Source organism: Anomaloglossus baeobatrachus, unplaced genomic scaffold, assembly GCF_048569485.1.
Source record: "Anomaloglossus baeobatrachus isolate aAnoBae1 unplaced genomic scaffold, aAnoBae1.hap1 Scaffold_654, whole genome shotgun sequence".
NCBI classification, from domain to species: Eukaryota; Metazoa; Chordata; class Amphibia; order Anura; family Aromobatidae; genus Anomaloglossus; species Anomaloglossus baeobatrachus.
This window is the reverse complement of record NW_027445024.1, coordinates 21,294-147,791: the sequence shown is the minus strand read 5'-3', so window position 1 is coordinate 147,791 and position 126,498 is coordinate 21,294. Positions and strand designations below refer to the sequence as shown.

The 126,498-nt window shown below is 46.4% G+C and overlaps 2 protein-coding genes across 3 annotated transcripts; both read left to right on the top strand.

Moving 5' to 3' along the window:
- Positions 1-5,283: 5,283 nt before the first annotated feature.
- Positions 5,284-62,796, top strand: LOC142286388 (uncharacterized). The gene is made up of 8 exons (XM_075333354.1): positions 5,284-5,424; positions 5,554-5,733; positions 6,236-6,311; positions 31,235-31,453; positions 57,718-58,221; positions 60,305-60,363; positions 61,791-61,907; positions 61,999-62,796. The coding sequence occupies exons 1-8, from the start codon at positions 5,347-5,349 to the stop codon at positions 62,794-62,796; spliced, it is 2,031 nt and encodes a 676-aa protein (XP_075189469.1). The 5' UTR covers positions 5,284-5,346.
- A 10,662-nt stretch (positions 62,797-73,458) lies between these two features.
- LOC142286386 (uncharacterized) lies at positions 73,459-109,082 on the top strand. 2 transcript variants are annotated; one of them, XM_075333353.1, is made up of 6 exons: positions 73,459-73,519; positions 99,449-99,593; positions 99,723-99,902; positions 99,985-100,108; positions 100,192-100,305; positions 104,392-109,082. In XM_075333353.1, the coding sequence occupies exons 2-6, from the start codon at positions 99,516-99,518 to the stop codon at positions 105,876-105,878; spliced, it is 1,983 nt and encodes a 660-aa protein (XP_075189468.1). In that variant the 5' UTR covers positions 73,459-73,519; positions 99,449-99,515; the 3' UTR covers positions 105,879-109,082. The 2 variants fall into 2 exon arrangements, with proteins under 2 accessions (XP_075189468.1, XP_075189467.1); XM_075333352.1 differs by having other exon boundaries at positions 104,389-109,082.
- Positions 109,083-126,498: the final 17,416 nt, after the last annotated feature.

Sequence of the window (126,498 nt, the reverse complement as noted above, 5' to 3'; positions counted from 1 at the left end):
TCTCTTTCTTCTCTCCCCCCACCCCCCCCCCCTCTCTTTCTTCTCTCCCCCCACCCCCCGCCCCCCCCCCCTCTCTTTCTTCTCTCCCCCCACCCCCCCCCCCTCTCTTTCTTCTCTCCCCCCACCCCCCCCCCCCTCTCTTTCTCTCTCCCCCCACCCCCCCCCCCTCTCTTTCTTCTCTCCCCCCACCCCCCCCCCTCTCTTTCTTCTCTCCCCCACCCCCCCCCCTCTCTTTCTTCTCTCCCCCCACCCCCCCCCCCCTCTCTTTCTTCTCTCCCCCCACCCCCCCCCCTCTCTTTCTTCTCTCCCCCCACCCCCCCCCCTCTCTTCTTCTCTCCCCCACCCCCCCCCTCTCTTTCTTCTCTCCCCCCACCCCCCCCCTCTCTTCTTCTCTCTTTCTTCTCTCCCCCCACCCCCCCCCCTCTCTTTCTTCTCTCCCCCCCACCCCCCCCCCTCTCTTTCTTCTCTCCCCCCACCCCCCCCCCTCTCTTTCTTCTCTCCCCCCACCCCCCCCCCCTCTCTTTCTTCTCTCCCCCCCACCCCCCCCCCCCCTCTCTTTCTTCTCTCCCCCCCACCCCCCCCCCCCTCTCTTTCCTTCTCTCCCCCCCACCCCCCCCCCCCTCTCTTTCTTCTCTCCCCCACCCCCCCCCCTCTCTTCTTCTCTCCCCCCCACCCCCCCCCCCCTCTCTTTCTTCTCTCCCCCCACCCCCCCCCCCTCTCTTTCTTCTCTCCCCCCCACCCCCCCCCCCCCTCTCCTGGCATGGTCAGTACAGAAATCTCTCCATCGTGGAGGGGTGAGGAGGGAGTAATAAACATGGAGTCCCTACTGTGTCTGTGTATTTATTTCTAATAAAGTATTTTTCTCTGTGTTTCTTTTTTTTTTTTTAAACCCTTTGTTGGAGATTCTTAATGGCCAGGTTAAACTTGGCCTGACATTAAGAATCTCGGGCTTTATACCAGCTGGTAAAACATAGCTAGTATTAACCCCTTATTACCCAGCATGCCACCTGCCACCAGGGCCACTGGAAGAGTTGGATACAGCGCCTGAAGATGGCGCTTCTATAAAAGCGCCGTTTTCTGTGGCAGCTGTGGACTGCAATTCGCAGTGGGGGGCCCAGAAAGTTTGGGCTCCCTGCACTGTGGATTCCAATCCCCAGCTGCCTAGTTGTACCTGGCTGGACTCAAAAATTTGGTGAAGCCCACATCATTTTTTTTTTTTTTTTAATTATTTCATGAAATTCATGAAAAAAAGGGCTTCTCTATATTTTTGGTTCCCAGCCGGGTACAACTAGGCAGCTGGGGGTTGGGGGCAGCCCGTAGCTGCCTGCTGTACCTGGCTAGCATACAAAAATATGGCGAAGCCCACGTCATTTTCTTAAAAATGTTTTCAGGGAAAAACCTTTATAAAAAAAAAATGCTTCCCTGCATTTCTATTGCCAGTGAAAGTAACACCAAGCAGCGGGGGCTAGCAGCCAGTAGCTGCTTTGGTTACCCTTAGCAATAGAAAATGCAGCGGGAGCCCACAAACAATGTGATTTTTTTTGTTTTTTTATTTTTAATGATTTTTTTTTAAAAAAAATCGGCATGGGCTTAGCCCATCGAGCACCAGAGCATTTTACTGCTCAATTCATCCCAAGTAATCAGATGACTCCAGTGTCGGCCGATTACTTGTTCTGTGTCCCCCTGCATCCATCGCAGCGTGTACGGGCTGTGAGGTCAGCGGAGTGGAGACAGTGACATGCTCCTGCCTCTGACACATAGTGTGCTGCATGTCACTATCTTTCTCCACTCTGGCACTTGTTGTGCAGGTGACCGGATGCTACATGTCACTAACTGTCTCCACTATGGGACTTGTTGTGCAGGTGAGAGTGTATACAGTTGGTACTATGCAGCAGAAATCACAGAGTGGGGCAGTTAGTGACATGTATCATCCGGTCACCTGCACAACAAGTCCAGAGTGGAGACAGTGACATGCTCTGCTCTGACACATAGTGTGCTGCATGTCACTATCTTTCACCACTCTGGGACTTGTTGTGCAGGTGACCGGATGATACATGTCACTAACTGCCCCACTCTGAGACTTGTTCAGGTGAGAGTGTATACAGTTGGAACAATGCAGCAGAAGTCACAGAGTGGAGCAAGTTAGTGACATGTATCATCCGGTCACCTGCACAACAAGTCCCAGAGTGGATACAGTGACATGCAGCACACTATGTGTCAGAGCAGAGCATGTCACCAACTTGCTCTGTCACCTGCGGTGCTGCATGTCACGTTTTTGCCGCGATTTGGTGCCTTTTTTGCTGCGTTTTTGCTCACTGCGTTTTTAATCAGTGCACAATGCCATTAAAGATTGTTGATGAAAAAAATAAAAAGGTCTGATGTCATTTCCTTATTCAAAATGTTCATTGTATGCAGGAGAGCAGACAGCAGCTGCAGAACTACAAGGCTCAGCATCCTCCATTCACTAGTGTATGCAGGAGAGCAGAGAGCAGCTGCAGAACTACAAGGCTCAGCATCCTCCATCCAGGACTGTATGCAGTTTTTTACCCAAAAAGAAAAAAAAAATGACATGGGCTTCGCCATATTTTTGTATGCTAGCCGGGTACAGCAGGCAGGTACGGGCTGCCCCCAACCCCCAGCTGCCTATTTGTAGCCGGCTGGGAACCAAAAATATAGAGAAGCCCTTTTTTTTTTTTAATTATTTCATGAATTTCATGAAATAATTTAAAAAAAAAAATGACGTAAGCTTCGCCTAATTTTAGTGTCCAGCCGGGGTACAACTAGGCAGCTGGGGATTGGAATCCACAGTGAAGGGTGCCCAAGCTTTCTGGGCACCCCCACTGTGAATTGCAGTCCGCAGCCACCCCGGAAAATGGCGCTTTCATAGAAGCGCCATCTTCTGGCGCTGTATCCAACTCTTCCAGCTGTCCTGATGCCGGGTGACTAGCTGGGTAATAATGGAGTTAGGGCTAGCTGTATATTATCAGCTAGCCCTAAGCCCGAAATTCATGGTGTCATGCCAATATTAGACATGGCCACCATGAATTTCTAGCAAAGATTAAAAAAAAACACAACACACAGAAAAATATTTTTATTAGAAATAAAACACAACACAATTAGTGACTCCATCTTTATTGAAATAAACCCCCCTCCGCAGTAATCCTGGGTTAGGGTCCCGCGCCGTCCAATCCGGATCCAATATCATCTGATCGGTTTGCTGGAAGGCAAAGCGATCAGATGATGTGTCAGGTTAAAGGATGTGAATCACATCATACATCAGCTGATTGTATAAAAGGCGATTATACAATCAGCTGAAGCATCAGTGCAAAAATAAATAAATACTCACATCTGTGCTAATTACCGGCAGCTCCTGCAGTGATCGGATGAGAGTCTGATCCTGGCCCATCACTGCAGCAGCTGCCGGTAATCAGCTGATGAAGTCCCCTGACGGCAGGATCAGCTGATAGCCGGCCGTGCGCGAAAAAGCCGGCGACACCACGAGAATCGATCAGCTGATGCGTCAGGTGACTGCATCAGGTGATCCACCGCCAGGTCCTGCAAGCTTCGTGCGTGCCCCGGGGAGACACCGCCAGAGCGGCGGGACCGAGACAGGGGCTGGAAGCAGGCATGGCACCCGGACCCTGCAGACAGGTGAGTATGGCATACACACACACACACACTCACACACACACTGTATATACACACACACACTGTATATACACACACACACACACACTGTATATACACACACACTGTATATACACACACACTGTATATACACACACACACACTGTATATACACACACACATACACTGTATATACGCGCACACACACTTTCTTCCCCTGGCTGTGTAGAGCTGCTGCTGTCTCTGTATGATTGATCTCAGTGCATCCACTGGGAAGAGGCAGGGAGGAGGGTTTGGGTGGGAGCAGAGTGGGTGTATTGGACACAATGGGTGTGTTAGATAAGCCAGACACCGCCCTAGAGCCACAAAGAATTCTGGGACTTGTAGGAACTGAACACAGGAAGTCAGAGGAGAGATTAACCCCATCAGAGCTGGAGCCAGCAATGACCGTGTGCTGCTAGTGCACAATAAAAGGTAATTTTGCTGAAAAAACATAATAGATGTGTTGAGGGGCACATATTAGCAAGATTTATCAGAAAAAAAAAATCAGTTTTGGTAACTGGACAACTTCTTTAAGTTTCATATTTTCTACTCTTAAACACTAGGGGGAGCAGCTGCTGAAATCCTACAGAAATCCTACTGTAGAAATATCTCACATTACAGCTGCAGTAAAAGTGGGTGGAGTCTGTCCTCTTGTGTGTGATGGCACAGTTCCCCCTCCCAATCTGGGTGTTTCCTTAAGGATAAGGGAAGATGAAATGTAGGAACACAGTGCGGAGCCATTTTGTTGGTGACCACAAATGTCTAAAGTGTCACCAAGGACAGCTGATAGCGCTCTGCAAGAACTGGTCCAGCAATGCTTTGCCGCATGCACGCATGCACGCCCACCCACAATGCTCTGCCAAATGCCCGCCCGCAATACTCTTCCACATGCACGCACACACAATGCTCTACCACATGCATGCCCACAATGCTTTGCCACATGCACACCCGCAATGCTCTGGCACATGCACGCCCGCAATGCTCTGGCACATGCACGCCCGCAATGCTCTGGCACATGCATGTCCGCGATGCTCTGCCACATGCACGCCCGCAATGCTCTGCCACATATATGCCCGTAATGCTCTGTGACATGCACGCACATTGCTGTGCCACACAAACACACCGGGCTGAGCACCTAGCGTACCCGAGCACAGCGATGCTCGTGAGAGTGGTTTACATACGTAAAGCATCCGATCTCCGCACCTTCTTGGAAAGGTCTGAGTTTGTACCGAACACTGAACTTCAGGTTCGCTCATCTCTAGTGGTGAATAAAAATCACTTTAGTAAAATAAAAAAAAATCAGTTTGTGTCGCCATTTTCCGACACCGGTAACATTATTCTTTTTGCATCGATGGAGTTGAGTGAGGACTTGTTTTTTGCTTGATGAGCCGACATTTTCATTGATACCATTCTAGGTGCAATATGGATAATTGATCACTTTTCATTGTGTTTATATTGCTATAAAAATAATGTGCTACTTTTATCGGTCGGTTTTACTACTTACATAGCACATTTCATGTTTAATTTTATTCCTACCCAAGTGATATCTTACCTCCGTTATTATCTACAGTATTTTACATATCGGCTCATGTCCTTCCCATTCAGGTCCTTATAATATCGGATCCTCTCAGTGGAGATCTTCTATAGAAGAGAATTCTCCTGATTGCCCCGTGAAGGATGGATAAGGACAGGGACAAGATGGCGGAGAGGATATTACACCTCACCCTAGAGATCCTCTTCCGGCTTACTGGAGAGGTGAGAGATTCTGATGATGTCACATTACATCATTCTTATCTATGGGAATAACAGATGGACAGAACTGGAGAGGTGAGGACTCTGGAAATGTCTGGAGTGAGATTTCTTACTGTGTCTCTCCATAACCAGGATTACACAGTAGTGAAGAAGACCTCTAGTGAGCGCTGTCAGGCCCCTGTGTCTGAGGGATGGGGAAGACCCCTGAGCCCAATCACGGGGCCTCCATCTCACCCCCCGATACATGAGGACATCAATGACCAGAAGATCCTAGAACTCACCTACAAGATGATTGAGCTGCTGACTGGAGAGGTGACACTGCTGGGAATGCTGGGACATTATACAGTAACGCTATGAAGGGATCGGGGGTGACGGTATCATTGTATGTGTCAGGTTCCTAGAAGGTGTCAGGACGTCACCGTCTATTTCTCCATGGAGGAGTGGGAGTATTTAGAGTATTAGCCCCAGCCCCCTGATGACGCCAGTGTGGTGAAACATGTTGGGGAGGCTACTGCATTATGTCTTTTAAATAGCGAACATTAGTGGTCATTCATGACAGGAATGATATAGAGATTATTCACAGACTTCGGTCTGGATCAGAAACTTTTCCATAAGGAACGATTATCTATATCAATAAGAGATAGACCACAATGTTCAGTGGTTTTAATTTGTATGTCCTCATATCTTAAACAATGGAATAAAAGTTACATTTTAAATTGATCAGTCTTTAGTTTAGGGATTTAGTTGCCAATGGCAAATTGTAAATTGATTGCTGTCTACCCCTACGCTGACTGATAGAACGAATTTTCAGTAGCCGGAGTATTTAGAAGGACACAAAGATCTGTACAAGGACGTCATGATGGAGGATCCCCAGCCCCTCACATCACCAGGTAATAGACAGGACTAAATACACACGGCCTATAATTATCTGTATGTAAGGAATGAATTTAGTCCCTGTATGTGTCTCCTCCAGTTCTATCCAGTGAGAGGACAACACCAGAGAGATGTCCCCGTCCTCTTCTCCCACAGGACTGTAAACAAGAAGCTCCCGATGTTCCTCAGGATGTGTTTCCTCCAGATCTATCCAGTAAGATATCTACTCATGTACTTTCTGCACTAATTTTGTGTTTACATTTTTAGGCTTTCTGCTCTATTTTTTTCAGCTGTATTTTCTTTGTTTCTGCTTCTTCTGTTGTTTGTTTCTAGTTCCTTCTCAATATCGCTATGATGGCAACTCAAAAATTTACAGAGAGTTCATGAATACCCTTCAAGATGGAGTTCGTCCATCTTGAATCCCTATGTATTAATACCTGTGTTTGTGTGCAATGATGCATGATTCTGTAAATTATGCTACTTGGTGTTCCTCCCCCCCCCTTTCTGTATGTGAGATTGTGGATATCTGTATATAAATTGATATCAGTGTTGTATTTATCACACTGAATATGTCTATGGGGTTTGTATATTCCCCAAAGTACTGTGCACATGTTTATATGTTACTTTTTCGTGGTATGATCTTCATGTGCACTTTTCCAGTTCACATCTAGGGGGAGTTCTGTGTTATTATTATGCACATGCCCGAGTCCTCAGCGTCTCCCTGCTGCCATGGTTACGTGTGGTAACATAATGAGTGGTGCAGATGGTGACGCGTCCAGTCCCCACGTGATATCCTGGCCGGGTGGAGATGCAGAAGGACTCGTGCAGGCAGCAACTGCACATGTGCACGCATTCACACTCTCATTGGCTTAAAGTATACCATGTGATCGTGTGGGCTGTTCACAAAAGGTCCTGTTCGTCTATCATTGCTGCCACTCTTACCTTGCCTGGTTGACAAAGCTACAAGCGAAACGCGCGTCCTCAGGCTTGGTGTGAATCCCCGCCACCTCTGGGTACTGGTAGATATGACTGCTACTTGATTTGTTATATATGTGCTGCTAAAATTCTTGTCTGATCCACTAGGATATGTATAGCACTTTATATGGGACAGTGTGCAATGTTTATGTAATCCCCCTATTTCTGTGGTAATAGTAATTGTATTGCACATGACACTTTATTCCCTGTATCCTTTGTGGACATATACTTCCTTGTAGCAATAATGGGATTTAATTAACTATTTACTGAATACCTGGATACCCTTTTTGACCCCTGCTCTCCATATACAATTATGAGTGTTATAATATGGTATTTGCCAGCTAATAAAATATTTATTGTTATCCCTTAAACCACAATTCTCCGTTTTTTGTTGAATTATGCCTGTGGTGGGTTATTTACCTATTTGTTTTTTTTTCCAAACCTTTTTTATTAAGTTTCCAATTATATAAAACCGTTACAAAATAATTATGATTACAAAATGCGTTCATTCAACTGACAAGTTATGACATAGAAAAGAGTAATATTCCAGCTTGTGAGTCCCTAAAGTTCTTCAGTTGAAAATGATGCATAGTAAATTAGAGCAAAGGATTCGACCTAAAACACTTGTAACACAAAACCTTGAAACCCTTTGTCATTCTTTAGTATTTTGAGTGTCGATGTCGTATCTTAAGTCTTCCTTAACGTCTCATCTCCCCCTCCCTCCTGGGTCTCCACTAGGTGAACCTCAATATCCCCAAGCTATCCTGGATTTCATTCAGAAGGTACCACTCAGTTCGCATGAAAGGTGTCACCAGAGTATTTATTTCTCCCCGCGTGAAATGGATTTCTATAAAGTTTGTCCACCTCCCAAAGAATTTGTCTGTCTTCTTGTCCTTATCCCTTTCCGCCTCTAGTTTCTCCAATCTCAGAAGGTTGTGTAAGTCGTCGATAACCTCCTTTGTAGATGGAGCTTCCCTATGTATCCAATGTCTTAAGATGCACCGTTTAGCTATCATGGCTAGGTCATGAATGATTGCAAACAGGGCCGGATTAAGGTTGGTGGGGGCCCCTGGGCAGAAAATCTGGTGGGGGCCCCATAAACGTTAACATTTTTAGCCATAACAGTAAAGCCCGAACTGTAGCATTTAGATATAAATCCAATGAACATGTGTCTTATCCTGTTCTGCCACATTCAGATTTCCAGTACTACAATACAGACACAGTCCAGGATAACTCACAGCAGTCACTTATACACAGAAAGATCGATCGCGCTGTTCCCTGCTGCCATCAGTGGCCCCTTGACACGATCACGGGAAGTCGATGGTTGCTATGGTAGCGGCGGGCCATGTAATGACCCCTGTTGCTATCATGACATTTTTCTGTCACAGTCGATAGAGCGCCGACTCACACAGGAATGCTGTATTTCTGCTAATCAGAGCTGTACAGCTCTGATCAACAGGGATGCACAAGCGATCAGACTGCTGATCCTTATAGCTCTCAAGGGGACAAGTAAAATAAATACAAAATGTAAAAAAAATAAATAAAAAGTTCAAATCATGCCTCATTCGCCCCACTGAAAATAAAACAATTAAAAAAATATACACATATTTGATATCTCAGAGTTCAGAAATGCCCGATCAGTAAAAATATAAAATCATTTAATCAGATCGGTAAATGGTGTAGCGAGAAAAAAATCCAAATGCCAAAATTATGTTTTTGGGTCGCCACAAAATTTTTAAAAAGGTCCAATAACGGGCGATCAAAAAATAGCAACTACATAAAAATTGTATAATTGAAAACACCAGCTCAAGACGCAAAAATATTAGCAGTCACTGGGCCTCACATCCCAAAAAATTAGAACACTACGGGTTTCAAAAAATGGCACCAAAAGCAGAATTCTTTTTTTTAACAAACTTCTGAATTTTTTTAACCCCTTAGATAAAAGTAAGAGTATACCTGTTTGGTATCTATGAACTCAGCATCATAATGACATGGTAGTTTTACAATATAGTGAACATGGTGAATAAAATAACCCAAAAACAATCATACAATTGCACTTTTTTTGCAATTTTATCGCACTTGGATTTTTTTCCCTGTTTCCTAGTACAATATATGGTAAAACTGATGATTTCACTCAAAAGTACAATTTGTCACGCAAAAAATAAGCCCTTATATGGCAAGATTGATGGAAAAATAAAAAAGTTACGGCTCTCAGAAGGGGGAAAAAAAAAACGGAAAATCGGGGTGAAGGAGTTCAATTTTGAGTACTATAATACTATGACAAAATTTTATGAAGTCAATATCAATAACAAAACTGATAGCTGTCAGTGAATGGTGTGACGACATGGACTCTCATGGGTTAAAGTTTCTTAAAATTCAGCCAGACAGCTTGATAAATTGTTTATAGATGGGGGAGAAGTCCCTCATTGTTTTTACAAGACTCTTGTTGACTCAATGTAATTGTGTTGGCCACTGAAAGCCAGACGTATTGTTCTCCAGACTTTTTCAGTAATCATTGTATTGTAGTTGTGTATTGATAATGTAATTACCTTAGTAGCCATTGTCTAGTCGGTGACTTGCCGACTCCATGTAGATATACTGAGTCTTTCTATGCACATCATTTAAATGAACATTACCCATGCAGCTTGAAATTCATCCAATGGGAGAAGCAATCTTGTCCAACCAATCGATGAGGACGCAGTGTATCCTAAGGAAAGGTTATGGCTATAAAAGGGATTTCTTTAAGCCACCAGGGTTGATGACTGGCACTCTCACTTGTTTACTTCCCCCTTATGAAGCTTGAGGCGAGACGCGTAGGGGCACACGCTGCATGATCTTCTTGGTCTAGTCTAACACATGGGTAAGCAGTATTTGGCTGAATCTCTCTCTAGCGTAAAACGCTCTGTTTGAATTTTTTATGGCAGTTACTATTATAGCCAATTATATATGATAGATATAAGGAGACTTTTTGCTTTTCTATCTGGAGAGTGGTGATCTTAATTGTTGGAACCTCCATCTACTCAGCCACGCTGCCTTACCCTGCTATCCCCATGGTTCACCATTTGGATATATGACATACTGCATTTCCATGGGTTTTCATCTCTAGCCTGTTACACTATACATGTTTGGGTGAATGTGCTATATTCTGTCCTCATTTCCCTGTGTCATTTCTAAACATTGTATACTCTAATTTAATATTATGGAAATCCAACCTGTTTTTATATATCCTATAATAAAAATGTTTTTTATATGCATCAATTAAGGTTGTGATTTTGATTTATTATGACTCTTCTGTGCACTTTGAGTCCTTTTGCTCTTTGGTATTCAATATATGTGTCAAGGACGTGCCTCAGCGGCCATTCGATAGCCGCATATGTGTTTCCACGACAGCGGTCTTTTTTATTCAGGGTTGATGAAGGTTGATGGATGCTGATGGATCCAGTCTAAGCTCTTTGGAGCTGACTAGAGGATCAGGATATCTTATGGCTTCAATCTAGGGACCCCGGTTCCGGTTGGAGACCATATCCACAGCCTAGGGATTTCGACTCCGGCTGCCAGGATTTTAACATCAAACCAGGACTACCTAAGGAGGACACTCAGGTTGGGACAGTTCAGTCAAAAGAAAATGAATACCTAAGTCCATATTAATATAATAATCTCATGAAGAGTCACCAAAAATCGAATTATATTCCTAAAAAATACTCAACAATATTCAAAAGACCATGATAGTTCAATGCAATATATAGATTTTTTATTAATTAATTCATACAAAATTTATCTAGGGGTACAAAAAAGAGCAGGCAGAACCACAGACTGTGCAATTAAAAAGTTTTTATAAAAACCGCAGGGGGGCGCGTGTTTGACATACACGGTCTGAGCATAACATAATTATATAATTATATACATGGGCACCATGATTGTGGATGGAAAAAACATGATTACAACCCAAATTTTGTGTCAGCATGCAATAATAATCCTAAATGAGGTTTAGGAAAATACCTCTGTTCAACAAGAAAGGTCTGAACATGACATGATTATATAATTATATACATGGACAACATGATTGTAGATGGAGAGAAACATAATTACAATCCAGATTCTATAACTATATGCAGTAATGATCCCAAATGAAGTTAAATAACTCAATTTGTATAAAAAAATGGCCTGAGATCACTTCACATAACAAACATGGCCATGTAGCAAAAGATTCACACCCATATTGTTCCAATAAAGGTATAACCACTAGCAGCCATCCACATTTCAGATGAAAAAGGTTTGCAATCAGAGTATGCACTACATGTGCGCATATAGGGTGCCCAGGACATGTGGAGGTACAATGACCTACCCAGAAACCGCTACACACACCGCCCTGCACCTCGACGCGTTTCGCTATCGCTTCATCGGGAGGTGACCTCATTGTTTTTACAAGACTCTTGTTGACTCAATGTAATTGTGTTGGCCACTGACAGCCAGACGTATAGTTCTCCAGACTTTTTCAGTAATCATTGTATTGTAGTTGTGTATTGATAATGTAATTACCTTATGTCTTGCTAAATTCTACTAAAAAGGGGGCTGAAAGCCCGTACTTACGAAGCGCTCACTGATATCCTAATCAGGCACGAATACTAAGATTCTTTATAGCAAGATACTATTTATTTTAATAGCACATGAATATATATAGTCAATGGTACATAGGCATAAGAACTATAGTCATAGAAACTTATACAATAACAGAAATATGCATCAACATTACCGTTTGTTGTAGCAATCCTTTCACATCGGAGGGAACTCGAGTTAATGATAAGGAATCAACATGGCATCTTGCATCACAGGAACAGTGCGTACGTACACTTCAATGTCCTGGAAGGTTTCCCTAACATTAAGCGAGTTCGGTGTATTTTTTATAGGAAAACTTTGTAGGTTGGGTTTAAATGGTCACCAGCATGTGACAGCTGAGTCATGTTCATGTAACTTGACCACAAGCTGCTGTGGGCACTGGCAGCTTCCTGCACATTTCCTGCACATCCTGCCAGTTGACAACTGGCCGACCACAGTTTGACCATAGTGTTAGTGAAATATTGCAATGAGCCGTAAATTTCATATGCAAGCTTCCTTAAACCTGTCTTTAAGCCAACCACAAGTTTCCGGTAAGTGGAACTGTAAATGTGACTTCCCCATTATCTTGAAACTGCTTCAAGACATGTATTCTTTGGTCATCATATTGGCCTTCCAAAGGACATCTCTTTGATACTGAATTATTGATAGGTCAAATAATATCTGGGATCACTCCTATCTTTTGATTATGATTCCTATCTAATTACATTCATACTTCAGTCATATCACATTGGTATCACAATCGGTCCTTGATCCCAGGGATTATTTTCCATCATCAGTATTCCACTAGAAGAAGATCACTCGGAATATACCATACCATGACCAAGAAATATTGTTTGCCACAAATTTTGTTTTCTTGGTTTGTTTAGATAAACGTTGAATCACAAATATAATCACTTTCACTACTTTTGTACAGTATATTAAAACTAAAAGCAATATTATCTGAAAAGCTCCCTTGAATATCATGTGTTTTGGCATTTGCTCGATATTCAAAGGAATCATTACACAATACATTTCCCGATATGTTACTAAGTTACTATGTTATTAAGTTTCACTAGTCCCATTTATGAACATATTGGCATAAGGCCATAACATATCATGAATTGTCCTTTCCACTAAGATGGGTTTAAAAACATCTACAGTATTTATAGCTGTCCCAAAACTTATTTTTATATTCTTTATAGGGATGAATCCCAGGTTAGTCAGTCCAGTCTTATTTCTTGGTACCCAAATTCCTCCCTTAAAAGCCAGATATTGCAAATTGGTGACTGTTGCATTCAAATTGCCTTGCCACCATGGAAGATTGATCCATCCCACTATGGAAATGGGTACTGTAGTATTCTATAGACGAACACTTCGAGTGTCTTTATCAGCAAGATGATCAGAACAACTTTTCTACTTTAAGATTTCCTCCATCGATACCGGGACATCCAGATAAGGGATACTGGTGGCTGTAACCGGAGAATGTGTACAGATCCAGCAATCTGTGTGTTGAAAATGTGATGGTGCATCAGAAATGTATTCGCCATAGGTTCCTCCTGATGTAGACTTGTCCATCCAACGACCAAAGAGGCAAACATCAAACACAGGAATTTCTCCATCTCATCACTATCGAGCTCTTCCCAGTAACCGATACCATGGATTCCGCTTATTTACAACACCTTCTGCAAATAAAGATACACTATTATTCTCGTAAATAACATTTTTCTTGTGGGACATATTCCCACTTCCCCACTCCTGGTCTCATCAGGAAAGTACGATCTTTTCCGACCGCTATTACCGCTGTCTCTGAGTGCGGTCCTTGGAGGTTTTGAATCCATATTTTTGCTCCTACATTTTTAATATTAGAGGATCCAAAACCTTTAGTACCCCGTATTGTTAATTCTGCTGGGGCAGTTCCTTCTCTTATTTCAGACAAGTTTATTGGAATTATTAACATCTGAGCCACCTTCTGGTGTTTCATCAATATCAAAGGTTCATTTCCCAAATTTAACATCAGTACCTTGATTTCTCCCTGATAATCTGCCTCTATTACCCCTCCCACCACTATGGCTCCTTTTAACGCTAAACTAGAACAAGTGGCTATTGGACCATAATGATCCTTTGGTGTATGGCAACCCAATCCTGTTGAAATTGGTTTTACCTTACCTGGGGGTACCACGACAGTTTCCAATGTACTGAGGTCTAAACCTGCTGAATAAGGTGTCGCTCTTTCTGGTGTGCCCAAACAGCTGTACCTTGCCTTGTCAACTGTTGGACTGACTTGTCTGATGGCTGCTGCTTTATCTGCTTCTGAATTAAACAAACATTCAAGTGAGTTAGTAGGGACATGAGCATCAACATGAAATACAGTGGTCTTGGTAGATTGAATAATCCCTTCAATGTCTTGCCACACTTCCCTGACCATCTCAGACACATTTTGCTGTTCCTCTCCCCAGTGGAACTCATATTTTTTCCTCGTTACTTTGTACAAATGAGCCAACATTTGTCCCAAATGAGGGATATGTTGTCTCCAAAAATCAAACAATCCAATATAAGACTGAGTCTCCTGTTTGGATTTAGGGACTGGAAAATTAATAATTTTCTGTCTGGCATTGGGCAAGATCTCTCTGTGCCCCTTGTTCCACTGAATCCCTAGAAATGTTACCACCAGAGACGGTCCTTGAACCTTGGCATCATTGATTTCCCATCCTTTACTCCTCATATGAGCAACCAGTTTTGTCAATTGATCTTTCACACTTTGCTCATCTTGTCCTTGTATCATTATATCATTGATATAATGTGAGATCTGCATTTCCTTATGACAAGACATAACCCCAAAGGAGAATTTTCCTTCTGTTAGATTAAGAGTCATCCATTTTAGGATATCAATTCCCAAAATATATTCTGGTATAGGAACTACCAGTACCGTATAGTCCTTGATAGGTAAATTATAAATTACCTATCTTCAAAGCTACCTGTGTCTGAACCCCGGTGATCACTTGACCACCTAGTCCAGCAATTTTTACTCGAGGTCCTTTTATTTTTTCTGGGTTTCCATGAATTAAAGTAGCCTCCGCCCCCGTGTCAATCCAAGCTGGGACTCTTTGAACATGTATGCTAAGATTGACGTAGGGACGTTCGTCCCTTTTTATCAATAGGGGGGCTTGGCTGGCTACCTATGGTAAATCACTTCCTTCTGAACTTTCATTTACACAGACTTCAGTCTGTGTATTAGCCCTTCCTTCCGTGACCTTTGTGGCCACGGCTGCAGCCAGTTCTTCCCATGGATAAACTGACTGAATATCTTCCCAAGACACTTTCTTTGGGGGGTTTTCCCCTTTTCCTTCTGATTTCTTTACCTTGGGGGTTTTTGAGCCCCCTTCCACATTTGTAGTGGTCACTTTCTTTGCAGATAGAACTTTCTGTTTGTACAACTTCCATAATTCTCCTGTCTCCTTTCCATCCATCCTTTCCTTATTGATCCCGGCTTTAAGCAAAGCCTGGAACATGTCTTTGCGAGACACCCGTGGGGCCTCCCCTACTGATTTCTCTTTCCAATCAGGATTGTTTGGCTTACTGTTACCAACATGGCCTCCAGGGGACGATTTATCCCACTGTCCCATATCCTGTAACTCCCTCATCCTCCCTAGAACTACACCGATTGATTCTCCAGTCAGCGCTACAGTAAACCTTAAAATAACTGTTTTGTATGCTGGAGGAGCATGTTTAACCAGCCTATTACTTATGCTGGCTGTCAATGGGTACTGGAGATAATCATCATCCAGTCCCAAAAGAGGAAGAGCATTCCTCATTGCTTCTTCCTTCAGCCGTTCCATACCATCTTTTAAGGTATACCAAGGTTTATCATTGATAGGAAAGTCTGCTTCTGATGGGTATTTGTCCAGAAAAGCATGGCCTAGGATCATGATTAAGTTTTGAGTACCATGCTCATTATGATCAACAAAATAATTTTTTATTGATCTCTGAATTACTGGGTCCTGAGACATGGTGACAAATTTTGCCACGTCTCCGGCGTCAAAGTGCACTCCACCTCCTCCGAGATTGTGCACCCTGACCAACCAGGGAATTTCTCCTTCTCCTGGTTTTTGTCTAAACTGTGTTAAAATGCTATCAACTTCTCCCTGAGAGTAATCTTCAATGGTTACTCGATTTTTTACATGAGGAATCGTTCTCTCATTTGTGATGGCATTACCATCTTCGTCATATTGCAGATTCCCCTCACCATCCCGGACATGTTCCCGGATGATCTCATTCTCTGTCCTCTCTAGGCGCCTCCTTACTGGATTAGCCTGAATCTTCCCTTTATGGTAATCCTCCTCATCAGATGATGAAGATGAATCCCACACATCCCCATCCCAAGTATCGGGATCCCAGTTTATAGAAGCTGGGACGATACTTTTAGGTACTTTGGTTTTATTTACTTTTCCTCTTCTTTTCTTGTACTTATTTTGAGCAATTTGGATTTTATTTACCTTTCCTCTTCTTTTCTTGTACTTATTTTGAGCAATTTTTATGGCAGCTTTTTGTGCCACATTCTGATAATGTTCCAATTTATCCTTCAACAGTCTGGTATTACATTCCAGAACTGTTTTCAGGCCACCTAATTCTATCATCTTTTGTTCCATCTGGGAACTTTTCTTCTGCATCTTTAGATTACGCTCATGCATTACACTGTATGCACTTGCCAAAATCCAGATGTGCTGTGCTAAAGACACTACATCACCTGTTTTCACAGGGACACTACCGAATATATTCACAACATCAGTAGATTCACTACCCATAAGCTTGTCCTGCCATTGTTCTGCCAATCCACAAGACACTACATCACCTGCTTTCACAGGGGCACCACTGAGTACATTCACAACATCAGTAGCTTCACTACCCTTAAGCCTGTCCTGCCATTGTTCTGCCAATCCACAAGACACTACATCACCTCTTTTCACAGGGGCACCACTGAGTACATTCACAACATCAGTAGCTTCACTACCCTTAAGCTTGTCCTGCCATTGTTCTGCCAATCCACAAGACACTACATCACCTGTTTTCACAGGGGCACTACTGAGTACATTCACAACATCAGTAGGTACACAACCCTTAAGCTTATTCTGCCATTGTTCTGCCAATCCACAAGACACTACATCACCTGTTTTCACAGGGGCACTACTGAGTACATTCACCACATCAGTAGCTTCACTACCCTTAAGCTTGTCCTGCCATTGTTCTGCCAATCCACAATTGACCAATTCATGTGCTATAAGATTGTAGGGAGCCTCAATCCAGCTCGGGATCTCCACAACAACCTCCTTAACATTATCCTTACGTTTTCTTAACATTTTGACACTATGCAAAAAGATTGAAAAAAATATCTGGAAATTTGCCAAATATATGTTTTTAATTTCTAAATTACAAAAATTCGTTAATTACTTCTTATAGAAGTAATCCTGCCGACTACGCCAATTTATGTCTTGCTAAATTCTACTAAAAAGGGGGCTGAAAGCCCGTACTTACGAAGCGCTCACTGATATCCTAATCAGGCACGAATACTAAGATTCTTTATAGCAAGATACTTATTTATTTTAATAGCACATGAATATATAGTCAATGGTACATAGGCATAAGAACTATAGTCATAGAAACTTATACAATAACAGAAATATGCATCAACATTACCATTATGTTGTAGCAATCCTTTCACATCGGAGGAAACTCGAGTTAATGATAAGGAATCAACATGGCATCTTGCATCACAGGAACAGTGCGTACGTACACTTCAATGTCCTGGAAGGTTTCCCTAACATTAAGCGAGTCCGGTGTATTTTTTATAGGAAAACTTTGTAGGTTGTGTTTAAATGGTCACCAGCATGTGACAGCTGAGTCATGTTCATGTAACTTGACCACAAGCTGCTGTGGGCACTGGCAGCTTCCTGCACATTTCCTGCACATCCTGCCAGTTGACAACTGGCCGACCACAGTTTGACCATAGTGTTAGTGAAATATTGCAATGAGCCGTAAATTTCATATGCAAGCTTCCTTAAACCTGTCTTTAAGCCAACCAGAAGTTTCCGGTAAGTGGAACTGTAAATGTGACTTCCCCATTATCTTGAAACTGCTTCAAGACATGTATTCCTTGGTCATCATATTGGCCTTCCAAAGGACATCTCTTTGATACTGAATTATTGATAGGTCAAATAATATCTGGGATCACTCCTATCTTTTGATTATGATTCCTATCTAATTACATTCATACTTCAGTCATATCACATTGGTATCACACCTTAGTAGCCATTGTCTAGTTGGTGACTTGCCGACTCCATGTAGATATACTGAGTCTTTCTATGCACATCATTTAAATGAACATTATCCATGCAGCTTGAAATTCATCCAATGGGAGAAGCAATCTTGTCCAACCAATCGATGAGGACGCAGTGTATCCTAAGGAAAGGTTATGGCTATAAAAAGGACTTCTTTAAGCCACCAGGGTTGATGAAGGTTGATGGATGCTGATGGATCCAGTCTAAGGCGGGCTTTGCACGCTGCGACATCGGTAACAATGTGTTACCGATGCTGCAGCGATAGTCCCGCCCCCGTCGCACGTGCAATATCTAGTGAAAGCTGCCGTAGCGATTATTATCACTACGGCAGTTTCACACGCACATACCTGCCGTGCGACGTCCCTCTGGCCGGCGACCCGCCTCCTTCCTAAGGGGGCGGGTCGTGCGGCGTCACAGCGACGTCACACGGCAGGCGGCCAATTGAAGTGGAGGGGCGGAGATGAGCAGGATGTAAACATCCCGCCCACCTCCGTCCTTCTCATTGCAGCCAGGAGGCAGGTAAGGTGATGTTCCTCGCTCCTGCGGCTTTACATACAGCGATGTGTGCTGCCGCAGGAGCGAGGAACAACATCGCACCTGACGCTGCACCGGCATTATGGAAATGTCGGAGGCTGCAGCGATGATACGATAACGACGCTTTTGCGCTCGTTCATCATATCAAAAAGGATTTACACGTTGCGATATCGACTGCGACGCCGGATGTGCGTCACTTTCGATTTGACCCCATCGACATCGCACGTGCAATGTCGCAACATGCAAAGCTGCCCTAAGCTCTTTGGAGCTGACTAGAGGATCAGGATATCTTATGGCTTCAATCTATTGACCCCGGTTCCGGTTGGAGACCATATCCACAGCCTAGGGATTTCGACTCCGGTTGCCAGGATTTTAACATCAAACCAGGACTACCTAAGGAGGACACTCAGGTTGGGACAGTTCAGTCACCTGTTACAGACTTTGCAGACCTCACACAGCTTCCTGAATCTGGCATTATTCCTTTCTCGGTGGGTACCCGCCAAAAGCGGGGTGCTGCTGGACTGGAGTAAGCGGCCCTGGAAGCTCTGAGGCATGGACATTCTAAATCCCTGGTGAGCCAGCGGAAGGGTGAGACTCTGTTGCCTGTTACATTTGTGTTTTGCTGGTTATGTGTTATGTACCGTTAATTGTTTGGGGATCCAATAAAGTCTAATTATTGTGGTTCCCTCACCCTGTGTTGTCTGAGTAGTGTTACGCCCACGGTTAAGGAGGCCGGCGTTCAGTTGGGATGAGCCCTGAGCGAACGCTGTCTTTCTAAAGGCGGCGGGTTTTAGTGGACGAGAGCACCCACTGAGCCCCGTGTCTCCACAAATGGCACTCAGCAATATGTCTGGCACATGTACATGGAAAGAACACATTAAACTCCAGGGGGGGCATCATTTTACTGCAAGGGGTGTATGTAATTATACTCCAGGAGGCGGTTATATCACAATAAGTTAGTATATGAATATACAGTGGTACCTCGCTTAACGAGTAACCCACATAACGAGATTTTCGCTATACAAGCAAAGCTTTCTGTGAATTTGTAACCCGCTTTACGAGAAAGCTTTGCTGTACGAGCGAAATTCTCACCTCACACACTTCCGGTTTCGTCCATCCACCACACTCTGACCCGCACTTACAGTCCACACAAGCACACACAAGCACGCACAAACACACACAAACACACACGTATGCACGCACATACAGTATAATGCTCACTTTACCTTCCGTTCCACCGCCGGTCTCATGGATCTTGTAGTTCCCGGGTACATCGCGACGTCCTCGAGGCGAACTACAAGACCCAGGAGGCCGGCGGTGGAACGAAGGTAAGGTGAGCATATAACATAGTGTACCTTACGTTTCATCGCCGGCCTCCTGGGTGCTGTAGTGCGCCGTTCCACGCTGGGATTCTGCCTCCATAGCGACGAGGGAGGAACTTCCTGTCACCGCTGCTGAATGGCAGATCGCTGGCCAATCAGAGGCAAGCAGCTCTGCCTTGACGTCAGCGCTCTAGCAGGGAAGTTCCTGCCTCGTCGTTATGGAAACGCGATACACGGCCCGGCCCCGTACTGGTGAACAGCAAGTCCCAGGAGACCGGCGATGGAGCGGAATGTAAGGTGAGCATGTAGTATCTGCGTGTGCATGTGTTTGTGTGAGTTTGTGTGTGTTTGTGTGAGTTTGTTTGTGTTTGTACATGTTTGTGTGTGTTTGTGCATGTGTGGAATGATAGAATAGGGGACCAGGATGGGACATTTAACCCGTTGTGGAACGGATCGTCAGCACTGCAATGATTTCCTATGGGAAATCTTGCTTTGCTGAACGAGTACCTTGTTTAACAAGCACAGTCCCAGAACGGATTGTTCTCGTTAAGCAAGGTACCACTGTACTCAAAAAGGGGATAATGATTATAGTCAAAGGGATGGGGGGCATTATTCTATGATTATACTCCACTCTAGGGAGGGGGCGTTATTTTATGATTATACTCCATTAGTGAGGTGTTTTATTCTATTATATTGCAGGGGAAGGGGGGGGCATTATTTTATGATTGTTCTCCAGGTGAGGGGAGTGTTATCCTATAATTATACTCCAGTGGGGGAGGGGGCATTATTATATGATTATAATCTACGTGGGGGGCATTATTATATGATTATAATCTCTGTGGGGGAGGGAGCATTATTATATGATTATAATCTACGTGGGGGGCATTATTATATGATTATAATCTCTGTGGGGGCGTTATGCTATGATTATATATTAGTGTGGGGAGGGTGTTATTGTATAATTATACTCCAGTGGGGGAAGGGACATTATTATATGATTACAATCTAGTGGGAGAGGGAGCATTATTATATGATTACAATCTAGTGGGGGAGGGAGCATTATTATATGATTACAATCTAGTGGGGGAGGGAGCATTATTATATGATTACAATCTAGTGGGGGAGGGAGCATTATTATATGATTACAATCTAGTGGGGGAGGGAGCATTATTATATGATTACAATCTAGTGGGGGAGGGAGCATTATTATATGATTACAATCTAGTGGGGGAGGGAGCATTATTATATGATTACAATCTAGTGGGGGAGGGAGCATTATTATATGATTACAATCTAGTGGGGGAGGGAGCATTATTATATGATTACAATCTAGTGGGGGAGGGGGCATTATTATATGATTACAATCTAGTGGGGGAGAGGGTATTATTATATGATTATACTCCAGTGGGGGAGGGGGCATTATTATATGATTACAATCTAGTGGGGGAGGGAGCATTATTATATGATTACAATCTAGTGGGGGAGGGAGCATTATTATATGATTACAATCTAGTGGGGGAGGGGGCATTATTATATGATTACAATCTAGTGGGGGAGGGAGCATTATTATATGATTACAATCTAGTGGGGGAGGGAGCATTATTATATGATTACAATCTAGTGGGGGAGGGAGCATTATTATATGATTACAATCTAGTGGGGGAGGGAGCATTATTATATGATTACAATCTAGTGGGGGAGGGGGCATTATTATATGATTACAATCTAGTGGGGGAGGGAGCATTATTATATGATTACAATCTAGTGGGGGAGGGGGCATTATTATATGATTATACTCCAGTGGGGGAGGGGGCATTATTATATGATTACAATCTAGTGGGGGAGGGAGCATTATTATATGATTACAATCTAGTGGGGGAGGGGGCATTATTATATGATTATACTCCAGTGGGGGAGGGGGCATTATTATATGATTACAATCTAGTGGGGGAGGGGGCATTATTATATGATTATACTCCAGTGGGGGGGGGCATTATTATATGATTACAATCTAGTGGGGGAGGGAGCATTATTATATGATTACAATCTAGTGGGGGAGGGAGCATTATTATATGATTACAATCTAGTGGGGGAGGGGGCATTGTTATATGATTACAATCTAGTGGGGGAGGGAGCATTATTATATGATTACAATCTAGTGGGGGAGGGGGCATTATTATATGATTACAATCTAGTGGGGGGGGGCATTATTATATGATTACAATCTAGTGGGGGAGGGGGCATTATTATATGATTACAATCTAGTGGGGGAGGGGGCATTATTATATGATTACAATCTAGTGGGGGAGGGAGCATTATTATATGATTACAATCTAGTGGGGGAGGGGGCATTATTATATGATTACAATCTAGGGAAGGGGCTTAAATTCTGATTATATGAAAAGGGAATTAAGGAGGTGTAGGTAGGTTTAAACAATGATGGGTGTCAGGGACTATACTGCAATGTAGCTCCTATGTAGGTCGTTCATACACACTTCACCTCTTGCAGTAAAATGACCTTCCCCCCAAAAAAACTCCAGTAACAAAATATACACCACTTGCAATAAAATGTCCCTGTCTCCACCTTTCATGTACAGCTATATACAGTTATTCCCCCTTACTGATAGCTCTGTTTCGAGTTACTTGGAGAGCACTGTAGCCCCCTCTACACCCCCCTCCCCCTGCCCTGCTGAGTGACCTTACTCTCACAGCTGACATCCCGCGCGTCCTTCTATCACAGCCTGCATCTCTCATGGACGGTTCAGGCTCTAGCTGCATCCACAGCAGCAGGATGGCCGTGACACATCAGAGACGATGAATTTCCCGCCCCCACAATCCTCTCGGGCAGATAACAGCCGCGGCAGAGAGGAAACACGCAGTGAGGGAGCTGAAAATCAAAATGACATCTGTCTCCCTGCACCGCCCCCCTCTGGAGCCTGGCGGACGGCACACTGTGCAACTGCACTACTCACATATAGATGCTAAAGCCAGCTATGATCACGGGGGCCGCCAACACAGGAAGCCGAAGACAGATGGTGGTGGGGGCCCCCTTGGAGGCTCTTGTGGTGGGGGCCCCTGGGCGGCAGCCCCGCCTGCCCTGCTTATAACCCGGCCCTGATTGCAAATGTCCTTTTGTCCTGAATACTTGGCCCCCCTCTAACTCCTCCTTCAAAGACATGGAAAATCCACACCATTACCTCTAATTTACAAAATATTCCCCATATTGATTGGGCCAAAATTCTGACTTGATTCCAGAACTTTTGAATTTTCTTACATTCCCATAACCCATGTAACATGTCCGTTTTCTCTTTTTGACATTTGGGACACCGCGCCTCTCTTCCCGGAATGTTATAGCCCACAATGGCCCTATGTAATATCCTGAACTGAGTGTCTCTCCATCCCTCGTTGATGACGTGCTTTCGCATTTGAACCCATCCTTTCAGTATGCTTCCTGTCACTTCTTGTCCTTTCAGTTGTTTTCCCCACGCTGTAAGGGTGCGACTATCCTCCCGAGATATGAGCACTCCCTTAAATGTTTGATAAATTTGGGAGACATTTACATTTGTTGCATCACATTCCAGGAGCTCATCAATCAGGCTTTTGTTCAATTAGAAGGTTATCTCCGGCACACTAATAATTTCCAATAGACCAAAAAATGAACGCAGTAGTTGGATATCAAAATCTCTTTCTTTTATTTTGTTAGTGCAAAATGTGAAAAAAAGGGGTGCTGTACAATTGTCCGCCAGGTGTCGACGTTTCGGCTAACAAGCCTTCATCAGGTCGGACAGGCTTGACCTATACTGGAGTAATAGCTTGGTAAGTGTGTAAGATGGCTGCCAGGATATGGAGACCTCCGTGTGGAGACAACCTCTATGGGGTCCCTTGGTGTTGCCGGTGTACAGGGTCAGGTCTTACGAATATGTGAGATATGAAAGTTATTGAGGTCGTATTTGTCAAGCACTTCCCGACCTGTCATCCACCTTCTCTCTTCCACATTCATAACATCCTTCATTCTCTGGATACCCTTCTCTTTCCAACTAATAAATAGCTTGTTATCTCGCCCCTGGGGGAAGCTTGGCGCTGCCCAGGGATTTAAATATTTAGACACCTTCCACGCAAGTCCCAACTTCCTTCTTACCAATTTCCAGGTCAACATGGTATCCCAAAATATCATTGAATTTTTTATATGGCCTTCAACCCCAGACAATGAGGAGTGGAGAATAGACGTCAGATCCCATGGTGCTGCGTATTTATTTTTCAAACCATAATCTGAGTGTCTACTTGTTCCTCTTAGCCAATCAATCACATGTCTCATAATGCACACGAGGTTATAACCCCTAACATCTGGGAAACTGAGTCCTCCCTCCTCCACTGACTTCATCAGCGTACGTAGCTTTATTCTAGGTTTCTTCCCCCTCCATACAAAATCTGCATACGCTGAGTTGAGTCTGTTGACATCTTTTAGTTTCAACAATAGCGGAATCGTCTGGAAGGGATACAACAACCTAGGAAAGCTCATCATTTTTACTAGGTGGCATCTTGCCAGAAGTGGTAAGGGCAGACCCCTCCACCCCCTTAGTTGGGTTATGATTTTTTTAATCAGCGGGTCATAGTTCAATTTATAAATTGCTTCCACCGATCTTCCTATATGCACTCCTAAGCACTTGATTGATGTCTGTGCTATAGGTATCCCACATAGACAACCATCTCTCGAGCTTCTACCTGTTATCCCTTGGTATCCCCATAAAAACAAGATCTCACACTTTTTTTGTTTCACTTAAAGCCTGAGAGTGAACCAAATTTTTCAATCATGGCAAGAGTCTGTGCCAAATCCACGTTAGGATCCCCCATATACAATATCACAGCATCAGCAAAAAGTGCTGTAATCCCTTTGAAACTGTTTTGTCCTTGTAGTACTCTTGATAGTGGCTCGATTGCCAAATTAAATAACAGGGGTGATAACGGGCAACCTTTTCTCGTCCCCCTCATCAGGGGAACACATCCGACAGGAAGCCTGGGGTATGGACCCTAGCTCCCGAATTGGCGTATAAGCCCCTGATGTAGAGTCTCATTCTGCCTTCAATCCCTGTGGCCTCCATCACCTTGTCCAGCCATCTCCAATTGACATTGTTGAATGCTTTCTCAGCATCGAGTGTGACTAGAGCAGGTCTTGCCCCTCCCTCCGTGCGCCCCAATCTAACCGCGTCTACCACTAGGATCGTCTTTCTAATGTTAGTTACAGCATTTCTCCCTTTGATAAACCCTAACTGTTGGTCTGATATTATCCTGGGTAAAATAATGGCCAGTCTGTCAGCCATGATTTTAGACATTAGTTTCAGATCTTGATTGATGAGCGATATGGGTCTGTAACTGGAAGGGTCATTCAGATCTTTGGTTCCCTTCGGGAGTAATTTGATATATGCTATGTTGGCATTTCTAGGAAAAGGTCCTGGTGCCTTATTGATGTTGAGCTTCCTGATTGCTCTTGTCACCTCCTCCACTGTTATGTCTTCATTTAAGGCTCCCCTGTCTTCCTCCGTCAAACTAGGCATTTCGGCTTGTCTTAACCATTCTTCCGCATTAGGTGTGTGATTATTTCCTGTCCTGTATAACTTTCTATAGTAGTCCCCCAGCAACTTGTTGATAACCTTAGGGTCTGTGGTTACCTCTCTCTCCTTTGTTTTCAGTTTAGAGATCACCGTTACTTTTCTACTACCTCTTGCCAGATTTGCCAGCATCCTTCCCGCCTTGTTACCGAATCTATGAAGATCGGCTTCTTTGTGTGACCAGTATAATTGTTCCTTTTTTTTGGCTCACTCATCAAAGCCTCTCTTTGCCTCCAACCATTTGTCTTTTAGCGTGCTAGACCTATCTGTCAAGTACTTTGTATACGCTATCCGCACTACCTCGCTGTGATAGTTGTAATTCTCGTTGGTCTTCCTTTTTAATCATTGCCGCATACCCCACCAAGCGTCCCCGCAGGACCGCTTTTGCCATTTCCCAGTATAGCACTGGGGTCACCCTGTGTTCCTTGTTATCCTCTGCGAATTCCTCCCACCACTCTTTTAGTATCTTATGAAAATTATCTTGTCTGAGGAGGAACGACGGGAATCGCCAAATAATGTCGGACCCTCTCCTAAACTTTTCTCTGATGTCCACTCTCACCAGGCTATGGTCAGAGATCACCATGTTTTCTATCATACACTTTTGTACTTCATTCACAAGATCCCAAGACATTCATATCTGATCTATGCGTGACCAGCTATCATGCGGATGGGAGAAGTGTGTGAACTCTCTGTCATGCGGATGAGTTAGTCTCCAAATATCTTTCAGACCTACATCCTCCAATGCTACATCCCTGTTGACTGAACTCCTGTCCCCTGCACCAGTCTTCCCCTCCCTCCTCCCTCTGTCTTCAGCCGAGTCCTGGACTGTGTTGAAGTCTCCCGCCACTATGATATTGGGCTCCTCATCAGATAATATGATGGTCTTTATATTGTCATGCAACGCGGTCTGTTGCGAGTTCGGCCCATACACGATATAGATACTGAGTCTGCCAGCTGGACTAGTAATTGTTAAGTGCTGCCACCTCCCCTGATCATCCTCCTCATGTGCCACTACTTCATGAATTAGTTGCTTATTTATTAAAATCATGGTGCCCGCTTTCCTGCCTTGCGCTGCTGCCCCATAGACTGAGCCCACCCAGTGTTTCTTCATGCGGTAAAAGTCCTCCCTCCCGAAGTGTGTTTCTTGCAGTAGGGCAATATCTGTTTTTAACCGCTTCAGGTGTCTTAGTATCATCGCCCTTTTGTTGGGTGATCTCAAGCCTTTAACGTTCCATGTTATTAATTGTACCATGATTGCCTAAATAACCTGGTCTTGCCATGTCCACCCCTTAGATCCCCACCATTGGGGGAAACGAGACGACCTATCCTACGTTCCCGCATAATTCCATTAGAATGACATTCCCTTCCTCCCTTTTGTGAATGTAACATAGAACAGCATAGCAAAAACAAAAAACATATAACAATAGAACATGTCTTCCCTGTCCAAGACTTTTCGGCGCTTACCGCCATGTTGGTGACTTCTCCTTTTCCTAGCCAAAACATTGAGCTCCCTGGTCCCCCCCCATACAGTATATATTCTAATCTGTCCCCCGAATAACATGAAACAACCTTGAGCATTATACCAGACTTAGTACAATATGTCACAAATTTTAGATATGCTAGAACCTTACTGATAGCCAAGCATCCGATTTAGTCCTGATATTGAGGGACCCTCACTCCGAGTAAATCAGATCCGCTAGGCCTGTATCCGACGGTTATTCCCGAGAGAAAATAAGGAAGAGAAGTAGAGAAAAAAAAAAACCACACACACCCGGAACACCAGAACAGATCAGCTCAAAAGTCAAAAGCCTTGTGTCTTCTCAGAGTGCTAGTCCCCGTGGCCTGTCCTGGGACTGTGCCGCTGAACTGGACTCTGACACCTGTCACCTCTGGCCTCCTCTGATGTTCGCCCCTTGGATTGTCCTGCATCTCTCCCCAGGCCTGTAGGGGATCCTCTTCCACCGGTGTCTCCTCCACTAGGTCCTCTCTCTTGTCTTTCCATCCGACTCTTATCTTGTTCTGACATGAGGATGTTTTCAGCTTCCTTATAGTCTTTATAATATGCAAACGAGCCATTGGGATTTCTAATCGTCAATATAGCTGGGTACAGCAACTTGCATTTTATCTTTTTGTTGTACAAAAATGTGCAGATTTTACTGAACTCCTTTCTCCTTTTGGAGACATCGGCAGAATAGTCTCCAAAGATTAGCAGTCTATTGCCTTGGTATTGTAGTGGTCGCTTCCGATCTCTGAAAGCCTTCAGAATTTCCTCTTTGTGTTTATAATCGAGGTACTTGACTATAACCTGTCTGGCTCTTGGTGAAAATTTATTTGAATTTTGTCCTTCAGCTTTATTTGCCTCCTTTTGCCTCAGTGGACCCACTCTGTGGGCCCTTTCCACCCTAAATTTCGCCTTTATGCCTAGGGCCTGTGGTAGCTCGAGCTCACATATGTTGTCCAACTGCCCCATTGATACCGATTCTGGCAGCCCCACTATGCGTAAGTTGTTGCGTCTCGACCTGTTTTCTAAATCTTCCGCCTTGTCCCTCAGGTAGTCATTGGACTTCATTAAGGTTGCTATTTGCTCTTGCATGGTCAGTATTGCTTCCTCTGACTCGGATATTCTCTGCTCTGTTTCTGTCAATCTGGTTGCCTGATCATTTATTTCCTTTTGCATAGCTGCTAATGATGTCTGTATAGCGGTTTCAATGGCTGTTTTGATTTCTTTGGACAGATGGGATGCCACTTCTTCTGCCAGTTTTTTATAATCTACATTAAATTCTTGTGGTTGCTTGTGTTGTCCTGCAGGTGGTGCTGTCTTTCTAGTTCTCCTCACCTGCACTGATCCTCTGCCTCCTTCTAGCTGCTTGTAATTTTGTGACACTACTGTGCCTGGGTGCTTCTTGCAGCCTTTATTAGGCATAATAAAACCAGCTTTTATCTTTTGTTGAGATTGTCCAGATCCATTTCCCCTGTGCTGCAGCTTCATATTCTCTTCCAGCCTTCCTGTTCCTCCATGCACCCCTTCATTGCTGCCCTCCTCCTCTCCTCTTTCTTCTTCCTCCATGTCCCCCTCCTTCTCCCATTGCTGACCGTCCTCTTCTGTCCCCTGCTGCCACTTCTCTCCAATTTCACTTTCCTCTGTTTCCCCACTCACTACCTCCTCCTCTCTCTCTCTCCGGCACCGCTTAGCTGCATCTCCTGCCTGTGTTTCCGGCTCCTCCTCTATCATGCTCGCCGGCACCATGCTGTTTTCCTCCACTCCGGCCCGCACCATCGCCGCTCCTCCAGGATCCCTCTCCACCTCCAGCGCTGCGCAGCAGGTACCGTTCCATTGCCGCTCTCTTCCGCTTCCCTGCTTCCTCACTTTCACCGTGGTCACTCGTTCAGGGGGGCATCTATCTGACGATTTCTCTGGGGGGTAGCAGGAGCTTCTCTTCTACACCACCACCTCAGCCAGGACCGGATCCGGAAATCTACCTATTTGTTTTACAATATGATATGCCCTGCTATTGTACTTTGGATCGTTCTTTTGTTTATACTGTCATAATATATGTCTAGATCACATGTAAATATTTTTTAGCTATTTTGTAACACTTATTATTTTGTATATATGGCTGTTTTTTACCTGGTGTGGGCTAATAACAGAGATTTGGATTGACAGTGGTATTTTCCTATATTTCACACATTAGGAAGGTCAGTTCAGTATTTATTTTATTTTCATCTTACTTCCCTTGTAACTGGGGCTGATATAATAACTCCGCAGTGACCACATGGCCTCTGTGTATTGGGAGAGAAAGCACCATCAGCTCTTTCTACCTCGAAAATAAGCCCTAGTAGGATTTTTGGGACTTTTTTTATTATATATATTAATATATAATCCCTACTCCAAAAATAAGCCCTAGTTGCGGTTCCACAGGGAAGTGTCCAAGCAGCTAAAAAAGTTAAAAAATTACAACAAGAATCTTATGAAAGAAAGCAGACACCCCCCCAAAAGAAAGTGGACACCCTCAAAGGAAAGTAGAACCTCCCCTCCAAAAAAATCACACCAGACCCCAAACAATTACAGTTGGCAAGTACCAATGATAGATGGGCTCTCACACAGAGATCTGTGTCGCTGTCAGGTCCCTCGCCCGTTCCCGCTGCATTGCACCGCAGAGCTGTGTATACAGTGACAGAGAAGGCACAGGCAGTAATTAACAGTCTCTGCCTTATGTAGAGAAGGACGGATTTCCTCTCCGTTGCTACATGTTTGTGTATAGATGCACTGCTTTGTATTGACATTGTAGAGTAGGAGTCAGATGGCCCGGACGTGTAAAGTGTACGAGCTCCGAAACCAGTTTAGAATATCTAAACTATGTTATTTACATAGTTTTTCAGGTTTAGGAGTGAAATATAATGTGGGCACATTTTGTAATTGAGTTAATTTTCACTATTTTGCTGCCTTCATACAAGAAATGGGTGGTAAATTATGCGTGTCACCGAGTGCACAGATCCGTACGCCATGTGTGGCCCTTTTCTTCCGTTAGAAACAAGAATACATCGAATACTAATTGCATTGTTCTGTTCTTAACCGAAAAACTGGGAAATGTTTTGATTTTGAGCTTTCGTATTTATGGACTCTTATTACGGGAACACTCTTTTATTTCTCCACTCACATTGCCAAGTGAAGAATTGTGCTTTTTATCCTAAAGATAATGTTCTACTTTTACAGTTGTATTATTTACATAGCACATTTCATGATAATTTTTTTTTACTACTCAAATGATATCTCACCTCCCTTATCGCCATTAATTTTCCATATGGGCTCATCTACTTCCCATTCAGGTCCCTACAATATCGGATCCTCTCAGTGGAGATCTTCTATAGAAGAGAATTCTCCTGATTGCCCCGTGAAGGATGGATATGGACAGGGACAAGATGGCGGAGAGGATATTACACCTCACCCTAGAGATCCTCTTCCGGCTTACTGGAGAGGTGAGAGATTCTGATGACGTCACATTACACCATTCTTATCTATGGGAATAACAGATGGACAGAACTGGAGAGGTGAGGACTCTGGAAATGTCTGGAGTGAGATTTATTACTGTGTCTCTCCATAACCAGGATTACACAGTAGTGAAGGAGACCTCTAGTGAGCGCTGTTAGGCCCCTGTGTCTGAGGGATGGGGAAGACCCCTGAGCCCAATCACGGGGACTCCACCTCACCCTCCGATACATGAGGACATCAATGACCAGAAGATCCTAGAACTCACCTACAAGATGATTGAGCTGCTGACTGGAGAGGTGACACTGCTGGGAATGCTGGGACATTATACAGTAACGCTATGAAGGGATCGGGGGGTGACGGTATCATTGTATGTGTCAGGTTCCTATAAGGTGTCAGGACGTCACCGTCTATTTCTCCATGGAGGAGTGGGAGTATTTAGAAGGACACAAAGATCTGTACAAGGACGCCATGATGGAGGTTCCCCAGCCCCTCACATCACCAGGTAATAGACAGGACTAAATACACACGGCCTATAATTATCTGTATGTAAGGAATGAATTCAGTCCCTGTATGTGTCTCCTCCAGTTCTATCCAGTAAGAGGACAACACCAGAGAGATGTCCCCGTCCTCTTCTCCCACAGGACTGTAAACAAGAAGACCCCGATGTTCCTCAGGATGTGTTTCCTCCAGATCTATCCAGTAAGAGTTCAACACCAGAGAGATGTCCCCGTCCTCTTCTCCCACAGGACTGTAAACAAGAAGATCCCGATGTTCCTCAGGATGTGTTTCCTCCAGTTCTATCCAGTAAGAGATATCTTTTCATGTATTTTTTGCACTAATTTTGTGTTTACATTTTTAGGCTTTCTGCTCTGTTTTTTTCAGCTGTATTTTTTTTGCGTCTGCTTCTTCTGCTGTTTGTTTCTAGGGTCTTCTCTATGTTATTATGATGGCAACTCAAAGACCTGCAGAGGGTTCATGAATACCCTGTTTACTCGAAAAGACGACCTACACCGAAAATAAGACCTAGCATAATTTTATCGGATTGTTGCAGAAGGCTTGAAATATAAGCCCTCCTCCTAAATTAAGCCCTTGTTAGTCAGGGCCAGCGTTAGGAGGAGTCAAACTGTGCAATTTCTCAGGAATCCCAGTCTCTTGTAGTTACCATCAGTTGTATTCTAAGGTTGATTGTTTAAGGACTTTTGATGACTGCAAAGACGTGACATGATGTAACCAAAAGTCTCTTAATTACAGTAGTCTAAATGAACTGACCAGAAGACAGGCGGGCATGCAGGACTAGCATTAGGGGAAATAAAGTGCAAACTGAGCAATTTAACAGGGCCCCCATTCTCCTAGTGGCTCCAGTGTTTATATGCCTATTGTCGCGGGCGGGGGATGCGCTGCTCGACTGCGCTTGCTGCTCTGGTCCGGCTGCTGCCGCTGCTCGGTGGCTCGAGCGGTGGGCCGGATCCGGGGACTCGAGTGGCACTCCTCGCCCGTGAGTGAAAGGGGGTTGGTTTGGGGATTTGGTTTGTGACGCCACCCACGGGTTGTGGTGAGGTTGGGGCACCACCGCTGCTGGTGATGGGGATCCCGGGAGCGTTGTTAGGGAGCAGCTGGGATGTTTTCCCCCTCCGTGGGTAGGGGCTGGTGGTCTCGGGGCCCGGTGAGGTGAGTTGGGCCAGGCAAGGGTCGGTGAGGTGCAGGGTCGCGGGGGCAGCGCGGTGCCGGATGGCACGATGGTACTCACTCAGCCAATAACGGGCACACAGTCTCTGGTAAAACAAACGGCTGGATGGACGGGTCCCGCAGCCGGCTGCTGCTGTTCTCCCCGGACGGTTGGTGACGGCTGTCTTTCCCTGCACCTTTTGCGTGTTCGGCTCCGATGGCTTCCCACCGGTAGCCCGCTCTGGCAGTAGCTGTATCTCCCTTGTCGGTTTGGACGGTTGCCTTCACTCAGGTCTTTTTTGTTAGGAAGCCCCTGGGGTTCCGGTCACTAACGGATTTTGACCTTTAACGGCGGCTCCAAGCCTGGTCGGGGTCCGCAGGCCCTGCCTGTGTGTGCTGGCTTCACTTCGCTCCCCGGTTCGGTACCGGTGGGCCACCGCCCAGCCCCAGTCCTACGGTTCCGCGTCAATCGGCCTCTCCTGCAGACGGCCACCACCGTCTGCCAACCTTGCTGTATGTGCCCGGGCCACGTACCCGGAAACGGTCAGTCTGCTCCTCCACTACCGCTTCACTCCTCCACTCTCTCCTGACTCAAACTGAACTCTCCTTCCTTTTCCCACCTCCAGGACTGTGAACTCCTCAGTGGATGGGGCCAAGCGCCTGGCTCCACCCCACCTGGTGTGGACATCAGCCCCTGGAGGGAGGCAACAAGGATTTGGTGTCTGGCTGAAGTAGTAAGGGGGCCATATGTCTCGTCAAAAAGAAATCTGACAGGTGCCCCGCCCTTATCAAAGTGTATTAAACACACCCCCTCCCCTCTCCTGACAGGCCCTGTATTTTATAGGCTTTTGATTAGGGATTTGATAGTGCAATCCTGATAGTGTAAATGCTTAGGATCCTACTATTTTATTCACTGATTATGATAGAGAAATCTGATTTAGTGTAATTGTTTGGAATCATACCATTTTATTCAGTGTGGTTTTGTTGCAGAAGTCATTCTGCTAGTGTAATTTGATTGGGCATATTATGTATATGGCCATATTTATTTTATAGGCGTTTGATACAGAATTCATTCTGATAGTGTAATTTGGTTGGGCATATTATGTATATGGCCAATTATACTATTACGCGTCTTCTGCTATATAGCATTTCTTATAGCACCCATGTAGAAAGTTTGTGTTTTATACTGTTTGTATAAAATGAAAGACAGACACACTATCAAAATTTAAAAAGTTTATTGCGACTTCCTGTTCCGGTCCTGGCTGAGGAGGCAGCATAGAGGAGAAGCTCCCGACACCCCTCTGAGAAACCGACGATAAACAGCATACCCGGGCAAGTGAGCGAGCAGAGAGCAGCACGTCTGGTAGCAGGAAGCACACAGCTATGGAGCGGTACTTACTGAGGAGTGCTGGTGGTGGTGAGGGGCCCTGCAGGAGTGGAGATCCTGACTGCCGGCGTGGAGAAGAGGAGACTGTCATGGCACCGACAAGCCTGATGGAGGAGGAGCCAGAGTCCCCAGTGCAAGATGTGGTAATGGAAGGCAGGAGAGGGAGAAGTGAAGGAGATGAGAGCGGGGGGTCGGGGGAGGATGGAGCAGGAGAGAAATCGCTGCAGGGGATTGCAGAGGGAGAAACACAATGGATAGAGGAAGGGGACATGGAGGAACAAGAAAGAGAGGAGGAGGAGGAGTGCAGCAAGCAAAGAGTGGCCAGAGACGCAGGAGACCGGACTGATCACTTAGACATGCAATATAAGGTGTCTAATCATGATAAATGCCAGCAGAAGCTGCATGTCAGAAACAGTAACATTCCTTCTAAAGCAAACAAGAAACTGCCGGCCACACCATTATCTAAATACTGTAAACAAATGGGGGAGGGTGGAAAATCCCCAGCTCAGAATAAGAGAACTAAGAAACCAGCACCACCTGCAGGCCAAGACAAGCATGCACAAGAGCTCAATGTTGATTATAAAAAATTGGCTGCCGAAGTGACATCACAGCTGTCAAAAGAGATTAAAGTGGCCATTGAAACAGCCATACAAACATCCCTAGCAGCTATGCAAAAGCAGATTAGTGGACATGCATCTAGACTGGCAGAAACAGAGCAGAGAATATCTGACTCAGAGGAGAAAATAATGGCTATGCAAGAGCAAATAGCAGCTCTAGTGAAATCTAACGATTATTTGAGAGATAAAGCGGAAGACTTAGAGAACCGATCGAGGCGAAATAATCTGCGCATTGTGGGGCTGCCAGAATCGGTATCTTTGGGACAGCTGGATAACATATGTGAACAGGAGTTACCTCAGGCCCTGGGCATTAAGGCTAAATTCAGAGTGGAAAGAGCGCACAGAGTGGGACCACTGAGACAACAAGAAGCGAATAGGGGAGAGGATCCAAACCCAAACAAGAAAGCCCCGCTGAGGGCTAGACAAGTGATAGTCAAATATCTTGATTATAAACATAAAGAGGAAATACTGAGGGCGTTTAGAGACAGACAGCGACCATTGCATTACCAAGGCAACAGACTGCTAATTTTCGGCGATTATTCAGCAGAAGTCTCCAGAAAGAGAAAAGAATTCAGCAAAGTATGTTCATTCCTGTATAACAAAAAAGTCAAGTGCCAACTGCTATACCCTGCCACACTGAAAGTCAGAAATCTTAATGGCTCGTTTGCATATTACAAAGACTTTAAAGAAGCAGAGCGTACTCTCATGGCAGAACAAGATAAGAATCGGGCTGATGGACAAAAAAGAGGAAACAATGGAGAAGGGACCAGCAGAGGAGGATCTCCAAGAGGCCCAGGGAAAGACTCGAGAAGCTTTGAGGAGCAATCGCGGGTGGAGAGTAGAGAGGAAAGGAGATTGAGCCCAAAACAACAAAATAATCCTCGCTCGGAACACAGAGACTAACTGTTGGAAATGGTTCATGATAACTGAACTGAACTAGATATTGCTGGTCCTGTTCTCGCACTCTCTCACTCTCTTGATTTCACTCTCTCATGTTCAGTTTTGCTTTCACGCTTGCTATCAGTTTCACTTTCAGTCTTACTCCTAACGTTCAGTCTCACACTCTCACACTCACTCTCAGTCTCACACTTTTTTTTTTTTTTTTTCTTTTTTTTTTTTTTCTCCCTCCCTCACATATTCAGTCTCATTTTCAGTTTCACGCTTACTTTCAGTTTCACACTCACTCTCATACTCAGTTTCATTTTCAGTCTCACGCTCACTTTCAGTACCTCACGCGCTCTGTCTCACTCTTTTTCTCTCGCATATTCAGTCTCACGCTTACTTTCAGTTCCACTTCCAGATTCACTTTCATTCTTACTTTCACTCGCCTTTGTCCAGGAACGACTTCCAGGCGTAAATGAAGTGGATCTGTCTGCTCTGAGTGCGGGGATGACCACCAGAAAATAGAGCTAAGTTGGACTTGAAGTCCTTATAGAGTTTTTGTCATACTGTACTATTTTTGCCATTATTTAAGGCTTGTTCATGTGACTCATGTGAATCCGGGGCTAGAACGTATACTCTAAGGGGGGTGACTAGGGAGCTCAACAGTTTGGCTAGGAAAAGGGGAAGTCATCAGCATGGCGAAAAGAGCCAAAAATTTCCCAGAAGGGAAAACGTGTTCTACAGTTACTTGTTTATTGTTATATTTGTTATACATACAAGGTGGGGAAAAGATATATCAAGCCTGGGGGGCAAATTCTATACCTGGTAATAATTGTCTCGTCTCTTGTGAGTTCAGGGACCACAGGGGAGGAAGTAGTAAGAGCAAAATACAAAGGCAAATATGGTACAAATAACTACATGGAATGTGAAAGGCTTGAGATCTCCTAACAAACGAGCAATGATACTAAGACATCTGAAAAGACTAAAAACAGATATTGCATTATTACAGGAAACGCATTTGAGGAAGGAGGACTTTTTCCGCATGAAGAAATACTGGGTGGGTACTGTATATGGGGCAGAGGCACAAGGTAGGAAAGCGGGGACAATGATTCTAATACATAAACAGCTCAGCCATGAAGTAGTGACACACGAGGCAGACGACCAGGGACGGTGGCAGCATTTAACAATCATTAGTCCAGCGGGTAAATTAAGTATCTATAATGTTTACGGTCCAAACTCCCAACAGAGCATATTTCATGATGGCATAAAGGCCAGCATACTAGCAGATGGGGAGACCAACATCATAGTGGGAGGTGATTTTAACACAGTTCCAGACTCAGCTGAAGACAGGAGGAGGAGGAGGGAGAGGACAGAGGATGTGGACAGAAGGCCGGACCATAGGGATGTGACATTAGAAGACGTGGGTTTGAAGGACATCTGGAGATTAGCTCACCCGCATGATAGAGAATATACACACTTCTCGCATCCTCATGATAGCTGGTCGCGTATTGATCAATTTTGGATTTCTCAAGGCCTAGTTAATCGGGCACAAGAATGTGTGATAGAAAACATGGTGATATCTGATCATAGTCCGTTGAGATTGGGTATCAGAGAGCAGTTCAAGAGAGGTACAGATATCATATGGAGATTTCCATCATTTCTTCTCAGACAAGATAATTTCCACAGGGTATTACGAGAGTGGTGGGGAGAATTCACAGAGGAAAACAAGGAACACAAAGGGAACCCAGTGCTATACTGGGAAACGGCAAAAGCGGTCTTGAGGGGTCGCCTGATTGGATATGCGGCCATGATCAAAAGGAAGACCAATGAGAATTATAATGCCCAGAGTGAAGCAGTGCGGGTAGCATACACAAAGTATTTGGCTAATAGATCTCCCACGACGAAAGACAGATGGTTGGAGGCAAAAAGGGGGTTCGACGAATGGGCAAAGAAAAAGGAACAATTATTTTGGTCGCACAGGGAAGCAGAGCTACATAGATTTGGCAACAAGGCGGGGAGGATGCTGGCAAATTTGGCAAGGGGTAGCAGGAAAATGACAGTGATTTCCAAACTAAAAAGAAAGGGGGGGAGGTGACCACAGATCCTAAGGAAATTAATAAATTGCTGGGACATTTTTATAGAAAACTATATGGGCCAGGAAACAATGACATGACTGACGAGGCAGAGTGGTTAAGACAAGCGCACTTGCCTAGCGTAACAGAGGAAGATCTGAGTGACCTAAATGCAGATATCACAGTTGAGGAGGTGACTAGAACAATCGGGGAGCTTAACACCAACAAGGCACCAGGCCCCGACGGTTTTAACAGCGAGTTTTATAAGGCTATGAGGGATCTGATCTCGCCAGATTTAACTGCGGTATTTAATGCATTTTTGGAAGGAGAGGAAATTCCTAAAAATTCAAACGTAGCATATATCAAATTACTCCCTAAGGGAACTAAAGACCTGGATGATCCCTCTAGTTATAGACCCATATCACTTATAAACCAGGATTTAAAAATAATATCTAAGATTATGGCTAATAGATTGGCCATGATTCTTCCAAGGATCATTACAGCGCATCAGGTAGGGTTTATTAAAGGGAGAAATGCTGTCACTAATATCCGGAAGACAATACTAGTGGTGGATGCGGTGAGATTGGATCAGATAGAGAGGGGGGCAAGACCCGCTCTAGTTACACTCGACGCAGAAAAAGCGTTTGACAATGTAAATTGGAGCTGGCTGGACAAAGTACTAGAGGCCACAGGGATTGTAGGCAAAATGAGGCTTTACATTAGGAATCTTTACGCTAACTCGGGAGCTAGGGTACACACTCCAGGTTTTTTATCAGACGTGTTCCCTTTGATGAAGGGAACAAGACAAGGCTGCCCGCTATCTCCCCTCCTATTCGACTTGGCCATTGAACCATTGTCAAGAATATTGCAGGGCCCGAATAGTTTTAAAGGGATTAAGGTAAGGGGAACTGAAATAAAGACAGCACTTTTTGCCGATGATGTCATACTATATATGGGGGACCCTAGCGTGGATTTGCCACAGACTCTAGCCCTAATTGAAAAATTTGGATTAGTCTCAGGATTCAAATTGAATAAAAAAAAGTGTAAGATCCTGTTCCTAAAAGGGGGGAATGTAAGGGATGGTTGTATATGTGGCATTCCTATAGCACAGACATCACTTAAATATCTGGGAATTCATATAGGAAGAACGGTGGAATCAATTTACGAGATGAATTATGGCCCACTAATTAGGAAAATTATAACACAACTAAAGGGTTGGAAGGGTCTGCCTCTACCACTACTGGCAAGGTGCCACCTGATAAAAATGATGAGCTTTCCTAGACTGTTGTACCCATTCCAGACGATCCCGATATTGCTAAAACTGAGGGACGTAAATAGGCTCAACTCAGCGTATGCGGATTTTATATGGCGGGGAAGGAAACCTAGAATAAAGTTACGAACATTGATGAAGTCAACGGAGGAAGGAGGTCTTAGTTTCCCGGATGTTCGGGGTTATAACCTGGTGTGTATAATGAGACATGTGTTTGATTGGTTGAGAGGAACAAGCAGGCACTCAGACTATGGCATGGAAGCCAAGTATGCATCACCGTGGGATTTGGCTTCCATTTTACACTCCCCATTGTCCAGGGCGGATGGGCATATAAGGAACTCAATCTTATTCCGAGACACTATGCTAACATGGAAACTGGTAAGAAAGAAATTGGGACTGTCATGGAAAGTATCTAAGTACTTAAATCCCTGGGCATCTCCGAACTTTCCCATGGGACGGGAAAATAAGCTATTTACTAGATGGAAAGAGAAGGGCGTCGAGAGAATGAAGGATGTTATGAATGTGGAGGAGAGAAGGTGGCTGACAGGACGGGAAGTGCTTGACAAGTATGAACTTAATAGCTCACATATCATCCAGTATGAACAACTGAAGCATGGAGTATTTGTAGATTTGGGGGAGCTTGGAAAGGAATTGAATAAGAGTTTGATTGATGAGCTTATGGAAAGTGATGTAGCAAGTGTAAATGTTTCCAAAATTTACCGAACATTTCGGGGAATGCTTATATCTGGGGAGGATAGCCGTACTCTAACAGCGTGGGGGAAACAATTGAAAGGGCAGGAAGTTGTAGGGGATATATTGAAGGGATGGGTACAGATGCGGAAACATGTTACCAATGAGAGATGGAGAGACACCCAATTTAGAATTTTACACAGGGCTATTATGGGCTTCAACATTCCGGGAAGAGATATGCGGTGTCCTAAATGTCAAAGAGAAAAAACAGATATGCTACATGGACTATGGGAGTGTAAGGAAATTCACAGGTTCTGGAATCAAGTTAGATTATTTGTCCAGGCAACATGGGGAATTTCTGGAAATCTAGAGCTAATGGTGTGGATTTTCCATTCCTTTGAGGGAGGAGTAAGAGGGGGATCGGACATGCCGGGAAAGAAGAAATATACAATAGTACATGACATAGCCATGATAGCCAAACGGTCCATATTAAAGCATTGGATACAAAGGGAGGGACCAACCATAAAAGAGGTCATCGGGGAATTACATAATTTATTGAGGCTGGAGAAAGTGGAAGCGGAAACGGACAAAGACAGGTTGACACCCAAGTTCTTTGGGAAATGGAGAAATTTCATTGAAAGTCAATTTACTCAGGGAGAAATAAATAATCTGATGACACCTTTTATACAATCGGAATGGTACCTTCTGAATGATATCCAGGACAAACTGGGTAAATTGAAAATCACGGAGGTGTGGGTTCCGGAGGAAAGGGAGACGAGACGCTAAGGTAGCCACAAGACGTGCCAGAAAATTTGGAAGCATTCGGGGTTGGCTTAGGGGCTTAATGACTCTAATTGACTTGTATCACGTCTGTTATTTCTTAGTACTTTTGCCTTGGTTTAATAGAGACCATATCAATCAGATAATCAGTTTAAAATATCAAGTTGGGGCATTGCACCCTATTATGTCACATATTGTCAGACAAATGTTTTTCCTTGCGTAACCTTGAATATCTTGTTATGTTTATAAAAAATTGGAAAATTAATAAAAAGTTTTGGAAAAAAAAAAAAAAGTTTATTGCTCAGAATTTAATTACATTCATTTGCACATCAATTCAGTAGTAATGCAAAACGTCATATACATTACACTTGTAAAACAGTACAATATAAAATTATAATCACTGACATAATACACTATTTAATAATATACATATCTATCTATCTATATATATGTCTCTTACATAATTATTTAGAGCATAACAATTCATCAGTCCAGCTGTTACATTGTGAGCCACATTGATTTCAGTATCGGGAAAGTCCTTTTTTTAGGCATCAAACTTGCTTGTGTCAAACCTAATGGAGAATGTAAAGATTGAATTGGACGGCGGGGTGTCGATAGAGTCTGAGGTTTAGATATGCCACTAGCTTCATTGATGGGCATTTTTAAGCTGTCTAAAAGCGCTCTAGTAGTGGGATTACCCACTATGGTAGACGGTATATTTACCTCGGCCTTTGCCTGCATAAACGTATTCCATCCCTGGGGTAAATTTCTGTTAGTCAAGGCATGGCTCTGTGTTGTATTACGTACTAAATCCAGCATGTTAGATCCCGGTATTACAGAACCTTTGAAAATAAACTCGTTTTTATCATTCCACGATGTAATATTTTTGTTCTGCAGCAGTCTGTTTAGTAAAAATTCTGCATTCTTTTTATATCGCTGGTTTACATGACTTACAATTTCAATGGCTGTTTTGTTTTCATTAGGGTCTGAATTTGACAATTGCTGATGATCAGACTCAGGAGTGTTAATGATCTTTAAAGTTGATAGCTCCATCGCATCGTGTTTAGCATGAACCAAGTATCTCTGTAGTACATCGCTATATTTTTTAATTTTCACATCGTCTGGTATGTCACGACGCTGTAAAATTTCGCTAATTTCATCATCAAGGCGGCGAATAACATTCTGTCGTATGTTGCCGCTAACTGGAGGGTTTAGTTTGATTAGTTCTTGTTTGTGGACTAGATACATTTTCTCTGTATGTTGCATTATTTGCCCGTGAGTAGACTTGTTATTATCGGGATTGCAAAGCCTAAAAGAGGACCTATAAACCCGCCGGTCTGCTTTAGTAGACGTTTCTTTTTCTTTATGGGCTGTGATTTATCACTCAGGGTTCTTATAGCTTTACGCCACTTCTTTAGTATATTTTTTTGCCGCTTTTTCAGAGGAATTTGCCCTTTCAAGATGTTTAATGCAATCTCTGCAATGGCTGTAATTAAATCACGGCTCGCATTGCATAAAATAGTTTTTCTGACAGCAGGAGTTGCCTTCACCAGCGTTTTTAAGAGAGCCCAGTTACGACGGATTCTCTCAGACATCTTTACAACACTGCGTACACAGCATAGAATGTCTGATTTAGTGTAAAATTCACTTTTTAGAAGTAATTTTCTTTTGGATATATACAGCTGGCATAGCTGGTGGAAACAACCCCGTCCTTAAACGAAGATCCTCAGGGGTATTGGCTCTCAAGTCTACCAGCAAATACCCATAAGGCTCCCGTGTGGCGTCCTCAAAAGCTTCTAAGAAGAAGCGCGTTTTTCCGGGGTACATTTGGCGTGCTAACGTAACAATTTGTAATTTATCTCGAGGATTATTAAAAAGTACCATGTACTTTGTGTTCAAATTTATCGTGCGACTTTTCTTACCCTGACAAAATATGTTTTGTACCAGGTAGAAAATGCTGAGGTTTCTGTGGTGTACATACTTGGTAAATGCTTTTTCTATCTCGCAGTTATCACTAGCACTCTCCATTAGGTCATCAACAATAGTCAAATTTACCTTGTCAGGCGGGAATAAGTCATCATCTACGAATGTATGCGGCAGACCCTCCACAAATCTGATGTTGGGAAAAGAGAGAGAAACTTCATCATACAGTTTTTGCCAGCATGAATAAAACCAAACAATATTATCGGGTTTGTGTGAAAAATGGGTTTCAATATTATGTAATAACTGTTTTACGAAATAACTTTTTCCAGAATTAGATGGCCCTGCTAGAATACAGGAGAATGGGTGCTGCAGTCTCGGGTCCATCATGATCCGCAACTAATAGCCGAATGGAAGGGTGGTAAAATCGTGTAACAACCGGCGCTTTGTATAAACACACTTTTGTGTTTTGCGTAATGGCCTTGTTTCGATATCCCAGTACTTTTTTTTTCTCACAATACCCGATTGTTCAATGATAATACGTCTCTTTGTTTCTGCGTCACAATTACGCGGATAGTCCAGTACTAAATCTTTTAGACTGTTGAAATTAATAGATTGTGTGTTAGCAACATTTAGTGTTATACCCTTCACTTTTAAAACAGTTTTGCCATTATTGAGTTTGTATCCGTAGGTTTTTGGGCCCGCAGATACAAATTCGGTGATGTAAGTGTCCTCGGGTATCTCACTGGTCAATTCCCCCAGGTAATCACCTAAAGTTGGGTTCCACTCACCATCTCTCTGCACAAAAATAACTGAATCTGTGTCGTGATAAAGACACCTTTCCTGCAACCGGTCGAGCAGAGAATAAAGCTCTAGTCTGGCATACGCCGTTGTAAAACAGGCGATAAAAATGTTTGTGTTTTTGTTGACGGTGTGGTGGCCTTTTGCATATTTCCAATTAATGGTAGCTGTTTCATCATCAATAAAATGAAGCATTGAAATGTCATAGTACGGTAGAAACACATGCTGAAAAAGCTCATCGGGGTCACTAACAATGCTGGTACAAGGTAAATTAGATCGCTGTGCAAACTTACCCCATAAAGAATTTAAAAACAGCTTAGATATTTGCCTCTTAGCCGGATTCACGCCTATATTTTCATGGTGCAATTGCACACCTTCTCTCTCTAGAAAACAGTCAATGTATTGCTGTTTCTTGGCGCCATCAGTGCACCAGCTTGGATAGCCGGAAGCTTCCTGCTTATCCCTAAGATGTAATTTAATGTACGGGGCAAACAGATCATCACTGGTTTCAGGAAAATGCCAGATTTCATAGATGTGCGCTATCCTGTAGCCTTTTTGTACAGCCAGCTCAAGCTCTATAGTACACCATGTACCTGTCAGAGACCTCTCTTCATCAGTATGACCGCAAACCTCTGTCTGTGAATTTTCAGCGCATGTGTAGCAAAGAGGGAACATTAATTTTTTGTCGAGTTTTACTGGCAGAACAGGAAAAAATAAATCTCTTGGGGGTAGACCTTGACTTTGGCAATACCAAAGTATTTTTTAATGAAACCAAAATTCTCATAGATAATGTGCGGATGGCCTATAGGTTAGGTTTTAGTTTTGTTTACAAAGGGGTACAGGCTTGTGAAATCATAGTAATGTAATGTTTCCCCATCTTTTAGACTGTGATAGAGTTTAATGGCGTTAGTACGACCCCCATAAAGTGCATCACGGGGATCTAAAGGTTTGGGGAAATCCATTTGAAGAAGAAATGATTGAAGGTTGGAATCTTTTTCAATCATTTCATTCCACCCATGCTCCCAAATCAATGTCACTGTGTAGCCACAGTACTACAAGTAACGCTTTTTAGCTAGAAAGGCATAATATAACTGGCCATAGGATGTGTTTGTGACCTTATTTGTGTCATTTTCATTATAACATACAGGGCAGCCGTGGTAAAAACATCCCTGAAATTCAAAGGCTATGTGTTGATTGTTAACACAGGCATAACCGTCTAAAAAATATTTCCCGACTTGTTTTTCACCACCTCTCAAAGCATGCTGGATGGCGATGTTCTCTGTGTGTGCTACATACATGAGCCACTGTATAGCGGGGGACGAAAAACGCTTTTTTGTTTTGTGATAATTATCACCAGGTAAAATGGCGATGGTCTGTTTTGGAAGAAATTTAAACCTGTACATGGCCATGCATACAGATGCCAAGGTGATGAGCTGAAACGGATCAACACATCTGGGCACTACAATTTTTTTCTTTTGTCGTTTACAGTATATGTTAACATTTTTCCTCGTCATGTCCATAACCCGCTCTCTATAAAGCTCACACGAGCGTCTCAGAATCTCAACATCTTGTTTGCAATAAGATTTTAGCTCAGACTTAAAGTCAAAAATGGTGTCTGCCTGGGCATCATACCACCCCATAAACTCACCTTTTTCACTAGGTGTCATATACTCCACCCCGTAATATTTTACAGGTGGTAGGGGTCCCACATAGTTTTGATTTTCCTCAGTGTTAAAAAAGTGTGGGAAATGACCTTTTGAACCCGAAAAACCCATAGCTTGTGGTAGCTTACTAAGCTTCATGGGGATGAAATTGAGCGAGTCTATGGAGTATATGACACCTAGTGAAAAAGGTGAGTTTATGGGGTGGTATGATGCCCAGGCAGACACCATTTTTTACTTTAAGTCTGAGCTAAAATCTTATTGCAAACAAGATGTTGAGATTCTGAGATGCTCGTGTCAGCTTTATAGAGAGCGGGTTATGGACATGATGAGGAAAAATGTTAACATATACTGTAAACGAGAAAAGAAAAAAATTGTAGTGCCCAGATGTGTTGATCCATTTCAGCTCGTGACCTTGGCATCTGTATGCATGGCCATGTACAGGTTTAAATTTCTTCCAAAACAGACCATCGCCATTTTACCTGGTGATAATTATCACAAAACAAAAAAGCGTTTTTCGTCCCCCGCTATACAGTGGCTCATGTATGTAGCACACACAGAGAACATCGCCATCCAGCATGCTTTGAGAGGTGGTGAAAAACAAGTTGGGAAATATTTTTTAGACGGTTATGCCTGTGTTAACAATCAACACATAGCCTTTGAATTTCAGGGATGTTTTTAGCACGGCTGCCCTGTATGTTATAATGAAAATGACACAAATAAGGTCACAAACACATCCTATGGTCAGTTATATTATGCCTTTCTAGCTAAAAAGCGTTACTTGCAGTACTGTGGCTACACAGTGACATTGATTTGGGAGCATGAGTGGAATGAAATGATTGAAAAAGATTCCAACCTTCAATCATTTCTTCTTCAAATGGATTTCCCCAAACCTTTAGATCCCCGTGATGCACTTTATGGGGGTCGTACTAACGCCATTAAACTCTATCACAGTCTGAAAGATGGGGAAACATTACATTACTATGATTTCACAAGCCTGTACCCCTTTGTAAACAAAACTAAAACCTACCCTGTAGGCCATCCACACATTATCTATGAGAATTTTGGTTTCATTAAAAAATACTTTGGTATTGCCAAAGTCAAGGTCTACCCCCCAAGAGATTTATTTTTTCCTGTTCTGCCAGTAAAACTCAACAAAAAATTAATGTTCCCTCTTTGCTACACATGCGCTGAAAATTCACAGACAGAGGTTTGCGGTCATACTGATGAAGAGAGGTCTCTGACAGGTACATGGTGTACTATAGAGCTTGAGCTGGCTGTACAAAAAGGCTACAGGATAGCGCACATCTATGAAATCTGGCATTTTCCTGAAACCAGTGATGATCTGTTTGCCCCGTACATTAAATTACATCTTAGGGATAAGCAGGAAGCTTCCGGCTATCCAAGCTGGTGCACTGATGGCGCCAAGAAACAGCAATACATTGACTGTTTTCTAGAGAGAGAAGGTGTGCAATTGCACCATGAAAATATAGGCGTGAATCCGGCTAAGAGGCAAATATCTAAGCTGTTTTTAAATTCTTTATGGGGTAAGTTTGCACAGCGATCTAATTTACCTTGTACCAGCATTGTTAGTGACCCCGATGAGCTTTTTCAGCATGTGTTTCTACCGTACTATGACATTTCAATGCTTCATTTTATTGATGATGAAACAGCTACCATTAATTGGAAATATGCAAAAGGCCACCACACCGTCAACAAAAACACAAACATTTTTATCGCCTGTTTTACAACGGCGTATGCCAGACTAGAGCTTTATTCTCTGCTGGACCGGTTGCAGGAAAGGTGTCTTTATCACGACACAGATTCAGTTATTTTTGTGCAGAGAGATGGTGAGTGGAACCCAACTTTAGGTGATTACCTGGGGGAATTGACCAGTGAGATACCCGAGGACACTTACATCACCGAATTTGTATCTGCGGGCCCAAAAACCTACGGATACAAACTCAATAATGGCAAAACTGTTTTAACAGTGAAGGGTATAACACTAAATGTTGCTAACACACAATCTATTAATTTCAACAGTCTAAAAGATTTAGTACTGGACTATCCGCGTAATTGTGACGCAGAAACACAGAGACGTATTATCATTGAACAATCGGGTATTGTGAGAAAAAAAAAAGTACTGGGATATCGAAACAAGGCCATTACGCAAAACACAAAAGTGTGTTTACACAAAGCGCCGGCTGTTAGACGATTTTACCACCCTTCCATTCGGCTATTAGTTCATGATGGACCCGAGACTGCAGCACCCATTCTCCTGTATTCTAGCAGGGCCATCTAATTCTGGAAAAAGTTATTTCGTAAAACAGTTATTACATAATATTGAAACCCATTTTTCACACAAACCCGATAATATTGTTTGGTTTTATTCATGCTGGCAAAAACTGTATGATGAAGTTTCTCTCTCTTTTCCCAACATCAGATTTGTGGAGGGTCTGCCGCATACATTCGTAGATGATGACTTATTCCCGCCTGACAAGGTAAATTTGACTATTGTTGATGACCTAATGGAGAGTGCTAGTGATAACTGCGAGATAGAAAAAGCATTTACCAAGTATGTACACCACAGAAACCTCAGCATTTTCTACCTGGTACAAAACATATTTTGTCAGGGTAAGAAAAGTCGCACGATAAATTTGAACACAAAGTACATGGTACTTTTTAATAATCCTCGAGATAAATTACAAATTGTTACGTTAGCACGCTAAATGTACCCCGGAAAAACGCGCTTCTTCTTAGAAGCTTTTGAGGACGCCACACGCGAGCCTTATGGGTATTTGCTGGTAGACTTGAGAGCCAATACCCCTGAGGATCTTCGTTTAAGGACGGGGTTGTTTCCACCAGCTATGCCAGCTGTATATATCCAAAAGAAAATTACTTCTAAAAAGTGAATTTTACACTAAATCAGACATTCTATGCTGTGTACGCAGTGTTGTAAAGATGTCTGAGAGAATCCGTCGTAACTGGGCTCTCTTAAAAACGCTGGTGAAGGCAACTCCTGCTGTCAGAAAAACTATTTTATGCAATGCGAGCTGTGATTTAATTACAGCCATTGCAGAGATTGCATTAAACATCTTGAAAGGGCGAATTCCTCTGAAAAAGCGTCAAAAAAATATACTAAAGAAGTGGCGTAAAGCTATAAGAACCCTGAGTGATAAATCACAGCCCATAAAGAAAAAGAAACGTCTACTAAAGCAGACCGGCGGGTTTATAGGTCCTCTTTTAGGCTTTGCAATCCCGATAATAACAAGTCTACTCACGGGCAAATAATGCAACATACAGAGAAAATGTATCTAGTCCACAAACAAGAACTAATCAAACTAAACCCTCCAGTTAGCGGCAACATACGACAGAATGTTATTCGCCGCCTTGATGATGAAATTAGCGAAATTTTACAGCGTCGTGACATACCAGACGATGTTAAAATTAAAAAATATAGCGATGTACTACAGAGATACTTGGTTCATGCTAAACACGATGCGATGGAGCTATCAACTTTAAAGATCATTAACACTCCTGAGTCTGATCATCAGCAATTGTCAAATTCAGACCCTAATGAAAACAAAACAGCCATTGAAATTGTAAGTCATGTAAACCAGCGATATAAAAAGAATGCAGAATTTTTACTAAACAGACTGCTGCAGAACAAAAATATTACATCGTGGAATGATAAAAACGAGTTTATTTTCAAAGGTTCTGTAATACCGGGATCTAACATGCTGGATTTAGTACGTAATACAACACAGAGCCATGCCTTGACTAACAGAAATTTACCCCAGGGATGGAATACGTTTATGCAGGCAATGGCCGAGTTAAATATACCGTCTACCATAGTGGGTAATCCCACTACTAGAGCGCTTTTAGACAGCTTAAAAATGCCCATCAATGAAGCTAGTGGCATATCTAAACCTCAGACTCTATCGACACCCCGCCGTCCAATTCAATCTTTACATTTTCCATTAGGTTTGACACAAGCAAGTTTGATGCCTAAAAAAAGGACTTTCCCGATACTGAAATCAATGTGGCTCACAATGTAACAGCTGGACTGATGAATTGTTATGCTCTAAATAATTATGTAAGAGACGTAACATATGTATATTATTAAATAGTGTATTATGTCAGTGATTATAATTTTATATTGTACTGTTTTACAAGTGTAATGTATATGACGTTTTGTATTCCTACTGAATTGATGTGCAACTGAATGTAATTAAATTCTGAGCAATAAACTTTTTAAATTTTGATAGTGTGTCTGTCTTTCATTTTATACAAACAGTATAAAACACAAACTTTCTACATGGGTGCTATAAGAAATGCTTTACAGCATAAGACGCGTAATAGTATAATTGGCCATATACATAATATGCCCAACCATATTACACTATCAGAATGGGTGCTATAAGAAATGCTATATAGCAGAAGACGCGTAATAGTATAATTGGCCATATACATAATATGCCCAACCAAATTACACTTTCAGAATGAATTCTGTATCAAACGCCTATAAAATAAATTTGGCCATATACATAATATGCCCAATCAAATTACACTAGCAGAATGACTTCTGCAACAAAACCACACTGAATAAAATGGTATGATTCCAAACAATTACACTAAATCAGATTTCTCTATCATAATCAGTGAATAAAATAGTAGGATCCTAAGCATTTACACTATCAGGATTGCACTATCAAATCCCTAATCAAAAGCCTATAAAATACAGGGCCTGTCAGGAGAGGGGAGGGGGTGTGTTTAATACACTTTGATAGGGGCGGGGCACCTGTCAGATTTCTTTTTGACGAGACATATGGCCCCCTTACTACTGCTGATGTGCCTATCTCGGGGTGTGGGGTGTGTTGTTGTAGTACCTGTGACGACCTGGCTTGTCCAGGGCGCCACATTCCCCCTTGGTTAAATGCAGACTGTCCGCGGGCTGCCCGTCCATCACCGGTTTTATTTTTGTAACTGAAAAAGAGGTAAAAACATGTAAACATTTTAATAACATAAGCATTCCTCTTGGGTCTTCCCTTAACAGGAGGCACGGTACTTCAACGTTACTAACGGTACATATTTCAACATTTTATTAACAACGGCTTCCGCTCTCTCCCACCCAAACAACCTGGCCCTGATGCTGTCCCTAAGAAAATGGACAGCACCCCTTGACCCCAGTCCATCTCCAGGCTGCCCGAGCGGGTACGGGTACGGTATCTCATACCCTACGGTCCTTTCAGGGGAACCCATGTCCATGGGGAACCCCTGAACCCCGGAGGATCGCCACCGGTTACGGTAGTGGCGGGCCTGGGCCATCACTTTCCTCCAGGCCCACCCTCCAAATTAGCCTCTCCGGAGGCGGTAACGGAAACATGCCAAATATTTACATCCCACTAGTTTGTGGTTGCCCTGCGAGTTCTCGGGCATGTCCGTAAGCAGTTCCTTACGCACGGTGCAAAGGGTCCCTTCGGGGACAACTTGCCGGCAACGGCCGGTTCAATCACAATCGACAATCAGGTTAACATCTCGGTTGATTACTTTCATTCATCTGCTCATTTACACAATCAGTGGACTGCACCCCTAAAAGTCGGTTTCCCTGTACCTAAGCGGGGGGCCTACCTCAGTTGGAACGTGTGGACCTTCGGGGCCCAATGTCAGTTGTTACAATCGAGGGGACAGGGGAGACAACCGGTTCCTCTTCCCGTACATCGTGTGGGGTAGACAGAGGCATAGGGGAGCTGGGTACAGGTGCATCCCTGGACACTGGTTCATCGGCAGCTACTTCCATCTCTTTTTCCTCCACGGGTTGTGGGAACAGTATCACTAGAAGAATCATTCTGCGTAGGCCAATCTGCCAGGAAATCGCCCATCATGGTGTGGATTACCCCTTTTTCTTTCTCCTCAGCCGGTCTGGGAGCCGGAGTTTCAGTTGCTACCCTCAATGGTGGTGGGCACCTCTTCAGGTGGTCTCTGGAAACCGTAGCCAAGGTCTTCCCCTGGTCACGACTGATCTGGTAGGCCTTCCCATTCTCCCATTCGGTGGATTGGATGACATACGGGGTCTTCTCCCATTGATCATCCAGCTTATGGGTTCTTCTCTTTCGCTTCAGCACTACATCCCCAGGCTGGAAGGGACCTGCAGGAGCCTTCCTGTTGAAGCACTGCTCCTGCTGCTCTCGACTCCAGCACAAGTTCTTTTCTACGTATTCTTGAACCTGACGGTACTGCGCCCTTCGCCGAGCGTCCCATCCAGCAGTCGAAGGGAGAGCTTCTGGGGCCTCCAGACCCATTTCCAGGTCCACTGGCAGCCGACCGGGCCGAGCTCTCATCAGGTACGCAGGTGTGCACTTCGTAGAGCTGGAAGGGATGTTGTTGTACATATCAACCAAGTCAGGTAGCTTTTCTGGCCACAGATTCCGCTCTTCTAGCGATAAGGTCTTGAGGAGGCCCAGGACCAGGTGGTTCATCTTTTCACACATGCCGTTGGTCTGGGCATGGTAAGGCGTGGTCCGAATTTTCTTGCAGCCGTACAACTGGTAGAATTCCTGAAACACCTCCGCTTCAAAAGCCGGGCCCCGGTCGGTAAGCACCCTCTCCGGATACCCGTGCGGTCGGCAGAAATAAGCCTGGAATGCTCTAGCGGCGGTACGGCCGGTCAGGTCCTTGACTGGGACAACCACCATGAATCTTGAATAGTGGTCTACAATGGTCAGAGCGTAGGTATACCCACTTCGGCTAGGGGTGAGCTTCACGTGGTCGACGGCAACCAGCTCCAGCGGCTGGTGCGTAATGATTGGGCGCAGCGGGGCTTTCTGGCTGGCCTCGTCCCTCCTTCTCAGTGCACAGGGACCACATTCTCGGCACCAGGCCTCCACAGACTCCCGCATCCCACTCCAATAGAACCGCTCCCTCAGCAGCATCTCCAGCTTCTTCCACCCAAAGTGCCCGGCACCGTCATGGTATGCCTGCAGGACAGTGGGCACATTAGTCTGGGGAATCACCAGCTGGGTGGGTCTTCGGGTTGATCAATTCCCGATACAGCTTTCCCTGGTGCAGGTACAGCCGGGCTCGCTCCTTCCACAGTCGTTGGGCCTCGGCGGGGGCAGCATGGTCTATCCCGGCGGAGCCTTGTTCCACCTTGACCAAGCGGACAGCAGGTGCCCGATCCTGGGCTTCTTGCCACCCTTGGCTAGGCAGCGGGTCTAAGTTCACCTGTTGTTGATGGACATGTAACTTCTCGGCTGGCGGCCGGTGGAACGCAGGCAACTCGATCTCTTCAAGGTCGTCATCATCCGGCCCTTCTCCCAACAGGTGGGGCATCCGGGAGAGTGCGTCTGCATTAGCATTCTTACGGCCGGCTCGGTACTTGATGGTGAAATCATAATTAGCCAACCTGGCCACCCACCGCTGTTCCAATGCACCCAGCTTAGCTGTATCCAGATGTGTTAGCGGGTTGTTGTCCGTATAAGCGGTGAACTTGGCCGCTGCTAGGTAATGGCGGAATCGCTCGGTGATGGCCCATACCAGTGCTAAGAGCTCGAGCTTGAAAGAGCTGTAGTTCTCAGGATTCCTTTCCGTAGGTCGGAGTTTCCTTCTAGCATAAGCGATTACCTTCTCTCTTCCGTCCTGGATCTGGGACAAGACTGCTCCCAAGCCTACATTACTGGCATCGGTGTAGAGGATGAATGGGAGACTGTAGTCTGCGTACGCCAGGATTTCTTCCCCAGTCAAAGCCGTCTTCAGCTGATGGAAGGACTCTTCATGCTTTTCTTCCCACGCCAACGGGGTTCCAGGGGACCTGCCACCCTTGGTCTGTCCCACGAGGAGGTCTTGCATGGGGGCAGCCATTTTCGTGTATCCCTTAATGAAGCGGCTATAGTAGCCCACCAGACCCAGGAACTGTCTTACCTCTCTCACCGTGGTCGGCCTCGGCCAGTCTTGAATGGCAGTGGTCTTTTCGGGGTCTGGGGTGACGCCTTCCGCGCCCACCACATGTCCAAGGTACTGCACCCTGGGCTTCAATAGATGACACTTGGAGGGCTTCAATTTCATCCCATACTTGGCAAGGGACGCAAACACCTCAGCTAGGTGCTCCAGGTGGGCTTCATACGTCTGTGAGTACACAATTACATCGTCCAGGTACAACAAGACGGTCTCAAAATTCAGATGTCCCAGACAGCATTCCATCAGCTGTTGGAAGGTTCCAGGGGCATTGCACAGCCCGAACGGCATGCTGTTGAACTCACAGAGTCCCATGGGGGTAGCGAAGGCGGTCTTCTCACGGTCTTCAGGTGCCACGGCCACCTGCCAGTACCCACTGGTGAGGTCAAGGGTGGAGAAGTAGTTAGCGGTTCTCAGCGCGGCCAGGGACTCCTCAATACAGGGCAGAGGGTAGGCATCCTTATGCGTTATCTCGTTAATCTTCCGGTAATCCACACACATCCTCATGGTGCCATCCTTTTTGACCAGCACCAGCGGGCACGGCCCAGGGACTACAGCTATCCCTAATAATCGCCGCCTCCTTCATGTTCCTCAACATATCTTTGGCGCATTGGTAGTGTGCAGGGGGAATAGGTCTGTATCTCTCTTTAATAGGGGGATGTTCACCGGTGGGGATGTGGTGTTGGACCCCTTTAATCCGCCCAAACTCTAATGAATGTTTGCTGAAAACTCGCTCATACTCCTGTACCACCCTGTATACCCCTTCTTTGTGATGTGTGGGCGTATCATCGGTGCCTACGTGTAACTCTTGACACCACTCATCTAACTGCCCCGGGGATGGGTGAGGACTGGCAGTAGGCGGTGAGGTCGGAGGGGCAGCCTCCTGGATGGTGTGGGGGTCTAGAGTAAGCAACTTGGCGAGGCTAGCGTACCGGGGAAGCCTAACCTCCTCCTCCCCACAGTTTAACACCCTTACGGGCACTCTCCCTTTCTTGACGTCTACCACCCCCCGGGCGGCCATTACTGTGGGCCAGTGTTCAGAGGGCATGGACTCTACCATGGCGGGGTAGTCTTGCCCCTGGGGACCTACCACTGCCCTACACCAAATCATCATCTCGCTCCTGGGAGGCACAATCAAAGGGGCCGCATCCATAACTCTCACTCCCCCAATCTCCCCTCCTGTTGAGTTCACTTGCTGCCGATACGTCAAGGCCCGGATCTCATGCTGCACAGCCCTCTGTCAGCTCCCTGCTGCGGTGGCGGCCAGCTGCTGCAGTAGGGTCAGCACCTCACTCATGCAGTGCTCCATCACATTAGTCCCTAGCACTACTTTCGGGTTATGATCACTAGGTTCATTCATTATCACAATCATCCCCTGGTGCTACAGTTCAACCCGTCCTACGGTCATGGCCACTTGTTTGTACCCCACTTGGGTTAAGGGGAGTCCATCGGCTGCGACCAGTGTCATGCTACCGTCTGGAGGGGCAAGTTCATCAGTCCCCCAATATCGCTGATACAGTGTGTAGGGTATCGTGGTTACCTGGGATCCAGTGTCCAGGAGTGCCATCAGCGGTATGCCGTCCACTGCCAGAGGGATGATGGGCCGGGCTCCGATGTACCGGTCCCGCCTGTCTGGGGGGGCACTGGGTTCTACTCCTGAGGATTGGCCCGTGGCCCCAGGGGTTGCTCGTTTAAAGGACACCGTCGGGAGTAGTGACCGGGCTTGCTGCACCTGTAACAAATTGGAGGTCCATACCGTAAGTCATTGGCCCTTCTCTGCTGCATCCAGGGGATATCATCCGGGCTGTCGGCGAGCTGCATCCTTCCCGGGGTCTGGGGTCTGGTCGGAGGCTGGAGTGCGGCGAGGATCTTGGCGAGGTCTCCATCCATGCGACGGACCTGGGCAGCCAGCTCCTCCATCATTCCGCCAGGGGCTGCAGGTGCCGAGGGAGCTGGGAGAGAAGGGGCCACCACGATGGGAGCCATCTCAGCTGGCCATGGGGCCGCTTCAGGGACGTCAGATGCTGGGGGTTGCAAAGCTTTGATGGCCCGTTCCTTCAGCACGGCAAGGTCCACATTAGGGTGTTCTAGGGCCCACAGCCGGAGCTGCTTGCGGTCCTCCAGGGATCCCATCCCCTGCACGAACTGCTCGACTAACATTTTGTTGCTATCCGCATCTTAAATGGTCTCCACCCGCTTCAGTGTACGGAGGGAAGTTTGCAGGTGCAAGGCATAGTCTCTAATACTATCTGCAGCCGCTGTCGGCATTGATAAAACTGCATCCGCAGCTCGGCTTCGGTGCGGGTCTTGAAGGCGATCTGTAGCTTTTCAAAGATAGTGGCCACAGAGGACTGGTCCCCCTCGGTCCAGGTCTCCATCTCCAGCTCAGCCGCGCCGGTCAGCTGCCCCAGCACTACCGCTGCACGTTGCTTATCGGTCAGGGGATACAGTTCTAGGACCGGGTTAAGCTTCTTCCGGAAGACCTGTAAAGCATCAGGTTTCCCATCGTACTGCGGCAGCCAGGTAGCTCCGGGCACATAGGGCAAGGAGAACGGCATCACCTGAGCAATGGTGGGGGCCGTGGCCTCCCCTGCTCGTGCGGCCGGAGCACGGGCTGGCCCATTCCCATCTACGGGCGCCGCTGTGGCTGCGACCGCCGCTCCTTCAGCGGCTCCGTCGGGCGCAGACATCTTGTTTTTGCCCCCCCTTGGTCTTCTCTCTGTACCTCCTCTTCAGGGGCGGAGCTTCGGCTTTCGCGCCTCCACTGCTCAGGAAGACGCTCGAGTGGGAAGAACTTCGCGCCCAAGATGGCGGATTCTGAAATTTTTCGGCCGGACACCTCCGGCGGGGTTACAAGGCGCACTTCTACCAGCCGGTAGAACGGTAGGAATCCCGTTCGTGACGCCAAGTTGTCGCGGGCGGGGGGTGCGCTGCTCGACTGCGCTTGCTGCTCTGGTCCGGCTGCTACTGCTGCCGCTGCTCGGTGGCTCGAGCGGTGGGCCGTATCCGGGGACTCGAGCGGCGCTCCTCGCCCGTGAGTGAAAGGGGGTTGGTTTGGTTTGGGGATTTGGTTCGTGTCGCCACCCACGGGTTGTGGTGAGGTTGGAGCACCACCGCTGCTGGTGACGGGGATCCCGGGAGCGTTATTAGGGAGCAGCTGGGATGTTTTCCCCCTCCGTGGGTAGGGGCTGGTGGTCCCGGGGCCTGGTGAGGTGAGTTGGGCCAGGCAGGGGTCGGTGAGGTGCAGGGTCGTGGGGGCAGCGTGGTGCCGGATGGCACGATGGTACTCACTCAGCCAATAACGGGCACACAGTCTCTGGTAAAACAATGACAATCAATCAGATTATTTACTGTAGGACATTCCAGAGAACTGGTGTTAGGAATGGGAGATCCAAACTTACGAAGATGTAACTCTTAACCCTTTCACGACCGGCCGATTTTTCGCTTTCCGTTTTTTTTTTTTTCGCCATTCTTTTTCTGAGAGACGTAACTTTTTTATTTTTCAGTCAATATGGTCATGTGAGGGCTCATTTTTTGCGGAACGAGCTGTACTTTTAAATGAAACCATCAGTTTTACCATATTGTGTACTAGAATATGGCAAAAAAATTCCAAATGCTGAAAAATTGCAAAAAAAGTGCGATAGCACTATGGTTTTTGAGATATTTTATTCACTGTGTTCACTATATGGTAAAACTGATGTGTGGGTGTGATGCCTCAGGTCAGTGCGAGTTCGTAGACACCAAACATGTATAGGTTTACTTTTATATAAGGGGTTAAAAAAAAATCGGAAGTTTGTCCGAAAAAAGTGGCGCACGTTTTACGCCATATTCCGTGACCCGTAGCGTTCTCATTTTTCGGGATCTTAGGCTCAATGACGGCTTATTTTTTGCGTCTCGAGCTGACGTTTTTAACGGTACCATTTTTGCGCAGATGCTACGTTTTGATGGCCTCTTATTGCATTTTGCGCAAAAGTTGTGGCGACAAAAAAAACGTCGTTTTGGCGTTTGGAATTTTTTTGCCGCTACGCCGTTTACTGATCAGATTAATTGATTTTATATTTTGATAGATCGGGCGTTTCTGAACGCGGCGATACCAAATGTGTGTATATTTTTTATTTTTTTAACCCTTTAATTTTCAATGGGGCGAATGGGGGGTGATTTGAACTTTTAGGTTTTTTTGTTTTTTTTTAATTTTTTAAAACTTATTTTTTTACTTTTTTTTTTTATTTTACTAGTCCCCCTAGGGGGCTATTGCGATCAGCATTCCGATCGCTCTGCAGTATCTGCTGATCACAGCTGGAAGGCTGTAAACAGCAGATACGCTGTCTTTCTCTTTTGCTGTGCCCCGGGCACAGCGAAAGTGAAACCAATTCATGTGTAGTACAGGAGTCATCACATGACCCTGTGCTACCATGACAACTATCGGGAGTCACATGATCGCGTCACGTGACTTCCGGTTTCGGCGGTAAGTAAAACTTTACCGCGATCGCGCTTATAATGGCGCTGTCATGTATTGACAGCGCCATATAAGGGGTTAATCGGCACGAGCAGATAACGATTCTGCTCGTGCCTAGCAGGCACACATCTCAGCTGTGAAAATCAGCTGAGATGTGTGCCGATCGCGGCATGCTGCCGCCGGAGGACCGCGGGCAGTAAGATTATGTCATTTAGGACGTAATTTTACGGCCCGCGGTCGTTAAGGGGTTAAGCGGGCTTTACACGCTGCAACATCACTAGCGATGTCGCTCATGAAAGCACCCGCCCCCGTCATTTGTGCGTCACAGGCAAATCGCTGCCCGTGGCGCACAATATCGCTAACAGCCGTCACATATACTTACCTTCCTAGCGACGTCGCTGTGGGCGGCAAACAACCTCTTCGTTAAGGGGGAGGTTCGTGCGCCGTCACAGCGACGTCACACAGCGGCCGACCAATAGAAGCGGAGAGACGGAGAACAGCCTCATTAATGACACGCCCACCTTGTTGCCGGAGGACGCAGGTAAGCTGTTGTTCGTCGTTCCCGGGGTGTCATACGTAGCGATGTGTGCTGCCTCAGGAACGAAGAACAACCTACGTCCACAACGACCAACGAGTTTTTGAAAATCAACGACGTATCAACGATCAACGATAAGGTGAATATTTTTGATCGTTAACACTCGCTCGGAGCTGTTACACGCAACGACGTCGCTATCGACGCCGGATGTGCGGCACAAATTCCGTGACCCCGACGACATATCAGGGACTTTAGATGTTGAAATTGGACAACAGATTTAAAATACCTTTTTCCTAATTTAATTGCTGATATGATTTAAAAAAAATAACTGTACTTTCAAAATAATATCGTTATAAAATAATATTGTATTTATTTTTAGCAGATGACTGTATTGGGAGTTCAGATGGACCTCTAATATCTTCAGATTTTGTAACAGATGATACATATGAAGAGCATGCTTTTGTTCCTGATATACCTCCAGTCCTTCCTGAGAAAGCATTATCATCTGATCTTTGCAAGCAAGTCCAAAATTCCGATTTATCACAGAATTGTAAGCAAAATAAAAGTTACAGAAGGAATGTGGAACATGAAACGGCTCCTACAAAGGAGAAGCCATTTTCATGCCCAGAATGTGGAAAATGTTTTACTCGGAAAATAACCCTTGCTAACCATCAAAAAAATCACTCTGGGGAGAATCCATTTTCTTGTTCAGAGTGTGGGAAATGTTTATTTCAGAAATCAGACCTTGTTAGACATCAGAAAATTCACACAGGGGAGAAGCCATTTTCATGTTCAGTATGTGGGAAATGTTTTATTCGCAAATCAGAACTTGTTGAGTATCAAAGATCTCACACAGGGGAGAAGCCATTTTCATGTTCAGAGTGTGGGAAGTGTTTTAATTGGAAATCAGAACTTGTTGTGCATCAAAGATCTCACACAGGGGTGAAGCCATTTTCATGTTCAGTATGTCTGAAATGTTTTAATTGGAAATCAGAACTTGTGCATCAAAGATCTCACACAGGGGAAAAGCCATTTTCATGTTCAGAGTATGAGAAATGTTTTATTCGGAAATCAGATCTTGTTTGGCATCAAAGATCTCACACAGGGGAGAATCCATTTTCATGTTCAGAATGTGGAAAATGTTTTATTCAGAAATCAGACCTTGTTAGACATCAGAAAATTCACACAGGGGAGAAGCCATTTTCCTGTTGTGTGTGTCGGAAATGTTTTATTCGGAAATCAGATCTTGTTGAGCATCAAAGAATTCACACAGGGGAGAAGCCATTTTCATGTTCAGAGTGTGGGAAATGTTTTATTTATAAATCAACTTTTGTTAGGCATCAAAGGTCTCATACAGGGGAGAAGCCATTTTCATGTTCAGAATGTGGGCAATGTTTTATTCAGAAAGCACATCTTGTTAATCATCAAAGATCTCACACAGGGGAGAAGCCATTTTCATGCCGGGAATGTGGCAAATGTTTTACTAGGAAATTAAGTCTTGTTGATCATGGAAAACTTCACACAGGGGATTAACCATTTTTTAATGTTTTGAAAGTGGAAAATGTTACTCTCAGAAATCAGATCTCATTAAAAATCTGAAGAAGCCAAACAGGGAAGGAACCTTTTTCATGTTGTGAATATTTGAAATGTTTAACTGATAAATCAAGTCTTCACCATGAGAAAACCCACACAGTAGAGGAGCCATTCTTGCATTCAGAATTTGCCAAATATTTTTTTTATCATTAGTCAGGTCTTGTTGTCAGATGAGTCACAAGGGAGAAGCCATCATGATGTACTATAATTTAAAGTGTTTTATCCAAAAATCAGCTACAATTGCTCAAGTAAGAATTGGTGAGTGAAAGAACCATTTTCTTTCTTTTTAAACTTATCGTATTTTTTGGACTATAAGACACACCTAGGTTTTGAAGGAGGAAAATAGGAAAAAAGATTGAAGCAAAAAAATGTAGTCATGAAGCACTGTTATGGGGGATCTGCTGCTGACACTGTTACGGGGGTAATATCCCCCAATCTCAAGCGCATTGTGTTTGATGTTCCCCTTAAATTGTGCCTATGACAAATCTGTGGCTGCCTTTTTTTAATTACTAAAGCAGTGGAGAGCACAGATTAGTGAATTTTCTAAATATCATGCAGTACCAAAACTTTTGGAAGAGTCCCTAAAGGAGCTTCCAGGTTGTGAGATCCCACAACCCTCAGAGATCACTCTTCCCATGAAAGAGTGAGCACTACGACCACAGCGCTGCATGATCCTTCTTAAGTAGTTCAGTAAAATCTTATAAAAGTATGTGACAGCGCTGGATTAGTTGACAGAGCAGTGTCTCGTGCTTAGAGCAGCTGCAGAGAATTTTGGGATCCCACTCTGCATACTGAGATGCCACAAAATGGAAATTCGGGCTCTATTTTGCTAGTAAGTTGGGTATAGATAAGAACATGGTATATAGTTGCATTTCAAACGTCTTGATTTGTTAATAAATGCTTGTAAAATATATATTCTTCATGCCTATCTTTCTCTATTGTGTAGATGTGATGATTTTGCTCAGAGCCTCTGGAGCTGAGGCAGAGCTGTAGACATTTTGCACAAAAATAGTGAGAGGATGTCACAGAGCTGTAACGGCCGCTGGACAATCAAGTGGCAGCGAGTGTTAGAAAATACCAGAGATTGTGTTGTTATCTGACAGTTTTCTGTTTCTGCAGCAGCGAACTCTATGACACTGGGAAACTGAGTTTTTCCTCTCATTTGTCAGCCTCTGACTTCCTTTATAAACCTCATCCTTGGGTGCAGTTTATAGTTGTTCCCGGCTGTGGTCTGCAGCAGTCGTTTCTTCCTGTTGTTCCAGAGACTTCTGTGGTAGCTGCTCCTAACATAAGTGTTTGATTTTTGCTATGTGCTTGGGCTCAGCTGGTAGCATTTGTGTTTCCCCTGTATTACTTCATTTGGTCACCCTTAGCATTAGGGGTGTTGTCGAAGAGCTCATACCCTCCATCCTTACTTCGGGCCTATTTCAGGGTTTGCAAGGGGTGAGATATTCCTGCTTGGTGAAAGGTTTTGAACCTGTATAGGGTTGGTGAGGGCAGGGAGGGTGAGCTGCAACTTATTGTCAGGGGTCACCACTTCACCCTTTCCCTGGTGCATTCTTTTCCCCTTCCCTTTGTATTGTATTATACGGCTGGTATAGCTTCTATCCCCAGCCATGATGGGAGAATTAAATCGCACGATGCATCTTAGATATGTGGAAGTTGTTAAGACACTCTGGTCCCAATTTATCAAAGCTTTAAAGCCAAAAAAGAGGCATAAAATTTTTGAAAAGTCACAAAAATTTGTATCAATTCATAGTTGTGTCAAATTTTGGTGGCTTTTGTCATTTTCGCTCCAAAATTGGCAGAGCTTGGATGGGACGGGGGTGGGACAGCACAGCTGCTTAAATTCATGATGAGCTGTGGCATTCCCTATGCCAGTCCCTGAAGGGAGTAATATTTTTAGCATGGCACAAGGAGGCACATACCACTCGTCAAACGTTCCAGATTCATGAAAAGGCATGCACCACTTCATGAATCAGGAGTGGTCCCTCATAAATTGAGCCCAATGTTATAAAAATAATCCCTTTACAAAGGATAATTGTTGTAATAAAAAAACTAAAGGATTTTTTATGTCTGATATCCTAGTGGTTATTTTCTCTAGTCACCCTCCACGGCAGCACACAGGAGGTTAACTCTCCGTCCTAAATGGGACAGGAAACACAAACAGGTTAAATAACCCCGCCCCACCTCCCATCTCCAGTGTTGTTCCCGGGCCCTATGGGGGCATGAAGAGATTACCTGCGGTGCTTTCGTGGCTGGTGATGAGAGCGCCGCATCAGTATTTCTTACCAACCGAGCAGCTGAGGGTGAAGCTAACCCGCTTCCTCCTCCATCGCTACTCCCGTCTCCTCTGGATTCGGGATCTGCCTGCCCCTCCTGCGCCTCTTGGAGGTAAAGTGGGGAAGGCTGACTCTCCGGGTACCTCCCGTAGCTCCCGGCACCTCCTCTTCTCACACACGCGGCAGTTGTGGGCACGCGGAAGTGACGTCATCGGACACCCTTTGTCGACATCGCTTCCAGGTTTGTGCATTCCAAAGTGGCACTGCACGGCTCTATGGTGTTGTCGGCACTCAATCCGTTGGAAGCCTGCTCCACCCCGACGGAGGAGGTGGAGTCATCCACTTTGTGGATAGCTGGATACATCCGGACCTCATTAAAGGGACCACGGTGAGAGCGCTCTCCAGGACTGAGGATGGAGGGAGACCGCTCAACAACTGTGCTTCTGTGGAGCCCAGCTCAGCCACTGGTTCTGTGAGTACAGTGACTTGGGGGAAGGTCGGGGTTATGGGCTCGTATTGCTCTGTCGGAATTCTCCATTTCCTGGGTGTATACTTACGTCCTCCCCCCCCTCCTTAGGGAAACAAGAATGTTGCACCCAAGAAAGAGAAGACCTCTAGCAAAAAGTGTATCATGTGTAATCAGAAGCTTCCTTCAGACCATTCTAAGAAGTTATGTCAGCCCTGTACTGATCAGGTAGTTAGAAAGGAACAACCCTCCCTTCTGGTTAAATTAAAAAACCTGGTACGTCAGGTAGTTCAGTCCTCCTTAACCATCCCTCTCCCAGCCTCTTCCCGCTGCAACCCCTGCGCCTAAGAAGAGAAAACTAAGCCCTGTGGGAGACTCAGAGTCGGACTCATTAGAAGGTCCTTCCTTCTCGCCGCTAGATGAGTTGATAGAAGAAGATGAAGGTCTATTTTCTGATAGAGTTGAGACCAAATATTTTTTCTCAAATGATGATATGGATGAACTTCTGAGAGCAGTGTGGGATACTATGGTTGTTGAGGATGAGGATGAGAAGGCTACTAGGTCAATACAGGAAGAAATGTTTGGGGGATTACGGACCCGTAAGAAGGTGGGATTTCCTGTACACGAGATAATCAGAGATATGGTTCTTCAAGAGTGGGAAGCTCTTCAGAAACACCTTGAAATTCCCCGAGAATTGAGAAATAGATTCTTGCTGGAAGAGGACCCCACCTGCTGCTGGGAAGTACCTAAAGTGGATGTGCATGTTGCCAGGGTTGCGAGAAAGACAACTCTCCCTTTTGAAGATTCATTACAACTTAAGGATTCCATGGACCGTAAAATGGACAGCCTCCTTAGAAAATCATGGGAGACCTCCGTGGTTCTCCATAAGACTGGGGTGGCTTCTACCTGTGTGGCCAGATCCCTGTCCCGGTGGCTGGGCCAACTAGAGGAACATCTCACCCGAGACACACCAAAGGAAGGTCTCCTGCCTTCTCTTCCACTTCTCCAGAAAGCAACTGGATTTCTTGCTGATGCTTCAGCTGAGTCCGTCCGCGTGGCAGCAAGAAATGGTGTCCTTTCCAATTCAGCAAGAAGGGACCTTTGGCTTAAACTTTGAAGCGGTGACACAACCTCCAAGGTTAAGCTGTGCTCTATTCTGTTTAGAGGTGAACATGTTTTCGGTCCAGCTCTGGATGAGATTCTGGAGAAGGCAACGGATAAGAAGAAGCTGTTGCCAGAAGAGAAACAACAAAAAAGTTTTTTCGTCCCCCCCCAATAATCAATCTACCCAGTAGCGAGCGTAGGGTAAAACTGTCCATTAGAGTTATCCGAAAGGAGAAAGGGGAAGGAACATCTTTATGTCCCAAAAGACTGAAGATCGGAGCCATCGCCAGAACCATTAATGACGCCATCGGGATAGGGGGTCGGCTGTCGGCATTTCTCAGTCAGTGGCAGGAGATATCCTCGAATCAATGGGTCATAAACCCCATCAGAGAGGATGTCAAAGTAGAGTTTGCCTCATATCCTCCATGCTGTCTAAGGGTCAGATCCTCTCCCTCACAGGGGTCACAAGACACTCTCATGTTCTGCATTCAGAACCTCCAAAAAATAGGGGTTGTCTCCTTGGTACCAGAGCCAGAGGTGGGTCACGGTCATTACTCCCATCTATTCCTGGATCAAAAACTCAACGGCACACCTTGGTTAATTATCAACCTCAGGCCATTAAATCGTCACATCATCTACAGGCGTTTCAAGATGGAGTCGGTCAGATCCACCACGCCCCTCAACTGTCCGGGGTTTTTCATGGCCACAATAGATTTAAAGGATGCGTATTATCACGTCCCAATCTTTTACACTCACAAAAGATATTTTCATTTCGCGGTCCGTCACAAGGGGTGTCTTCAGCACTACCAGTACAATGTGCTCCCGTTCGGTCTCTCTTCTGCACCTCGGGTTTTCACCAAGATAATGGGGGAGGTGGTAGTATTTCTAAGAAATCAGCACATCTGTATAGTTCCCTACCTCGACGACTTCATGGTAGTGGCCTCCTCTGCCCAGTTGCTCAACCAACATATGCAAACAACACTCTCGTTACTACGCAGACTTGGATGGGTCATAAACCCTCAAAAGTCAGATCTCTTTCCCTCTACAAGAAAGATCTTCCTCGGAGTGCTATTGGACTCTGTCAAACAAAAGTCCTTCCTTCCTATCAACAAACAGTTGGGAATAAAGAACAAGGTTTCGTCTCTGCATGGCCAATGAGTTGTTACCCTGAGGTTACCCTGAGGCTCGCAATGTCAGTGCTGGGATTTATGACATCGTGCATCACAGCGGTGTCCTGGGCTCTGGCCCACTCACACTCCCTACAGGTTCACATTCTTGCATCTTGGGATGGTTCCCAGAGGTCCCTGAACAAGAAAATATCCCTGCCGTGTCTGGTAAAAACATCCTTGCTGTGGTGGATGGTTCCCACCCATCTGCAAAGGGGAGTATATTGGAGTCGAGAGCCATTAGTGACAGTTACCACAGATGCCAGCCAGAGAGGCTGGGGAGCAATCATCTCTCAAGTTCCCTTCCAAGGCCTCTGGTACCAGGAAGTCAGCTGCCAGTCCTCGAATTACCGAGAGCTGGAAGCCAGCTGGTTCACTCATCTCTGCCCATAAACCTTTATTACAGTTTAGACTATGGGTGTAGAAAAGAACAGAACTAAAAGGGGTCTGTGACGACATGGACTCTCATGGGTTAAAGTTTCTTAAAATCCAGCCAGACAGCATGATAGATTGTCTATAGATGGGGGAGAAGTCCCTCATTGTTTTTACAAGACTCTTGTTGACTCAATGTAATTGTGTTGGCCACTGAAAGCCAAACGTATTGTTTCTCCAGACATTTCCAGTAACCATTGTATTGTAGTTGTGTATTGATAATGTAATTACCTTAGTAGCCATTGTCTAGTCGGTGACTCCCAGTTTACATGTACACCCTCAGTCTTTCTATGCACATCATTTAAATGAACATTATCCATGCAGCTTGAAATTCCTCCAATGGGAGAAGCAATCTTGTCCAACCAATCAATGAGGACGCAGTGTATCCAAGTGGAAGGTTGTGGCTATAAAAAGGACTTCTTTAAGCCACCAGGGGTTGTTGATGAAGGTTGATGGATCCAGTCTAAGCTCTTTGGAGCTGACTAGAGGATTAGGATATCTTATGGCTTCAATCTAGGGACCCCGGTTCCGGTTGGAGACCATATCCATAGCCTAGGGATTTCGACTCCGGCTGCCAGGATTGTAACATCAAACCAGGACTACCTAAGGAGGACACTCAGGTTGGGACAGTTCAGTCACCTGTTACAGACTTTGCAGACCTCACACAGCTTCCTGAATCTGGCATTATTCCTTTCTCGGTGGGTGCCCGCCAAAAGCGGGGTGCTGCTGGACTGGAGTAAGCGGCCCTGGAAGCTCTGAGGCATGGACATTCTAAATCCCTGGTGAGCCAGTGGAAGGGTGAGACTCTGTCGCCTGTTACATTTGTGTGTTTTGCTGGTTATGTGTTATGTGCCGTTAATTGTTTGGGGATCCAATAAAGTCTAATTATTGTGGTTCCCTCACCCTGTGTTGTCTGAGTAGTGTTACGCCCACGGTTAAGGAGGCCGGCGTTCAGTTGGGATGAGCCCTGAGCCATGCTGTCTTTCTAAAGGTGGTGGGTTTTAGTGGACGAGAGCACCCACTGAGCCCCGTGTCTCCACAATTGGTGGCAGCAGTGGGATACTACTCAGCCTGGTTTACCCAGGGGAGCTGCAGTGGACAGGTGTTTTCGGACACCGTCCAGGGCTCAACAACCAGGGAGGCACATAAGCATACCCAGCAGGCCATAGGGGAGGCATTCAGGTTTCGGACGCTGCCATGTCCAACCCCACCAGCTCAGCCATGGGACAAGGACCAGAGAGGAGTTACGACCGCAGCAGTAAATGGATGCTACAGGATCTGTGCCAGATGCGAAAGATTGACTACAGGAACACTGACACTCGGTCAGACTTGATCCGGAAATTAGTCTGTTGGGATGCCCAGAATGATGCAGAGGATGATGAGGACACTGCCGTTGTGGTATCAGAGGAGGTAAACCCTGTATCTCATCCTAGATCCAGTGACAGTCTGGAAACAAACCAAACCCAAGCAGACCGAGTCAAGGAATTGTTTACTGCATTGGGGCCTGAAGCTTCAAGGGAAGAGAGGGCTGGTGTTCTGCAATTTGTGTTTGGATTTCCAATTTCCTCACCATCAGCACCTACCTCCAGGATAGACCACCACCAAGGAAGTCATCTTCGCTACAGGGATGTGCCAGTGTTTAATGATTCCAGCACTGAGATAGATGAACACTTGCAAAACTTTGAGATGCTAATGCGTATGCACCAGGTGCCCACAGATGAGTGGTCCAAATACCTGTGGACAAGCTTGCCGGTCCGGGCCCAGGAGGCTGTCCGATCACTTGGGCCTCAGGACTGCTTGGACTACGGAATTATTAAGGACACTTTGTTGGCCCTTTTTACCATAACACCCGAGAGACATCGCACTAAGTTCCGGACTATGTCTCGCCAGGGTGTCTCGTACGTCGAATTTGGCAGTCAACTCCGACGACACTGTAATCGCTGGCTCGATGGTCTGGCTACCCACTCTGCTGCTGCCCTCCGGGATGTGATAGTGCTTGAACAGCTGCTGGAGCAGATGGACCCAGAAATCCGAGAATGGGTAGCTGACCGGAAGCCCGACACTCCAGAGCAAGCAGCGCGATTGGCTGACGAATTTACAGCCAACCAACCCAGCTGGAGGCCCAATAGGTCCCTCAACCATGGATCCAAGTGACCCCCAGACTCACGTGCTGGACTAACTCGTTACCCCACAGAAGCCCCAACAAGACAAAGGTTTACCAACAGGGTGGGTGACTTGTCTAACCCACGGCGCTGTTATACGTGTGGGCACCTTGGACACATGGCCAAAGAGTGTCTACAAAACCGGGGCCCCATGCCTGGAGCCCGTCTACCAGTCAACATATGCCGAGATGAACCAACGAGACCTGAGGAATGCTACTCCCGAGAAACACCAATAGCTGAGGAAGTGGTTTATCCAGTCCACACCCTACGGCAGGCCGGACACCGTACACCAGCTAACCTCCATCCCCACATCCAGACGGTCAAGGTCGGTGATATACAGGCTCAGGGACTTCGAGACTCGGGATCTTCCATCACCCTGGTCAGCCCAGATATTGTTCCCACAAAACATAATTTACCTGGCCGCCAAGTGACCATCACCCTTGCTGGGGGCCAGCTCTCGAACATCCCTCTGGCACGAGTGCAGTTGGACTGGGGAACTGACCAAGGAGAGGTTGAAGTGGGGCTCATGGACGGCCTCCCCACCCCTGTAATTTTGGGAAATGACCTAGGACAAGGACTATCCAGCCAGTTTGTCACCGCCATCACCCGCAGCCAAGCCAAACACCATCCTGGTGCAGGTCTTTCTTCCAGCCCATCAGAGGAGAACCCAACTCCTCAATCTTCAGCCTCCTCATCAGAGCCAACAAATGTGAGTACATCAGACCCAACTGTGGCCATTGATTGGGGGGAGATAGATCGTAAAGAGTTCAGGGAAGCTCAACTGTCAGACCCCACCTTAGAGCTTATCCGTAGTGCGGCCACCCAACCTGGGGGAGGAAATCAGGGGGAGGTATATAGATGGGAAAAAGGCCTCTTATATCGGGAGAAGCCCGCATCCTGCCCAGAAAAACCCTGGACCCGTGTACATCAGCTTGTGGTACCCCAGCAATACCGACCCCAACTATTGCGTTTAGCTCATGATGTTCCTGCGGCTGGGCACATGGGGACCAAAAAGACTCGGGCCCACCTGCTGCGTAGTTTTTTCTGGCCAAGGGTCACTCAAGAAGTGCAAAAATACAGAGCCTCTTGCCCAGTGTGTCAGCGTATGGGGGGAGCCCCATGCCGTGCCCCACTTCAACCCATGCCCTTGATAGGAGAACCGTTCCAGAGAGTTGCCATTGATATAGTAGGCCCCTTAGCCATCCCCAGCTGCAGTGGAAAAAGATTCATCCTCACCCTGGTAGACTTTGCCACCTGTTACCCAGAAGCCGTTGCCTTAACCTCCATAGATGAGCACGTGGCTCAAGCTCTACTGGACATCTTTAGCCGGGTAGGGTTTCCACAGGAAGTATTGACTGACCAGGGGGCACAGTTCCAAAGTGAACTGATTCACACCCTGTGGGAAAAACATGGAGTCCGCCCAATGCGCACAACCCCCTACCATCCTGAAACAAATGGATTGTGTGAGCGCTTCAACAAAACGCTCAAACAGCTCATTAGCCGATATGTGGAGTCCGAGGGGGGGGACTGGGAGAAAAACTTGCAGCAGCTCCTTTTTGCTTACCGGGAGGTGCCGCAGGACTCCACTGGGTTCTCTCCCTTTGAATTGCTGTACGGCCGAAAAGTACGAGGGCCCCTAGAGCTGGTACGAGAGAGTTGGGAGGGCACCTTCCCCACAGAAGAGGTTCCCATACTGGACTATGTTCAAAAGTTTAGGGAAAGGATGAGGCACCTCATGGCGTTAGCCCATGGGAATTTAGAAGTGGCTCAGGAAAGGCAAAAACAATGTCTCAAAGCCAAAGAAGATATAGTTTATCATAACAAAAAGCTTTAAAGGATGTAATTAATCAAAGCTTGTAATACAAACAGCGTCTTGGAAGAGGAGTACATACTTAAAAGGAATAACAATTCTAAGGGACTTAGTGATTACCATAGCAAATAGCAGATGTGGAATAGAACATCAATTACTCATTCCTGGTTGCACAACCGGTCAAAAACCCATATGTGCCTGAATATAACGAATATGTGAACAAGACAAAATGGCTTCTCTAACACGACCGCACTGCCCGGCCCCGAGAATTTGCCTGTGGACAGAAAGTCCTAGTACTAGTACCGGTGCGGAAAAACAAGCTGCAAGCCATGTGGGCGGGTCCATTCACCATTACCAAGAAATGTGGCAATACTGACTACACCGTGGCCCTGGATCGAGCAGGTGTTTGTGAGCGTACCTACCACATCAACAGGCTAAAAGCTTATGAGGAACGAGAAGTCACCAATTTAGCAGTTTGCGTTCCAGAGTTAGATGATCCAGAGTTGGACCAGATCCCAGACCTATTAGTGGACTCCAAAAGGGAAATGGGGGTAAAAGATGTATCACTAGGGGAGCAGCTTTGTCCATCACAGAAGCGACAGATATCAGACCTATTCGAAACATATGAAACACTGTTCACAAGTCAGCCTGGTAGAACCCCCCTGGTCCAGCATCATGTCAATACAGGGGCAGCCACCCCACTAAGACAACCCGCCTACCGGGTGACCCCTCCTGTGTTGGCAATGATGAAGGCCGAAGTGGATGACATGTTAAATATGGGAGTCATAGTCCCCTCCCATAGCCCATGGGCTGCCAGTGTGGTATTGGTGCCAAAAAAGGACAAGAGTACTCGTTTCTGTGTGGACTATAGACGGCTCAATGAGGTCACGATTACAGATGCTTACCCCATGCCCCGGGTGGATGAACTACTAGATAGGTTAGGGGGGTCTCGGTTTATATCTACCCTCGATTTGAGCAAGGGATACTGGCAGATCCCACTCACAAAAGACGCTCAAGAGAAATCGGCCTTCATAACCCCTTTTGGCCTCTTTGAGTTTACCAGCATGCCTTTTGGGATGAAAAACGCCCCAGCCACCTTCCAGAGGATGGTAGACCATTTACTAGAGGGATGTCAGGGGTATGCCCAGGCCTATTTGGATGACATCGCTATCTTCAGCGACACTTGGGAAGAGCATCTTCAGCATGTGACCCAGGTGCTGCAGAGGGTAGCCAAAGCCCAGCTCACCATCCGACCTGACAAATGCCAAATGGGGATGGCCGAAGTGCTATACCTGGGACATCGGGTGGGAAGTGGGTGCATTCGTCCCGAACCTGCAAAAGTAGAAGCCATTATCCAGTGGCCACGCCCGGTCAATCAAAAACAGGTCCGTGCGTTTCTAGGAACCGCAAACTACTATCGAAAGTTTATCCCCAATTACAGTACCATAGCAAAACCGCTCACTGACCTCACAACCAAAAGATATGCCCGTAACCTTATCTGGAACCCAGAATGTGAAACTGCGTTCCTCCAATTGAAAGACCGGCTAGCCCAAAGCCCAGTCTTGACTGCTCCTGACTTCCGTCGCAGATTCATTGTCCAAACAGACGCATCGGACACAGGACTAGGAGCTGTACTTAGCCAAGTGGGGGACAAAGGTGAGGAACATCCGATAGCTTACCTCTCCCGGAAACTGTTGGCCCGAGAGAGGGCTTATGCCACCATAGAAAAAGAATGCCTGGCCATAGTCTGGGCCCTAAAAAAATTGCAGCCCTACCTCTATGGCAATGAGTTCACAGTCCTCAGACCACAATCCATTCAGTTGGCTAAATCGCACTGCCGGGGACAACGGACGCTTGCTCAGGTGGAGTCTGGCATTACAATCTTACAATTTTTCCATCTCCCATAAACAAGGCAAGAACCATGGAAATGCGGATGGGCTTTCCCGACAAGAGGAGAAGGATGATCGGAAGCCTATCATGTCTGGCTAATATTAAGAAGGGGGAGGAATGTGACGACATGGACTCTCATGGGTTAAAGTTTCTTAAAATCCAGCCAGACAGCATGATAGATTGTCTATAGATGGGGGAGAAGTCCCTCATTGTTTTTACAAGACTCTTGTTGACTCAATGTAATTGTGTTGGCCACTGAAAGCCAAACGTATTGTTTCTCCAGACATTTCCAGTAACCATTGTATTGTAGTTGTGTATTGATAATGTAATTACCTTAGTAGCCATTGTCTAGTCGGTGACTCCCAGTTTACATGTACACCCTCAGTCTTTCTATGCACATCATTTAAATGAACATTATCCATGCAGCTTGAAATTCCTCCAATGGGAGAAGCAATCTTGTCCAACCAATCGATGAGGACGCAGTGTATCCAAGTGGAAGGTTGTGGCTATAAAAGGGACTTCTTTAAGCCACCAGGGGTTGTTGATGAAGGTTGATGGATCCAGTCTAAGCTCTTTGGAGCTGACTAGAGGATCAGGATATCTTATGGCTTCAATCTAGGGACCCCGGTTCCGGTTGGAGACCATATCCATAGCCTAGGGATTTCGACTCCGGCTGCCAGGATTGTAACATCAAACCAGGACTACCTAAGGAGGACACTCAGGTTGGGACAGTTCAGTCACCTGTTACAGACTTTGCAGACCTCACACAGCTTCCTAAATCTGGCATTATTCCTTTCTCGGTGGGTGCCCGCCAAAAGCGGGGTGCTGCTGGACTGGAGTAAGCGGCCCTGGAAGCTCTGAGGCACAGACATTCTAAATCCCTGGTGAGCCAGCGGAAGGGTGAGACACTGTTGCCTGTTACATTTGTGTGTTTTGCTGGTTATGTGCCGTTAATTGTTTGGGGATCCAATAAAGTCTAATTATTGTGGTTCCCTCACCCTGTGTTGTCTGAGTAGTGTTACGCCCACGGTTAAGGAGGCCGGCGTTCAGTTGGGATGAGCCCTGAGCCACGCTGTCTTTCTAAAGGCGGTGGGTTTTAGTGGACGAGAGCACCCACTGAGCCCCGTGTCTCCACATGAACTACCTGCTAAACCTGACGGTAAGGGGAACTACAAGTACCTCACTAACCTCACAGAGTCCGAGCATCAGCAGCAACGCAGGGACCCATAAGGGGACAGAGCCTGGAGTTATCTCACTTGGTCCACGCTGCCGGCAAACGGGCCAAACACAGGGGAGAATAGGCAGAAGCGACTCCCTGGATAGACCCCCATGGTACTCCACGTCAGGGGGTTATCTGAACACAGAGTGCTAGGAAGGCGAGCTAACAGGTTACCCTCAGACTGGCCCGAAGGAGACCTGGTCCTACCTGGTTCATCACAGCAACGCCCGGGTCAGCTCACAGCAACATCCTAAGTGAGTACACACCAGTTAAAAGAGTTTTGGACTCAGCCTGTGTTATTCCGGGACCCGCTACCCTGCTCCTCTGAGCCCCTGGGGCCTGCCTCACTCACGGGAGGCTACATCATCTGGCTGCAGACCCCATCAGCCCCAGACGCTCGTAAAACCTGCAGCAGCGGTCATTCACATCTCTGACCGCAAGCCGTGAGTGACATCACGACAAATAAAAACTGACATTACCTGTTCACCATATTGAACAAGCCCTGTGGCGTCCCTGAAGAGGATTGGCATCCCTGGGGCATCACATACACACATGGCTCCGCTCTGTACACCTCGTACACACGCGGCTCTTCTCCGTACACCTCGTACACATGCGGCTCTGTTCCGTACACCTCATACACACGGCTCCGCTCCGTACACCTTGTACACACACGGCTCAGCTCCGTACACCTCGTACACACACGGCTCCGCTCAGTACACCTCGTACACACGGCTCCGCTCCATACACCTCGTACACACACGGCTCCGCTCCGTACACCTCGTACACACGGCTCCGCTCCGCACACCTCATACACACACGGCTCAGCTCCGTACACCTCGTACACACACGGCTCCGCTCAGTACACCTCGTACACACAGCTCCGCTCCATACACCTCGTACACACACGGCTCCGCTCCGTACACCTCGTACACACGGCTCCGCTCCGTACACGTCGTACATACACGGCTCCGCTCCGTACACCTCGTACACACACGGCTCCGTACACCTCGTATACACGCGGCTCCGCTCCGTACACCTCGTACACACGCGGCTCCGCTCCGTACGCCTCGTACACACGCGGCTCTGCTCCGTACACCTCGTACACACGCAGCTCCGCACACCTCATACACATGCGGCTCCGCTCCGTACACCTCCTACACACACGGCTCCGCTCCGTACACCTGCTACACACACGGCTCCGCTCCGTACACCTCGTACACACACGGCTCCGCTCCGTACACCTCGTACACACACGGCTCCGCTCCGTACACCTCGTACACACACGGCTCCGCTCCGTACACCTCGTACACACTCGGCTCTGCTCCCTACACCTCGTACACACGCAGCTCCGCACACCTCATACACATGCGGCTCCGCTACGTACACCTCATACACACATGGCTCCGCTCCATACACCTCCTACACACATGGCTCTGCTCCGTACACCTCGTACACACATGGCTCTGCTCCGTACACCTTGTACACACACGGCTCCGCTCAGTACACCTCGTACACACACGGCTCTGCTCCGTACACCTCCTACACACACGGCTCCGCTCTGTACACCTGCTTCACACACGGCTCTGCTCCGTACACCTCGTACACACATGGCTCCGCTCCGTACACCTCCTACACACATGGCTCTGCTCCGTACACCTCGTACACACACGGCTCTGCTCCGTACACCTCGTACACACACGGCTCCGCTCCGTACACCTCGTACACACACGGCTCTGCTCCGTAAACCTCCTACACACACGGCTCCGCTCCGTACACCTGCTTCACACACGGCTCTGCTCCGTACACCTCGTACACACACGGCTCTGCTCCGTACACCTCGTACTCACACGGCTCTGCTACATCCACACTGTAAACCCCTCCTGACCCCACACATAAACTTCCCCTCATCCAGCCCCATGACAACCAGCACAGCAGAGCCCTGCATACACTGAGGAGCTGATCATGTGACCCCTGACTCCTCCCCTCCATGTGACATCATCACAGGCCCTGTAAGCACATAGCAGCCATATATCTAGTGTGCGGCTCTGCAGGTGGAGGTAGGTGCAGGGTATTATATATCGCCTCCATACTCCGCGGCGCTGTACACACTATTATCACCGTCACGCTCCCTATAGACTTTCCTCACACTCGCGGTCAGTGTTGGCCTCGGATGGCAGAGCCCCTCCTGTAACACTGACTCTGGGGGGCTGCTCAGCTCCGGGCAGATGTCGCCTTCCCCTCAGTCACATATTTCCCGCTGCTTCTATATAAGAATACACTGGACAGTTCGGTAAATGATGATTGGATCCTTTATAGCGAATCGAGTGTCTTGTGCCAACTACTGCTCATATATAGGGGTCGGGGTCCATTCCTGCTGCAGAGGGGCCCACCCGGGAATTCTCCGCTCCTCCTGTGGGCCAGTCCGAGGTTGACTGCGTTTCCAATTTTACATCTGAAAAATCGACTTTCTCTGATGCTTCGTGTTTCACCCATTATTAAGAATGTTTGTCCCTTCGCATCGGGCAATTTTTCATTTGTGCATTTTATTATTTGTCTGTGTCTATAGTCATTTGAGTAGTATTTCTAAATGACACCATTCACTTTACTGTGTAATGTGCTAAAGATGAACCAAATTCAGGGACATTTTTGAAAACAAAAACAAAAACGCAGTTTGGCCTTTGACATGTATATTTGGGGGGTGTTTACCGTTGAGTAAAATTGTCCTCGCTTCATAACATCACTACGATTACCGTGATAGCTATGTTAGAACGCTTTTCATATATTTCTATTAATTTGTGGTTAGAAAGAATCAAAACTTTGTCAAATAAATTAGTCGTGTCTCCTTTTCCTGAGACTCGTAGCTTTTTTTTTGTTATTTTTCTGCTTCAGGACCTGTTTTTTTAAGTTGTTGATTTTTTTGTTCATACCATTTTAGGACACAAACAACATTTTAATTGCTTTTTTGGAGCAGATTGTGGAGGCTGAACACATTTCCCACTTACAAAGAATGGAGGGTTCTGTCATTTTTAGCATACCGTGTTTCCCCGATAGTAAGACACCCCCGATAGTAAGACGTAGTGGTGGTTTTGGGGGGGTCAGCTAATGTAGACGTACACCGAAAGTAAGACGTAGTAAAAATGTATTTATTTTTTTTTTTTCTTCTTTACAGTACAGTTACAGCGGCCGAGCGCTCAGCTGAGCGCCCTGACTTGCCGGCGGCAAAGCGCTCAGCTGAGCGCCCTAACATGCCGGCGGCCGAGCGCTCAGCTGAGACCTGTTATTTTTTTTTCCTACTCTGCACTAATTACCTGCATTAATTTCACCTGTGTGACCTCGTTACCTGTATGAAAGACACCTGTCCACACACTCAATCACACTCCAACCTCTCCACCATGACTAAGACCAAAGAGCTATCTAAGAACACCAGGATCAAAATTGTAGACCTGCACAAGACTGGGATGGGCTACAGGACAATAGGCAAGCAGCTTGGTGAGAAGGCAACAACTGTTGATGCAATTATTAGAGAATAAAAGAAACACAACATGCTTGGTCTGGGGCTCCATGCAAGATTTTGCCTCAAGGAGTAAGGATGATTCTGAAAAAGATCAGGAATCAGCTTAGTACTACACTGGAAGACCTATTCAATGACCTAACAAGAGCAGGAACCATAGTCTCAAAGATTACCATTAGTTACACACTACACCGTCATGGATTAAAATCCCCCTGCTCATGCCAGCTCATGTCCAGGCCTGTTTGAAGTTCACCAATAACCGTCTGGATGATCCAGAGGGGGCATCTGAGAAAGTCATGTGGTCAGGTGAGACCAAAATAGCACTTTTTGGTATCAACTCCACTTGTCGTGTTTGGAGGAAGAAGGATGAGTACAACCCCAAAAACATTGTCCCAACCATGAAGCATGAAGTAAAACGGGATTGTTTCTAGCGCTCCGGAGTGAAAGATTTTCCCAGCAGGTTTAAGATTTCCAAGTTTTATTTTCACAATATGTGCTTAAAAAATGACGATTTTCATCATGGGCGAGACCTCTTCTATGCAGAGGAGAGGAGGATATGACAAGGACATACAACCATGAAGCATGGGGCTGGAAACATCATACTTAGGGGGTGCTTTTCTGCAAAGGGGACAGGACAACTGCACCATATTGAATGCAGGATTGATGGGGTCATGTATCACAAGATATTGTCTAACAACCTCCTTCCCTCAGTACGAACATTGAAAATGGGTCATGACTGGGTCTGGCAGCATGATATTAATCCGACACACACAGCGAGGGCAACTAAGGAGTGTCTCCGTACGAAGACTTTTCCTTTTCCCCATGACAGCACCACCAAAGAGACAGGTCCACACATCGTAGGACTGGAAACCCACTGAAATAAAAGGGCAGTACCTCTCCACCGAATCAGTTTGGTTTCCTCTCCCAAGATGGGAGACCCAGAGTCCATCTGTGTAAGCAGCGGTGAAGATGGCGCTATCCAGGGGTTGAACCGCCACTGGCAGAACAGCTTACATGCTATGGTGTCGGAGCTAAACCTTGGAAGCGTCTCCCCAGGGCCGTGGTCCCCTGCGGTAGTGAGCGCGGACATGGTAGGGTCCAGGAGAATCCTCTGCCCAGGCGCTGTCTGGGTCTACGCAAACGCTGGGCGACCTAAAGGTGCAGCCTGTGGTTCAAAGTCGCCAGACGAATATCCAGGGGCGCAGGAGAATTCTCTCAAGATGCTGTCCAGGACTGAGCACCCGCCATGCAGCCCTCAGGAGGCTGGCGGTTCGATCATGTCGGAGAAAGTTCAGGGAGTTTGTGCTGGCGTCAGTGGTCGCGGCCGTATAACGTCATGCACAGGTAATCGGTTTGTGCATCTGCACATGTGCGGGGCCCGCAACATGGCGGCGCCCGTGCAGAAATATCCAGAGGAGGCCATAAGGATAAAAGGATCTGCGGCTGGGTTAAGAGGTGCTTATGCCTTCCTCCAGTATTGGAGGACCAGCCGCAGCAGAAGCAAATGCGCTATAGACAACAGCCGAGTGGCAGCCTCTCCAGCAGCTGTGCCAGCCAGAAGTCCAAAGATTTGAGGATGGTGGATTCCGGTGACGTAGTGCAGCCTCCCGATCTGGTACCTCCTTTTTTCCTGTGGAGTGGTAAGTAGACCACTTCATCCCCCTAACTGGGGTTCCCCCTTATTTTTTGTTGTCCCATGTCCCGTAGGAAGTACTCCGGAATAGGTCGACCAAAACTAAAAATAGAAAATGAATTCTGTGTAAGTCCCCGTTACCACCTGGGACACAGAAAGAATTATGCAGGAATTACATTCTGGAAACTATTAGAGAGTAGACCCCAGACTTCACCTCTAGTCTCAGAGCTATAATCAAGGCTGAAGTAAAGGAGTCTTTTAAAGCTCTATCTCAACCAGAACCCAAGAGGTTAAAGAGGGGTGTACCCCAGGACCGAGACTCAGAGAAATCATCGGAGTCAGAGGAAGACTTGGGTTCTACTGTCTCTTCACCTTCCTCGTCATCTTCTACAGAAGAGGGCCCAGGTGGGAGACCTTGCTTCCCAAACTCAAAAGTTAGCCGGTTAGTTAAGGTGGTTAGGTTCACGATGGGGCTGGTGGACATTAAGGGGCCTGAATCCCTGGAGGACCTTGTGTTTGGAGGTCTGAAACAGAGGAAGAGATGCTCCTTCCCAATTAATGATAAGGTCAAACAGCTAGTGGAGGAGCAGTGGAAGAAGCCGGACAAGAGTGCCACACTGTCCTCTTCCTTCAAGAGGAACTACCCCTTTGAAGAATCAGAAGCCGCCTGTTGGAACAGATGCCCTAAAATTGATGTAGCAGGAGCCAAAGCAGCAAAGAAGTCTTCCCTCCCATTTGAAGATCTGGGGTGCCTAAAAGATTATCTTGATAGAAATGCGGACGGCTAACTGCAGGACTCCTGGGAGGTGTTGGCCGGGGCCCTGAGACCAGCTATTGCTGGTACCTACGTGACAAGATCCCTCATGGTGTGGCTGCAGCAGGTAGAGACTCAATTAAAAAAATGACATTCTGAGGGATAATATTTTCTCCTCTCTACCTCTGGCTCAAGGAGCGGCGGACTTCCTGGCGGATGCTTCAGCCAACTCCATCAGACCATCAGCAAAGTCGGCGGCACTATCTAATTCCACCAGGAGAGGCTTAAAAGATAGCCGGGAGATGACCAGTCTCAATATAAACTTTGTACCATCCCCTGCAGAAGAGACTTCTTATTTGGGAAAGCCTTGGATGAGATTTTGGAGAAGGCTGGGGATAGTAAAAAAAGATTTTCCCAGTTTCTCCTCAACTCAATTTAGGTGTCATTCCTTTCGGAAACGAAAATACCCCAGGAAGAAGCCCCTCAGAGGGCAGGATTCCTGGAAAGATTGTAGGAAGAGGCACCTAGGCTTTATGTTTGCCAGTCCTTCCACGGAAAACGAGAAATCAACCCAGTGACATCATGACCCAGGTGGGACAAAGGCTCTCCTACTTTTTTCATGCCTTGGAAAAGATAACTTCCAAAGACTGGCTTAAGGGAGTAATAAGGCACAGGCTCAGGTTAGAATTTAATTCGACCCCCCAGGGGTCATTAATAATAGCGTCGCTCAGCAAGTCGGAGGAGAGACGACTCACTCTGCAGCAGGAGATATTAGATCTCCTCCACAAAGGAGTCCTGGTGGAAGTCCTTAAGGAAGAGTAGGGCAGGGGATTCTACTCCAGCCTCTTCCTTGTTCCATAACCAGATGGTTCCTACAGGACAATAATCAATCTGCGGGGGCTAAACAAACACCTAGTGCACCGTTTTTTCAAGATGGAGTCAATAACATCAGCAGTAAAGATGCTTTTCCCAAATTTCTACATGGGGGTGTTAGACCTCAAGGACGTGCATTACCATGTCCCTATTCTTCCATCTCATCAGAAGTTCCTGAGAGTAGCCCTCCCTTGGCAAGGAGGGTTAGGTAATTTTCAATTCAGGGCTCTACCCTTTGGTTTAGCCATTGCCCCAAGAGTATTCACCAAAGTGGTGGCAGAGACTATTATACCTAATGTGGAAGATTTTTCGATAGTAGGACACTCAGGAGAACATTGCAGTGCCCAGATCCTGATAGTAACCAAGATCCTGGCAGACCTGGGGTGGCTATTAAACCTAAAAATCAAGGCTACGACTAATAAAAGTACAGTCCTTTTTAGGACTGATTCTGGCTTCCCGGTCTCAGTTATGCCACTTGCTTAAAGAAAAGATCCTCAACATTCAGACCTTGGTGTCCTCCAGGATGAGAGCCAATTACGACCTTCAGGAGAGTCATGTCTTTACTGGGATCCCTGACATCCTGCATCCCCACAGTGTTATGGGCACAAATCCACTCTCGTCCCCTGCAGTAGGAGGTGCTAAGAGCTTAAAAATAAAAATTGGTTAGGGGAGTTTGTGGAGACACGGGGCTCAGTGGGTGCTCTCGTCCACTAAAACCCGCCGCCTTTAGAAAGACAGCGTGGCTCAGGGCTCATCCCAACTGAACGCCGGCCTCCTTAACCGTGGGCATAACACTACTCAGACAACACAGGGTGAGGGAACCACAATAATTAGACTTTATTGGATCCCCAAACAATTAACTGCACATAACACATAACCAGCAAAACACACAAATGTAACAGGCAACAGAGTCTCACCCTTCCGCTGGCTCACCAGGGATTTAGAATGTCCATGCCTCAGAGGTTCCAGGGCCCCTTACTCCAGTCCAGCAGCACCCTGCTTTTGGCGGGCACCCACCGAGAAAGGAATAACGCCAGATTTAGGAAGCTGTGTGAGGTCTGCAAAGTCTGTAACAGGTGACTGAACTGTCCCAACCTGAGTGTCCTCCTTAGGTAGTCCTGGTATGATGTTACAATCCTGGCAGCCGGAGTCGAAATCCCTAGGCTGTGGATATGGTCTCCAACCGGATCCGGAGTCCCTAGATTGAAGCCATAAGATATCCTGATCCTCTAGTCAGCTCCAAAGAGCTTAGACTGGATCCATCAACCTTCATCAACCCTGGTGGCTTAAAGAAGTCCCTTTTATAGCCATAACCTTCCCTTAGGATACACTGCGTCCTCATCGATTGGTTGGACAAGATTGCTTCTCCCATTGGAGGAATTTCAAGCTGCATGGATAATGTTCATTTAAATGATGTGCATAGAAAGACTCAGTATATCTACATGGAGTCAGCAAGTCACAGACTCAACAATGGCTACTAAGGTAATCACATTATCAATACACAACTACAATACAATGGTTACTGGAAAAGTCTGGAGAACAATACGTCTAGCTTTCAGTGGCCAACACAATTACATTGAGTCAACAAGAGTCTTGTAAAAACAATGAGGGACTTCTCCCCCATCTATAGACAATCTATCATGCTGTCTGGCTGGATTTTAAGAAACTTTAACCCATGAGAGTCCATGTCGTCACATTCCTCCCCCTTCTTAATATTAGCCAGACATGATAGGCTTCCGATCATCTTTCTCCTCTTGACGGCATTGTCCTTTTTAATGGTGAGGTCAGCAACAGAGGCTTGCATCTATACACCTCCCCCTGATTACCTCCCCCAAGTTGAGCAGCCATACTGTGGACAAGCACTAAGGTGGGGTCTATGAGTTGGGCCTGCACAAATCTCCCACTATCAATCCTGCCCCAGTCAATAGCCACAGTGTGGTTAGGCTTACTCACGGTTCTTGGCTCAGAAGTGGATGATGGAGACCGGGAATGCAAACCATCCCTGGAAAAGATGTTAGAAAGATCCACATCAGGGTCCTGCTTGGCTTGAGGTGGGTGATGGCTTCTTCAAACTGACTGGATAGTCCTTGTCCTAGGTCATTCTCCAAAATGACTGGTGTGAGCAGGTAATTCACAAGCCCCACTTTCACTTCCCTTTGAGTGGTATCCGAAACAACAGGCTTGGTGGGGCCATCTATGAACCCCACTTCAACTTCATCCTGGCTAGTCCCCGAAACAACAGGTGTGGGGAGGCTGTCCATAAACTCCATATGGACCTCTCCCTGGTCCTTTCCCGAAATAACTGGTGTGGGGACGGTGTCCATAAGCTCCACATCAGCCTTGCTCTGGTCAGTCTCCACAATTTCAGGTATGGGGAGGCTGTTCACAAGCTCCACATCGACCTCTCCCTGGTCGGTCCTTAGGTGCAACTGCACACATGCCAGAGGGACGTCTGAGCACTGGCCCTCAGCCAGGGAGATGGATAATTGGGAATCTGGTACAGGGTCTTCTGGGGAAACAATAACTGGGCTTACCAAAGTGATGGAAGATCCAATGTCTTGAAGTCCCTGAGCCTGTATATCACCGACCTTGACTGTCTGGATGTGGGGATGGAGGTTGGCTGGTGTACGGTGTCCGGCCTGCCGTAGGGTGTGGACTGGATAAACCACTTCCTCAGCTATTGGTGTTTCTTGGGAGTAGCATTCCTCAGGTCTCATTGGTTCATCTCGGCATATGTTGACTGGTTGGAGTGGCAGACGGGCTCCAAGCATGCGGCCTCGGTTTTGGAGACAATCTTTATCTATATGTCCATTGCGCCCACATGTATATCAGCGCCATAGATTGGGCGAGTCACAGGCCCTGTTTGTAGTCCTTTGTTTTGGCGCAGCTTCTGCTGGGTAGCGGGACCATCCTTCTCGACCGGCTGGTGTTAGCAGTACTGCAGCTGGAATCCCATACACATGGTCCAGAACATAAGCCCTCTCTTCTCTTGAGGATCTAGGCCCCAATGCATCCAACAACGCTGTGGCTTGGGCCATTTTGGACAAAGTTGATTCCTGATTGTCACTAGATCCATGATGTGGCACATAGTTTAAATCCTCTGGGTCAATATCGGCGGGATCCTCATCGTCCTCTGCATCATTCTGGGCATCCCAACGGACTAATTTCTGGATCAAGGCTGACCGAGTCTCAGCGTTCCAGTAGATAATCTTTCGCCTCTGGCACAGATCCTGTAGCATCCATTTACTGCAGCGGTCGTAACTCCTCTCTTGTCCTTGTCCCATGGCTGAGCTGGTGGGGTTGGACATGGCAGCGTCCGAAACCTGAATGCCTCCCGTATGGCCTGCTGGGTATGCTTATGTGCCTCCCTGGTTGTTGAGCCCTGGACGGTGTCCGAAAACACCAGTCAGCTGCAGCTCCCCTGGGTAAACCAGGCTGAGTAGTATCCCACTGCTGCCACCAATTGTGGAGACACGGGGCCCAGTGGGTGCTCTCGTCCACTAAAACCCGCCGCCTTTAGAAAGACAGCGTGGCTCAGGGCTCATCCCAACTGAACGCCGGCCTCCTTAACCGTGGCCGTAACACTACTCAGACAACACAGGGTGAGGGAACCACAATAATTAGACTTTATTGGATCCCCAAACAATTAACGGCACATAACACATAACCAGCAAAACACACAAATGTAACAGGCAACAGAGTCTCACCCTTCCGCTGGCTCACCAGGGATTTAGAATGTCCATGCCTCAAGCTTCCAGGGCCGCTTACTCCAGTCCAGCAGCACCCCGCTTTTGGATGGCACCCACCGAGAAAGGAATAATGCCAGATTCAGGAAGCTGTATGAGGTCTGCAAAGTCTGTAATAGGTGACTGAACTGTCCCAACCTGAGTGTCCTCCTTAGGTAGTCCTGGTATGACGTTACAATCCTGGCAGCCGGAGTCGAAATCCCTAGGCTGTGGATATGGTCTCCAACCGGAACCGGAGTCCCTAGATTGAAGCCATAAGATATCCTGATCCTCTAGTCAGCTCCAAAGAGCTTAGACTGGATCCATCAACCTTCATCAACCCTGGTGGCTTAAAGAAGTACCTTTTATAGCCATAACCTTCCCTTAGGATACACTGCGTCCTCATCGATTGGTTGGACAAGATTGCTTCTCCTATTGGATGAATTTCAAGCTGCATGGATAATGTTCATTTAAATGATGTGCATAGAAAGACTCAGTATATCTACATGGAGTCGGCAAGTCACAGACTCAACAATGGCTACTAAGGTAATCACATTATCAATACACAACTACAATACAATGGTTACTGGAAAAGTCTGGAGAACAATACGTCTAGCTTTCAGTGGCCAACACAATTACATTGAGTCAACAAGAGTCTTGTAAAAACAATGAGGGACTTCTCCCCCATCTATAGACAATCTATCATGCTGTCTGGCTGGATTTTAAGAAACTTTAACCCATGAGAGTCCATGTCGTCACACGGTTCTCAGAAGAAAGGGTCTTAGACCCTCTACAGTGGTGGTTAAATACCGAGAACCTGTCAGTAGTGGTCGCTTGAGTAGTTCAGGTCTCAGACATCATTACTACAGACTCGAGTGCATTTGGCTGGGGGGCCCATCTAGGAGGACAGTAGCCCAGGGGAAGTGGAGCTTCCAGGACACTCAGGTTTCTGCCAATCTAAAGGAATTATTGACTGTGGGAAGGGCCTTATAGACATTTCTTTCTCTCTTACAGGGCCACCATGTCTGCTTTATGTCAGACAACAGGGTGTCAGTGTCTTATCTGAACCACCAGGTGGGCACTCGGTCTCTTGCCCTAATGAACGCAGCTCAGGAATTTTTATCCTTAGCAGAGTCATTCTATTTCGCTTTCAGCTCTGCACATAATAGGCCTTCAAATGTAACTGCAGATTTTTTGAGCCGGAATCTGTTGCGACAGGGGGAGTGATCCCTGAACCCGGGAGATAGTAGAACTTTGGTGGTCCCCGATAGTAGACCTATTTTCCAGATGAGCCAACAAAAAAGTAGACAGGTTCTGTTCCCTGAATCCCAGTGAGGATCCTTGGGCGGTAGATGCCTTTCAGATTCATTGGGTCTCGGGCCTGCTTTATGTCTTTCTCCCACTCGTGCTAATTCCAATGGTTCTCAGGAAAATCTGGGAGGATCAAGCAAGGGTAATTTTGATCACCCCCTTCTGGCCCAGGAGGCCTTGGTTTTTCTGGCTAAGAAAAATGTCTCTTTCAGAACCATGGATTCTTCTGGAGATCCTGAACTTTCTCTCTCAGGGCCCGGCATTTCACCCTTAGGTTCCAGGCCTACATTTGACTGCCTGGAAGTTGAGAGAGGCCTGTTAGTGAGCCGCGGATTCTCCAGAAATCTGGTCTCTACTGTTTTGCAGAGCAAGAAGCCAGTTACCACTAAGATCTATGGTAGGATCTGGAGGAAGTTCCTCTCCTCCTTGAAAGAGCAACCTGTAGGGAAAGTCCCTTTGGGTGCCATCCTTGAGTTTTTACGGAAAGGTTCAAGTTTCAGCCTTGAGAGCCCTACTCAACTATGATTTAGCAGGGAATAGTTGGGTCTGGAGGTTTTTAAAGTCTTGTCAGAGAGCAGTCCCTTCCCTAAAAATTCATCCTTGGGATTTAAACTTATTGCTGGATTCCGTTACAGGGCCTCCTTTCGAACCCCTAGCTCAAGCCTTTAAAAAGCTCCTCAGTCTAAACCCTATCTTTCTAATAGCGGTGACGTCAGCTAAGAGAGTGATCGACCTACAGGCCCTATCTTCCAATCTTCCATACACCCAAATTTCAGAGGATAGTGTTAGGTTGACCTAACGGTCACAGCTGTTGCCAGCGATGTCCGAATGCAGAGAGGGTACAGGTGACCCCCCTCTGCCCTCCCTTTACCCTTCTATGAAAACAGGCAGACACCGTTATACACGTAAAGGCTAGGAGACGTGCGGCTCCCAAAAAGAAAACTGTATTATTTTGTTTACATTACAAGGTTATACAAAGTTGATTAGGGCGTAACTATGCAGCATACATATTCAGTAAAGGCGTGAATTACATATTCCCAGCAAAAGAAATTAACATAATGACTTATACTCCCATGACAAACTGTTGCGTTCTTATTCCCATAACAAGATGTTTGTCAGTCGTTACTAAGTCAAAACATTCTGTGTCCTTGAGTTTGGTCTCAGTTTATTACGTATGTAAGTCTGGTTTGATATTGCCAGGGAGAATGAATTTCCATTATTTTTCTAAGGCAGTGAAAAAGTTTAACTCTTTCCTCACAATCCCCCCTATTGGCGTGATTGATGGACAGGGGGCCATCGAGAAGCTGTGGACTATAGAGCGAGCAGGCTAGTCTCCAGATACTTTCTGAGTCGCGGGTTTGCTCAGGGAGTGTCGTCTCACATCCGTCACCCAGGACTGCCTGCATGCCTCTCGATAGGAGTCTCATCATGATACGCCAAGGTGATTTCTAGAAGAAAGAGTAGAGAAGAGAAAAAAGGCATATTAGTGATTTCATATGGGTGCTGAATAATCATTGTATCTACATTGCTTCAAGCAGCGGGAAAACAAAGCCATTAGCAACTTGAACACTACATAAGCAACTAGTAAACAGAGTAACACTTGGTGTCATTTACTGATAGTCTGTTGTAACAGCCTCCCCATTGAAGCACTTCGTTTATTGGGACTGGTATGGCTAAGTATCGCATGGAAGAGGCTGTTACAGGTGCGTGTGTACATATCCAGCAGTCTGTGATCTCAAGTTTTTCAGCTAACACTTCATGATGGGTCTCAAATGAATTCTGCTGTGGTGTAGAAGGCCCCAAAAAGGGAGTACACATAGAAATACTTAGCAGTATTAGGCCTTCTTGCAGTGGATGGCATGGACCCATGTCGATCTCCCCTCAAGTTTGACGGAGGTTGGAGTGGTCAGCTGGACAGTCAAAGGCCCTTCGAATCGTGGCTCAAGGGTCTTTCTCACGTGCTTCTTTAGGTAGACCCGGTCACTAGGCTTTAGAGAATGGGTTCCTGGAATGGCATCAGGATCAGGTAGAGAAGAGTAGACCCTTTGGTGGGTTTCAGTTAGTCTCTTCTGTAGGGAAAGAACATAAGACGTTAGGATATCACATTGCAGGTGTAACTCCTGCGGGAAGTAGCATCCTAATATGGGTGCACTACCAAAGAGTATTTCAAATGGTGAGAGCCTGTGCTTTCCCTGCAGGGTAGTCCTTATAGAGTAAAGAGCTATGGGGAGACATTCTGTCCATGGTCTACCAGTCTCCTCCACTGCCTTGGCTAGTTTGAGCTTTAGCGTTCCATTTAACCTTTCCACTTTCCCTGATGACTGTGGGTGGTAAGGTGTGTGTAAGGCTGACTGAATGCCTAACAGGGCACAGGTGTTCTGGAAAACTTGTCCAGTGAAATGAGTACCTCGGTCTGACTCTATGACTTCAGGGAGTCCAAACCGAAGCACCAGCTCACAGGCCAATTTCTTTGCTGTAATTCGTGCCGTGGCTGAGCTTACAGGATAGGCCTCTGGCCATCCTGAGAAGAGGTCTGCACAGACAAGTACAAACTCGTAGATGCCATGTTTTGGCAAATGTATATAGTCTATTTGTACTCTTTGAAATGGGGCAAACGTCTTTGGCATGTGTCTTTGCAGGGTTTTAGTTAGCTGGCCTGGATTATGTTGTTGACAGATGTGACAAGCTTTTATTCTCTGGGAGGCGTATTGTCTGAAGCCGGGGGCTATCCAATATGGTTGCATCTTGTTCATGATTGAGTTTGTGCTACTGTGTGTGGGATAGTGGAGTACTTGGAAAATGGCAGGGAACCAACTGCGTGGCAGGACAGGAAGTCCGTTTAGGCGCCAAATCCCCTCCACCTTTTCTGCCCCCTTGGCCCGCCATCCGGCCTTTTCTTCCTCAGAGGCGTTTTCTTGTGTCTCAAAGAGGTTCTGCATTTCTTCCTCCGTCGTTGACACTGTTTCCGTCTCCTTCAAAGGGAGTAAGGCTGCTTGTTTTGCTGTTTGATCGGCCAAGCGATTTCCCCTTGCCTCGGGTGTTTGAGCCTTGGTGTGGGCAGCAACCTTTATGATTGCTAGCTGTTTTGGTATCAAGGCTACTTCCATTAGTTTCTTCACTGAGGCTCCATGCCTGATAGGATTTCCTGTTGCTGTGAGGAATCCTCTAGTCTGCCAGATGGTGCCAAAATCGTGCACAATGCCGTGTGCATAGGCTGAGTCCGTGTAGATGTTCGCTGTTCGTTCTTCCAGAAACTCAATTGCCCAGATAAGGGCAAGAAGTTCTGCTTCTTGAGCAGATATGCGTGGAGGTAGCGGTTGCTTGGCTAAGACTGCATATAGAGTCACTACTGCAAATCCGGAGTGGAACTTGCCTGCTTCATCAGCGTATCTGCTACATCCACAAAAAGTTCAAAGTCTGGATTTGTAAGCGGTGTTGCCTGTATATTGTGCAGGGGCTTTGCCTCATGTTCAATGAGTTCCTGACAATCATGATCAAATGGTGCACTGGTACGTTTGTCACTCTCTTCTGTCCTCTCTTTTGTCACTCTCTTCTGTCCCCCCTTCTAAACTTGTAAAGATCAGCAGATCAGCAAGGTTTAGACTTATAACTCGAGCAAATGAGATGTTTGGAGGTAGCAACACCGTGCACTGAAGTCTGACTTGTCTTGCCATGGAGAGATGTTTCAACTGCACTTGATTGAGAACAGCATAGATGTCATGGCTGGTAAGGATGGTAGTCGGGAAATCGAGTGAGATTTCAGATGCTTTCTGCAGTATATTTGAAACTGCTGTAACGGCACGGACACAGGTTGGTGCTGCTCTGGTGGCGTTGTCGAGTTGAGAGGAGTAGTACCCGATTATGTGATGTTTGTCCGTCTTCTGGGTGAGTACTCCTACGGCAAATCCTTGAAGCTCTGCTACGAACAGATTGAAGGTGAGATCATAGTTTGGTAGTGCCAGAGCAGGTGCATCAATCACTAGTTCCTTGAGCTTTTGAAAATTTTGTCGAGCTTCTTCTGTGAGGGAGAAAGGAACATTCTTTGTGCAATCATACAGCGGTTGCATGAGTAGCGATGCATTGGGAATCCACTGTCTGCAAAATGATATTAGCCCTAAAAATCCTCTGAGTTGTTTGAGATTTCTAGGAATGCTTGCTTTCCTGATAACTTCTTGTCTGTCCGGGCTGAGGTGTTTTTGTCCCGCAGAAAGGCAATGACCCAGGAAAGTGACCCTCGTTTTACAGAACTGCAACTTATCTCTGCTCGCTTTGCATCCTACTTCTGCCAGAAAGGTAAGAAGACTTATTGAAGCCGTTTTGCATTTTTCTTCACTAGGGCAACACAGTAGTAAATCATCCACGTACTGATAGATGTACTGCGAGAGGTAGCGGGAGGGGGGATTGTCTCAGCTGCGGTGGCGTAATTCCAGGCTTGACTGAAACTTTTACTGTGGGCACGGGTAGTGTGCCGAGGTCAGTTTTTGATGTGGACCAGAGTTTTGCAGGAACTTGTAGAAGTATTGGGTCCGTGTTTACTTCATGTGTAACTTCAGATTCTGGTTGGTCTTCTATCATCTGGAGAGTGCACAGGATTTCTTCTGGGATATCTTCTGGAATTTGCAGGATAGCAGATCCATCTTCATTGTAGACAATCTGAGCTTGTAGTCTTGATAGTAGATCTTCTCCAACTAGGGCATCTCCACCCAGGGGGACACTAAGAATTTAGACACGAACATGTATGGTCCCAGTTTCACCTTCAGTGGATGTATTATTGAGATTATCTGGGCTTGTCCATCAACTCCGGATACTACAATAGCTTCAGAGGAGATGGATCCTTCAGGCACCAGATTCTTGGGGAGTACGGAGCGAGAGGCTCCTGAGTCCACTAAAGCTCTTATTTCCTTGTTGCCAATGTGAAGGGGGACATGTATAAATGGACCTCTGGCATCCCTGTCCCGTGCTGCCGCAAGTCAGGCAGTCTTCTCCTCCTGACTCTCGGGTTGGTTTTCAGTGTCCCTCTTCTTCTTTCTACAGTCTCTGATCACGTCCTCTGACTCCACAATAGTAGCAGGTCGGTGCCTTCCTTCTTGCACCTTCTGGCTGACCGTCCACTGCTGCTATGACAACTTTCTTGTTGCTCCTTTTATCCTTTGCGTCGGTTTCTAAGCCACTTGCTTTGTTGACTAGAAGATCTATGTCTTCCATGTTCCTCCATTCTGGGCAGCACGCTTTCAATCTTTCTGCCAGAGGTGCATGTATTCCATCTGTGAGGTAAATCCTGGGATATGAAGAGGAATTATGATTTCCAGTCATAATCGCTCTCATCACTCCATGGCAGTGCCCCACCCTTCTTGTTCTCAATGTCCAACATCTTGGAAGGTGTCACATCCTAGCAACACATCCCATGGCCATCTCCTGTGATATGGAGATTAGATGACCTGGGAACAATGGAGACAGGATGACTCCCTGCCGTGACCCTGTAACAAGAGTTTGTATCTCATTATAAGGCTATGGAAGTATCCAGACAGAACGACTCCAGTAAAATATGGTTCATATCTCGCAAGCCATATTTCCGATAAAAATGGCAACCATAAAAATGGTGTCTCCGCATGCGGATGATGCTGGCACACCCTTTTTATGGGAGTAAGACCTGGGGAAATACCTAAGGCGTGATATCAGCCAATGGGGAACTAGTAGACAAGTCATGAGTCCTCTCGTTCTGTAGCTAAATTCATAACTGTCACAATGAGAGCGTTGGCGTCCGCCTACGACGCTCCCAGGCAAAGTTATGGCCCATATCCCCTGTTGTGGATATTGTCCATAACTCCAGCCAGGGGTGGAGCAGTGCTCCCTCTGAGGTCACTAAGGTAGGAGGGGACCTGGATTTGCCCAGGTTGATAACCCTACTTTGGCCATTTTCCAGTGTTCTTTTGCTCGGGGGTCTGGTCAGAGAAGACCTGTGAGGGAGATCCTGGAAACCTGGTCCACGGCGCCCCCCTGTGGCCAGACGCACAAGGTAACTGCTGGAACTGTGTATGCCTGTTTGTAACCCATGCTTTGATTGTAACTGTACTCTGACATAACTGTATATTCTGTAGATTCCCTATTGTATATATTGTAGTTTCTAGTGTGCTTTAGGCTGATTAAATTATATAATTAATCTTGGGCTGTTCTGTTATCTCGATCTTGAATCCCACGTCTGTGTGTTCGGCTAATAGTTACCATGAAGTGGTTGGTGGCAGCGAGTTTGTGCCAAGGATTATTGTGGGGAGGCCAGTGAGATTCGGGGAGATTTTATATATTCCGCCCGCGGAGGTCGGGGGAATATATACCCTACTCTCACCGGGGACCCTTCAATAATCGGCATAAGTAGTATAGCGGCCTCCTTGCTTATTGTCGGGCAATTCCATAATTGGCCTGACTATAAGAGGGGCGCTAGAGAGCGGGTCACGTGCTCTGTCTGTCGGTCGGGAGGTATAAAGGAGGGGTGACCCCCCCACTTGTTACCCCCCGATTGTGACGTACTGGTAGCCAGCGGTGGGATTTCTGAGTGACCCTCCCTGGTGGTTCGTGACATATTGGTGGCAGCGGTCGGGATCGAGATAATAGTGTGTGTGAGTGTGAGACCCATACTCCCAGACACTAAAGACTGCCTGCAGCAGCTGTGGCTGCTGGGGTCTTCAGACCAGCTCAACACTAGAGTGTCAGAGTGCAGATACTGTAAGGTGTGTGGAGGCATCAGGTGTCAGTTCTGTGTCAGTGACCAAAGTCTGCAACAATGGCTGAGAGCACCAGGAGCAAAGCCAAAGGAATGGCTCAGGCCAGAGACGATGAGGAGGTTGTCCACGAGTCCTCCAGGAGCCCGACGCCAGAGAACAGCTCTGCAGAGGACATCGCACAACCTGGCACTGCTGGACAAAATGAGGAGGTTCTCGCCCAAGGGTCCTCAACGAGCCAGATGCCAGTCCTCCGCTCTGAAATGGACAGTGAATCACCTGGCTCTGCAGCGTGCCGCAGATCACCACTTGCCAATCCCTCCGGCCTGAGAGGTGCAGAGGCCCTTCTTCAAGCTGCCTTGGCCAGGCTTATGGCTGGAGACCGGGATACCTACGAGATACTCATGGCCGAGCGTGAGCGACAGGCAGCGCGTGACGCTGAGGCTGCGGAGTGGCAAGCAGCGCGTGACGCTGAGGCTGCGGAGCAGCAAGCAGCGCGTGAGGCTGCGGAGCGGCAGGCAGCGCGTGAAGAGCGAGAGCGACAGGCAGACCGTGACCACCAGCTGCATCTAGCCAAGCTCCAGCCCCCATCAGCCACACGTGACCTTCAAGACACCAAACTTCCAAAGGTCCGTGTTGAGGACTTCCCAGTGCTGGAGAAGGATGGAGACTTGGACTCTTTCCTGACTGCTTTTGAACGGACTTGCCTGCAGCACCATCTGGACAAGGATCAGTGGGCCAAATACCTGACCCCCCGTCTAAGGGGTAAGGCCCTGGATATCCTTGGGGACTTGCCTGCTGAGGCAGATCAGGGCTACGACACCATCAAGCGGGCCCTGATCCAACAGTACAACCTCACTCCGGAGTCCTACCGCAAGAAGTTCCGGACCCTGCAAAAGGGACCAAAGGACTCCTGGGCTGACCACCGGCGGGCACTTGCCCGAGCTGCCGACCACTGGACCCAAGGCCTGCAGCTTTCCACCGGACCGGAGATCCTGGACTTGTTTATCACGGAGCAACTCTTGTGGAACTGCCCTGAGGATCTCCGCCAGTTCATCCGAGACCAGAAGCCAAAGGGGTCCACGGCTACAGCTGCCCTGGCCGATGACTACACCAACAATCGGGCTCCTGAGGCCAGGAGAGCAGCCACCAGCAGCACCTGGAGAGGGGGTAAGATGAATTCTGCGACTGCCCCACCTGCCCCTAGACCGCAGGGGGTGTCCCCCTCAACTCCCCTCTCCAGGCCCGTGGCAGAACCAAGACGGTGCCACCAGTGCAACCAACCTGGACACTTCAAGGCCATGTGCCCTCAGCGTCCCAAGGCCCCGGCTCCGTCCCCGTCCCAAGGGCCGCCCAAGGTGTATTGTGTGGGTGGGGGTGGTGGTAGGTCCCTGGACAGCTTCCAACCTGTCACCGTCGGCCGGTCTGTGACCATAGGACTGCGAGACAGCGCCTCGGAGGTGACTCTGGTGCGGCCTGAGATGGTGTCCCCCCAAGACTTGGTACCTGGAAAAACCCTCGCTGTCTCCGGGATTGGAGGCATTGACCCGGCGCTGCCTGTTGCTGGCATTTATGTGGACTGGGGCGCAGGGCGAGGGGTGAGGGAGGTGGGGGTAACTGATCGGATCCCTGCAAACGTGCTACTTGGGACAGATTTGGGGCAGATAACCTCCCAGTTTGGGCCCCCCCCAAGGGCTGAACCTTCAGCCAGTACTGACATGCCTCCGGACAATGTTAATGTGTTATCTATGAATGATGTAAGGGAGGAGGGAGTGAACTCTGATATTTCTGCTTGCATAGACACCATAGACACACACACAGCTGCAGCTGTGACAGGGGAGGGGCTTGGAGAAAGGTGTGACCATGCCTCTACAAGTGATCAGCCAGTGAGCTGGGATCTGTTGCCCTCTGCAGGGATAAGCAGAGAGCAGGGTGCTGCAGGGGGAGGACCAGTGTGTGGGGTGGGGGCTACCACAGCAAATGTGGGGTCCCCAGAGATTTCACAGCGGGGTTCTGTTGCTGCAGGGGGGGAACAGGCAGGTGAGATTGGGGCCGGTCCAGGAGCGGAAGTGCTCCCAGGTAAGATCTCGGTACATGGTTCCCCCACAACCGGGGTGTCAGGAAGCCAGGTAGGTCTGCCTGAACCGGCGACTTGGTCAGGAACGGAGGAGGAGCAGGCACGACCCACGGTCGCAGCGGCTGTGGCCGCTGTCACCCGCAGTGGGAGTGCTGGAAGCCAAGGGGCCTCCCGGAGGTCCGATAGCTCTTCCCCTTCTGACCAAGTGGCAGCCGAGTCAGGTGGAGGCCAGGACACAGGTCCCGGGGTACTGACTGAAGATGTGACAGTCTCGTCGATTCTGGCCACATCTAGTCAGGGGTTTCAGGCAGCGTTAGAAGCTGACGACAGCCTGAAAGCTCTTAAGGAGCAGGCGGCACAGCCTCCCTCGGACCCGGAGCGAGTGGTCTGGGACCAAGGACGGCTGTACCGGGTCACGGTCCAGCAGGGTTCACCGGAGGCATGGCCCAGGGACCGACAGTTGGTGGTAATCTATCCGTTCTGTACGGAGTTGTTGCGGATCGCACATGAGATTCCGATGGCCGGACACCTATGGATCGCTAAGACCAAGGCCAGGTTAAACCAGCATTTCTACTGGCCAAAAATGGGGGCTGATGTGGCTGCCTACTGCCGTTCGTGTGAAACCTGTCAGAGAGTGGGGAAGGCGGGGCCACTCCCCAAAGCCCCACTGGTATCTCTGCCCATCATCGATGAGCCTTTCAGGAGGGTGGCTGTGGATCTGGTCGGCCCGCTGGCCATCCCCAGTAGCTCCGGGAAACGCTTCATACTGACGGTAGTGGACTATGTCACCCGGTACCCAGAAGCAGTGGCCTTGTCATCCATTCGGGCTGACAAGGTGGCCACCGCATTGCTGGAGATTTTCTCCCGAGTGGGTTTTCCCCAGGAAATGCTCACTGACCGGGGGACTCAATTCATGTCCCAGCTGATGGAGTCCCTCTGTAAGCAAGTCCAGGTGCGACATCTGGTGGCCAGCCCGTACCATCCACAGACTAATGGCCTGTGCGAGCGGTTCAATGGCACCTTAAAGCAGATGCTTAAGATGTTGGTCGACTCCCACGGGCGTGACTGGGAGCGGTATCTCCCCCACCTGTTATTTGCTTACCGGGAAGTTCCACAGGCCTCAACGGGATTCTCACCGTTTGAGCTCCTGTACGGGCGACGTGTGCGGGGCCCCCTGGCTCTGGTGAAAGAGGCTTGGGAAGGGGATTTGGCCACCCCTGGAGTGTCGGTTATCGAGTATGTCATGCGCTTCCGGGACAAAATGCAGGCCTTGACGCAACTGGTACACGACAATATGGTTCAAGCCCAGGCCGATCAGAAGCATTGGTACGACCAGAACGCTTGTGAGAGGATCTACCAAGTGGGTCAAAAGGTGTGGGTACTGGTCCCCAGTATCAGGCAGCCTGGGAAGGCCCATACCTCGTGTACCAGCAGCTCAACCCTGTAACGTACCTGGTCACCCTGGACCCTGCCCGTGGAAGGCGGAAGCCCTTCCATGTGAACATGATGAAGGCACATCATGAGCGGGAGGCATGTGCACTCCCTGTGTGCAACCTGCCCGAGGAGGGAGAAGCGGAAACCCTCTTGGATATGCTAGCCCAGGTTAGGGCAGGCAGATCCATTGAGGATGTGGAGGTTGGCCACCAGCTCTTGGAGGACCAACGGTCCCAGCTGTGGGCCACCCTACACCCCTTCCGGGGGTTGTTTACCAACCAGCCCGGAAGGACTAACTTGGCTGTCCATCACGTGGACACTGAGGATCATCCCCCAATCCGGCGTTCAGCATATCGGGTCTCCCTGGAGGTGCAGCAACACATGCGCCAGGAGATTGACGAGATGCTGAAGCTGGGGGTGATCTAGGCATCCAACAGCGCTTGGGCCTCGCCTGTAGTCCTCGTCCCTAAGAAGGACCGAACCACTCGGTTCTGCGTGGACTACAGGGGGCTCAATGCTGTCACGGTCGCCGATGCGTACCCAATGCCACGCATCGATGACCTGCTCGATCAGTTGGCCGGGGCTCAGTACCTGACCATCATGGATCTGAGCCGGGGATATTGGCCAGGGAACGCTCTGCCTTTATTACCCCATTTGGACTGTACGAGTCCACGGTGATGCCATTCGGGATGAGGAATGCCCCTGCCACTTTCCAGCGGATGGTCAACACCCTGCTCAAGGGACTTGAAGGGTACGCGGCCGCGTACCTGGATGACATTGCCGTCTTCAGTCCCACCTGGGAAGATCACCTAGAGCATCTAGCACAGGTGCTCAGGCGGATCCACCAGGCAGGTTTGACCATCAAGCCGGGAAAGTGTCAGCTGGCCATGAGCGAGGTCCAGTATCTCGGTCACCGGGTAGGCGGGAGAACTCTGAAGCCCGAGCCTGAGAAAGTGGAGGCCATCGCATCCTGGCCCACCCCCAGGACCAAGAAGCAGGTGATGTCCTTCTTGGGGACCGCTGGGTACTATAGGAGGTTTGTTCCATGCTATAGTAGCCTGGCAAAGCCCTTGACGGACCTCACCAAGAAGCTGCCCTCTGCAGTCGATTGGACAATGGACTGCGAGACAGCCTTCCGGGCCCTAAAGGACGCCCTGTCCAGCCCGCCCGTGCTACAGGCAGCCGACTTCACGCGGCCGTTTGTAGTACAGACCGACGCCAGTGACTTCGGCCTCGGTGCGGTGCTCAGCCAGGTGGACTGTGCGAGCCAAGAGCACCCAGTCTTGTACCTGAGCAGGAAGCTGTTACCAAGGGAAGTGGCCTATTCCACGATGGAAAAGGAATGCCTGGCCATAGTGTGGGCCCTGCAGCGTCTGCAACCATATCTATACGGGCGCCACTTCATCGTGGAGACGGACCACAATCCCCTCAGCTGGTTGCACACCGTCTCTGGGACGAATGGGCGATTGTTGCGATGGAGCCTTGCGCTCCAGCAATACAACTTCACCATTCGCCACAAAAGGGGCCGTGACCACGGTAACGCAGACGGGCTGTCCCGACAAGGAGAGGTCGCGGACGGGCGCACGGGGGAACACCGGAGTGTGCTGCCCCCTAGCGCCCTCAAAAGGGGGGAGGTGTGAGGTAAATCCTGGGATATGAAGAGGAATTATGATTTCCAGTCATAATCGCTCTCATCACTCCATGGCAGTGCCCCTCCCTTCTTGTTCTCAATGTCCAACATCTTGGAAGGTGTCACATCCTAGCAACACATCCCATGGCCATCTCCTGTGATATGGAGATTAGATGACCTGGGAACAATGGAGACAGGATGACTCCTTGCCGTGACCCTGTAACAAGCGTTTGTATCTCATTATAAGGCTATGGAAGTATCCAGACAGAACGACTCCAGTAAAATATGGTTCATATCTCGCAAGCCATATTTCCGATAAAAATGGCAACCATAAAAATGGTGTCTCCGCATGCGGATGATGCTGGCACACCCTTTTTATGGGAGTAAGACCTGGGGAAATACCTAAGGCGTGATATCAGCCAATGGGGAACTAGTAGACAAGTCATGAGTCCTCTCGTTCTGTAGCTAAATTCATAACTGTCACAATGAGAGCGTTGGCGTCCGCCTACGACGCTCCCAGGCAAAGTTATGGCCCATATCCCCTGTTGTGGATATTGTCCATAACTCCAGCCAGGGGTGGAGCAGTGCTCCCTCTGAGGTCACTAAGGTAGGAGGGGACCTGGATTTGCCCAGGTTGATAACCCTACTTTGGCCATTTTCCAGTGTTCTTTTGCTCGGGGGTCTGGTCAGAGAAGACCTGTGAGGGAGATCCTGGAAACCTGGTCCACGGCGCCCCCCTGTGGCCAGACGCACAAGGTAACTGCTGGAACTGTGTATGCCTGTTTGTAACCCATGCTTTGATTGTAACTGTACTCTGACATAACTGTATATTCTGTAGATTCCCTATTGTATATATTGTAGTTTCTAGTGTGCTTTAGGCTGATTAAATTATATAATTAATCTTGGGCTGTTCTGTTATCTCGATCTTGAATCCCACGTCTGTGTGTTCGGCTAATAGTTACCGTGAAGTGGTTGGTGGCAGCGAGTTTGTGCCAAGAATTATTGTGGGGAGGCCAGTGAGATTTGGGGAGATTTTATATATTCCGCCCGCGGAGGTCGGCGGAATATATACCCTACTCTCACCGGGGACCCTTCAATAATTGGCATAAGTAGTATAGCGGCCTCCTTGCTTATTGTCGGGCAATTCCATAATTGGCCTGACTATAAGAGGGGCGCTAGAGAGCGCGTCACGTGCTCTGTCTGTCGGTCGGGAGGTATAAAGGAGGGGTGACCCCCCCCACTTGTTACCCCGCGATTGTGACGTACTGGTAGCCAGTGGTGGGATTTCTGAGTGACCCTCCCTGGTGGTTCGTGACACCATCCATGAAGGATCTTACCATCAGGCGATGTATTGCACCCGCTTGTAAGTCCAGCCCTTCATCTGCGAATGACTGCATCAATCTGTAGTAAAATGAGCTGACATTCTCCACAGGACCTTGATCGTGGGCTGTTTTTGCCATGTCAGAAAGAGTTCTGATCAGTTTAGTCCATGATTTATCTGCTATCACTCCTGCTCTAGTAGCTGTTATTGTATCCCATTTGTTGGGGTCCAATTGATCCTTTCCCTTCAATCCAAATGTCTTAAAAACTTCCTTGGACTGACTGGCTGTTCTTTTGCCATGATAACACGTAATGAGATGTTGCAGGGTGCATCCAGCTCTTCTGTCTTTTGATATTCCTTGCCCCATTCTTCTTCTATCTTCTTCAGCTTTTAGACCCTTGAACGTCCTTTGGACTAAACCTACCTATCCTGGAGATACTCAGAGACTAACTCCTTTTGTATTCCTACCTAAGGTGAGGTCTAGAACCACCTTTCCTGGAGATACTCACTGAAAGGTGGTGTCCTAACTTCAGAGGGGGCTGAGAATGTTGAATGGCGCTGGGTTACCCTTCTTGTACCAGAGATACACTCTATATCCGATAGCAATGGCAAACAGGGCTATTCCCACTAACACTAGGGCAGTGAATATCACATCCATTTGACAGAGCAGGTACACTATTCCCTTTCAACACTCACTGATGTATGGGATCTATGACAACCAACAAGGACAACAGCACAGAAGTAAAGCGCAGGAGAGCAGACACGCGACACACGGAGAGGCAGAGAAACACAGAGAAACAAACAAACAACCAAACAAGGCACAGAAAACATCTGCTGGCAAGGCTCTCTGAGTTCAGTGGAAACCCGCCAATAACCCAGTTTCTACTCACAGTGTACCATTTTGCGCGTTGAGGAGAGGGGAGATCAGATGTGGGGAGCATAAAGAGAAGAATAAGGTTCAACTCTTACCTGGCCAGGTGTTTCTGGTCCCCACGTCTGGTCCACTCCTCCTCTGAATGGCAAGACAGTCCACTGCGTCCTGGGATTAGAAACACGGGTCCCTGCTTTTCGGGCGCCAGATAATGTTAGGTTGACCTAACGGTCACAGCTGTTGCCAGCGATGTCCGAATGCAGAGAGGGTACCGGTGACCCCCCTCTGCCCTCCCTTTAGCCTTCAATGAAAACAGGCAGACACCGTTATACACGTAAAGGCTAGGAGACGTGCGGCTCCCAAAAAGAAAACTGTATTATTTTGTTTACATTACAAGGTTATACAAAGTTGATTAGGGCGTAACTATGCAGCATACATATTCATTAAAGGCGTGAATTACATATTCCCAGCAAAAGAAATTAACATAATGACTTATACTCCCATGACAAACTATTGCGTTCTTATTCCCATAACAAGATGTTTGTCAGTCGTTTCTAAGTCAAAACATTCTGTGTCCTTGAGGTTGGTCTCAGTTTAATACGTATGTAAGTCTGGTTTGATATTGCTAGGGAGAATGAATTTCCATTATTTTTCTAAGGCAGTGAAAAAGGTTAACTCTTTCCTCACAATAGGATAATCTTAAGAACAGACCCTGTGTATTTACCCAAGGTACCCAAATCCTTCCATATATCCCAGGAGATCATTCTGCCTTCTTTTTGTGCCTCCCCCAAGAATCAGGAAGAGGAAACGCTGCATACCCTGGATGTTAGAGATGCACTGATTCAGTACTTAGAGACTGCAACAGGGTGGAGGAGGAGTCGAGCATTGTTTATTTGCTTTTAGGGGGCTAGGAAAGGCCTGGCAGCCTCTAAAAGTACTTTAGCAAGATGGGTCAAGAAAGTAATTAGTGTAGCCTATGTATCCCAGAACATACCGGTTCCCAAAGGCATGACAGCTCACACCACCAGAGCGGTGTTGACTTCCTGGGCCGAAAAGACGGAGGTACCTATTGACCAATTTTGTAAGGCTGCAACTTGGTCTTCCCCTTGCATCTTTTTTAATCACTATAGATTGGATTTTTCTTCCATGGTGGATTTAATGTTTGGTAGAAGGGTTCTACAAGTGGTGATTCCCTCCGTAAGGTGCTTGAATCTATCAAAATCTCTCTAGTGGGGCTGTCATGGTGGAAGAGAAAAATTAAAATTACTTACCGGTAATGTTTTGTTTCCAGCGCCCATGACCGCACCATTGCTTCACCCTCTGCTTAGTTTTGGTTGTGTAGGGTCGAGGTGCTACATCTTAGTTTATGTGTTGGTGGAGGATTATATTAATACTGTTTCCTGGTATTCCTCTCTTGCTCTGCAACCTAACTGCTGCGGAGGAGAGGTATCGCCCAAGTTTATTTCAGTGGGTTTCATGTCCTAAGAGGGATGGACCTCTCTCTCTGGTGGTGCTGTCATGGGCTCTGGAAAAAAATATTACCAGTAAGTAATTTTGATTTTCAAGGTCCTGGAGTTGCCTAGCCAGTCTCCAGACCTGAACCACATAGAAAATCTTAGAGGGAGCTGAACCTAATGTTGGATTTTCTGTTTTGTTTTTTTTTCTAATTCTATCACATTTCTAGTTACCTACGATAAAAATACAGACCCTCCATTCTGTGTAGGTGGGAAAACTTGTAAAATCGGCAGTAGTATCAATCACTTACTGTATTTTACCCACTCTGTGTGTGTGTGTGTGTGTGTGTGTGTGTGTGTGTGTGTGTGTGTGTGTGTGTGTATATGTGTGTATATATATCCCATCCAGGGAGTGTTGGAGAGAGATTTAGTTACTATCCCAGGTAATTCCGGGTACTATAGCTAGAGAGAAATATAAGTAATTCGCCCCCTATCCCTTTTCTCAATAGCCTTAAAATTATGTTACTTTACTCTCATGACAGAAGCTCATCACACATAAGAATCTTCTCTGTGACCTCTAGATGTGTGAAGTGCTCACATTATTGCTTCACACCGATATCACAACTGTAGTAATTGTATTTTATATGTGCTTACAGCGGCTTATCTTCTCATTTAGATTTCTACAATATCGGATCCTCGCAGTGGAGATCTTCTATATAATTGTTCTGCTTGACCCATCAAGGATGGACAGAGACAGCGAGAAGATGGTGGAGAGGCTATTACACCTCACACTAGAGATCATCTTCCGGCTTACTGGAGAGGTGAGAGATTCTGATGACGTCACATTACATCATTCTTATCTATGGGAATAACAGATGGACAGAACTGGAGAGGTGAGGACTCTGGAAATGTCTGTAGTGAGATTTATTACTGTGTCTCTCCATAACCAGGATTACACAGTAGTGAAGAAGACCTCTAGTGAGCGCTGTCAGGCCCCTGTGTCTGAGGGATGGGGAAGACCCCTGAGCCCAATCACGGGGCCTCCACCTCACCCCCCGATACATGAGGACATCAATGACCAGAAGATCCTAGAACTCACCTACAAGATGACTGAGCTGCTGACTGGAGAGGTGACACTTTTGGGAATGCTGGGACATTATACAGTAACGCTATGAAGGGATCGGGGAGTGACGGTATCATTGTATGTGTCAGGTTCCTATAAGGTTTCAGGACGTCACCGTCTATTTCTCCATGGAGGAGTGGGAGTATTTAGAAGGACACAAAGATCTGTACAAGGATGCCTTGATGGAGGATCCCCAGCCCCTCACATCACCAGGTAATAGACAGGACTAAATACACACAGCCTATAATTATCTGTATGTAAGGAATGAATTCAGTCCCTGTATGTGTCTCCTCCAGGTCTATCCAGTAAGAGGACAACACCAGAGAGATGTCCCCGTCCTCTTTTCCCACAGGACTGTAAACAAGAAGATCCCGATGTTCCTCAGGATGTGTTTCCTCCAGTTCTATCCAGTAAGAGATATCTACTCATGTACTTTTTGCACTAATTTTGTGTTTACATTTTTAGGCTTTCTGCTCTGTTTTTTTCAGCTGTATTTTCTTTGCTTCTGCTTCTTCTGCTGTTTGTTTCTAGTGCCTTCTCTATGGTATTATGATGGCAACTCAAAGACCTGCAGAGGGCTCATGAATGCCCTGTTTACTCGAAAAGATGACCTACACCAAAAATAAGACCTAGCATAATTTTATCAGATTGGTGGAGAAGGCTTGAAATATTCTTGCCCCTTCCTTCCTCGGGTGGATAACAGATTAGATCTGGTCAGGAGAATACTAAGGCACGGGACTCTGGCATCTCCATCTTCAGGGGTTATCCAGAGGTTAGAAATAGCATAGCTTACGGTCCCCTAGCGTGAGGGGCAGTATAGGAGCCCCCTATTCCTCATTATCCTGCAGTCACATTGTGAAAATCAATCAGATTATTTACTGTAGCACATTCCAGAGAACTGGTGCTACTGGAGAGATATCTTGGAGACAGGAATGGGAGATCCGAACTAACGAAGATGTAACTCTTAAGCCTGCTTTTCACGTTGCAAGTTCGCATATGATATTGATATGCGATTTGCAACGCCCCCATCGTATGTGCGGCACGTTCAATTTGTTAAATGTGCCGCACAAACGATTAACCCCTGTCACACGTACTTACCTTCCATACGACCTCGATGTGGGCGGCGAACGTCCACTTCCTGGAGTGGGAGGGACGTTCGGCGTCACATCGACGTCACGCGGCAGCCAGCCAATAGAAGCGGAGGGGCGGAGATGAGCGGGACGTAAACCTCCCGCCCACCTCCTTCCTTCCGCATTACCGGCCGCGAGCCGCTGGACGCAGGTAAGATCTGTTCATCGTTCCCGGGGTGTCACACACTGCGATGTGTGGTACCCCGGGAACGTTGAACAATCTGACTTTCAATTCTATAGAAATTTACGACGTGCAAGTGATGAACATTTTAACGTTCAATCGCAATCTCACGTACCTGTCACACACTGCAATGTACTTTACAATGCCGGATGTGCGTCACTTACGACGTGACCCCCGCCGACACATTGTAAGATATATTGCACCGTGCAGGGTCGGACTGGGGTGTGAGGGGCCTACCAGGATAATTGACTCTAGGTGCCCCCACTATAACTACTGTAAAAGTCTTTATTACTTGATCATTTTCGGCTTCTCTCAGTATAACATGCGCCTTTTAGCAAACTATACAGAGAGCAGAGACCTGTCCTGTGCCCTGCAGATAGCACAGGATTTCTTGTAGCCTCTTATTTATTGGAGTTAATAATGGAATCTATTATTTACCGTCAGTCGCAGTTTTACTTGCACACGGACATTCCTTGTCCTAGGAAAACCACCGAGCCCATCACCAAATAATATTCAAAGAGAAGCAGAATGTTTTCCAGCATCTTCACATGGAAAAGATTACTAAAATGAATCCCCCTCTGCCGCCATCTATCTGGGAAATCCCCTATAAGGTCCTGTGCGCACACTGCGTTTTTGCCGTGGATTTTGCAGCAAAAAAGCTGCAGAATTTGTTCATAACCTTCCTGCAGTCCTTTTCCAGCAAAATCTATGAGCAAATCAAAATGCTGTGCACACACTGTGTTTTTATTCTCTTCAGCTTTTGCTGCAGAATTTCTGCAGCATAAAGAAGCAGCATGTCACTTAATTTCCGCAGCTACCTGCGTTTTTGCCATTAAATAATTGTTAAAAACTGCAGGGACCAACCTGATGAAAAATCAAGGCAAATATGCACCAAAAATGCAAGAAACCGCAGCAAAAACACAACAAGCCGCGGCAAATCCGCATGTAGTTTTTGGTGCAGTTTTTTGCTGCGGATTCTGCCAGAAGCTGCAGAATTTTCTTAAGAAAATGCCATTCTCCAGTGCGCACAGGGCCTAAAGGCCCTGTCACACACAGAGATAAATCTGCAGAAGATCTGTGGTTGCAGTGAAATTGTGGACAATCAGTGCCAGGTTTGTGGCTGTGTATAAATGGAACAATATGTCCATGATTTCACTGCAACCACAGATCTGCCAAAGATTTATCTCTGTGTGTGACAGGGCCTTTAGAGTCAGTATGTGGCGGTGTGAGGCATTACCCTCTGTACACTCTTCCATGTGGAGACTGGTGAATTCTCCTCTCTTTCCACCTTCATACATTACATAATTATCACGTAATGATCGACCCCCAGTGTCTACACTGGATATGACCAGTCATCCTGTGGGGACAGAGGCCTATAAAGCTGCACTGTGGTTTCCACATTAGTATTACATGTTGGATAAACCCTTTACTAGTCCTGTGCATTCTGACAACACAGCTCTATAGGCAGATCAGGCTTTTGTTTTTTTTCATGTATTTATATAGAGGCCCCTGAAGAGTAATTACATATAGCCTAAGATAATGACACCGACACTGGGGCTGCAGGATACTGACACTGGGGGTACAGGATAATGACACTGACACTGGGGGTACAGGATACTGACACTGGGGGTACAGGACACTGACACTAGGGGTACAGGATAATGACACTGACACTGGGGGTACAGGATAATGACACTGACACTGGGGGTACAGGATAACGACACTGGGGATACAGGATAATGACACTGACACTGGGGGTACAGGATAATGACACTGACACTGGGGGTATAGGATACTGACACTGGGGTACAGGATAATGACACTGACACTGGGGGTACAGGATGACACTGACACTAGGGGTACAGGATAATAACACTGACACTGTGGGTACAAGATAATTACTCTGACACTCGGCTCTTTCCCTCAGTACCCAGCTTTCCCATGATCAAATTAAATCTTTATTTTTATATAGACCTACCTTCTGCAGCGATTTAAAGTGCACATGTGCTCTTCAGATCGCTGCAGAAATTTCTGCAGTGACTGTACGCAACGTGCGCACATAGCCTTATTCTTCAGCGCTTCAGAGAATGGGAAAGCTGAGAGCTGGGGACAAGACAGATACCAAAACATAGGAAAGCTGGGTGATGAGCTCAGCAACCAGCTTTCCCAATCCCATCCCATGCTGCGACTGCTGCTATCCCTCTTTCCCTAATCCCTACTGATATATGGTTATTGTGTGGACTTCACCCATGTCATGCAGCAGGGACTCGTGCACACACCCTGCACCCCCCAAATCACACACACACCCAGCACCCCCATATCACACACACCCTGCACCCCCCAAATCACACACACAGCAGCACCCCCAAATCACACACACCCAGCACCCCCAAATCACACACACCCTGCACCCTCATGCACTGCATATCTCTCAGACAGACTGGCTGTACCCAAAATTACCCCTCTCTCAAACACACTGAAACCCCATGTCCCACACACCCTGTATCACTTAACACCCCTCTGTCACAGACTGGCCCCTCATATGCCAGTCACCCTGCACCCCCCCCAGCACCCCTCATCTCTCATTACCTGCGAAAAGCAAGATTTTTCACAAAAGCAAAATCACAATTCCTTACTCTCATTACCGGCCCCGGGCACTTCTCCTTCGGCAGGTCCTGCCCGGCTCCTCCCACACGGTCACATGGGCATGAGTCACCGAAGGTCCTGGCTGAAAACCACTGAATGCATTTTCTTCTCGGTGGGAGCTTTCTGCTCTGCCCCTGCTGCGCTCGGAACTCATGAGCTCGAGGTCAGGACCTCCCCTTCCACCCCCTGCAGCTCCCCCTGTAGCTCCGGCAGACTGCAGGGCCCCCGCCGGGAGTATTAAAATGACCTGCGAGACGTGTATGTAGCAGTCAGATTATGACATAATCTGACTGCTGCATTCAGGATCATCACCTGCGGCGGCGTCCTGATGGTCAAAGGAGTCGCTTTTACACGCTACCCTGCCAGGCCAGACCGACGCTGGCAGCGTGTAAAGCGGGCTTAAGATGTCGAAATTGGACAAAAAATTCAGAATACATTTTTTCCTAATTTAATTGATGATGTTAAAATTTAAAAAAAAATAAATGTACATTCAAGATAATATCGTTATAAACTAATAACATTGTATTTATTTTTAGCAGATGACTGTATTGAGAGTTCAGATGGACCTCTAATATCTTCAGAATTTGCAAAAGATGATAAATATGAAGAGCATTCTTTTGTTCCAGATATACCTCCAGTCCTTCCTCAGAAAGCTCTATCATCTGATCTTTTCAAGCAAGTCCAAAATTCCGATTTATCACAGAATTGTAAGCAAAATAAAAGTTACGGAAGGGATGTGGAACATGAAATGGATCCTAGAAAGGAGAAGCCATTTTCATGCCCAGAATGTGGAAAATGTTTTCCTCGGAAAATAACCCTTGCTAACCATCAAAAAAATCACTTTGGGGAGAGACCATTTTCATGTTCAGAGTGTGGGAAATGCTTATTTCAGAAATCAGACCTTGTTAGACATCAGAAAATTCACACAGGGAAGAAACCATTTTCATGTTCAGTATGTGGGAAATGTTTTATTCAGAAATCAGAACTTGTTGTGCATCAAAGATCTCACACAGGGGAGAAGCCATTTTCATGTTCAGAGTGTGGGAAATGTTTTATTCATAAACAACATCTTGTTAGACATCAAAAAATTCACACAGGGGAGAAACCATTTTCATGTTCAGAGTGTGGGAAATGTTATATTCGGAAATCAGAACTTGTTGAGCATCAAAGATCTCACACAGGGGAGAAGCCATTTTCATGTTCAGAGTGTGGGAAATGTTTTATTCTGAAATCGCATCTTGTTAGACATCAAAAAATTCACACAGGGGAGAAACCATTTTCATGTTCAGAGTGTGGGAAATGTTTTATTCAGAAATCAGAACTTGTTGAGCATCAAAGATCTCACACAGGGGAGAAGCCATTTTCATGTTCAGAGTGTGGGAAATGTTTTAGTCGGAAATCAGATCATGTTGAGCATCAAAGAATTCACACAGGGGAGAAGCCATTTTCATGTTCAGAGTGTGGGAAATGTTTTATTCAGAAATCACATCTTGTTTCACATCAGAAAAAGCACACAGGGGAGAAGCCATTTTCATGTTCAGAGTGTGGGAAATGTTTTAGTCGGAAATCAGATCATGTTGAGCATCAAAGAATTCACACAGGGGAGAAGCCATTTTCATGTTCAGAGTGTGGGAAATGTTTTAGTCGGAAATCAGATCATGTTGCGCATCAAAGAATTCACACAGGGGAGAAGCCATTTTCATGTTCAGAGTGTGGGAAATGTTTTATTCAGAAATCACATCTTGTTTCACATCAGAAAAATCACACAGGGGAGAAGCCATTTTCATGTTCAGAGTGTGGGAAATGTTTTATTCAGAAATCAAATCTTGTTAGACATCAAAAAATTCACACAGGTGAGAAACCATTTTCATGTTCAGAATGTGGGAAATGTTTTATTCATAAATCAGCTTTTGTTAGTCATCAAAGATCTCACACAGGGGAGAAGCCATTTTCATGCCTGGAATGTGGCAAATGTTTTACAAGGAAATCAAGTCTTGTTGATCATGGAAAACTTCACACGGGATAAACCATTTTTATGTTCTGAATGTGGAAAATGTTACTCTCAGAAATCAGATCTCATTAAACATCTGAAGAAGCCGCACAGGGAAGGAACTTTTTTCATGTTGTGAATATTTGAAATGTTCAACAGGTAAATCAAGTCTTGTTGACCATGAGAAAAAGCACAGAGCAGAGCAGCCATTCTTGCATTCGTAATTTGCCAAATGTTTTTTAATCATTAGTCAGGTCCTGTTGTCAGATGAGTCACAAGGGAGAAGCCATCATGATGTACTATAATTTAAAGTGTTTTATCCAAAAATTGGCTACGATTGCTCAAATTAGAATTTGTGAGGGAAGAACCATTTTCTTTCTTTTTAAAAGTATCATATTTTTCGGACCACAAGACACACCTAGGTTTTGAAGGAGGAAAATAGGAAAAAAGAATGAAGCAAAAAAATATAGTCATGAAGCACTGTTATGGAATCTGCTTCTGACACTGTTAAGGGGGTAATATCCCCCAATCTCAAGCGCATTGTGTTTGATGTTCCCCTTAAATAGTGCCTATGACAAATCTGTCACTACCTTTTTTATTACTAAATCAGTGGAGAGCACAGATTAGTGAATTTACTAAATATAACCCAGTACCAAAACCTTTGGAAGAGTCCCTAAACGAACTTCCAGGTTGTGAGATCCCACAACCCTCAGAGATCACTCTCACCATCAAAGAGTGAGCACTACGACCCCAGCGCTGCATGATCCTTCTTAAGTACTTCAGTAAAATCTTATAAAAGTATAGTCATGGCCAAAAGTTTTGAGAATGCTACCAATATTAATTTTTACAAAGTCTACTGCTTAAGTTTTTCTAATGGCAATTTGCATATACTCCAGAATGTCATAAAGCGTGATCAGCTTAACAGCAATTACTTGCAAAGTCAATATTGGCTAAGAAAATGAACTTTAACCCCCAAAACACATTTCAACATCATTGCATTCCTGCCTTAAAAGGAGCAGCTAACCTTGTTTTAGTGATTGTTCCATTAACACAGGTGTGGGTGTTGATGAGGACAGGGCTGGCGATCAATTAGTCATGATTAAGTAAGAATGACACCACTGGACACCTTAAAAGGAGGCTGGTGCTTGGTATCATTGTTTCTCTTCAGTTAACCATGGTTATCTCTAAAGAAACACGTGCAGCTATCATTGCTCTGCACAAAAATGGCCTAACAGGGAAGAGTATCACAGCTACAAAGATTGCACCTCAGTCAACAATCTATTGCATCATCAAGAACTTCAAGGAGAGATCTTCCATTGTTGCCAAAAAGGCTCCAGGGCGCCCAAGAAGGAATAGCAAACGCCAGGACCGTATCTTAAAACTGTTTCAGCTGCGGGATCGGACTACCAGCAGTGCCGAGCTAGCTCAGCAATGGCAGCAGGCTGGTGTGAGTGCTTCTGCACGCACTGTGAGGCGGAGACTCTTTGAGCAAGGCCTGGTTTCAAGGAGGGCAGCAAAGAAGCTACTTCTCTCCAGAAAATCATTAGGGACCGACTGATATTCTGCAAAAGGTACAGGGAGTGGACTGCTGAGGACTGGGGTAAAGTCATTTTCTCAGATGAATCCCCTTTTCGATTGTTTGGGACATCTGGAAAACAGCTTATTAGGAGACAAAGGTGAGCGATACCACCAGTCTTGTCTCATGCCAACTGTTAAGCATCCTGAAACGATTCATGTGTGGGGTTGCTTCTCAGCCAAGAGAATCGGCTCACTCACAGTCTTGCCTAAAAACACAGCCATGAATAAAGAATGGTACCAAAATGTCCTCCAAGAGCAACTTCTCCCAACTGTCCAAGAGCAGTTTGGCGCCCAACAATGCCTTTTCCAGCATGATGGAGCACCTTGCCATAAAGCAAAAGGTGATTACTAAATGGCTCAGGGAACAAAACATAGAGATTTTGGGTCCATGGCCTGGAAACTCCCCAGATCTTAATCCCATTGAGAACTTGAGCAATCATCAAGAGACGGGTGGACAAACAAAAACCAACAAATTCTGGCAAAATGCAAGCATTGCTTATGCAAGAATGGACAGCTATCAGTCAGGCTTTGGTCCAGAAGTTGATTGAGAGCATGCCAGGGAGAATTGCAGAGGTCCTGAAGAAGAAGGGTCAACACTGCAAATATTGACTTGCTGCATTAACTCATTGTAACTGTCAATACAACCTTTTAGTACTCATAATATGATTGCAATTATATTTCTGTATGTGATGTAAACATCAGACAAACACAATTAAAAACCACAGGGCAACAGATCATGTGAAAATATAATTTTGGTGTCATTCTCAAAACTTTTGGCCATGACTGTATGTGACCGCGCTGGATTAGTTGAGAGACCACTGTCTCGTGCTTAGGCGGGCTTTGCACACTACGAAATCGCAGGTGCGATGTCGGTGGGGTCAAATCGAAAGTGACGCACATCCGGCGTCACAGGCGATATCGTAGTGTGCAAATCCTTTTTGATACGATTAACGAGCGCAAAAGCGTCGTAATCGTATCATCAGTGTAGCATCGGTCATTTCCATAATTTTCAAATAACCGATGTTACGATGTTGTTCCTCGTTCCTGCGGCAGCACACATCGCTGTGTGTGAAGTCGCAGGAGCGAGGAACTTCTCCTACCTGCGTCCCGGCTGCCAGTACGGAAGGAAGGAGGTGGGCGGGATGTTTATGTCCCGCTCATCTCCACCCCTCCGCTGCTATTAGCCGCCTGTCGTGTGATGTCGTTATGACGCTACACGACCCGCCCCCTTAATAAGGAGGCAGATCGCCGGCCAGAGCGACGTCGCAGGACAGGTGAGTGCATGTGAAGTTGGCGTAGCGATAATGTTCGCTATGCCAGCTATCACCATGATATCGCACCTGCGAAGGGGGCGGGGACTATCGCACTCAGCATCGCAGCATCGGCTTGCGATGTCGTGGTGTGCAAAGTACCCCTTAGAGCAGCTGCAGAGATTTTTGGGATCCCACTCTGCATACTAAGATTCCACAAAATGGAAATTTGGGCTCTATTTTGCTAGTAAGTTGGGTATTTCGAGAGCCTTTAGGAACATTTATGAAAGGTTTTCTTTATTTACTAAAAAGCGCATCCCCAGATTGGAGATAGGAACATGGTATATAGTTGCATTTCAAAACTTGTTGATTTGTTAATAAATGCTTGTAAAATATATATTCTTCATGCCTATCTTTCTATTGTTTAGATGTGATGATTTTGCTCAGAACCTCTTGAGCTGAGGCAGAGCTGTAGACATTTCACACAAATATAGTGAGGGGATGTCACAGAGCTATAACGGCCGGTGGACAATCAAGTAGCAGCGAGTGTTAGAAAATACCAGAGATTGTGTTGTTATCTGACAGTTCTCTGTTTCTGCAGCTCATACCCTCCATCCTTACTTCGGGCCTATTTCAGGGTTTGCAAGGGGTGAGGTATTCCTGCTTTGCGAAAAGTTCGGAAACTGTATAGGGTTGGTGAGGGCAGGGAGGGTGAGCTGCAACTCATTGTCAGGGGTCACCACTTCACCCTTTTCCTGGTGCATTCTTTTCCCTTTCCCTTTGTATTGTACTATATGGCCAGTATAGCTTCTATCCCCAGCCGTGATGGGGGAATTGAATCGCACTATGCATCCTAGATATGTGGAAGTTGTTAAGACACTCTGGTCCCAATTTATCAAAGCTTTAAAGCCAAAAAAGTGGCACAAAATCTTTCAAAAGTCACAAAAATTTGGATCAATTCATAGTTGTGCCAAACTTTGGCGGCTTTTGGCATTTTCACTCCAAAATTGGCAGAGCTTGGGTGGGACAGCACAGCTGCATAAATTCATGATGAGCTGTGGCGTTCCCTATGCCAGAGATTTCACTCCAGTCCCTCAAGGGAGTAATATTTCTAGCATGGCACAAGTAGGCACATACCAATCGTCAAACGCTCCAGATTCATGAAAAGGCATGCACCACTTCATGAATCAGGAGTGGTCCCTGTGGAGACACGGGGCTCAGTGGGTGCTCTCGTCCACTAAAACCCGCCGCCTTTAGAAAGACAGCGTGTCTCAGGGCTCATCCCAACTGAACGCCGGCCTCCTTAACCGTAGGCGTAACACTACTCAGACAACACAGGGTGAGGGAACCACAATAATTAGACTTTATTGGATCCCCAAACAATTAACGGCACATAACACATAACCAGCAAAACACACAAATGTAACTGGCAACAGTCTCACCCTTCCGCTGGCTCACCAGGGATTTAGAATGTCCATGCCTCAGAGCTTCCAGGGCCGCTTACTCCAGTCCAGCAGCACCCCGCTTTTGGCGGGCACCCACCGAGAAAAGAATAATGCCAGATTCAGGAAGCTGTGTGAGGTCTGCAAAGTCTGTAACAGGTGACTGAACTGTCCCAACCTGAGTGTCCTCCTTAGGTAGTCCTGGTATGACGTTACAATCCTGGCAGCCGGAGTCAAAATCCCTAGGCTGTGGGTATGGTCTCCAACCGGAACCGGAGTCCCTAGATTGAAGCCATAAGATATCCTGATCCTCTAGTCAGCTCCAAAGAGCTTAGACTGGATCCATCAGCATCCATCAACCTTCATCATCCCTGGTGGCTTAAAGAAGTCTCTTTTATAGCCATAACTTTCCCTTAGGATACACTGCGTCCTCATCGATTGGTTGGACAAGATTGCTTCTCCCATTGGATGAATTTCAAGCTGCATGGATAATGTTCATTTAAATGATGTGCATAGAAAGACTCAGTATATCTACATGGAGTCGGCAAGTCACCGACTAGACAATGGCTACTAAGGTAATTACATTATCAATACACAACTACAATACAATGATTACTAGAAGACACTGGAGATACAATAGCTAAGCAAACATGACTTAGCACACATAAGAACTATAGTCTGGCTGAATGTTAAGAAACTTTAACCCATGAGAGTACATGTCGCCACATTCCTCCCCCTTCTTAATATTAGCCAGACATGATAGGCTGCCGATCATCCTTCTCCTCTTGACGGCATTGTCCTTTTTAATGGTGAGGTCAGCAACAGAGGCTTGCATCTATACACCTCCCCCTGATTACCTCCCCCAAGTTGAGCAGCCATATTGTGGACAAGCACTAAGGTGGGGTCCATGAGTTGGGCCTGCACAAATCTCTCACTATCAATCCTCCCCCAGTCAATAGCCACAGTGTGGTTAGGCTTACTCACGGTTCTTGGCTCAGAAGTGGATGATGGAGACCGGGAATGCAAACCATCCCTGGAAAAGATGTTAGAAAGATCCACATCAGGGTCCTGCTTGGCTTGGAGGTGGGTGATGGCTGCTTCAAACTGACTGGATAGTCCTTGTCCTAGGTCATTCTCCAAAATGACTGGTGTGAGCACCTAATTCACAATCCCCACTTTCACTTCCCTTTGAGTGGTATCCGAAACAACAGGCTTGGTGGGGCCATCTATGTACCCCACTTCAACTTTCTCCTGGCTAGTCCCCGAAACAACAGGTGTGGGGAGGCTGTCCATAAACTCCATATGGACCTCTTCCTCGTCAGACCCCAAAGTAACTGGTGTGGGGACGGTGTCCATAAGCTCCACATCAGCCTTGCTCTGATTAGTCTCCACAATGACAGGTGTGGGGAGGCTGTTCACAAGTCTCACATCAACCTCTCCCTGGTCCTTTCCCGAAATAACTGGTGTGGGGACGGTGTCCATAAGCTCCACATCAGCCTTGCTCTGGTCAGTCTCCACAATAACAGGTGTGGGGAGGCTGTTCACAAGTCTCACATCAACCTCTCCCTGGTCCTTTCCCGAAATAACTGGTGTGGGGACGGTGTCCATAAGTCTAACATCAGCCTTGCTCTAGTCAGTCTCCACAATGTCAGATATGAGGAGGCTGTTCACAATCCCCACATTCATCACTTCCTGGTTGGTCCCCAAAATACCAGGTGTGGGGAGGCTGTCCACAAGCTCCACCTTGACCTCTCCCTGGTCGGTCCTTAGGTCTAACTGCACACAAGCCAGAGGAATGACTGAGCGCTGGCCCTCAGCCCGGGAGATGGATAATTGGGAATCTGGTACAGGGTCTTCTGGGGAAACAATAACTGGACTTACCAGGGTAATGGAGGAAACAGTGTCTCGTAGTCCCTGGCTCTTGACCGGCTGAGCAGGTAGGTGGGCTCCAAGCATGCGGCTCCGGTTTTGGAGACAATCTCTATCTATATGTCCATGGCGCCCACATGTATAACAGCGCCATAGATTGGGCGAGTCACAGGCCCTGTTTGTAGTCCTTTGTTTTGGCGCAGCTTCTGCTGGGTAGCGGGACCATCCTTCTCGACCGGCTGGTGTTAGCAGTACTACAGCTGGAATCCCATAAACATATTCCAGAACATAAACCCTCTCTTCTCTTGAGGATCTAGGCCCCAATGCATCCAACAACGCTGTGGCTTGGGCCATTTTGGATAAAGTTGATTCCCAATTGTCACTAGATCCATGATGTGGCACATAGTTTAAATCCTCTGGGTCAATATCGGCGGGATCCTCATCGTCCTCTGCATCATTCTGGGCATCCCAACGGACTAATTTCCGGATCAAGTCCGACCGAGTCTCAGCGTTCCAGTAGATAATCTTTCGCCTCTGGCACAGATCCTGTAGCATCCATTTACTGCAGCGGTCGTAACTCCTCTCTTGTCCTTGTCCCATGGCTGAGCTGGTGGGGTTGGACATGGCAGCGTCCGAAACCTGAATGCCTCCCCTATGGCCTGCTGGGTATGCTTATGTGCCTCCCTGGTTATTGAGCCCTGGACGGTGTCCGAAAACACCAGTCCGCTGCAGCTCCCCTGAGTAACCCAGGCTGAGTAGTATCCCACCGCTGCCACCAATTGTGGAGACACGGGGCTCAGTGGGTGCTCTCGTCCACTAAAACCCGCCGCCTTTAGAAAGACAGTGTGGCTCAGGGCTCATCCCAATTGAACGCCGGCCTCCTTAACCGTGGGCGTAACACTACTCAGACAACACAGGGTGAGGGAACCACAATAATTAGACAATTAGACTTTATTGGATCCCCAAACAATTAATGGCACATAACACATAACCAGCAAAACACAAAAATGTAACAGGCAACAGAGTCTCACCCTTCCGCTGGCTCACCAGGGATTTAGAATGTCCATGCCTCAGAGCTTCCAGGGCCGCTTACTCCAGTCCAGCAGCACCCCGCTTTTGGCGGGCACCCACCGAGAAAAGAATAATGCCAGATTCAGGAAGCTGTGTGAGGTCTGCAAAGTCTGTAACAGGTGACTGAACTGTCCCAACCTGAGTGTCCTCCTTAGGTAGTCCTGGTATGACGTTACAATCCTGGCAGCCGGAGTCGAAATCCCTAGGCTGTGGGTATGGTCTCCAACCGGAACCGGAGTCCCTAGATTGAAGCCATAAGATATCCTGATCCTCTAGTCAGCTCCAAAGAGCTTAGACTGGATCCATCAGCATCCATCAACCTTCATCATCCCTGGTGGCTTAAAGAAGTCTCTTTTATAGCCATAACTTTCCCTTAGGATACACTGCGTCCTCATCGATTGGTTGGACAAGATTGCTTCTCCCATTGGATGAATTTCAAGCTGCATGGATAATGTTCATTTAAATGATGTGCATAGAAAGACTCAGTATATCTACATGGAGTCGGCAAGTCACCGACTAGACAATGGCTACTAAGGTAATTTCATTATCAATACACAACTACAATACAATGATTACTGGAAGAGACTGGAGATACAATAGCTAAGCAAACATGACTTAGCACACATAAGAACAATAGTCTGGCTGAATGTTAAGAAACTTTAAACCATGAGAGTCCATGTCGTCACAGTCCCTCATAAATTGAGCCCATTGTTATAAAAATGATCCCTTTACAAAGGATAATTGTTGTAATAAAAAAACTAAAGGATTTTATATGTCTGATATCCTAGTGGTTATTTTCTCTAGTCACCCTCCATGGCAGCACACAGGAGGGTAACTCTCTGTCCTAAAAAGGACAGGAAACACAAAGAGGATAAACAACCCCTCCCCACCTCCCATCTCCAGTGTTGTTCCTGGGCCCTATGGGGGCACGAAGAGATTACCTCCGGTGCTTTCGTGGCTGGTGATGAGTGCGCCGCATCAGTATTTCTTACCAACCAAGCAGCTGAGGGCGAAGCTAGCCCGCTTCCTCCTCCATCGCTGCTCCCATCTCCTCTGGATTCGGGATCTGCCTGCCCATCCTGTGCCTCTTGAAGGTAAAGCGGGGAAGGCTGACTCACTGGGTACCTCCTGTAGCTCCCGGCACCTCCTTTTCTCACGCGGCAGCTGTGGGCACGTGGAAGTGACGTCATCGGACGCCCTTCGTCGACGTCGCTTCCGGGTTCGTGCATTCTAAAATGGCGCTGCACGGCCCTGTGGTGTTGTCGGCACTCACTCCGTTGGAATCCTGCTCCACCCCGACGGAGGAGGTGGAGTCATCCACTTTGTGGACAGCTGGATACATCCGGACCTCATTAAAGGGACCACGGTGAGAGCGCTCTCCAGGACTGAGGATGGAGGGAGACCGCTCAACAACTGTGCTTCTGTAGAGCCCAGCTCAGCCCCTGGTTCTGTGAGTACAGTGACTTGGGGGAAGGTCGGGATTATGGGCTCGTATTGCTCTGTCGGAATTCTCCTCTTCCTGAGTGTATACTTACGTCCTCTCATCCCCCTCCTTAGGGAGACAAGAATGTTGCACCCAAGAAAGAGAAGACCTCAAGCAAAAAGTGTACCATGTGTAATAAGAAGCTTCCTTCAGACCATTCTAAGAAGCTATATCAGCCCTGTACTGATCAGGTAGTTAGAGAGGAACAACCCTCCCTTCTGGTTAAATTAAAAAACCTGGTACGTCAGGAAGTTCAGTCCTCCCTAGCATCCCTCTCCCAGCCTCTTCCCGCTGCAACCCCTGCACCTAAGAAGAGAAAACTAAGCCCTGTGGGAGACTCAGAGTTGGACTCATTAGAAGGTCCTTCCTTCTCGCCGCTAGATGAGTTGATAGAAAAAGATGAAGGTGTATTTTCAGATAGAGTTGAGACCAAATATTTTTTCTCAAATGGTGATATGGATGAACTTCTGGGAGCAGTGTGGGATACTATGGGGGTTGAGGATGAGAAGGCTATTAGGTCAATACAGGAAGAAATGTTCGGGGGATTACGGACCCGTAAGAAGGTGTGATTTTCTGTACACGAGATAATCAGAGATATGGTTCTTCAAGAGTGGGAAGCTCTTGTGAAACACCTTAACATTCCCTGAGAATTGAGAAATAGATTCCTGCTGGAAGAGGACCCCACCTGCTGCTGGGAAGTACCTAAAGTGGATGTGTATGTTGCCAGGGTAGTGAGAAAGACACCTCTCCCTTTTGAAGATTCATTACAACTTAAGGATTCCATGGACCATAAATTGGACAGCCTCCTTAGAAAATCATGGGAGACCTCCGCGGTTCTCCATTATACCGGGGTAGCTTATACCTGAGTGGCCAGATCCCTGTCCCGGTGGCTGGGCCCACTAGAGAACATCTCACTCGAGACACACCAAAGGAAGATCTCCTGCCTTTCCTTCCTCTTCTCCAGAAAGCAACTGGATTTCTTGCTGACGCTTCAGCTGAGTCCGTCCGCATGGCAGCAAGAAGTGGCGTTCTTTCCAATTCAGCAAGAAGGGCCTTTTGGCTTAAACTTTGAAACAGTGACGCGACCTCCAAGGTTAAGCTGTGCACTATTCCATTTAGAGGTGAACATGTTTTCGGTCCAGCTCTGGACAAGATTCTGGAGAAGGTAACGCATAAGAAGAAGCTGTTGCCAGAAGAGAAACAACAAAAAAAGTTTTTTCATCCCCCCCCCGTAATCAATCTACCCAGTACCGAGAGAAGGGTAAAACTGTCCATTGGAGTTATCCGAAAGGAGGCAGGGGAAGGAACATCTTTATTTCACAAAAGACTGAAGATCAGAGCCATCGCCAGGACAAGCAATGATGCCATCAGGTTAGGGGGTCGGCTGTCGGCATTTCTCAGTCAGTGACAGGAGATATCCTTGAATCAATGGGTCATAAACACCATCAGAGAAGATGTCAAAGTCGAGTTTGCCACATATCCTCCATGCTGTCAAAGGGTCACATCCTCTCCCTCACAGGGGTCACAAGACACTCTCATGCTCTGCATTCAGAACCTCCAAAAAATAGGGGTTGTTTCCTTGGTACCAGAGCCAGAGGTGGGTCACGGTCATTACTCCCATCTATTCCTGGATCAAAAACCCAACGGCACACCTCGGTTAATTATCAACCTCAGGCCATTAAATCGTCACATTATCTACAGGAGTTTCAAGATGGAGTCGGTCAGATCCAGAACGCCCCTCATTTGTCCATGGTTTTTCATGGCCACAATAGATTTAAAGGATGTGTATTATCACGTCCCAATCTTTTACGCTCACAAAAGATTTCGCGGTCCGTCACGAGAGGCGTCTTCAGCACTACCAGTTCAACGCGCTCCCATTTGGTCTCTCTTCTGCACCTCGGGTTTTCACCAAGATAATGGGGGCGGAGGTAGCATTTCTAAGAAATCAGCACATCTGTATAGTTCCCTACATCGACGACTTCATGGTAGTGGCCCCCTCTGCCCAGTTGCTCAACCAACATATGCAAACAACACTCTGGTTACTACGCAGACTTGGATGGGTCAGAAACCATCAAAAGTCAGATCTCCTTCCCTCTACAAGAAAGATCCTCCTTGGAGTGCTGTTGGACTCTGTCAAACAAAAGTCCTTCCTTCCCATCAACAAACAGTTGGGAATAAAGAACAAGGTTTCGTCTCTGCATGGCCAATGAATTGTCACCCTGAGGTTCGCAATGTCAGTGCTGGGATCTATGACATCGTGCATCACAGCGGTGTCCTGGGCTCAGGCCCACTCACACTCCCTACAGGTTCACATTCTTGCATCTTGGGACGGTTCCCAGAGGTCCCTGAACAAGAAAATATCCATGCCGTGTCTGGTAAAAACATCCTTGCTGTTGTGGATGGTTCCCACCCATCTGCAAAGGGGAGTACATAGGAGTCGAGAGCCATTAGTGACAGTTACCACAGATGCCAGCCAGAGAGGCTGGGGAGCAATCATCTCTCAAGTTCCCTTTCAAGGCCTCTGGTCCCAGGAAGTCAGCTGCCAGTCCTCAAATTACCGAGAGCTGTACGCCATCTACCAGGCACTCAAAGCAGCGTACCTCATGCTCCAAGGGGCACATGTGATGGTGTACTTGGACAATATGACATTTGTGGCTCACCTTCCTCATCAGGGAAGCATGCGCCACCGAAGCCTGCAAAGGATTTCTGCAAGAATATTTTCTTGGGCAGAGCGGCATTTCCTATTGTGGAGGTGGCACTGAGCAATAGCTTGTTTGTTCAAACGTAATAAGAATATCTGTGTATATAAATAATCAAAATATAGATGTAATTGTATAATAATTTGTCTGTCTATGTAGCCATCACATAGACCCATAATATAACTTTAAGTTGTATAGCCATGAAGGAGTTAACCAAAGATAATGAAGCCAGAATGTGAAGCTGCAAAAGTGTTATCAGTAATGTTCACACAGAAGGAATGTATGGGAGGCAGGCAATGTGCTGTGAGAAATTGGGGAGTGAAGCACTCCCTGTTTAGCTTCAAGGTTATTCATGCTTACTTTATAATTGGATCTATCGAATACACGTGTCAGTTGATGACGCTGGCTGAAAGAGAGAGCATGTCTATGTGTTCATTGTCTTATACATTGATATATCGGCACTGGTATACAGCTAATACGGCACCGTCTCTGGTTTTTCCAAATGAAGACTCCATTGGCAGTCTTTACCCAAATTCGTCCCTTGACAGTTGGCGCACCAGCATGGGGCTTCTTTCACAGATGCATTACCGATCTGGCAATACCGATGCTTTGGACATCGCGGACTGAGATCTCCCTCCGCTCCAAGTAGACTGATCATCTCCATCACGTGGGTGAGTGTTACATACTGTGTATTCACTACCATTGTTGTTGGTTTGGAGAGGAGGGAGTGACGGGCTGTGTGTCCAAATCGGTGTTAAAAGGTACCTGATTGTACTCAGGGGTGATGCCCGCTGGAGCTCAGAGCACGATTCCAGCCCTGAGGTGTGGATCGATCGAGAGTGTCACACGGGATCCAGAGGACGGTTTTTAGGGCAGGAAAGATGGTGGTGGCTGGATATAGCTAGCTAGACTCACCCGGTCTGTAATTAAAGACGCGGGGGGGGGTTCCCGTGGCTGAAGATAGGGATTAGGACATTAAATTTGGTGCAGCTGATCAAGTCCGGAGGGAATACATTTTGTATCCCTCCTCCATATCACGGGATACCCTTATTAGGGGGTTCCCGTGGCTCAAGATAGGGATTAGGACATTAAATTTGGTGCAGCTGATCAAGTCCGGAGGGAATATATTTTGTATCCCTCCTCCATATCACGGGATACCCTTATTACTATATAGCTGAGGGAGCAGCTAGTATAGAGGTGGAGCCTTAAGTTCCGGCCGGGCTGTAACGAACACCGCATAGTCATAAATTAGTGTAATCCAGACACCACCAAGATAACAAAAATGTTTAGAACGGAGAAGACAAGGTTAAGAAACCTGAGGATTCAAAGAATAGATTTAGTAAACATTCCTTAGGGAGGGGAACGTGCTGGAGACAGTTCAGCTGTGTATCATACCCCGGAGATTTTCAGAGTATTATTTGTTGATTGATGCTGAATTGTTTAACAGAATGACGCAGATATTGCTATCAGATGGATATATTGAGTTCAAAGAAGAGGATGAGCGAGGAGATGTTGTGTTTTTCTATATGTTACCCGAGTCTGAGGACAGATCTGAGGGTCCTCTGACAGGTTGTTTTGTTGCTGCCCCACAACCTGATCCCCATTCTATTCCCCCGTCCCAGGGATATTCACAGATGCTGCAGTCACTAGACAGCATCCCTTAACCCTTTCCACACCCATACCCATTGGTCCCTCCCATACCTGCAATGCCGTCTCTCCCCTCATCGGCCAGTCTGGCGTCACGCTCCCCAGTTACCAATCCCCTCCCCTTGGATGCCCTTTTTTCCTCTAGAACACATAGTGAGCCCTACCCCGAACCTGATGAGGAATAGCCCTAATTTAAATATGTTCCCTTCAACCCCACCCAGTCAGCGGCATTAATCCCCTGCCTGCCAGATCCCGAAATTAACCCTCTGTGATTTTATAGGAAGATGCTACAGGTCCACCAGTTATATTCAGCTGCTCAGAAGGACCTGGTTAATCTCACCAAGATAAAAGCAGGAGACAGTTTTTGGTCCTTAATGGAGCCCCATCTCACAATGCCCCCAGGCACTGATGACAGCACTTTCCAAAGTGGACAACAGTGTTGTGCCGCTTTAAAAAGATGGGCTCAAGATCAATTGGTGTAAACAAAAGCGCCGATGCAGCCCCCACCACAGCCCATGCCCCAGCAGGGCCCAAACCCCGTATACGTAGCTCCCGATCAACAAAACCAGTAGAGCCAGCAACAGAATTGTTGGTGTTGTGGTCAGCCCGATCACTATCAAAGAAAGTGTCACACCCCCAAATCTCAGTATTTGGACAGGTACCCTCAAAACCGTAACCAAAACTTGCAGCACACAAATCCACAATAAAGGTGTTCCTTGTAGATTCAGTAATGATCTACCTGAAGCCAGGTGTGCCTTTTCCCAGAGTATCACAGTATCCCTTTAAATCAGTCACAGGAGATTTTCCAAGATACTGCCCACAGTCTGGGCTGCACCCACGAGTCTGCCCCAATCTTCCCTAATGACACAGAGGGGAGCCCCTGGCTGCTTGCCCTTTTGCTGCAGTGATTTCCAGTCCCAAGCCACCCGTTCTAATGATGCCTTTCAGGATACATGTCTGTAGTGAAAGTTATTTACTGTGATTGTAGTGAAAGTTCTGCCTATGGTTTTTCTTGTATCTGTTTTTCCCACCAGCCATTCTAACATTGTGCACTCTGAAGGACAAGTGGGGGCCATAAGCCTGCAGGGATGTGTGGGAGGGTGTGCTTATCACAAGTTGTAAAGAAAAAAAAACTGACGAAGCAGAGAGAGGAAAAAAAAATGGCTTCTGCAGAAATTTGCGGAACTACATGTGTTTTATATACTAACAAGTGCTTTTTCTTGCTGGTGGAGTGGATTTTGTTTAATCCTTAGGGCGGCTTTGCACACTACGACATCGCAGGTGCGATGTCGGTGGGGTCAAATCGAAAGTGACGCACATCCGGCGTCACTTGCGATGTCGTAGTGTGTAAAACCTTTTTGATACGATGAATGAGCGCTGTGTATGAAGCTGCAGGAGCGAGGAACATCACGTTACCTGCCTCCCGGCTGCAATGAGAAGGAGGAGGTGGGCGGGATGTTTACATCCTGCTCATCTCCGCCCTTCCGCTGCTATTGGCCGCCTGCCATGTGACGTCGCTGTGACGTCGCTGTGACGTCGCACGACCCGCCCCCTTAGGAAGGAGGTGGGTCGCCGGCCAGAGCGACGGTCGCAGGGCACGTGAGTGCATGTGAAGCTGGCGTAGCGATAATTTTCGCTACGCCAGCTATCACAAGATATTGTACCTGCGACGGGGGCGGGGACTATCGCGTGCGACATCGCAGCATCGGCTTGCGATGTCGCAACATGCAAAGCCCGCCTAAGAGTTCAAAATTTCACAGGAAATTATCAATAGTATTCTGCTGATATCTAAATAATTAAATTAATTTTGCAGGGAAAATTATATTTCCTAAAATATACAAATTAGGTTTTTTATTTTTATGGAAATGTTTTTGTTTTGTATTATTTTTGCATACAAACTGCCAATATTGATTACTTTCCTTTCTTTTGTAGATACAGAATATCTATGAACCGTGTTGTAAGATTTCAAAATTTCCCAGTAAAGTATAGGTTATATTTATCAGTTGTTTAATTATATTGTTTGCTGTTATAAACCTATAAATGTTGCCAAAGTAGTATATAAAAACAAAACATAAAAAGGGGGAAAAAGTAGATGTCTATTATATTTTTCCAGCAGTGAAAGGCACAGCAGACATATTGGATAAGCTTTAAAACTGGCCTTTCTTTTGCAACAGTTTTATCATGTTTATTGGACTACTATGAAACATGTCTGTTATAAAAATGATCTAATGCATATTTCTTTTAGTTTTTGTTTTTATAGATGAAATCAGATGGTCGTTGATTCTGCACTGGATATGTTACGGTTTGCACAACATGAGGTAGTCTAAATTTAAGCCATTCTCTCCCCTCCTATCGGTACAGGAGGAAGTGACGTAAGTGCCTCTCTAGATGGGTGAAGCAGAGGTAGGTAAGATAGTCAAAATGTATGTAGGATATAGATCTTTCCTGTTGTCAAATAAGCTAGGTATGCCGAAAAGAAAGTCTAGATCTGAGCTGATGGAATCGGATGGAGATCCCTGCACAGGTGCAGCTGACCAAGACGCAGTGAACGGGCCTAGAGTTGAGGAGTCCTTTACCATGCATAAAGACCATGCCTCAGTGACATCTGTCACGTCAGTGACTTCTGTCACTCCTTGTGTTCTTAAATCCCTACAGGAAAAAGCAAATCAACAAGAAGTGGAGTGCGAGACGCAGGGAGCCAGCTGACTGAGGAAGGTCTGTGGATGAAGGGCGGTAAGCTTTCTCTGCAATGACAGCTCTTCTTAATATTGGCCCAAGTAACATGGACTAACATCTGCAAAAGTTGGATATCAGTGTGCGCTTTGGTGACACCAGGGTTTAGTACCCAGGTAGGCAAACTCACCCGGTCTTGTAAAACACGTTCTTGAAACAATGAAGAAAAACTGTAAAGAGTCCGCAGAAACACCCTGCACCTGCTCTACCCATTTTTAGAGACTGCATACTGATTATAGATGTATATCATGAGCACGTTATATGCAAGTCTGTGCGTGTTGTGTAGATTTCTTTCCAGGTCTGGTCAGAGGCTTTCCAGTGCAGAAAACGACATCATTGCTGAAAATCCACATAATGCAAGTGGTTTTTAAAAATAAACTATCAAGTTGTGAACCAATGTGGGTTATGTTTTTCTTTAGTAGCAAACAGGTCTCTATGTAAAATGCTTTTTGGTTTAGCGCAAAGCACGTACAATTTTTATATGATTAACTAAATAGTGAACTAAACAAGTGTATTTTCTAATTCCAGATCCTAAATCAGAGTTAGTAGTATATGGTTTTCAGTCAGGAGACTGATTGATCCTAAAAAGGACAAGTGAGAGAGCCATGAGCCAAGATTAGATGAGCTGGTCCAGAAATTTCGATAAAGCTCAACGGCAGGACAACATGGATTCACGCTCTGTATTGCAGAAGGGTCGATTCACCGGAGCTGCACTGAGCGTCCTGCTCATATTTATCCTTTACAAAAAGACCTGTACAGTCTCAGACCATCATTGCCGAAACAGTTAGAAAAGAGGACTTGGAGAGCCTTGAGACATGGGAAAGTCCAACTACAAAGGGTGAGGACTCGCCTAGGAGTCCTTGGTCTCAAACCGGTGAAGAAATCCCATTCCCCTCTCCACCCATGTCTCAACGTTCAGTCAGGCAGGATTTCCCAACAGATCTTTCTTCCTCTTTTCCTAAGGGAACACAGTACTCTTAGTATTTAGAAATGGCAGAAGTGAGTCAAAGGGGGGGACTGTTGAGGGTACGAATTGAGTAATCTAAAATACTTAATTCAGCCATTTCATAGACCCAAAAATGTGGTTTGGTTAATGTAACCTAACAATTTATAAATGTTTTTGTCTCCTACCAATTCATATGAATATATTCAGTGATTTTCCTTAATATAAAATACTAGCTATGGATTCTCTCATCTCGGGAAAAGTTTTGGAAGAGCCTATCCCATCAGGCTGAAGTCTCTCCGGCCTAGTCTGCTGAGCACTGGCAGTGACATGCAAGTTGACGTCACATCTCAGAAACCAATGGATCCGACACAACCGAAGCAGAAAGCGGCCGCTATTCTACCCATTATTCCAGAAGGTTTTTCCAAGTCTGCGCCACAAACTATACATGAAGCCTCATCATGTTTTGTTTTTTTTTTATCAAGAGCACATTATCCAGGTTCAAAAAGTGGCCCTAAATGGACTAGCACTGACCTAGCATCCTTCTTTTTGTTTCATATCCGGAAAAAGAAACCATAGACAATCTGTAGCAAATGGGTTTTTTTGGGTCAGGTGTTAATTTTAAGATAAGGTCTAAATTCAATCTCTTTTAATCAGGATAATGTGCCCTAATGAAAGTAAGAACGCCAATTCTAATAGCCCCTATAAATCATAAAGTTATTTTTAATAAATAAAATGTAAGTACTTAAGGGGGGAGTCAAAATCTGTAGTGTTAAATTAGACAACAATCTCATAAAAAGCCCACATATATAGATATAATTAAAGTCCCAAGGGCAGTAGGTCACAAATAAGTCCCAAATAATAAAATATATCTAAATGGGGAAAATTTTAAAATTTAAGGTAATAAGATTCACAGATATTTTATTAAGGGGGGACTGTGGAGGTGGCACTGAGCAATAGCTTGTTTGTTCAAACGTAATAAGAATATCTGTGTATATAAATAATCAAAATATAGATGTAGTTGTATAATAATCTGTCTATGTAGCCATCGCATAGACCCATAATATAACTTTAAGTTGTATAGCCATGAAGGATTTAACCAAAGATAATGAAGCCAGAATGTGAAGCTGCAAAAATGTTATCAGTAATGTTCACACAGAAGGAATCTACGGGAGGCAGGCAATGTGCTGTGACAAATTGGGGAGTGAAGCACTCCCTGTTTAGCTTCAAGGTTATTCATGCTTACTGTATAATTGGATCTATCGAATACACGAGTCAGTTGATGACGTTGGCTGAAAGAGAGAGCATGTCTGTGTGTTCATTGTCTGATACATTGATATATCGGCACTGATATACAGCTAATACGGCACCATCTCTGATATCCCAAATGAAGAGTCCATTAGCAGTCTTTACCCAAATTCCTCCCTTGACACTATCACTATCGGCCGTCCATCTCAGAGGTTCTGCAAACACTCAAGCGGATTATCTCAGCAGGAAGGATGTTCATCCGGGGGAATGGTCCCTGCATCCAGAAGTATTCCGCACCTTAGCCCTAAGGTGGGGACTGCCGGAGGTGGATCTCTTTGCGACCCGGCAAAACACAAAGGTAGAATTTTTTTTTCACTAGATCACAACGATCAGGCACTAGCAGTGGATGCCTTCTCCCTTCCTTGGAGGTTTTGACTAGCCTATGCCTTTCCACCAATTCCATTACTGCCAAGGACTCTGCAGAAGATAAGATCAGACAGAGTTGCTATCATACTGGTCACGCCACTGTGGCCCAGGAGAAGCTGGTTTGGGGCCCTTGTCTCCTTATCTCAGGACGGCCCCTTCTTATTGCCTCAGGTTCCCGATCTTCTCCATCAAGGTCCGCTCATTCACCAAGACCTCAAGAGACTGAACTTGGCAGCGTGGCTTCTGAATCGGTTATTCTGAGAGTCAGGGGCTTCTCAGAAAGAATCATTGACACGCTACAGGAGAGCTGTAAGCCTGTCACTAATCTTATCTACTTTAAAATCTGGAAAAACTTTACCGCCTGGTGCAGTCCTCGAATGCATGATCTGTTCCATCCAAATGTGGCTCACATCATGGACTTTCTACAGTCGGGCCTTGAGAAAGGTCTCAGTCCCAGCACTCTTAAGGTCCAGGTATCAGATTTGAGTGCTTATTTTGATCAAGACCTGGCAAACCATCGCTGGGTAAAACGATTCCTGTCTTCGGCGCTCAGATCTTGTCCTAGGCAACTCCCTATAGTCCCTCCCTGGGATCTCAGGCTCCCTTTGAATTTCTGGCTTCCTCATCCTTAAGATTCCTATCCTGGAAAACTGCCTTCTTGATTGCGATCACCACGGCCAGACGAGTGGGCGAGATCCAGGCTCTTACCATACGAGAGCCTTATATGAAGATTCTTGATGATCGAATTGTCTTCTGTCTGGATTCTTCCTTTCTCCCAAAGGTGGTGTCAGACTTTCATAAGAACCAGGAAATTATCTTGCCTTCCTTTTTCCAGAACCCAGCTAACCAGAGAGAGATGGACTTTCATTCCCTTCATGTACGTAGAGCAGTGATGCTCTACCTACAAAAGACGGAATCCTTCAGGAAGGATTCCAACCTTTTCATTCAGAGTGTGGGACAGAATACTGGGAAGAAGACAGCCAAGCGCACATTATCCTACTGGATAAAGAACGCTATCAAGGAAGCATACACTACCCAGGGCCTCCTTCCTCCGGATCACTTAACAGCACATTCCACACGGTCGATGTCAGTTTCCTGGGCCGAGAAGGTAGAAGCGTCCATCGATCAGATTTGCAGAGCAGCTACCTGGTCCTTTGTCCATACATTCGTCAAACATTACCGACTAGACTGGCTTTCCAATCAGGATTTGGCCTTTACTCGAAAGGTCCTACAGGCTGTGGTCCCTCATTAACATGTTTCGTTGGTACTCCTCCTGTGTGCTGTCATGGAAGGTGACTAGAGAAAATGGAATTTATCTTACCGTTAATTCGGTTTCTAGGAAACCCTCCACGAGAGCACAACTTTTCCCTCTCTATCAATTTAATTTTGCTGCATTTTAATGGCTTATTTCTGAAATAAAAGATTTAGACTATTCATGCATTTTGTGGTTACTTGGAAAAACACTGGAGATGGGAGGTGGGGAGGTGTTATTTAACCTCTTTGTGTTTCCTGTCCCTATTAGAGTTAACCTCCTGTGTGCTGCCGTGAAGGGTGTGATGACATGGACTCTCATGGGTTAAAGTTTCTTGAAATCCAGCCAGACAGCATGATAGATTGTCTATAGACAGGGGAGAAGTCCCTCATTGTTTTTACAAGACTCTTGTTGACTCAATGTAATTGTGTTGGCCACTGAAAGCCAAACGTATTGTTCTCCAGACATTTCCAGTAACCATTGTATTGTAGTTGTGAATTGATAATGTAATTACCTTAGTAGCCATTGTCTAGTCGGTGACTTGCCGACTCCATGTAGATATACTGAGTCTTTCTATGCACATCATTTAAATGAACATTATCCATGCAGCTTGAAATTCATCCAATGGGAGAAGCAATCTTGTCCAACCAATCAATGAGGACGCAGTGTATCCTAAGGGAAGGTTATGGCTATAAAAGGGACTTCTTTAAGCCACCAGGGTGGATGAAGGTTAATGGATGCTGATGGATCCAGTTTAAGCTCTTTGGAGCTGACTAGAGGATCAGGATATCTTATGGCTTCAATCTAGGGACTCCGGATCCGGTTGGAGACCATATCCACAGCCTAGGGATTTCGACTCCGGCTGCCAGGATTGTAACATCATACCAGGACTACTTAAGGAGGACACTCAGGTTGGGACAGTTCAGTCACCTGTTACAGACTTTGCAGACCTCACACAGCTTCCTAAATCTGGCGTTATTCCTTTCTCGGTGGGTGCCCGCCAAAAGTGGGGTGC

Coding starts and splice junctions, on each gene's coding strand:
- LOC142286388 (XM_075333354.1), top strand. CDS start 5,347: ATGGATAAGGACAGGGACAAGATGGCGGAGAGGATATTACACCTCACC. Junction 5,425..5,553: donor TCTTCCGGCTTACTGGAGAG/GTGAGAGATTCT, acceptor CTCCATAACCAG/GATTACACAGTAGTGAAGAA. Junction 61,908..61,998: donor GTCAGCCCTGTACTGATCAG/GTAGTTAGAAAG, acceptor TCCCTCTCCCAG/CCTCTTCCCGCTGCAACCCC.
- LOC142286386 (XM_075333352.1), top strand. CDS start 99,516: ATGGACAGAGACAGCGAGAAGATGGTGGAGAGGCTATTACACCTCACA. Junction 99,594..99,722: donor TCTTCCGGCTTACTGGAGAG/GTGAGAGATTCT, acceptor CTCCATAACCAG/GATTACACAGTAGTGAAGAA. Junction 100,109..100,191: donor CCAGCCCCTCACATCACCAG/GTAATAGACAGG, acceptor TGTCTCCTCCAG/GTCTATCCAGTAAGAGGACA.